Source organism: Rana temporaria, chromosome 10 (genome assembly GCF_905171775.1).
Source record: "Rana temporaria chromosome 10, aRanTem1.1, whole genome shotgun sequence".
NCBI lineage: Eukaryota > Metazoa > Chordata > Amphibia > Anura > Ranidae > Rana > Rana temporaria.
In genome coordinates this window covers 33118268-33238675 of record NC_053498.1, presented here as the reverse complement: position 1 = coordinate 33238675, position 120408 = coordinate 33118268, and the positions used below count along the sequence as shown (strand labels likewise).

At 44.4% G+C, this 120408-nt stretch overlaps 2 protein-coding genes across 4 annotated transcripts in view; one reads left to right on the top strand and one right to left on the bottom strand.

The window, feature by feature from the left end:
- Nucleotides 1–34165: 34165 nt before the first annotated feature.
- SCAF1 (SR-related CTD associated factor 1) lies at nucleotides 34166–95643 on the bottom strand. Of its 3 annotated transcripts, XM_040327505.1 has the most exons (12): nucleotides 95352–95642; nucleotides 90226–90422; nucleotides 89404–89458; nucleotides 72486–72595; nucleotides 64781–64911; nucleotides 57708–57832; nucleotides 53362–56943; nucleotides 49274–49356; nucleotides 46695–46967; nucleotides 44450–44578; nucleotides 40888–41055; nucleotides 34166–34422 (listed from the first exon to the last, which is right to left on the bottom strand). In XM_040327505.1, exons 2-12 carry the CDS (start codon nucleotides 90397–90399, stop codon nucleotides 34405–34407), a joined length of 4848 nt encoding a protein of 1615 aa, XP_040183439.1. In that variant the 5' UTR covers nucleotides 90400–90422; nucleotides 95352–95642; the 3' UTR covers nucleotides 34166–34404. The 3 variants fall into 3 exon arrangements, with proteins under 3 accessions (XP_040183439.1, XP_040183436.1, XP_040183438.1); XM_040327502.1 differs by lacking the exon at nucleotides 34166–34422 and having other exon boundaries at nucleotides 40419–41055; nucleotides 95352–95643; XM_040327504.1 differs by lacking the exon at nucleotides 34166–34422 and having other exon boundaries at nucleotides 40419–41055; nucleotides 95470–95643.
- Nucleotides 95644–112147: 16504 nt separating this feature from the next.
- The window catches only part of LOC120916502 (ATP-sensitive inward rectifier potassium channel 11-like), a 10226-nt gene continuing 1965 nt past the window's right edge, over nucleotides 112148–120408 (top strand). Inside the window, exon 1 of the mRNA XM_040327501.1 lies at nucleotides 112148–112305. The gene's annotated coding sequence lies outside the window, so the exon portion shown is untranslated. The remainder of the gene's footprint in view (nucleotides 112306–120408) is intronic.

Here is a 120408-nt window from a genome sequence, read left to right as displayed (position 1 = left end):
TTACAATGTTCTACAACGTGTTACTGTTATACATAAATAAAGATATTACCTCTCCAGTTGGTCTTACAGATTTTTTTCTCGTTATACACCAAGCTTTTTTATACGTAGTGCGTCCACTGAGCCAGATTGCTTCACTTCACCCTCAGACCCTCTCATGCCCTTTTAATGCGTTGCTCCCCAATAGAAGCTTAGTCATTAGGGTGGCACTGAGACATTTATGACTAAGCCCCTATTGGGGAGAAACGCTTCGAAGAAGTAGGAGAGGGCCTGACAGTGAAGTGATGTGCTGCAGTCTGGCTTTGTGAGTTTGCACTTCTTACAATAAAATTAGTTGGATATTAAACAAGCAACAGCGGCAGCGCAGCCTATTTATATCTGACATCATGTTGCGGTGCAAAAAAAAACAAGACCTACATTTCAATGCAACAATGTGCATTACAGCCAATACATTTTTAATGGATTGCCCTTTACATGCACTGAAACTCAATACACAAAAACGCATCACACTGTGTTCTGTTGTGACACAGAGCGACGCAGCAGGTTGTAATTTTTATTGCGCTGAATACTGACTGTGGCTTAACCACCTTAAGCGAAGCTCCACCCTAAAGTGGAACTTCCGCTCATCGGAACCCTCCCCCCCCCCTCACATTTGGCACCTTTCAGGGGGGAGGGGGGTGCAGATACCCGTCTAAGAGAAGTATTTGCACCCACCAGTCTGCGGGTAGACTGCGGGCAGAACGTCAGTTCCTCCCCCCTGTTGTGTTCTGGGAAACACACGGCTCCCAGAACACAGCGGGGACCAGTGAGCACGGCGCAGCATGACTCTCGCATGCGCCGTAGGGAACCAGGCAGTGAAGCCGCAATGTTTCACTTCCTGGTTCCCTCACCGAGGATGGCGGTGGGGGCAGCAGAGTGACGAGCGATTGCTCGTCATCTGCTGCTGACGTCGCTGGACTCCAGGACAGGTAAGTGTCCTAATATTAAAAGTCAGCAGCTGCAGTATTTGTAGCTGCTGGCTTTTAATATTTATTTTTACAGCGGAGCTCCGCTTTAAGGACCGATTGTCTTTCTGAGATTTGTTGTTTACAAGTTAAAAAAAAAATTCTAAAGAATAAAATGGTGGTCGTTGCAATACTTTGTCACACCGTATTTGTGCAGCGGTCTTACAAGTGCACTTTTTTTGGAAAAAATTAATTTTTGACTTAAAAAATAAGACAACGGTAAAGTCAGCCCAATTTTGTTTTATATTGTGAAAAATAATGTTACACAGATACCCAACATGGCACGCTTCAAAATTTTACCCGCTCATGGAATGGCGAGAAAGTTTTACCCTTAAAAATCTCCATAGGCGATGTTTAAAAAATTCTACAGGTTGCATGTTTTGAGTTACAGAGGAGGTATAGGGCTAGAATTATTGCTCTCGCTCTACCGATCGCGGCGATACCTCACATGTGTGGTTTGAACACCGTTTTCATATGCGGGCTCTGCTCACGTATGCGTTCGCTTCTGAACGCGAGCTCGGCCGGGGTGCGTTTAAAAAAAAAGTGTCACTTTTATTCCTATTACAAGGAATGTAAACATCCCTTGTAATAGAAAAAAGACCCCAAATCTAATATTTGGACTAAAATGCAATTAAATGCATTTGAAAAAATAAATAAAAATAAATTTGCTTTAAGAGCTATGGGCGGAAGTGACGTTTTGACGTTGCTTCTGCCCTGCTATGGTAAGGAGACCGGTGGGCGCCATCTTCCACTCACTCATATCCATACCCAGGTATTAAAAGGACCTGTTCGCCTCCGCCGATAACAACGGGTCTGGTAAGCGGGGGAGGGCACGGGAGAGCAGCGGAAGGGGGAGAGGGCCTTCTCCCGCCTCCGATAACGGTGATCTTGTGGCGAATCCGCTGCAGGGCCCACCATTATCGTAAACTGGACCGCCGGCTGAAGACAAGGATACCTGGGTTATCGCAGCTAGCTGCTGCCATAACAGAGATATCCCTCTTCAAAGTGCCGACGTATATAGTCGTGCGGAAGTCCGGAAGTGGTTAAAGGGACACAGAGTGCAAGGGTCAGGTGTAAGTGACGCAGAGTTTAGAGCTTGGGTGTAGGTGATGCTGAGGTTGGTAGTAGTAGATGATGCAGAGCTGAGTGATCAGTAGTAAGTGACACAAACACACAATTTATATACTATGGGGCAGATTCACATAGAAATACATCGGCGCAGCGTATCGGAGATACGCTACGCCGCTGTAACTTACTTTTGGCTGGTTCGAATCCTGGAAGAATTTGCGCCGTAAGTTACGGCGGCGTAGTGTATTCATTTAAATGAAGCGCGTCCCCGCGCCAAATAAACTGCGCATGCTCCGTTTCTAAATTTCCTGCGTGAAATGACGTCATTTTTTAAACTTAGACGTGACTTACGTCCATCCCGATTCACGGACGAGTTACGCAAAAAAAATTAAAAATTCAAATTTCGACGCGGGAACGACGGCCATACTTAACATGGCAAATCTAACTATACGCCGCAAAAAAGCAGCTTTAACTATACGCCGGAAAAGCCGACTAGAGACGACGTAAGAGAATGCGACGGCCGCGCGTATGTTCGTGGATCGGCGGAAATAGCTAATTTGCATACCCGACGCGGAAAACGATGTGAACGCCACCCAGCGGACGCCGAAGTATTGCATCTTAGATCCGAAAGGTGTACGAGGACGTATACCTGTCGGATCTAACCCAGATGCCGCTGTATCTAGGTTTGAGGATTCCAACTAAAGATACGACGCGGGTAATTTGAAAGTACGCCGGCGTATCAGTAGATACGCCGGCGTACTCTGTCTGTGGATCTGCCCCTATATATATATATATAAAAATACGGGAGATTGTCACATGTACCACACATTCAGTACTTTCCAGATATTCCTACAGCTCCTTTAGTGCTAGTTTACACCAGGCGCAGTTCCGTTCAGTTCTTCAGTGCGCTTTTTCTGCACAAAATGCATGCACAGTGTTTTCCATGTACAGGTGATACCCGAAAAATTTGAATATCGTGCAAATTTCTTTTATTTCACTAATACAACTTAAAAGGTGAAACTAATATATGAGAGAGACTCATTACATGCAAAGCAAGATAGTTCAAGCTGTGATGTCATAATTGTGATGATTATGGCTTACAGCTCATGAAAACCCCAAATCCACAATCTCCGAATATTTGAATATTACATGCAATCAATAAAACAAGGATTGTACATAGAATAATATCGGACCTCTGAAAAGTATAAGCATGCATATGTTCTCAGTACTTGGTTTGGGCCCCTTTTGCAGCAATTACTGCCTCAATGCGGCGTGGCATGGAAGCGATCAGCCTGTGGCACTGCTGAGGTGTTATGGAAGACCGGGATGCTTCAATAGTGGCTTTCAGTTCTTCTGCATTGTTCGGTCTCATGTCTCTCATCTTTCTCTTGGCAATGCCCCACAAATTCTCTATGGGGTTCAGGTCAGGCGAGATTGCTGGCCAATCAAGCACAGTAATCCCACGGACATTGAACCAGGTTTTGGTGCTTTTGGCAGTGTGGGCATGTGCCAAGTCCTGCTGGAAAATGAAGTCAGCATCCCCATAGAGCACGTCTGCGGAAGGAAGCATGAAGTGCTCCAAAATCTCCTGGTAGACGGCTGCGGTGACCCCGGACTTAATGAAGCACAATGGACCAACACCAGCAGATGACACGGCTCCCCAAATCAACACAGACTGTGAAAACTTCACACTGGACTTCAAGCATCTTGCAGTGTGTGCCTCTCCATTCTTCCTCCATACTCCGGCTCCTTGGTTTCCAAATGAGATGCAAAATTTGCTCTCATCAGAAAAGAGGACGTTGGACCACTGAGAACAGACCAGGTCTGTTTTTCTTTAGCCCAGGTAAGACGCTTCTGATGTTGTTTGTTGTTCAGGAGGCTTGACAAGAGGAATACGACATTTGAAGCCCATGTCCAGGATCCGTCTGTGTGTGGTGGCTCTTGATGCACTGACCCAAGCCTCAGTCCACTCTTTGTGAAAGTCCCCAACACTTTTGAATGGCCTTTTCCTGACAATCCTCTCCAGGCTGCGGTCATCCCTGCGGCTTGTGCACCTTTATCTTCCACGCTTTTCCCTTCCACATAACTTTCGATTAATCTTTTTGACACAGCACTTTGGGAACATCCAACTTCTTTTGCAATTTCCTTTTGAGGCTTTTCCTCCTTATGGAAGGTGTCAATGATGGTTTTCTGCACAACTGTCAGGTCAGCAGTCTTTCCCATGATTGTGATTCCTACGGAACCAGACTGAGAGACCATTTAAAGGCTCAGGAACCCTTTGCAGGTGTTATGGCTTAATTAGCTGATTAGAGTGGGACACTTTGGCCCAGATTCTCGTAGATCGGCGTAAAACTGGGCGGGCGTAACGTATCTGATTTACGTTACGCCGCCTCAAACTTTTCAGGCAAGTGCTTTATTCACAAAGCACTTGCGTGTAAAGTTGCGGCGGCGTAACGTAAATCACCCGGCGGAATTCAAATTCGGCGGGTAGGGGGCGTGTAGCATTTAAATGAAGCGTGTTCCCGCGCTGAACGAACTGCGCATGCGCGGTCCATAAAATATCCCAGGGTGCATTGCTCTAAATGACGTCGCAAGGACGTCATTGGTTTCGACGTGAACGTAAATGGCGTCCAGCCCCATTCATAGACGACTTACGCAAACGACGTAACTTTTCAAATTTCGACGCAGGAACGACGGCCATACTTAACATTGGTTGCGCCTCATAGACCCAGGGGCAACTTTACGCCGGGAAAAGCCTAACGTAAACGTTGTAACTTTACTGCGTCGGCCGCGCGTACGTTCGGGAATTCGCGTATCTAGCTAATTTGCATACCCGACGGGGAAATCGACTGAAGCGCCACCTAGCGGGCCAAAAAAAATTGCAGTTAAGATCCAAAGGCGTAAGAGACTTACGCCTGTCGGATCTAATGGATATCTATACGTAACTGATTCTAAGAATCAGTCGCATAGATACGACGGGCCAGATTAGGACTTACGACGGCGTACATGGCGCTGCGCCGTTGTAAGCCCTTTGAGAATCTGGGCCTTTGAGCCTAGAATATTGCACCTTTTCACAATATTCAAATTTTCTGAGATTGTGGATTTGAGGTTTTCATGAGCTGTAAGCCATAATCATTACAATTATGACAAATCACGGCTTGAACTATCTTGCTTTGCATGTAATGAGTCTATCTCATATATTAGTTTCACCTTTTAAGTTGCATTAGTGAAATAAATGAACTTTTGCACGATATTCAAATTTTTCGAGTATCTCCTGTATTCCGATGGTTCCAGTTCACACCATGCAGTCAGTTTCCGGCGTCTGGTGTGAACTAGCATTAATTAATGTTGCTGTAGGCCTCTTGGCAGCCTCCCTGACCAGTTTTTTGCTTGTCTTTTCATAAATTTTAGAGGGATGTCCAGTTCTTGGTAATGACACTGTTGCGCCATATATTCTCCACTTGATGACTGTCTTCACTGTGTTCCATGGAATATTTAATGCCTTGGAGATTCTTTTGTATCTTCTCCTGACTGATAACTTTTAACAATGAAACCCTTCCGATGCTTTGGAAGCTCTCTGTGGACCGTGGCTTTTGCTGTAGGATGCGACTAAGGCCCCTTTCACACTGCCATGACTTCAAAGTCGCGTGATTTTGCCACAATTTCAGGTAATGCCTGTGTAAACTTGAGGTATATGGCTTTCAACTCACATGAAAGTCAGACCAAAGTAGTACAGGGACTACTTTGAAGTCGCACATACATAAATGGTTAGCATTGGAAATCATGGGGAATAACTTGCCATGCAACTTTGCAGTCGCCGGACAAGTCACACAGGTGTGAAAGGGGCCTTAGAAAATGTCAGGAAAAACCTACTAGAACAGCTGAACTTTGATGTTAATTAGAAACACTTTAAATGATGACATGTGTGTGCTGACTCCTATTTAACGTCAGTTTGGATGTGATTGCTTAATTCTGAACACAGCTACATCCCCAGTTATAAGAGGGTGTGCATAGTTAATCAAATTATTTATTTTAATTTTACTTCTCCCCCTTAAAAGATTTGAGTTTGTTTTTTCAATTGAGTTGTACAGTTTATAGGTCACATTAAAAGGTGGAAAAAGTTCTGAAATGATTTATGTCAAATTTTTTTACATTACAGAAACCTGACATTTTAACATGGGTGTGTAGACTTTTTATATCCACTGTGTGTGCGTGTATATACCGTATTTATCGGGGTATTGCGCGCTCCGGCGTATAGCGCGCACCCCTAATGTGGACCCGCAATTCCTGTAAAAAAAACATTTTAGTACTTCGTCGGGTCCGGTGTCCTCCCGACTTCTCCCGCCATGTCTCCCCGTCGATTCGTCGCTTCCCGCATTTAGTTTGAACGCCTGCGCCGACGTATACCGAGTGCAGTACACTCGGCTACATTCGGCCAGGCTCGGCTTCGCTCGTGCTCACGCTCTGGGACGTTTATACGTGAGCACGAGCGAAGCCGAGCCTGGCCGAATGTAGCCGAGTGTACTGCACTCGGTATACATCCGCGCAAGCATTCAAACTGAGCGCAGGTATCGGCGTATTTCGCGCACCCACGATTTTCCCCTTATTTTAAGGGGAAAAAAGTGTGCGGTATACGCCGATAAATACGGTATAATAAATGTTTCAACAAAGTTCCCAGAAGCTCAACAGCAAACTGTTACCTGATTGTGGTTTTCTCAATCACAGTGAAATCCCTTCTTTTTGAGATTGGTAGTGACAACCAAGCAAGTCATCTTCCTCCAGATGGTGGGCGGGGCTAGCAGGACTGTGATTGGCTTTAGCAGTGGCCAATCACAGTCGTCCTCCTCCTCTTCCTGGAAACAGGGACCACCCCCTCCTAGCATAACTGCACCCAATCTCTTTCCCCCATCACAAGAGCTGACGATCATAGCTACAGCAAAGTTAGACCCCATACACACTATTCGATTTTCTGCAGATTTTTGTCCTCAGATTTACCAAAACCATATAATATGAGGTCAAACCTTAAGAATTTGTATGCAATCAGGCAGGTCCCCTTGCTTGCACTACATGGTTTTGGTAAATCTGAAGACAAAAATCTGCAGAAAATCTAATAGTGTGTATGGGGTCTTAGAGAACCAAAGAATGTTTCCCATTTATTACAATGTGTGTGCATGCCTACCCCTAAGTGCAGGTGTGGCGCGGGGAATTCTGAGATTGGAATGCATTAGTGTGGCAGAAGCTGCGTCTGACGCTTCTTTACGTTGTTCTCCTGATGGGGAGGGAGTCGCGTTGTCGGTAAAAGAGGCTGCATGTGGCACCCGTTCCGGGGGTTGCCTACCCCTTGTTTAATAAATAAATTGTTACTTTAACTTTCAGGCCCCTTTCACATGGGGCGGATCCACTCAGCAGACTCCACAAGCTCAGCGGGGGATTGCTCCGTTGATCTCCGCTGAGCTGACGGATGACAGGTTACCGAGCAGGGAGGGACCTGTCAGAGCCCCGCTGATTTCTATGAGGGGTTTGGACAGCAAGTTTGTTTTCATCAAATCCAATCCGATCCGCCAGACGGATGAGGAGTGTATCGCCATACACCTGTTTTGAGTGGATCTGATGGCAGACGGGTATCAGCAGACACATCTTCGATGACTTCCACCTGCCCATAGGAGTCAATGGGTGGCCCGCTCGGATCTGCCTGAAAAACAGACAGGTGGATCAGAGCGGGCTTATTGTGTGAAAGGGGCCTTACTCCTAAGATCCTGGCTGGTGATACATTGTAGAACATAATATATAATGTTTCTGAAATGTTGTCATCCACACTAATAGCTGGATTCAGGTAGAGGCGCGCATCTTTGAGGCGGCGTAGCGTATTTACACTACGCCGCCGTAAGTCAGAGAGGCAAGTACTGTATTCACAAAGTACTTGCCTCCTAAGTTACGGCGGCGTAGCGTGAATAGGCCGGCGTAAGCGCGCCTAATTCAAATGAGGATGTGGGGGGCGTGTTTTATGTATATAAACTGTGACCCGACGTGATTGACGTTTTTTACGAACGGCGCATGCGCCGTCCGTGTACATATCCCAGTGTGCATTGCTCCAAAGTACGCCGCAAGGACGTATTGGTTTCGACGTGGACATAAATTACGTCCAGCCCTATTCACGGACGACTTACGCAAACGACGTAAAATATTAAAATTTCGACACGGGAACGACGGCCATACTTAACATTGACTAGTCCATCTATTTGAGGGAATAACTTTACGCCTGAAAATGCCTTACGTAAACGGCGTATCTTTACTGCGACGGGCGCACGTACGTTTGTGAATAGGCGTATCTAGTTATTTACATATGTTACGCCAAACTCAATGGAAGCGCCACCTAGAGGCCAGCCTAAATATTGCACCTTAAGATACGACGGCGCACGCTGTCGTATCTTAGATAGGTTTAAAGCGTTTAAAACATTTTTGAACAGTAGATTGGGCCTAATTACGTGAAGCAGAATCTGGTGTTTTGATTAAAATCAATGCAGTACTTACCTTTTTTGAGATAGATGTTCTCCCGCCGCTTCCGGGTATGGTCTTTCGGGACTGGGCGTCCCTATTTGATTGACAGCCTTCCGACGGTCGCATACAGCGCGTCACGAGTTGCCGAACGTCGGTGCGGCGCTATACGGCGCCTGCGCACCGACGTTCGGCTACTTTCGGAAACTGGTGACGCGCTGTATGCGACCGTCGGAAGGCTGTCAATCAAATAGGAACGCCCAGTCCCGCAGCCCATACCCGGAAGCGGCGGGAGAACATCCATCTCAAAAAAGATAAGTACTGCATTGATTTTAATCAAAACACCCGATTCTGGCTGTGTGACTGGCCAGCGCCCTGGAATGCGCGCGAGCCACAGTTTATGGCCATTCCTTCAGAGTGTAGGCGTGTATGCGCTGGTGACGTCACCGGCTGCATGTACAGTAATTTTTTGAGCGACCCGCAATTCTGTCTGCACGATTTTACAACATTTCATAGGACAACAATCATGGCAAAATCGCGCTGTAATTGGGGTGCCATTGGAAGTGATGGAGATCACACGGGCACACCGCGATTTTTCGCTATTTTAAATTACAGGCAGAATTGTGCTGCTTAGCTGTCAACAGAGCCTAACAGGTTTTTTTTTTGTGTTCAACCCAGTGGGCTGAAAAAAAAAAAAACTGAAAAGTTCGGGAGAAGCCGCTGTACTAACTATCCAATGTTAGTATAGCGATCATCCCCCCCCCCCACTGAGCTATTGTGTTCTGACAGGGGGAACCCCCCCCGACCGCCAGAAATCACTGGTTAGCGCTCTCAGCCATAGGCCAGCCTTTCGAATGTCCCCCATCAATCGGCCCATGTGTATGACCCTTAACCCTAAGGCTGGCCATAGATAGTGCGATTTTCTTTCCTGCAACCATCCTCATGCCCCTCTGCCAGAACAACACAATAGCTCCACAGGAGCCGACTGTATTGATTATTGCAACCCATGATTATCGCTAGCTGCTATAGCCGCTGAAAAAAAAAAAAACACATGACGAAAATCTAACATGCTGGTTGTACCCAAATCAATAAATGGATCGACTTGGGTACTTTCAAACTGCTGAGCCGGCCGAGATTCAAACCATCTATGGGTGGCTTAAGCATTAGAAAACCATAATTAATAGCAATACCACCAATGACAATACAATCCCAAAGAAAACTTTATGCAATGAAAGTTTTGTAGGTTTTAAAGAGCACCAAAAGTTGAGTGCCAGCACACCCCCGTGCTAAGCTTTCTATGTCACAATCAAAAGTTCCAGTTGGCTGGTGGAAAATATCATGATACAATCACCATGGGAGAATATATTTGCTGATTGGCAGGTCTTAGTTTGGACATAACGTCTTTTCTCTCTCTATTCGCTACAGAAACTGATTTTGAAGTCAACATTTATTACCGAGGAATCAAAGTTAAAAGCACCACAGTAACCAACCGACTTGGATTCTGCCTGACTTCCAAACAACATTCGCCGCCGGAAAGCTATTTGGAGGATGTGATTCTACCCCTGGCTAAGGAAAAAGTTACTGATCGGATACTGATTCAAGCAGTGAACCACATGGGACAGCAAGCAGGAACATTTGACCATATACATAAATACCTTTAATTAAATTAACATAAATAATTTAAATAAATACCAAACAATCCTCTGGGGTTTTAAGGCCGCGGCTGCTTTATTATTGGTTTTAACATCAAATTATATTCAAACCATTAAATTTATTCAAAATTCAACTTCTTAAACAACCTAGTCACACGGCTCAGGCTGCATTTATCATAAAGTTAAAAAATTCCAAAAGACAGGAGGGAATTCATGCCCACCTGTCACCAGCACCCACAACCGCGGCCATTTCAACACAGGAACTCAAACCCGTGTTGAAAATGTCCAATCCAATATTGGACAGGTGGATTCCATCAGCCCTAAACAGACCAGGAATCAACCCCTCCAATTCCGTGTGCCTGTAACAAATAACACCCAGAGGAGACAGTAATTTAGACAAGGCCCTATTTATGCGCCGACGAATTTTCTCCAAAGGGCGCAAAGGGGGGAAGGAAAGCCATCTCCATCTTTGCACAATCTCTGAAAAAACAAAAACAGTATTCGGGAAAGACAATTGGAGACTATGGACGTCATCCCTGACTTTAAAGATGATGTCCAATGTTCTCAGCTTTCCAATATCATTCCCCCCCAGATGTAAAATAAGAACATCTGGAGGAGGATGATGGCGAAGAATCTGACTAATTTCCCAAAATAAACTTGACCAAATCATGCCTCTTCTACCGAACCATATAACTTTGAAGAGCGCCGGATCCAGGCCCAGATTGCTAGTGTAGCTGCGGTCAACTGCTCTCTGATGAGCCCAAAAAATAAAGGAATGCCCGACGATCCAAATCGTTCGGACGTTACCTGAAATGAATCAAAAGAACAAGTTAGGACGGACGTATGACAAATATCGATCAGATTTCCACCTGCCCACCCGTTTAATTATGCTTTCATCCAAACCCAACCTGGCAGCTTCCGTTGCTGCCCCTATTCTGAAAGAGTGCGAAGACAACACCCTTGTATTTAAATTGAGCACCTTCAAACATTTTCGGAACACGCTATTGAACTGAAATTTGGTGAGATGCCGTCCGGACTCGTGAATGAAGAATTTCTGAGAAAAACCGGGTCTTACCTTAATATAGTTCCTAAGTAATTTTACAGGACATGCCAACGATCTTTCGCAAGCCGCTAAATTGATCCAGATGCCTTTTCCCATCTGGTCCGTTTTTGACCGACGCAAAAATACCCGAACCGTTTTTGAAACATAAGACCAAGAATATTTCTGTACAAATAAAGATTGCATAAACAACAAAATTAAATGTTCCGAGAACATGCCAGCCGGCTGTCGTACAGAGTTCAAGAAGGCTAACCACATCAACCAGGCCGATCGGTATCCAACCCAGGTAGAGTGTGCCACAGAATTCACAATATACTCAGAAATAGGTCTCAGATTAACATCCATAGCTGAGGAGGACAGTGCAGACCTATCGAATCCGCCTCTGGAAAAAGCCGAAAAAACCGATCCATCTGTTGGCGAGACAAGGCATCCGCCAAATCATTATCTTTCCCCGCCACGTGTACCGCTTTTAACCATATATTCAAGCTTAAACACTTGAAAATAACGTGGCGGAGCAAGGCAATGACAGGCGGAGATTTTGATGATAGACAGTTGATTGCAAACAAAACTCCTTTATTATCAGTTCTGATAATGATCCTTTTGTTCTTAAAAAATGTTCCCCAGAGTTCCAGAGCCACAACTATGGGAAACAATTCCAAGAAAACTATATTTTTTAATACACCTTTCTGTTTCCAGCTGCCATGCCAACGTTCAGCGCACCAATGGGTTCTCCATAGTGCGCCAAAACCACAAGAACCGGCCGCATCAGTAAACAGAAAAAGCTCTTTGTTGGAAATAAATTCAGTTTGCCATACCATCTTTCCATTAAAGTGGTGCAGAAATTGCAACCATACCATGATGTCTTCCTTCATCTCAGATGTGACCCGTAAATGCGAAGAGGGGGATTTTAAACCTAAAATGGCCAGGTATAGTTTCCTAGAAAATACCCTACCCATCGGAATTATTCTTGTCGTGAAAGCTAATGAGCCTAACAGAGACTGCATGTCTTTCAGACACACCTTTGTTTTCCTGAGAACTGCTAACAGCAAACCTCTTAACTTTTCTAATTTTTCTTCCGGCAATCTAAATTCCATGAGTTCTGAATCTATAGTGATGCCCAAAAAATCCAGACAAGTGGATGGTAAAGCCGTCTTTTCCAATGCTAACGGGACCCCGAAACGGTTACAAATTTCAAAAAACGCATGTAAAGACCTATAACAATCATCCGAATCCGCTTTTCCTAAGAATAGAAAGTCATCTAAATAGTGAATTATAAATTTAGAACCCGACTCTGAACGTACTACCCATTCTAAAAAAGTGGAAAATGATTCGAAATAAAAACACGATAAAGAGCACCCCATGGGGAGACATTTATCAAAATAAAATTTATCCTGGAAACAAAAACCTAACGAATTAAAACAGGATGGGTGAATAGGTAGCAGGCGGAAAGCAGATTTAATATCTGCTTTAGCCAAAAGAGTCCTGTGACCTAACTGCCTAAGCAATATCAAAGCATCCTCAAAAGATGAATACCTGACAGACGCGAGGTCTTCGCCTATTTGGTCATTCAACGAATCATCCTTCGGGAATGAAAGATGGTGTATTAACCGAAAATAATTTTTTTCTTTTTTGGGTACGATTCCCAAAGGAGATATCCTAAAATCAGGGAAAGGAGGGAACTGAAATGGACCCTCCATCCTGCCTTCCAGGATCTCCCTTGAAATTTTTTCAAAAACAATGGAAGGACATAGTTCTGCGGATTTTAGATTCCTAACGACCTTACAACCTGAACCTGAAAAAGACGGCAGTAAAAAACCTTCCTGGAAACCGTCAATTAGTAGACGCGCCATCCCCTTGTCTGGGTAAATTCGTAGCCATGGGAACATACTTTGCCAACTCATCGGTGTGATTGCCTTTCTGAACACTAGGCCCTGTTGATTGATTGGCTGCGGCCATCTTTTTGAAACATTTGGATACTGCGTGTGTTCCTGAACAAAAGGCACACTCATGCCGGTATCTGCACGAGTTTGGCCATTTACATTGTCCATCGTTAAAATTAAAGCAAATACCCTTTTTGTATACTGCTGATGTGGAGGGCTGTGCCGTGACCGGTTTGCCATAATTAGACTTTTGGGGGAGAAAAAGATTCAACCATAATCCGACATCTTTAACTCCCCATTTTAAGGACGGATGCACAGATAGTTTTTGGCGAAATGCCTCGTCGTAAGAAAACCATGCTGTACCTCCAAAATTTTTATACGCTTCAAGAATTATGTCTAGGTGCTGAAACAGACCTATACTTTTCTCCGGAAATTTCTCGCAGAGAACTCCTGAAAATATGAAAAATGATTGCAACCAATTGTTAAAGGATTTGGTAACTGGTCTGCGTCTGTCGTCATCTTCCTTCTTATCCTTAAACATAAACTCTTTGGCTGAAGGAAGCAAAGAAAGCATGTCGACAAACTCACCATTCCAAATCCTTTCCTTGATTGCTAAAGCTAAATGATATCCCAAAGGAGAGACCTCACATTGTATTGGGACTTTCAGACAAGTCTCTGGTAAATTTTGTATGCGAGCAGAGTGAAAAGAAGACATAGGAATAGAATCAGAACTTTTTTCTGTGTCATTAACAATTTGACCACAAGATGGCGCCCATATCTCCCGAGCAGCATCTTGCGGTGGCAAAACTTGTTTGCTCTTTAAATTTTGAACGTCCTTAACTAAATTACACAACAGCTCAGACATGTTAGCCAACAATGACATGTTGACTGACTCACCTGATTCTTGTGCTGGTCTCAAAGGACAGGCCTGTGCTGACACAGCCTCCGCACTCCGCTGTACTTCTGTATTGAATGCAGCGCCGTCATCGATCACCCCCAGGCTGATGGAATCTTCCTCTTGCCTGGTCAGCTGACGCCAATCATCCGCCAAGGACAGCTGTAAAAAAATAGGATTCTCCACCACTCCAACTCCGCTCACCTGGGTACCTCCAGCTGGATAACCAGCCGAGTCATACGTTACCCTTGCGCCGCCTTTCACGCCTGTTCCGCCTCTTGTCGCCGTTCCCGAACCTCTTCCGCGACCTTTCGTTTTCTTCCCTGCAGCCTTGGATGCCGACATACGTGGTGGGGACGGGGAGAGCCGTAGCAGCGGCATGCGCCGCCTCTTCGCCGACGTGTTCCGGTCACCGGACCTGCTGCCGACGCTCCTCCCCCGCTCCGAGTCGTCTTCCGGCGGAGTGACGCCATCTTCTTCCGGGCGAAGTGCAGGCTCCAAGCTGTAGGTGCCGCTGACCGCCGAGATGCTCTCCGCCGACGACCGGGCTGCTTCAATTGCCGACGCTGCCGCTCCCACCGGAGCTTCTTCTCTTGATGTCCGGGGTAAGTTCAGGCATTCCCTGACCCAGTCTTCACCGCCGTCTTCACCCGCTCTTTCGATCAGCTGACGGAGAAGGGACATCTTCTGGCCTCAGAGGAATCTGTTTGTTCAGGGAGGAAAACCTCTAGAACACCACAGGTCCTATCCTCTGAGGCGAATTGGTTCCGTACCTACAAAGCTCGCCTTATATAGCCCCAAAAACAGCTGGCTGGAACCAGATAAGACCAGCTGAGCAGTCCACTTTCTAAAAAAGACCGGGAAACGACGCGTGCTATTACTTTCCCGCCCGCGTGATTCCTGCCTAGTTCCCCCAGAGATAGGGGAACTTGAAACTGCCCCTGATGCTATCATTACCTATTTTTCCTAAGTCCTGCTGCCGACCCATGAGAAAAGGGGGGAATTGAAACCGTTTTCCCCCCTTTTCTTACATTCTGACCAACCTGGATCAAGGAACCCGTGTGGAAGTCCGTGACGGGACAATCTGTACAATTAGATTGGGAAACTGTCATAGTTTCTGGACCATAACAGATACACCTACCACACGTCTGCCCAGTCCAATAGACAAAAATGACTACAGTGTCTTGTACACTCTTCAGCAGTTTGTTACTGGTATGTATGAAGCTGGCTAGGGAAAAGGGACTAGCCGCTCCAGGTGGGAACCCAGATGAATATCCTCCGTTGCAGACAACTCAGGTGCAAGCAATGCACTTAGCAAAGCAGGAACAAGGATGGTCTCCGGACAGCCGCACTCTGAACAAATTGGAGCCTTTTATTAAAAGAAGGACAGCACTACAAGTCACAGCAAAATAAAATAAAACCTGACTGTTGACGCGTTTCACACTGAAACTAGTGCTTAGTCATAGCTTATTAGCTATGACTAAGCACTAGTTTCAGTGCGAAACGCGTCAGCAGTCAGGTTTTATTTTATTTTGCTGTGACTTGTAGTGCTGTCCTTCTTTTAATAAAAGAAGGGGGAGTTTTGGGGACTTTAAATGAAATGCGTTTTTAAGCAAAAGTAAGTATAAATAAAGTTGTATACTTAATAACCAGGCTCACACTTCCCACCCAAACAGCAGTCCAAATTCAACTGGCTCCCAAACAAAATTGGCGTCCTTTTTTCCCCACAAATAGAGCTTTCTTTTGGTGGTATTTGATCACCTCTGGGTTTTTTTATTTTTTGCGCTATAAACAAAAATAGAGTGACAATTTTGAAAAAAATTCAATATTTTTTACTTTTTGCTGTAATAAATATCCCCCAAAAACATATATAACATTTTTTTCCCTCAGTTTAGGCCGATACGTATTCTTCTACCTATTTTTGGTAAAAAAAAAAAAAAATCGCAATAATCGTTTATCGGTTGGTTTGCGCAAAATTTATAGAGTTTACAAAATAGGGGATCGTTTTATTGCATTTTTATTATTTTTTTTTTTTACTACTAATGGCAGCGATCAGCGATTTTTTTTTTCGTGACTGCGACATTATGGCGGACACTTCGGACAATTTTGACACATTTTTGGGACCATTGTAATTTTCACAGCAAAAAATGCATTTAAATTGCATTGTTTATTGTGAAAATGACAGTTGCAGTTTGGGAGTTAATCACAGGGGGCGCTGTAGGATTTAATGTTCACCTAGTGTGCGTTTACAACTGTAGGGGGTGTGGCTGTAGGACTGACATCATCGATCGAGTCTCCCTATAAAAGGGATGACTCAAACGATACGGCGCCACAGTGAAGCACCGGGAAGCCGTGTTTACATATGGCTCTCTCCGTTCTTCAGCTCCGGGGAGCGATCGCGACGGAGCGGCTATAAACGAATAGCCGCACCATCGTCCCGGATCGGACCGGGAATCTGACCGCCGCATGTAGCGGGGGGGGGGGGGGGCCCGATCGGACCCCCGACCCGTGGAAAGGCAGGGACGTACAGGTACGCCAATGTGCCTGTACGTGCCATTCTGCCGACGTATATCTACATGCGGCGGTCGGGAAGCGGTTAAAAACAGAGGATTGGTTGCACGCATTTGCAAATACATGATTAAGCTGCAGGCTTAACTCCCCCTTCTGTTATCCAACAGGAATGGAGGCATATGTTTTTCATATGCCTCATTTAAAGTCCCAATCCTAGTTTTCTTTATATCATACAGGGATGGAGATGCGTTTTGTTGATACCCTTATACATTTATGCGTTTTTTCCAGTGCTCTTTACTACTATACCAAGGATAGGTAGGGGCAGTGACACACACCCAGTCACCTGCCCTCCATCTACTCATCAGTATTTATATGCCTCTATTGAGGAGACTGAAGAAGTTTAGTTAGGACTGCAGAATGCAGAGAGCCTTGGCGATGGCCTGCAGCTAAATCATGTATTTGCAAATGCGTGCAGCCAATCCTCTGTTTTTAATGCACACAGTTAGACAGTTGAATTAGGACTGCTGTTTGGGTGGTAAGTGTGAGCCTGGTTATTACGTATACAACTCTATTTATACTTACTTCTGCTTAAAACCGCATTTTATTTAAAGTCCCAAAAACTCCCCCTTCTGTTATTCAACAGGGATGGAGGCATACGTCTTTCATATGCCTCATTTAAAGTCCCAATCCTAGTTTTCTTTTAATAAAAGGCTACAATTTGTTCAGAGTGCGGCTGTCCAGAGACAATCTTTGTTCTTGCTTTTATAAAGCTGGCTACATGCATTACAATGCTAATAGGAATTCAGGCATTCTTCCTAATGACCACCAATCTAGGAGTGGGGCTTTCTTCCCACTGACTACCAATGTAAGGTGTATTATTCCTGCTGACCCCCAATATATTATTTAGGTAGGGATTCCGTAAGATCTGAAAATTATTTCAGGGGTTCTTCTAAAGTAGAATAGTTTAGAAATCCTGAGTTATTAATTACATGTACTGTATGTTAAAGTGGAGTTCCACCCATAAATATAACATTACATCAGTAGTTTTAAAAAAATGTCATTAGTCCTTTAAGAATTTTTTTTTTTTTTTTTAGATGCCTTCAAAGTGTTGTTGCTAGGCAGAATAGTTAATCTTCCCACTTCCTGCACCTAGGTGCTTAATGCTTCCTAACCTACACCGCACAGACTCCTGGGAATGTAGTGGGTGTAACATTTCCAGGAGTCTGTGCACTCCCCAGTCTCGAAGAATCATGTGACTTGGACAGCACAGGTGCTGAAACCTGATCTGACACTGCTTGTGCAGCACTGAGCATGTTCGAGATCTGCAAGGCTGAAACCCAGGAAGTCATACAGTCTGGCTTCATGATGCCCACACTTAAGATGGCCCCAGTCAATTTCTATTTTATAAAGTGTCTAAATGCTGTAACAACCTAACAAAACGGACCTTAGTTTACAGGCCAACTTTACTAGAATACATTAAGCTTGTGTATTACAGGGGTATTTATATTTAAAAAGTGAAATTGTGGCCGGAACTCCGCTTTAATATTTATGATCACACCTTCTGGAAACTACCAGACACTAGGCCTCATGCACGTCTTTTATACAAATTCCTTATCTAAAAGTACTGGAAGATGGGTTTAGCAGCAAACTATAATGGTTTGGAGTACTTTTTTTATTTAACGTTTTTACATTTACAATTTAAATGTTTTGTATATTTTTTTACTATTTATTTACAAACTTTATTAACAAAAAAAAAACTTTTCTGTTGCAATGGGTGTCTAAAGTCTGACTTGTATCTTCGTACAGACATCTGGAGAGATCAGTGAACTAATCACACAAGCAGGAATTTACATTTTTTGAGCCATTATGTACACTAATTGTACAGAACACCTCTAGGTTGCCATATTGCATTGAATTTTAAAGGGGAGGTTCACCCTAAAAACGACTTTCTCTTATTACACTGGCCCCCCACATTACAATACGATTATGCCTATTAGTTTTTTTTTGATGCTGTACATACCTTGGTACAGCTAATTCACCTGTGGCTTCCGGGTTGCGAGTCCCGCGGGAGTGGGCGTTCCTAACATGCTGGTGATTGACGTTTTGACAAAAAACGAGCTCCCCCGTCGTGTAAGCTGCGTCACGATTGGCGAAAGGAGCCGAACGGCAAGTCGGTGCTATACTGCGCCTGCGCATCGCCGTTCGGCTCCTTTCGGCAAAACGTTAATCACCAGCGTGAATTAGCTGTACCAAGGTATGTACAGCATCAAAAAAAAACTAATAGGCATAATCGTAATGTGGGGGGCCAGTGTAATAAGAGAAAGTCGTTTTTAGGGTGAACCTCCCCTTTAAAAACAATTACAGAAGCTGTGATTTGGAAAGGAAACGCCATTTTCAATATATCATTCAATTACAACATGGCTTGTGTAGCAAATACCTGTAATCTTTGTTACCAAAATACTTTTTATTACACATATATATATATATATATATATATATATGTGTGATGCACAAGTTCAACAATCAATGTCATTTAATAAAACAGGAAGCTTCATCTGCAGTGAACGCCAGATCCTCTTCTTTATAACTATACCCCATAGTGTCCAGGCTTAAAGATTTTGAAAGACTTGTTCTGTCTTCATCTGCTGGCCCACATAATGTCCAATATGCTCATTACTGGACCCTAGATGAGCACCTCTTGTAAGATTAGTTTGATACGTTGTTAACTGTTGGATCACATTGTGTAAAATACTTTTATTATTTCCTACTAGAATTAATTGAATTTGTTGAAAGGAGGAGTAAAGAATCTCCGCAGTATTCCATATGGATTTGTCTTGGAGAAACATGGCCAGAAAGCAAACCATGGCGAGAGAAATGCATCATGGTTGAAGTGAGTAACAAGTACTGTAGACGTGGTACTGTAACATACGTTGCAAGGACAATGCTTTGGAACGAAATGTTTTTTTATTTTATTTTTTTGTAAGCTAAAAGTACAGATTGTGTCTGTCCCTAACCATACAATGGATATAAAAAGTCTACACAACCCTACCAAAATGTCAGGTTTCTGTGAAATAAAAAAAAAAATTATACAACGATAAATCATTACAGAACTTTTTCCTCCTAATGTGACCGAAAAACTGTACCACAATTGAAAAACAAATTGAAATCTTTTAGGGGGGGGGGGGGAGGAAGTAAAAATAATGCGGTTGCATAAGTGTGCACACCCTCTTATACCTGGAGATGTAGCTGTGTTCAGAATTAAGCAATCACATTCAAACTCATGTTAAAAATAGGAGTCGGTACACACGTCAACATTTAAAGTGTCTCTAATGAACCCCAAATAAAAGTTCAGCTGTTCTAGTGGACCTTCCCTGACATTTTCTTATGACCCCGTACACACGATCCGAATATCGGACGAAAACGATCGTCCGAGGAAGAATCGTACGATTTTCGGATCGTGTGTACACTACTTTTGAGAGCCGATCACGACAGTTCATCCAATATCATTCGATCTGACAAGCACAAAAATTTTCCTCGTACGATGCCAGATGGTACGATTTTCGTTTAGTCGGTATAGTTGTCGTCCGAAAATACAATACATTACAACACATGACATCACTTCCGATCTTGTTTTCTGTCGTACGAGAATTTTCGTGACTTTAATAACCTATTCAATTTCTACTTGCGACTATTAAGCGAAAAAAGTTGTACAATCTGTCATACGATATTCGGATTGTGTGTATGGGCCATTAGGCCTGGTTCACACCTATGCATTTTTTTAACACGTTTTTAGTTTTGCAGAAACACACTACAGTTAATTTAAGATGGCTTTATGGAAAAAGCACGGGACTTTTTTTCTGGCTTTTGGTCCTGTAGACTTCAATGGAAAATGCACCTGGACTCCGTGGTACAGATTAACAGTCTATGACACAGGCCTCATTTTTATGGCCCGGGTTATAGTTTGTTTTGTTATTCATTACGCGTTCATGCGCTACTTCTTTATTTATCTGTTCAATGTCGCCCCTGCGTGGGCAAACCACGGCATGTTTCAATATTTTATTGGGTTTTCAACAATTGTAACAGAAAAATGCACCTGAAATATGCAAACTGCAACATGCATAGGTGTGAACCAGGCCTCAATCACATCCTACAGCAAAAGTCATGGTCCAGAGAGAGCTTCCAAAGCATCAGAGGAATGTTAAAAGGTATCAGTCAGGAGAAGATACAAAAGAATCTCAAGGCATTAGATATACCATGGAACACAGTGAAGACAGTCGTCATCATCAAGTGGAGAAAATATGGCACCATAGTGAAATTACCAAGAACTGGACGTCCCTCCAAAATTCATGAAACAAGAAGAAAACTGGTCAGGGAGGCTGCCAAGAGGCCTACAGCAACATTAAAGAAGCTGCAGGAATATCTGGCAAGTACTGGCTGTGTGGTACATGTGACAATCTCCGATATTCTTCATACGTCTGGGCTATGGGGTAGAGTGGAAGAGCAGAAGCCTTTTGTAATGAACAAAAAAACATCCAAGCCCAGCTAAATTTTGCAAAAACACATCTCTCCCAAAAGCATGTGGGAAAATGTGTTATGGTCTGATGAAACCAAGGTTGAACTTATTGGCCATAATTCCAAAAGATATGTTGGACACAAAAACTGCATATCACCAAAAGAACACCATACCCGCCTTGAAGCATGGTGGTGGCAGCATCATACTTTGGGGCTATTTTTATTCAGGTGGAACAGGGGCCTTAGTCAAGACAGCGGAAACTATGAACAGTTCCAAATATCAGTCAATATTGGCACAAAACTGTCAGGTTTCTGCCCAGAAAGCTGAACATGAAGAGGAACTTTATCTTTCAGCATAACGACTCAAATCAACAAAGGAGTGGTTTTACCAGAAAAAGATTGAAGGTTTGGAATGGCCTAGCCAGAGCCCAGACCTATATTCGATTGAAAATCTGGGGGGGGGATTGGAAGAGGTCTGTGCACAGGCGATGCCCTTGCAATGGGACATATTTTCCCACTCTTTTTTGTAAAAAAACACTCCAAATCTGTGAAAGTCAAGATGTGCCATGCTGAGACTTGTACCCATAAGACTGAGTGCTGTAATAAAATCAAAAGGTGCTTCAACAAAAGTATTAGTTTAAGCGTTTGTACACTTATGCAACCATATTAGTTTAAATCAAAAAGTGAAAGGAAGGGCACTACCTAAAAATTAAATGCATTATAGTGAAAATTAACAAAGTGTATTTCATTTAATAAAAAATTATCATATTCAGGTCCATATAGTAAATGAGTCCAGAAATGATACATCTCCAAAAATAAGTGTCCAATCACTGTATTCCTAAATAATGAATATACGGTACTTACTGTGAAAAGTGCTCCAATCTTCATAAAGGTGCTTCACCCAAAGTGCAAAACATCAATATACGCTTATCAGGACTATTCAGCCACCACGTGACCATCAAGCATGTATATATCTATTTATTTACCCTTCTTAAAGAGAATAGGCAATTCCTTTACTAGATATCCAAACTTTCCCGATTCAGGCACTGTAAAAATGCTCCAAAATGGATCACAAGAGGGACGTATATAGTGTAAAATTGTTTAATAAAAAGAAACACATTAAAATCGCAATTTTATCCACACACGTTTACAGGAAAATACAGACATAAGATGTGCAGATTTCCTGGCCGATAGCTCCTATACCGTTCACCGACAATAGGATCCGGCGTGCGTTCCACTCAGAGGGAAGTAAAATAGGTCCAGTCACTGCGTTTCAGGCCTGAACTTTTTTTTTTCACTTCCCTCCACCTAAAAGATTTCAGTTTGTTGTTCAACCGAGTTGTACAGTTTATAGGTCACATTAAAAGGTGGAAAAAGTTCAGAAATAATTTATCTTTTTCTGTCTCGTTTTTTTTTTCTTCTTTACATCACAGAAACCTGACATTTTAACAGGGGTGTGTACTTTTTATATCTACTGTAGGGAACCACCGGCTCTGCAGATCCATGCAAACCCTGGTGGACAGCCACGGCTGTAGTCAGCCTGTCATTGCTTTGTACAGGCCAACTGACTAACTGTACAGATACATCCGACATTCCAACCATGAGAATCCTCTACCTGGACCATATAAAAGACAGCAAATGAGGCCACATTTCTAAACGCAACAGTTATAATTCACACTGTGCATTTGGCCTTGTTCACACGGGCCACACTACAGCAAAACCTTTGTGAGACCGTGTTTACCTGCATGGGAATGCACAGGTTTTAAGTATGAGTTTGTGGACATGCACACACTGGGGGTCATATACTAAAACTGGGACAGTGCAAAATCTGGTGCAGCTCTGCATAGAAACCAATCAGCTTCCAAATTATATTGTCAAAACTTAATTGAACAAGCCAATGTTAAATGCGGATTGGCTACCATGCACAGCTGCAACAGTTCTTAGTGCTCCAGTTTTAGTAAATCTCCCCCACTGTGTTCTAATTGACCGCAATGGGACTGCCTGCATGGGGAGGTGCAGAACATTTATGCATCCCCATGCAGGTAAACACAGCCCTCGCATGGGCATAGGCTATAGTATACACCATGTGAAGGAGTCCATTAAGGTGTGCTTAGTTTGGCTGCATTTAGAGAAATTAACATTCTGTGTGTCCAGATTAGATGCACTGAATACATCTAAAAACACAAATATATTGAAAGGCAGGAGAACCTCTCCTTTAGTTGATGTAAAATAAACGAAGAAGGCTGATGTCAGACGCATTATTCTGCCACTGACCATTTGTAAAGTCACCACAGTGGCAGCATGGGTAAGAGGGTTGCTTCCTGTCTGTCCCTATGGAATCACTCCCTCTGTAGACAGAAGGTAGCAAAATGTTGCCGTTATGACTCTTTTCGCTAGTGATGGGAGCGACGTGTCTCATTGTCTCAGCCACAGAGGGAGCAATTCAATAGGGAAAGACACGCAATGGGCTAGATTCAGATAGGTTAGCGGATCTTTAGAGCCAAATGCTTTATTCAGAAAGCACTTGCCTCTAAAGTTGTGGCGGCGTATCGTAAATCCCCCGGCAGAATTCAAATTCCGCAGCTAGGGGGCGTGTACAATTTAAATCAGGCGCGTCCCCGCACCGATCGAACAGCGCATGCGCCGGCCGCAAATTTTCCCAGCGTGCATTGCTCCAAATGACGTCGCAAGGACGTCATTGGTTTTGACGTTAACGTAAATTACGTCCGGCCGTATTTGAACGACTTACGCAAACAACGTAAAAAATTCAAAAAACTTGGATGCCCCTCCCGGGAATCCGGGGGGGGGGGAAGATATAAAGAGATATATGCCTGACTTTGACCAAAAGGTAATAGGGGATGTACAATAATAGATAGGATTGTGATTGTCGGGTTGTATTTTTGTTTTTGTATTATGTATTGTATTATTCTGCCCTATAATAAAAAAAAAAAAAAAAAATTAGGATACGCCGCACTTACCCCTCCTATAGCAGCGGTAACTTTCCGCCGGAAAAAGCCGAAAGCAAACGACGTAAAACTAAAGCGCTGGGCGGTCGTTCGTTTCTGAATCGGCGGAAATGCTCATTTGCATATTCGACGCGTAAAAGATATGGAAGTACCACCTAGCGGCCGGCCTGGAATTGCAGCCTAAGATCCAACGGTGTAAGTCACTTACACTTGTCGGATCTTAGGCATATCTATGCGTAACCTGATTCTATGAATCAGGCGCATAGATACGACGGCCGGACTCAGAGATACGACGGCGTATCAGGCGATACGCCGTCGTATCTTCTTTCTGAATCCGGCCCAATCTCTTTAGTGAATTCTGACATTGGCAATATTCAATGCAGCAAATAGTCAGTGGCAGGGTCACTAACAGCACAGTCCCCACTAGCAGCACATAATGACACACTTATTAAAAAGGTACTTATACAACGCTTTACACACAGATATATATTGCACATTCACATTAGTCCCTGCTCTCAAGGAGCTTACAATGTAAGGTCCCTAGCTCACATTCATACACATCCTTCGACTTGGTTAGGATTTGAACCAACAACCCTAGTGATAACTAGGCAGTAGTGCTAGCCATTTATCCACTGTGCGCTTTGCCTCAAATCAGAAAATTAAAGATTCAGATTCACTATGCAGGAAATCGTGTGGATCCTGAGGATCAGAGTATATCAGCTTCCAATCTAGGCTTCTCATACCAGTAGTCTCATACATTGCAGCATTTCTAAATGTATAAAAAACGCTAAAGAAACGGATCCCCATCTAATGGCGGTCCCCTACACTTATATGACCAGCAATCTGCGTGTTTGCAGTAACTTTTTTATCCTGTGTAGATCATACCGGTGGTCATGCGTTCGCTTTATGAGTTAAGTCACGGGACTGGAGCCTCATCGCTAACCAGCAGTGATCTGAACCTGGAAATCTCCAACTCACAATCCAGTCAAAGTTCTGTCCTCTCATTTCTGAGGAGCATTGAAAAAGGATGGACTGGTGACAAAATTAGCTTTGTTATAATTGTAGAAATAGACAGGACCATTACTGTGTGTGGAAAAAAACGATGCTAATTTCATGCCACTCTTATGTAGAGACTTTCATGCCTCCCCCATGTGTGGACACTCCTTGGGTTAGCACAAATGAGCTGGATTAAACCAGGAAAAAACTCAGCCTTATTATTATTATTATATTGTACATTCACATCAGTCACTGACCTCAAGGAGCCTACCTCACATACTAGGGCCAATGTAGACAGGAGCCAATTGGTCTACCAGTATGGGAGGAAACTGGCGAACACAGAGGAGAACCTGCAAACTCATTGCAGACAGTGTCCTGGTTGGGATTCAAACCATAGGCCCCAGTGCCGCAAGGTAGAAGTGCTAACCACCAAGCCTCTATGTTACCCAATAAACCAATAGCAACATTGGGCCCATTCACACCAACATATTGCTGTCTTGTTCATTTTGAATGACGGCCCATTGCACCTCCAGAATGCAGCTGTGTTATAATGCTCCACAACTAGTACTGCTGTTATTAAACATCAGTAAAGATATTACCTCTCCAGATGGTCTTACAGATCATCCACCAGGTAATGGTGTATATCTACTGAGATCCATTCCTCCTGGCAGCATCCAAATACACGTTGCTGCACATTCTCGTTTCTTTTCCTGTTATCAAACAAGCTTTAATCTAAGTAGTGCATCTACTGTGCCACATTTCTTCACTTCACCCTCAGACCCTCTCCTGCCCTTTAATGCGTTGCTCCCCAATAGAAGCTTAGTCAGGACTAAGGCGACTGTTCACACTAGTATGATACGCTCCGACTTTGGGTGCACTTCGCATGACGTGTACAGATCTATGGTTCCCTATAAGAGCCGTCTTGAAGCGGAAGTAAACCCATCTATTTGATAGTTTAAAAAAACAGTTAACATTCCCGGCATGCCGGAAATGCTAGATGTCACATTTGCTTGTGCTCTCAACCAAACTGTCAAACCATCCAATGGCTGGTTTCATAACTGATCACATGTGCAGCGTCATGGCAGTTGCAGATTAAACAGAGGCCAAGATGGCAGCTTCCTTGGCTGAAAACAATAGGAGGGTTTACTTCCACTTTAACTGGGCAGACTTTGAAAAAGGTTCCTGCACTGCTTTGGTCTGTTTTCAGCTCATTTAATATCATTGAATTCGGATCCTCGTCCTAATCAACCGACATGGCGATTACAGCAACAGGAAAAGGTATTTAAGTCACACTGGCATTGTTTTGATTGGTCAAAGGACAAGTCAGACTATCTCAAAGTCAGAGCAAAATCATATCCGGTTCATTCAAGGCGGATGGAAGTAGGACCAATGTCACAAGGCAAAGTCAAATCGACAGTCGTGTAGTACCAGTGTGAACCCAGCCCAAGCCCCGATTAGGGAGAAACATGTGCTGCAGTCTGGCTTTGTGATGTTGCACTTCTACAAATAAAGTTTGTTAGATATTGAGAAACCAATAGTGGAAGTGCAGCCTACTTGTATCCGACAACATGGTGCACTTCAACTCAAAGCACAAAAATGCATCACACTGTGTTCTGGTGTGAATGGGCCCTAAGCAGTGTGGCTGATGGGCAGGGTAAACACAAACACATACTTTAAGAGGGGCTGAAGAGCTGACATCTCAAAGTTTATAGAAAGCATATCATCTTGTAGCCATTGCTTTGCTGCCAAGTATACCTGTTGAATAAACCATTAAAACAAGGGATAGGAGCACTACCAAATCCTCTACAGCAGGGGGTCTCCAAACTTTCTAAATAAAGGGCCAGTTACCTAATCTACATGTAGGGTGCCAGACACATGGATTCCAATGTTTTTTTTTTTAGACACACATGATTAGAGCCCCGAGGCTCTAATCGGCTTCAAAAAGGGTGGGCTCAGGGCGCAGAGCACTGCCTCATTGTTGGTAGCAGTAGGAGTGATGCCCCAAGAGTCGGAGAAAAGGCCGCATTTTTTTTTTCTAGTGAGAAACTAAAACTCACTTTCATTCATTTTGGAAAAAATTACTGTCACTTCCTGTTAGGTGTACAAGACAGGAAGTTAAAGGGCTTCTCTCCATTGGGACATAGATGAGAGAAGGGAGAACGTATAGTCTTTTTTTAACCATTCCCTACTTTATCCAAAATTAAAGTAATTTAGATTCACTTAAAAGGGGGGGGGGGGGTTAACTTTATTTGTTTGATGCAGTTTTCATTCACTTAGGAAGGGGTGCAGGTCCCCCCCCTCCCTTTTTTTTTTTTTGTTAACCTAGACCTTTTCTGTAGTGTTGGGGACTAAGGGCTCCCCTATCGGGGACATTTAGGTTTAATATATGCTGAAAGTATCTTACTTGTTATGATTTTGAGCTCCCCAGATCCTCTCGTTGTGAGTTTTCTCGAACCTGAATCCTACGAAGTGACTCAGCTATCTTAACTAGCTGTAAAATGTGTTGCCTGATGGAGAATTTGGGCTCCGAGGGACTTCAATATCTCAATATCGGTCATAGATTGGCCTTCAGTATTAGATATGTTATGTAGAGGGGCCGCAATTCAGGATCCATCCAACAATTTGGGTCCATAATGGTTCTATATTTAGTATAGCAATCATTTGTTGCACTGTGGTATTGTCTCTATGCTTGGATGCCTGCTCCTATGTTACCAGTATAATTTCCCCTCTTACTTTTGTCTGTTATGTTTGATTTATTTATTTTTTTAAATAATGTATCCCCCCCCCCCTTTTTTTTTACTCTGCTTGTTTTCCCCCTTTTTGTTTTATTTTCTTTTCCCCTTTTGTTTTTTACGACTTAATATGTGCAGAGCATGCGAGGATTGTTTGCTGCTCACTGTGTTGGTGCATATATTCTTTACTTGAAAAACTAATAAAAACCATTGAAGCAGGAAGGGGTGCAGGTCCCCTTTTGTTTTTTTAGTGGATAGAACTGTTCGTATGCAGATACATCTGCCGGTCCGTAAAGGTGAATGGCAGGTCCGATTGGGCCACCTGAAAAACGGACAGGTTGACTCAATCGGACTGATCATGTGAAAGGGCCCTTAGGCTATTTTCACACTAATGCACTGCAGCTTACCCACACCTAGGGTGCAGCGCAGTGCAACTGTGGCTTTCCTGCGTGTCAGCTACACTTTGCCATACAATTCTAATATATCTTGCAGGTATGGTACACTTTCTGAATGTGCACAATACTCCTGCCTGCATTCAGCACACCAAACCCGCAGGTAATAACAGAAGTCTATGGCTCAGTGCAGGTAACTTGCAAATGCACTGCACCTGAATATCAGTTTGTAACCAGTGCAGAGAACAGTTTGGGAGCAAAAAGGGTGGGACTTTGAGCGATGCAGAGAACAGATATACCTCAGTGCAGAGAACAGATATGCCCATTGGTATTTAATTTGAATAAATAACTGACCTCAACCTTGACTTCAGGAATCCTGCAGGTATCACACTGTCCCAGGTAGAGGGCTTTCGGCATCACTTTACCTGTGACAGCACTATACCGGAAGCATCGGCTCCACGATCTACCACAGCCGCATGCTTCCTCTACCACCAACTCTATTCTCAACATCGATGCTTTGAGATGGTGGGTCGAGAAACTGCGCTCTGCCAAAATGGCTGCCGATAGCAACTGCACTATACAGAGCAGGACCTCGACTATTAAACTGACAGCAAGGTCCTTAAAGTGGTCATTACCACAAAAATGTTATCGAGGGGTAGCCGCTCTATTATAAATGAGGCAGAACACACAGGGTAAACGTTTTTTTCTAAAACAAAGTTTGTAAATACCGTTCTACAGCTATCTTCGGGCCAGTCACGCGACTACCGGCCGCTCTCCTACTCTGATCCAGGGCTGGGAACCACATGACCAGCCTGAAGATAGCTGTAAAATGGTATCTACAAGCTTAATTTTAGAAAAACATTTACCCTGTGTGTTATGCCTCGTTTATAATTGGCGGTGACAATTGGTAATCTTTTATTTTTTAATAATGGCAGCGGGGGGGCAGAGAGACACAGGAGCTGACAGACAGGGAGGGATGGGGTGAGGGGGACAGCAGGGCTGCGGATGACTGAGGCACACAAGCTGACCACGGTAGTCAGGGCTTGGCAACCATGATTATCATGGTCAGCTCACAGAGGGGGATACATTAAGTGGCAGGATCAGCCAGGTTTTTTTTACAGTTCAGAGAGGGGCAGAATAGACAGCATTTATCTGCTATAAGGTTACAGGATTTTTATTTTTGGGGGTTACAAACACTTTAACTGGTCCAGGAGCTGGACCTGTAAGGGGATTCTAATCCCAAAGGCTGGCAAGTGGCCTGATCATGTGATCTGGATTCTATCCTACCAGCTCCAGATTGTAACCATTGACCTGGGAGCCGTTGATGTGGAGTGAGTGCGCTCCCAGCACAATACAGCGCTGGCTGTGGCTGTGTATATTACTGTGGTGGTAAAGTCCACCACTGTGCTGCCACGTATATACACATACACACACACACACACACACACACGACCAGCAGGAGAGGGGTTAAAGCAGAGTCTACACAAACAATTTTGAATATGATGTTCATTGAAATTCTTGTTAGCGAAGCAACTGTCAGACCTCACGAGTCATCTCAAGTCTGACTTTAAGGTTAAAAAATCTTACCGTATTTATCGGTGTATACCGCGCACTTTTTTGCCCCGAAATTCAGGGAAAAATCGTGGGTGCGCGATATACGCCGATACCGGCTTCCCACGCCGAGTTTGAACTACTGCGCCGGCATATACAGAGCGCAGTACACTCGTGTATAGTCGGGCAGGCTCGGCTCCTCTCGCAGTCACGTGCTGACGTACAGGACGTGACCGCGAGAGGAGCCGAGCCTGCCCGACTTTACACGCGTGCCAAGGCAAATATAGACTGATATAAATCTATAAAAGTTCTTGCATAAGACATTTCTGTTCTCTAAGCTATTTGCAAGCCGTTTTTAATAATACAATGGTAATAAAACATTTGACAATTATATACAATATGTGTTTTCCCTGTTCTTACATTTTAAACATAAATCACAAAAAAGGGAAATGGTCATTCAGATTTTGATTTGTTATATAAATCAATGTGTCTAAATTTCATTAATTCATAATTATAAAAAAGAAAAAAATATTTTCCTCCTTGAACTCGTCAAAAGTGTGTTCTACTCCAACAGTTTGGATTACAATTGCTTTGACTTATGCGATGTACACAACGGCTTACTTTCCATGTTCTCCTGACGTCAAAGATGCACCCATACATTTTTCCTGCAGCCCCACTTTGCATCCCAATCCATAAGTTAAACACCATGCATGCAAAGCGGCAGAGGCAGCAGAATGAGAAGTGGCTAAGAACTGACACTTCGGCTATCAATTATCCTCAAATCCAATGTCTCTAGTGCAGAAAAAGGTGGTAAATCAAAAATGTTTGAGTTTAGAGGGAAAACCCTACACTGGTTTGATCTGTTTAAAAGGGGATACCCTTTGCTTTGGGGGGGATCTCCTCTTACTTCCCGCTGTGTCTTTGGGACAGGAAGTGAAGGAAAAATAGACAGTCAATAAAAGATTTTTTCGCTGCACCAGAAATCCAGCATAATCATTGCAGTAAATTTTTACTGAATGAATGAATGACTAGTATAGCGCTACTCATGCGAATTGAATCGCCTCTGGGCGCTTTTTCCAGCCAGTGTCTGCTTGGCTGGTGCGGTCATTTTACCCCGTAGGATCGTGACACGCATGGGACACACAGATAAACATATATATACTGGGCCAATTTGGACAAGATCCAATTTACCTACCAGCATGTCTTTGGAGTGTGGGAGGAAACCGGAGTACCCGGAGGAAACCCACGCAGGCACAGGGAGAACATGCAAACTCCAGGCAGATGGTGTCTTGGTCGGGATTCGAACCAGCGACCCTTTTGCTGCTAGGCGAAAGTGCTACTCACTACACCACTGTGCTGCCTACTTGTGGCGATTTGTCCCATTTTAAAATTCTTATGATTACTCCCGTTATGTTTAAGCCCCGATTATTCAGGATTTCTTTGATCCCCCGAAATGTGCTGGCTGTTATAATTGATTTGCAAGTGAAAACCTATTATTAAAGGCTTTGGACAATCAGACTTATGGTTTGCCACTTACATATGCCTTTGTGCATATGAATCAGAGAAAAAAAAAAAAAAGAGAGAAAAATCCCGAGGGGGCTTAACCATATCCTACTCTATGCAAAAAAAAATAAAAGTTTTGTCTTTATATACAGTTTTATCTAGGATATAGGCAAGGCATCTTTCAGGCTAAGTGTGCCAGGAGTGAGTAAATCACAACAGGTAGTCAGCAAAGGCAACCTTCATATTTTACCCAGCATAAGCTTTCTATAAAAAGGAACTCTCCAAAGCTAAAAGTAAGGCATGGAAAGAGACTGAGAACACCATGGACCCGCCCAATACTTGTGTTTTCCTTCACGCATGGCTTTGGTGCACTATGACACCCCAGTCCCTTCTGTCTATGATCAAGGAAACACTATTGCTTACCTATTTCTAATGCAGAAGACACATTTCCAAACTCTCCCTTGCTGTCTTTTACATGCAGCAGGCCTAGAAATCTCTCACAGCCTTCAGACAGATACAGGCCTGCCTGGGAAGTCTGAATCTGATTGGTTACGCAGGGGGAAAAAAAGCAAGTCAGATAGCACAGACTTAAGAAAGCACATTGAAAGCAGATCAGAGAGCACAGATCAAAGTAAAGAAAGTGAACTTAAGCATAGGCGCAGCATTTGCTGGACAACAACCCACTGTACACCAATAAGCTTTACTTGCTGCCTGCAATTGCTCTTTACCATTTAAACATTTTGCTCCAGCATATGGGTTCTAATGATTAATGGGACACAAGGGCAGCCGTGTTTGTGCATTATACAGACATGGACAAATTTGTTGGTAATCTTGCAGCTTGTTGAAATGATACTTTATTGCTCCTGAAAAGTTTTGAAATTAAAAAAAAACTTTAGAATAAATAAATCATCCTGCAAAGTAATAATATAATTTGCTAGTTTGCATACTAGCAGATTATGAAAGACTTACCTTGAAAAGAAGCCCTCCAGCGGGCATGCAGTCATCTTGACCTTTTCCTTCCAGGTTTGCAAACTCCAGCCACTTGACTAGCAGAGCCGCGGCACACAGCTCTGAAAGAATGGCAAACTCTTTCAGAGAGCATGCGCCAATGATGCCACCGGCTGCCAAACATGCGACTATCACCTAAATTGTGCACATTTAGACGATATTGATTTTTACCTACAGGTAAGCGTAATTATAAGTTTACCCGTAGGTAAAAATCACAAAGCAGAGTTAACGACCACTTTAAAAACATTTGGCCTATGTATTAGAATTAGTGCCACATGTCTTTAATCTTGTAATCAGAGAGTCCATTTAAACTCTCCTGTGTGGTATCATGTGTGCACCATAATAAACATGGCCCAGAGAAATAAAAGATGAGAGGTGTCAGAGTAAAAATAAAATGATAGACAACTATGCAAAAGGCTAGAAGATCATCTCCAAGCAGCCTAATGTTCCTATTTACAATTGAAAATGTTAAGAAGTTTAAAAAGTCCATGGGGATGCAGCCAATCTCCCTGGACATGGATTTTATAAGTAAAATTGACCAGGAGGATATTGCATTTGGTAGACAAAGAGCAAAAGAACAACTTCCAAAGAGATGCAAGCTGAACGCCAAGGCCAAGGTAAAGAAGTGTCTGATCGCACAATATGTGGGGTGACAGAGGGCTCAAAGGAAAACCCAGGACTCGAGTGTTGAAAGAAAAATTTAAAAAAACATATACCAGAATTTGCGAAAATGCATATTAACAAGCCACAATGCTTCTGGGAGAATGTCCTTAGGATAGATGGGACAAAACTGGCAAGCTCTTTATCCATAGATGAAAATATAAACCGTTCAAAGAAATTAACACCATACCTACCGTACCAACAGCAAACAAAAGTACACCATACCTAGTGTACCAATAAAAAAAAAAAAAAAAAGTTTAGTGAGCCACACCAATGGTCTGCGAATAAAAACAAAAAGCGAAAACCAGCTGCAAACACGTTAGGCGATATCTACCTAAAAACTCTATAAATAATGTGCTGCGATTCAATATGATAAAGTGCTTATGGTGCATACATGAAAGAAACAGCGTCCTCACACACAGAGGAGACTGCCCTGCGTCAGAAAGCTTGGGTCCTCAAACAAGATAATGACCCAAAACACAGCTAAAAGCAATAAAAAAACGGCCAAGAACAAAAACACAGGACTATTCCAAAGTGACCTTTTATGAACCCTGATGTGAATTCTATTAAAGCGGAGGTTCACCCTAAAAGAATTATATACCATCACGTCCAGCATACTTGCGTCAGCTACAGTATGCTTTTCTTTTTGCGCTGTATTTACCCAAGTTTAATCCCTCAGTTTCTTTTCAGACTCCCGCGGGAAGTAGGCGTTCCTATGAAGAGGGGGACATGATTGACGTCCGGCTATGGCACGTCACGCATTCCGAAAATAGCCGAAATAGGACTCGGCTGTATACGGTGCCTGCGCAGTTAGCTCCTAGTCCGTGCGCAGGTGCCGTATAGCGCCGAGACCTAGTCCGGCTATTTTCAGAACGCGTGATGCGCCATAGCCGGATGTCAATCATGTTCCCCTCTTCATAGGAACGCCTACTCCCCGCGGGAGTCTGAAACTAAGCTGAAGGATTACAAGGTAAATACAGCGCAAAAAAAAAAAAAAAAAAGGCATACTGTAGCTGACGCAAGTATGCTGGATGAGATATATATAAAAATAGTAGATATTTTTTTTAGGGTGAACCTCCGCTTTAAACATCTATGGAAAGATGAAATATGCAGCCTGGAGAAGACACTCTTCAAATCCAGGGCAGCTGAAGCAGTTTGCTCAAGAAGAGAGACACAAAATAGCTGTTGGTGAATATCGGGTTCAGAGTCCCAGCATTATTGCCCTTACCATTTTTGTTTGACTTATAAAATATTGTGTTAAATAAAAAATAAAAAGCACAGTATGAATTTTTTGTTTTTTTAATAAAATTTCAAATCATTTCAGAGGATTTTTTTTTCTCTTTTCGTGGAAGGGTACCAACAAATTTCTCCATGATTGTATATGTGAACTCTGCTTTGTCTCAATAGTTCTGTGCAGAGACCGTACTTCATTGCTTCTCCTCCTCGGTTCAACTCTATCTGCCAGATCTGCTGTGACGAAAGGAAAATGTTCTCCAAAAGGTAGTTGCGTTTTTCTGAACAATCACTGATCAAGTATCCACTATAAAAAGAAATGAAAAAAAAAATAATAATAAATCTCAGCATGTTTGTTTTTGAAGCCACATGTCTGGTATGGCCTATAGATCCAGAAACAAGTTAACAATGAGCCATAGCCCAAATGCTCATGAAGCCTAACATGATCCCAACACTTCATATCATAACCATCTTGAGGGTAACCTCAGCCAAATAGTTTTTTTCAGTTTTGGGCAGAAAAGGGAAGAGCAAGTCCTCAACAGGACATGCAGGGAAATATCCACAGTAACACAGAAAGCAGCAAAAGGCGCAACTCTTTCACACTGTCCAAAATAAAAATTAAAACTTTTTGCTGAAATTGGGCTTTACCATATCCTGTCACGTGGACCCTAAAACAATCTTGCAATTAAAGTGACATTTAAAAAATGAAAGTCAAACATTAAAAGTAAAAAGACTAGAAAGAAAGAAAATTCTGTCCTGCTGCATAATCCTCTCTTGCAAAGGAACCTTTACATCCAAGCGTATCAGAATGCCAGGTCCACCGCTGTGAATGCCATCTGCTGGCCCTAGATCACATACACTTTCTATCAATGCTTAAAGCAGAAGTTCACTTTTTGTAAAAAAAATAATAAATGCAAATTTTTATGCAGGTAAAAAAATGTGCATAATATAGCCTGTAAAGCATTGCACCCATTAACAGCAGATTGCTGGTGCCCTTCAGATCTGCTTGTCCGTACATCAGTTATGGTTAAGCAGATAAAAATCTGACAGGAAGCATGAATGAACTACTACAGTGCTGTAATAGTACATTGAAAACTACAAGCCGACAGCCGCAAAGGCAGCCTTGACCTTGCAGTTTTCCCTGCACCGAGCCCTGTCAATCAGTGACATGGTCGGGCGGGCGGAGCCCTTGCTTGGGCAAGTTTTTTTTTTAAATTGTGACTAGGGATGTCCCGATATCGATACTGAGCATTTCACTGAGTACTTGTACTCTGCCCAAGTATCGGATGAAGCATCAGAGCATTTCCCAGTCAGGGTGATCAGTGAGGCAGGGGAGTTGCAAGCACTGATCTGCCCCTTTTCAGCTGCTTTAGTTAACGTTATACAGCGGTGATCGGTGTTTGTAACTCCCCTCAAAGCCGCACCAATCACCGCTGACTGTCCCCGTGCCGTCCCCCTCCGTGCTGCGTGTCCCCCCTCAATGTCCTCCTCCACCCCCTCCATCTGTCAGGATGGAGAGCGGAGGTAGGAGCCGCTAAATCCGGCTTCTACCTTTTCCGAATAAACAGAGTCAGTGATCACTGACTCTGTCCATTCACATAACTGAGCATCGTAACCTGTGTTTACGATGCTTAAGTTTATGAATGGAGAGGAGCTTCTCGCCATTCATTTTAGCTGAGGCTGCAGAGAAAGGGACTGGGGAATCTGTGTCCTTAGTCCCTTTCTCTGTCTCAAAGGGGAGATGATATCTCACCAAAGACCCCCCCAACAGGGCTGATAAAAAAGAAAGAAAAATTGCAATAAATAAAAAAATGAATTAAAAAAAAAAAAAAAAAACATTGTAAATAATATAAATTTTAAGAAAAATAATTGAAAAACTGCCACCTTCACATGACATTTAAAAAAATTATCGTAATCGGTATCGGCGAGTACTTGAAAAAAAGTATCGGTACTTGTCTCAAAAAAGTGGTATCGGGACAACCCTAATTGTGACAGCTAGCTTCCAAGCTAGGGAGAAGAAGCCCACTAGCTGTCACCGTGGGCATTAGGGAGGTGCGGGGGCCGGTCCGTTCATAGCACGTACCACCCTGAATATGGGTGTTACATGTTACGAAAGAGGTGGTAAAGTCTTCTATACCAGCCATAGCACTGGTATAGCTGGATAATTGGGCTTAGTGGCAAATGGGGCAGACACAGGGGGTTATTTACAAAAGGCAAATCCACTTTGCACTACAGGTGCAAAGTGCACTTGGAAGTGCAGTCGTTGTAGATGCGAGGGGGGACATCCAAGGAAAATAAAAAAACAGCATTTAAGCTTCCACATGATTGGATGATAAAATCAGCAGAGATTCCCCTCAGATTTACAGCAACTGCATTTCCAGTGCAATTTCAAGTGCACTTTGCACTTGTAGTGCAAAGTGGATTTGCCTTTCGTTGTGACCCTAGGACAGAAAGTGAGTTACTGGCTAGATCAGCAGCTGAAAAGGAAAAAAATCCTGATAAAAGAAACTATTAAATCTAAAAGGCTGGTGAGGTACAAATATTACATTTTTCTTTCTTGCTTGCTTTAGATACGCTTTATACGTCTTCTCTTTTGTAGGAAAGGCATCGCTTTATCACTTATCGCCCCCCACCCACATCATACAGGACAAAGCAACATGATCACTTAAGTGTTCGACGGCCATGTTTTATGAATGGCCTGGAGGCAGGGACACAACACCAGCACTGGAGTCTCCGAGACCCATAGCGCTTAAATGTGCAGTGCAGCAAGAGCTGTACTAATTCACAATAGCCAAGCTTTCAACACTTCAAAAGGCATAATAGTTGGGAATAAAGAGTGTGGGGAAGCATGTGGCTCTCTGCCCTAGATGCAGTACTGGGTGCCTGAGCAGCCAATTGCAAAAAAAAAAAAAAGTCTCTGTTAAAGCGGATCTCCACCCTAAAGTGAAGTCGCGCTGATCAGCACCCTCCCCCCTCCGATGTCACATTTGACACCTTTCAGGGGGGAGGGGGGTGCAGATACCTGTCTAAAGATGAGTATTTGCACCCACTTTCGGCCACACGTCACGGGCAAAAGACAGGTTTTTTCTGAAATCCCGTCCGTCCCCCGTTGTGTGCTGGGAACACTCGGCTCCCAGCACACAGCGGGAGCCAATCGGCGGGCGCAGCGTGACTCACGCATGCGCCGTAGGGAACCGGGCAGTGAAGCCTGAGGGCTTCACTACCTGGTTCCCTCACCGTGGATGGAGGGGGGAGCAGCAGGGTGACGAGCGATGGCTCGTCCTCTGCTGCGGATGCCGCTGGACTCCAGGACAGGCAAGTGTCCTAATATTAAAAGTCAGCAGCTGCAGTATTTGTAGCTGCTGGCTTTTAATATTCTTTTTTGAGCGGACATCCGCTTTAAGTGGGGGCTGGGTAAGAGAGCTTTTAGATTTGTATAAACTATGATTTCAACAAGTCAGAGCTTATACAATGCATTTTTTACACTGATACAGCAAATGACCCGGGCAATGAAGGAGAATAAGCAGTGGGGACAGAAGGACAACTTAGGGCACATTTACACAACATCCGTGGAGCTGCATCAATCTATACTCAAAACCAAGGCATATAGAAAACCATTTTCCAGGTGCCCTGTTTACACCACAACATTGCCTTAAGGGGAGCCCCTTAAAATGCAGATGTAATACTTTCAAAGCACGGCAGTCATTGATCAGCACACCGCAATTTGAGCGCAGTAATTAACTACATGTCATTTTGTGACATTTTAACCACTTGACCTCCGTAAGATTGACCCCCTTTCACGACAGCCCATTTTTTTTGTAATTCAGCACAGTAATTCAGCAACTCTCCTATAAAACATATCAAAACAAATCGAAAATAAATCAAATTTCTTCATAAAATTTAGGCCAAAATGTATTCTGCTACATATTTTTGGTTTAAAAAAAAAATCCCAATAGGCGTATATTGATTGGTTTGATCAAAACCAAGAATCTACAAACTATGGTATATATACCAGAAATTGTATTTTTATACTAAAAATAATGGCGGCGATCAGCAAATTATAGCGGGACTGCAATATTGCAGCTAACAGTTGAACGCCAACTGAGACTTCCTGGGAACCAGTGACACCAATAGTGATCAGTGCTAAAAATATGCAGTGTCACTATACTAATGACCCAGGCTGGGAAGGGGTTAAACATCTAGGGCGATCAAAGGGTTAAATGTGCAGCTAACCATAGTTTAACTGTACGCTTTTACTCAGGGGAGTAATGGATTTTATTCCATGCTTTGCAGGGACACAAATTCCATCCCCCATCAGAACAGAGATCTGCCTTGTTTACATGGGCAGAGCTCCGTTCTGCGTTTCTGCCCGACGATCGGCCAGTGCTGGCGGACATTCAGTGCCCAGCACCTGCAGATCGGCTTTTGCTGAGAGTAATCACAGCAGAAGTGGCGCGCCCCTTGGGTGAAAGTGCAGAATCTCACACACACTTTATTCTTCACAGGAGGGCTGCCCTGTAGCTATAAAGCAGTCCTTAATGGGTTAAAGCGGGGGTTCACCCTAAAAAAAAAAACATTTTATTTTTCTAGCATGCCATCAAGCATACTAGCGCGATCTACAGTACGCCTTTATTTTATTTTTTGGCACCATACTCACAGTTTACTGCCGTAGTGAAGTTTCAGACTCCCCGCGGGGAATGGGCGTTCCTATGCAGAGGGAAGATGATTGACGGCCGGCTATGGCGCGTCACGCTTCCCGAAGATAGCCGAAATAGGACTTGCCTCTTCACGGCGCCTGCGCAGTCAGCTCCGATGTCTGTGCGCAGGCGCCGTATAACGCCGTGAAGAGGCAAGTCCTATTTCGGCTATCTTCGGGAAGCGTGACACGCCATAGCCGGCCGTCAATCATCTTCCCTCTGCATAGGAACGCCCATTCCCCGTGGGGAGTCTGAAACTTCACTACAGGATTAAACTGAGTTCAGCGCAAAAAAAAAAAAAGGAAAGGCATACTGTAGCTCGCGCTAGTATGCTTGATGGCATGCTAGAAACTTGTTTTTTAGGGTGAAACACCGCTTTAATAAAAAAAAAAAAAAGTTAACACAGATCTTTACCAGCACTACACAACAGATGCCAGTCTGCACACTAAAACAACCCGGAGTTTACAGGCTGGTGGGAACAAGATGTTAGGTGAGCCTGTTGCTTTGTCTTGCATGGTCACTTTTACCTTATTTACTCATTATTAAGTGTATATACATTACAGTAGTATGGAATATAGAAAAAGGTTTAAAAAAAAAAAAAAGGGACATTCAGGTCAAAAATTACTTTGATAAGGTTACAATAGCAGCTCAAAAATGTGTTCCTTAAATATATAAAAACACAACCGAGATAAAAAAAAACGGCAAACATATAGGAGCACCTAGATAATAAACCTCCAAAACAGTCTTTATAAACTTACTAAAAAAAAAAGTGCCAACATCTCAGCTCCTCTTCAACAAACAATATATTAAAATACATCTAAAGCCAAAACTATATGTAGGGGAAGTTTATAATTATTTAAAATATTTACATTTATATATTTCTATAGCGGTTTTCTCCCTAGGCACTCAAAGCACTTTATCTGCGGTTGGGGCAGATGATGAGGCAGCCATGTTGGGCATGCTCAGCAAAGTTTTATCCTAGGGCAAGTTTAGTCAGGAGCCAATTAATCCAAAATGTTTTTTGGAGTGTGGGAGGCAACCCCCCCCCCCCCCCTAAGCACAGGGAGAACATGAAATCTCCATGCAGATAGTGTCCTGGCAGGAATCCGAACCAAGGCATGGCAGAAGTGCCAACCACAGAGCCACTGCGTTTATAACTGCCATCTACATCTAATTACGGAGCTTTAATTGAACTTCCTGTCCTGCAACTTAATTGGAAGTGAGAGATTATCTTCCTAATATGATGGAAATCCCCACAGACAGTTGTTTTGACAGTAACTAATGTCTCCGATTTTTCCCTCCCTTCCTGTTTGAGGAAACTCAAAATTCTGGATTTACCCTCACTTTCATTCCAGGTGACATTGGTGATGAGGATAAATAGAGACAGTAAATTTCCCCACCAGAAACAGACAGCAATAAAATATTGACAGAGGTTCTAACCCCTCACTAATTCACCCAAGTCTTTAAAAACAAATAAAGTTTTGCCTCTAGTTATACTTTGATTGTTTTTTTTAAAACGGAAACCAAAAAAAAACCTTTACAATTAGACTCACCAGGAGGACAACGCACTAGACAACGTCCTCAACAAAAAGGCCAAACAGGGAGAAAGGCTTACAGGATGGCAATTTAATACAGCTAACAGTAGGAGGTTACAACAACAACCTGCTAGGTGCTGATACGGTGGAGGGGTGTCCTTTCATGCAAAATAAAATATAATAATGGAAGGAAAACCGCGTAAGAGTTAAAACCTGGTACAGAAAGCTGCAAATCTGTGAAGCAAACGTAGTATTTACAAGAGACGACTAATTAAAACGAGTCAGCAGGGAACCCGAGCGCACCGTGTGGCCCAGGCGGTATGAGCGGGGGGAGGGGGGCTAGGGGGGTGATGTGGACTGTATTAAGAAGTCACATATATTTCTAAAAGATCGGCATCTCTAAAGATTGACAGATAGTTGATAAAAGCATCCCTTGTCCCTCTTAGCCACTAGCAATAAAAAGTTTTTACAGAAACTGATGAGTTATGTCAAGGTGCGCAGTCCCCTTTGGGCTCATATTAATGGTAAAGGAGGCATTGCCTTTTCAAGGGCCCCTGGTTCTTTTGCACTACGGTAACTGATGCCGCCGCTGTCATCATCTTCCATTTTCTTCCCGTGTTTCCGGAAATACTTGTAGCGCTGGACGTAGGCTTTCACCAGATTGTTCACTTTTACTGGATTGATTTCTCCACTCTTGCTGTGGCAAATCTAAGGTGGAAGAATGCAGATCAAATTAGAAGCCTTCAAAATAAGGTGCCCGATTATAAAACCATACTAGACCACAAACAAAAGTGTCTGAAACAACTGGATAGCCCAAAGGAACAAAGCTTATTTCAAATCTCCAGCACCGGTTAGAAAATGAATATAAATCTGATGGGTGCTGTGAGTATTAAGGGCTGATGTACACTTAACTGTGGACAGATTTGTAATTGAAATGGATCTGAAAGTATCAGTTTTAAAAAACTATGGGCCAATGCAGTGCAGACCTTATTTTTATGCTGTACACACTTGTGCCAATGTTTACATGCGTACAGCATACATGGACCCTACTGGTCATCACTGCTGTTCAGAACCAACGTGTAAATGAATGAATGAATGAAAAACTTATAAAGCGCGGCGCATGCGAACTGAATCGCTTCTGGGCGCTAGTTGTTCGTGTCTCATGACATCAAAAGAGCAGAGTTTTGATCTGTCTTCTGAAAGTCAGGTGGTTTTCCTCCAACCGAACGCTGGTTGGTAAAGCGTTCCATAGTCTCGGACCTTGAAAAGCAAACCTTCTTTCTCCTTTGGACTTGCATTTGGTTTTTGGTACCCTGACCAGATTTTGGTCGGTGGATCGCAGAACGCGATTCGAATTGTGAGGTTCTAAATATCAGTGAAGTAAGCATGTGCCTATGTCTATTGGCACCCAATGCCATAGATTCCACGAGTGAATACCCCTGAATGGGTGTACCACTTGTTCCCCCCCCCCCCTTTCTTTTGTTATTGTCCTGCATTTCTAAAATTCTTAATAAAAAATATATTATTAAAAGTGTAGCCAGCAGTACGTCAATGTTGATTACACATTAATGATGTCCCCCTGAATACGTCATCAATGCAGCGCTGCCGTATGCACAGACTGATCCTGCCCTTTAGTCATACAAAATCAGCTGAGGTCAGTCTGTGCATGCGCCATCACTACGTTAAAGACTTATTCAGGTGAGGATGTAATCATCGATAGAACGTAATCAGTTGTGGGCAACATTAGACACGCATTGCAGATTTGTTTTTATTACATGTGCTTCTATAGCACCGTCAATTTACACAGCACTTAATTTTTTTCATATATTATTCATATACAGTGGAATCTTGGTTTACGACCAACGTGATTAACGAGCATTTTGAAAGATGAGCAACTTATTATTTTTTTTAAATTCTGACTCGTCTCGCAAAACAAGCAGAATTCAAGCTAATGGGGTGTGCAGTACCGCATTTGGCCTGAGGTGCGGTGGACCCAAGCAAAGTCGCTTGGAAGTACTCTGTTCCTGGGTGTTTCCGAGGTCAGCCGCGCTGTCCTCGATCGTTACCGAGGCTCTCCGGAGCCTCCCACCTCTTGCCACATGCAGTATTGCATGCCATTGAAGTCAATGCGGAAAAAATTATTTTCGTGTCCATTGACTTCTATAGGGAAACTCGCTTTGGTATGCGAGTGCTTTGGATTACGAGAATTCTCCTGGAACGGATTATACTCGTAATCCAAAGTTCCTATGTATGGTATGTATGCATGCATGGCAAATAGGGTCGCTGTACACATGTAAACATTAGTACAAACCTCACATCCATATGCACAATGTTTTAGTCACGATCTTGCTGGCAATAATACATCCATGTACATGAGCCCTAACAAGTTTTGTGACTTGTGATCAGAAAATCTGTCCCACAGATGACACAAAAACAGGAAAATCTCAACAAGGACAGATGCCCTAAAATGTACCCATTATACCCAAAAGAAAACATTGTCTGGAGATCTACTATATCCACAAATGTACAGGAGCACAGTGCAGCAGCCTCTCTCTCTATGTTCTTTGACTGCATAGCGCAGGGGAGTACTACTTAAAGTGGAGTTTCAGCCGTTTTTCTGTTTATTAAAAGTTAGCAGGTACAAAAAGTGTAGTTGCCAACTTTTAATAAAAACACACTCACCTGTCCCATGATCCAGCGATGAGGCCACCTGAAGCCTCGCTTATCTCCCCAATGCCAGCATTACTAGTGTGGGCACCCATCTGTGACAGCTTGCGGCTTCACACTGCGCATCCTGAATGGCCGGGCAATCTTGCGGGAAGGGCGTGGCAGAGGAGAACTTATGCTAGAGCCACCTAGGCATCGTAAACGGGAGCTGGATACCTGTCAAAACTGGGTACCTGCTCCCCCCCCAAATAAATGACATTCCAAATGTGGCATGTCAGGGGGTCAGGAGTCCTTAAAGGGGTTGTAAACCCCAATTTTTTTTAAAAAAAACCTGCAAGACAAATGCATAATGAACTAGTGTGACTAGCATACTAGCTCATTATGTATTACTTACATTAGATCGAAGCCCCCAAAGCCATCCTTGTCTTTCCCTCCAGCCACAGTCATCGCTCCTGGAGGTTACTTCCGGGTATCGCCGCCCTGGCGCTGCGATTGGCCGGAGTGGTGATGATGTCACTCCCGCGCATGTGCCCGGAACTGGCACGATATGCCCGGAGTGGTGATGACGTCACTCCCGCGTTCGACACTTTCCGCCATATTTCTAGTCAAGACCCGGCGCGCTCAGAGCGCATGCGCCGTAGACAACAGTGCCCAATTTTCTGCAAATATCTCCTTAACCATGTAGGTTAAGGAGATATTGCAAGCACCTACAGGTAAGTCTTAATGTAGGCTTACCTGTAGGTGAAAGTATCAGAGGGTTTACAACCACTTTAAAGTAAAACTTCCACTTTTGGGTGGAACTCTACTTTAGGATTTTGTCAGTTGATCACAATTAAACTGTAAAAAGGTTTTAAAGCCAAACTCCAGGCACAAAGAACTAACTTGTGTTAGAGCAATTAAAGACTCTTCTTAGCCAAAAGCTCCCTCCCATGATGAACGTTATTCTTTTAAATCTTGCAAATCTTACCTTGTTTACATGCGGGTGGAAGTACAGCTACAGCTGTACTTCTGTGCCCATTTAGAGCTGCAGATCTCTCAGACCCCAATGCCAAGGTTGAATCTCGATCTCCTGGCCATTCACAGAACAATAGTCCCTGGCTCTGTTTTGTGAGTGGCTAGGAGGAGAGGGCAATGGAAGATAGGACCATAGTGCTGAGGTCTATGAGACCTGCAGTGCCAACATCTCAGTGGGCACAGAAATACAGCTGTACTTTCATCTGTATATAAGCAAGAAGGTTTATTGGATTTAAAGGATAGTGTCATAGGTGTTAGATATCATAGGAGGTAAATTTCGTCTTCTTTAACACTAGTAAATTCATTATGCTTAATATTTGGAATTAATGTCACATTTATCCATGAATGACAATAAATCCCTTTTACACAAGCGAATTGATGAAAACGAGAATGCATGTACACTGCACAGTCAGTCTCTCACCTTATGTACAGCTTTCCTAAGGATATCTTTATAATCTTCCTTTGTGATCTCTTTTCTTTGATAATAGGGTTTAATGGCCAGTTTTACCTCCTCTACTGCTCTCTCCTGTGTATGCAGCTTCTTCAGATACTGGTAGAGAATAAAACGATACAAGTTAGACAAATCTTTACGATATTCTTTCTAAAAAGGGTGGCTTCACACTATCCTGCTTTGCGAAAGAGAAGCTAATGCGTGATTTACGTGCGCTTTCCTGTAGACTTCAATGAGGTTCTGGTGCGGTTTTAGAAAATGCACCAAAACTCCTGCATGCTGCATCTTCGGTGCGCTTTCTGAAACCACAAGACCTTAAAAAAGTCTATGGGAAAGGGCAGTTAATCTGCAGGTTAGCTGCGCTTTGTGCATAGTGCAGCGAGACTGCACCGGGTCAATTTGAAGCCGCCCTAACTGAAAAGAAAGACGTGGGCTTAACTTGTTAGGACCTGGAAAAATAGGATTTTTGTACTCACCGTAAAATCCATTTCTCCGAGTTCATGGACAGACACAGCAGCCTTTGACAGTAGGGTTATATGCGCTTTCTAAAGAAAGCGGATATAACCCTACTGTCAAAGGCTGCTGTGTCCATCCATAAACGGAAGAGAAAACAAACTATCACATTTAGGATGTAAGGAATAGACAACGACCACCATAAACACACAAAAAATGAAAAAAATGTCCAAGAGATCTGCACCCTGGACTCTCACCATCTGAACTAGATTGCATTTTACTGCCCTGAATGAGGCTTACTTAAAACGTATAATTTAAAGCCTATTATGTCACGTTAAACAAAGTAGACCTGTCATTCATCCAACTCTATAAACCAGGGATATGCAATTAGCGGACATACAGCTGTTGTAGAACTACAAGTCCCACGAGGCATAGCAAGACTGACAGCCGAGGCAGAGGCATGAGGGGACTTGTAGTTTTTCAACAGCTGGAGGTCCGCTAATTGCATATCCCTGCTATAAACCAACACCTGAATTAAAAAAAAAAAAAGGAGCCACTGTCAGGTTCTGCACATTTATATATCAAACTGCCCCCCAAAACCTGGAGCATTGAATGCAAAAACCAACCAGCTACAAAGCGCACACTTTGACCCATTGCCTCCTCCTGCATCTTATTACTAGTTAATCAAATGACCCAACAAAAAGGTGGGCCAAAATGAAGACTGTGGGAGAAACCAAATCTGATCATTTTCAGAAATTCTGATAAAAGCCAAGGGTGCACACTAGGTGTTCACATTCCAATTGATTAAGGACAGAATGAATAGAGGTATGCTTTCATTACATACCAGAGCTGCTAGTGTCCCCTGAATGCTTTCCAAGTCTTGTTTTCCCTGTGAACTGTATTGTAGGGGAGCAATATTTGAAAATCATACCTGTAAGTAAAGAACTGTTTTTTTGTGCCCTACTTGACTATGAATATAAGGGGGTAGAGTATTACCACGCTACCAAAGAGGAGGGGGAAGTGGAAGAGGAGTACTGCTGCAGCACTGAAGGTGTGTCAAACCCAAAGTAAATGTGATAAATAGGTAGTGCTATGCTGTGTGATGGGGTAAATGAATGAAAGGGCAGTTGCTATAACTGATATGTGAACATCAAAGGCAAAAATACTTGCTGATAATACAAATAACATCAAATCAAAAAAAACAATGAATACAAAGTGCTCAGTGATACTAAATTGAAGCATGCGCTGCTATGCGAAGTGTGTGGTGTTTACTTTGCATAGCAGCGCATGCTTCAATTTAGTATCACTGAGCACTTGGTATTCATTGTTTTTTTGGATTTGATGTTATTTGTATTATCATTATCAGCAAGTATTTTTCCCTTTTATGTTCACATATCAGTTATAGCAACTGCCCTTTCTTTAATTCATTTACCCTATCGCGCAGCGCAGCACTACCTATTCATCACAAATTGACTATGAAGGTTCTCAAGAACATACTCCCAACATTTTCCAGGGCTGAAGAGGAGACTGCCAACATCACAGTGTGTGTTGAAAGCATTTTTCTACCTCTAAAGTGACACTAAACTAAACTGTACAAAAGCATACCAAAAATCATGACAAGCATACACAAATTGTAAGTTTTTTTAAATGTACGAAGCATAATTTTCAACAGAACAGGGGAAGCTGGAATCTTATCAATGTCCAGAACATAGGCAGTCAATCAGCATGGTCACTACTAGACGGATCCAATACATATCAATACCTTATCGGTGTCTCCTCTGCCCTCAGAGCTGGTGCTGCCGTCCCGTTTTCCCAGATCTGCAAGTGTAGTAGTGTTGAAAAAGGAGCTAGAGGTGTGACTGGGAATTGATTGCGAGCTTAGACTTGAGATTCCGGGTGGGGTCGGGGGGCTGGAGTTGGCACTAAGGGGTAGACTAGAATAAGAATGATAGGAAGGAGCCGAGTGACCAAGAGATGGTATGACAGGTGGAGGCTGGGTAACCAGTGAGGTAGAAGGCTTGTTGTGACTGAGGATCTGTGAGAGAAGAAAAATGTAGTGTTATTGACCGGCCATACATAAAATGTTAAGAGGAACTATTAGAAAACCATCGATCTTTGCCATCCTGCTAAATTAAAAGGACAGTAGTAAATATATTTTTTTTCTTTAAGGTTTACACTATTACAGACCGATGTATTATACCTTCTTACAGTATCTCACAAAAGAGAGTACACCCCTCACATTTTTGTACATATTTCATTATCTTTTCATGCGACAACACTGAAGAAATGACACTTTGATACAATGTAAAGTAGTGAGTGTACAGCTTGTATGACAGTGTACATTTTCTGTCCTCTCAAAATAACTCAACACACAGCCATTAGTGTCTAAACCGCTGGCAACAAAAGTGAGTGCACACCTAAGTGAAAATGTCCACATTGGGCCCAAAGTGTCAAAATTGTGTGTGGTCACCATTATTTTCCAGCACTGCCTTAATTCTCTTGGGCATGGAGTTCACCAGAGCGTCACAGGTTGGAGTCCTCTTCCACTCCTCCATGACGACATCACGGAGCTGGTGGACATTAGGGACCTTGCGCTACTCCATCTTCTAATTGGGCCCAATTTGGACATTTTTACTTAGGGTTGAACTCACTTTTTTTGTCTGAGGTTTAGACATTAATGGCTGTGTGTTAATTTTGAGGGGACAGCAAATTTACACCGTTATACAAGCTGTACACTCACTACTTTACATTACATTTCTTCAGTGCCATCACATAAAAAGATATAATAAAATATTTACAATCATGTGAGGGGTGTACTCACTTTTGTGAGATACTGTATTTGTATACAATCTTGATTTTTACAGACATTTAATACTGGGTACTTTCATAAAACTTGTACTTCTTATAGCATATGGGGACTTTCCCATTTTACACAATGTCCCAGTATAAGGCTTGGAGCGCTGCTCTAAGCAAGAGGAAAGGTGCGATCTTCCTGGTCCTCAGAACTAGGGGGGTCATGTCAAGCTCACTCATTCAGTGGTGACAAGAGTAGTGTCAACCGAGACCGCTGCACTCTCAACATGACCGGAGTTTAGATGGAGATGTCAAATTACCTCAGCCACTGAGGACGTTTGACATCTCCATCTGCACTCCAGTCGGGTTGGAGGGCACATTCTCTGTTTACACCATGATGCAAGTCCTGGGAGTACCTTCGCTATTACAGGAAGGCGCCATTTCCTAGTAAGGGCTCATTTTATCTGTATCAGATCAGGTAAGATATTGAACTGTATATTTATTGGTAGATCTACTTGTGTGGTCAACTTTAGAGTCTGTGAGAAATAAAAAGATCAGTCTTGCTCCTGGAACATTGAAGTACCAGGTTTAAGTGGACATACAGTGGAACCTCGGATTGCGAGTAACGTGGTTAATGAGCGTTTCGCAATACGAGCACTGTATTTAAAAAATCCTAACTCTGTTTGCGAGTGTTGTCACGCAAAACGAGCAGGATTCAGGCCAAATCAGTGTGCAGTACTGCGTTTGGCCTGAAATGGGGGGGGGGGCGTTGGAGCTGAGCGGAGCTGATCAGATATGCACGGAAAGGCCCAAAGACAGCTTGGCTGACATCGACAAACCTTGGGAACGGAGTCTTTCCGAGGCCAGCCGAGTTGTCCTCTGGCTTTTCCAAGGCTCTCCAGCGCCCCACCCCCACCTCTGGCCACATGCAGTATTGCATGCCTTTGAAGTCAATGCGGAACAAATTATTTTTGTTTCCATTGACTTCAATGGGGGAAAACTCACTTTGATATGAAAGATAAAAGGACTTGCCTTCAAATTAACGCTGTCACGCTTTCCATCTTCACCTGGTCTTCCTTACAAATTAACGGGCTCCTGCTGTTTGAAGGCCTGAGATACGATGATGTCATTCCCACGCATGGTCATGGGAGTCACAGTCGTAAGTGCTCTCTGAAGGGACAGCTGTGTACCGTCCCTTCAGAGACATCACCAGCTGTAGAAACAGTTAAGATCTCCTGAACCGTGCACGCCAAGATGATATTCTTTGTACCTACAGGTAAGCTTTATTAGAAGCTTACCTGTAGGTACAAGTGCCCAAGCTTTGTTTACTACCACTTTATCAGCAAAGTTATAAACATCAGTGGTGCCAAGTCTGCTTTGTGAATGGCACAGCAGAAGGGTCTGGCAAAAATACAAGACATCTGGGATCCAGAAGTATGGTTCCTACTGTATTTTGCAGCAGAGGCTTAGTGGGGTACAAATCCCCCTTCACAAAGATTATGGTATTTGTAAAACAATGAGAAATTTAACTATTTATCGAGTAAACACCTGATTGGTGGCTTGGATTAGCTCCTGTGCCTTGGCTCGGCTTGCCATGTTCGCCTCCTCCATCTTGAACAGAAGTGCAGTCACTGTAATCACACAAACAAAATGATATTAATAGAGTAATAGGGGAAAAAAATAAATGGGTAACACCTGTTTCACAGCTGGGTCAACAGAGCTCCTCTGAGCCCCATTAACATCTCAACTATTACCGCCATAAAACACCAGTTATATTCTATGAGAAAACAAAATACTGCGGCCCAAAAAACCCGATTTATACTAAGCACTCTTTTGTGCACACAATAATGTGTGGTTGGGTTAAGGCAGTTCAAAAATAACTCTATACATCTACTCTACAACGCATTGGGGTGCCATTCACAATGAAAGGTACCACAACAGATCACACATGGAGCAGGTGCATGACAAAGTGTGAATGGGCCCACATGTTGGTCCACTTCACCACCGCATGACTTCCAGGGAAACGGGATATAAAAAACAAATTATTCTGCGCACACACTATTAGCACTTAGCATATTTGCAGCATTAAAAGGTCAATTCCACTTTTTGGAGAATTTTACACTCATATTTAGGGTGTAACATGAAACAAGGTTCAAGCCCCCAAACCGTTCCCCCCAATTTCACAGCTGTGTCATCCATTCAGAGATCTTTGAACGAATAAAAGCCATGGCAGATAAACGTGGTTATCAATGGAACACAAGGCTAAGGTCGAAGGCTAGCCTGTGTTTGTGGGAGAAGTTTTAGGGTACTTAAGGGGGTTGTAAAGGTAAATGTTTTTTCACCTTAATGCATCCTATGCATTAAGGTGAAAAAACATCCGATTGTACCGCCCCCCCCCCCCCCCCGTTTTACTTGCCTCACCCCTCGAAAGTCCCGCGCGCGTCCTCGTGATCCTCTTCAGTTCCCAGCCTGGCCGTTGATTGGCTAGGCTGGACGGATTGATAACAGCGCAGCCATTGGCTGGCGCTGCGGTCAATCACATCCGATGATGCAGCGCGCCGGGGCCGAGTGATACAGTCGGTGGCTATGCCCGCCGCTGTATCACGGGAGCGCGCCCGCAAAAGCTTTCCACCATGCAAGCTCGCTCGCATGAAGGTGGAAAGCTTTTGCGAGGAGGAGCCGAGACAGCTGCCGAGGGACCCCAGAAGACCGGATTCGGGGCCACTCTGTGCAAAACGAGCTGCACAGTGGAGGCAAGTATAACATGTTTGTTATTTTTTTTTTTAAAACATTTTTGCCTTTAGTGTTCCTTTAAGACTACTTCCCTGTCAGGTCCTGTGTCGGCATTTTCTTTCGGGGTCATCAGTTTTCCTTCACTTACAGGTCTAATCCCACAATATGACTAGACAGTGAAAGGATTAGGCTCATGCACGCTGGGTATTTTTATTGCTGCACTTAAGGGCGTCTGGCTTTTTTCTGCCTCTAAATGCCCGTGCGTGTTAGCATGTGTGTCCATGCACACATAGGCTTTTAGAGGAGTTTAGAGACAGAAAGAATAAAAATAAAAAAATAACTGCCAGCACATCTAGGAGCAGCAGTGTTTTGGCAGAAAAAAAATAAAACACGACGCATGTAAATGCGTTTGAGCATTAAATCATTTTAAAAGCCAGAATAAATTATTATTCTGGCCAAAGAAATCAATTGGCATCCAAGCGCCTAAACATGTTAAACGCATTTACAAACGCCAAGTGTTTTTTTTCTGCCAAACTGCCAGGAGGAAAGGCATCTAGGAGAAATGGTCAAAGTATCTAGTGTGCAGGAGGCCTAAGCAGCACACCCAAGAGCCAACATATCAATCATCTCCCCCAGAGCTGCACGATTCTGGCTAAAATGAGAATCACAATTTTTTTTTGCTTAGAATAAAGTTCACGATTCTCGCGGTGCAACATCTTCTTTCACATTGGGCTAACTGAGGTTTAGTTTTTTTTTTTTTTTTATTCATTAAAGTGTATTTTTCCCCAAAAAATGCATTTGAAAATCTGCTGTGAAAATACAGTGTGACATAAAATATTGCAACAACCACTACTTTATTCTCTATTGGTCTCTGCTAAAATAAAAAAAAAGGGGATCATGTTTAGGTGTTGCAAGTAATTTTCTAGCAGAAAATAATGATTTGTTACTTGTAATCAACAAATGTCAGAAAAGGTTTGGTCTTTAAATGGTTACACTTCCTTCATCTACATGCTGGATTTCTTTCTTTTGATAAAAGAACGAAAAGATACGTTGTTTCCACTTATTTGTGTGTTGTATTAAAACTTGGCAGGCTGCCTGGATTTTGTTTCTCCAGCTGTGAGAACTCTCTGCACTTGTTAGAAAGATCGTGACAAGCTGTTTTGAAGATCGGGAAGGGAAAAAGATCGCAATTTCGAATCTTTGCGATTAATCGTGCAGCTCTAATCTCCCCCTATCAGCATGCTCCTTGCACTTCTGGCTCTTCAAACATTTGGGTAGATTCACGTACCTTTTACGGCGGCGTATCTCCAGTCAATCACGTCAGGTCATAATATATTTACATAAAACACGCCCCCCCTTCCACATTTGAATTACGCGGGCTTACGCCGGCCCCATTTACGCTACGCCGCAACTTACGGAGCAAGTGCTTTGTGAATACAGCACTTGCTCCTGTAAGTTACAGTGGCATAGCGTAAATACGATACGCTGCGCCGCTGTATCATTGCGCGCCTCTACCTGAATCTACCCCAAGATCTTTATGATATCCATTCCTCCCTTAGTCTGAGCTTAACTGCACAGGCTGTACAACCAAGACTGCAAAGTGAAAACATGTCAAATTCAGGTAGTTACACTGCTTGAATTAAAAAGAAGGGTATTCGACATACCAGCCATGCTTCAGAAGCAGAATTGCCAATAACCATGGAGTGATTGGAATAATATTTCAGGGTCCTGGTAGATTACACATGACTAAATCTGTTTCATATATTACATTTAGTAGATATCTGTGCTTGAGGAGTTCTTAAAGCGGAGCTCCACCTAAAAGTGGAACTTCAGCTTAATCCACTCCTTGCCCCCTTACATGCCACATGAGTGGGGGCTTCATGAGTGGGACATCCTGTCCCACTTCCTCCTTCCACCCAGGGACCGTCAAGGCGATACGTCATATCGCCTTTTGGTGGCCCCTTCCTTTAGGCGATCGCCTGGGACACGCGACAGGTCCCAGGCGATCGCCTGACCAATCACAGGGCGCTGCGCCGCTCGCGCAGTGAGTGCCCGGCCGTGAAGCCGAAAGCTGTCACGGCTGGGTGCCCACACTAACAATGAGGACGGCGGCCGGAGAGAGGGGGGGGGAGCGGAACTCCAGCTAGCGCGTCGCTGGACCGTGGAGCAGGTGAGTGCATGTTTATTAAAAGCCAGCAGCTACACTTTTTGTAGCTTCTGACTTTTAATAAACATTAAAAACGCCTGGAACTCCCCTTTAGGGCTGAGCACCTCCTGTGGCCATATTCTGAATTTTGTGTATTCAATAAAGAATAGAACAGGGGCTGCAATGAGCACAAAAAAAAAAAAAAAGGACATTTTCCCATGCAGTGAGGCTGTACCTGCACTACATGGGTTAACTGCTCATTTTTGTTTAGGGGAGAGGAGAACGGCGCTAAACCGTCCATCTCCCCAGCACAAAACAGGTCTGGCACTCCTGCGCTCCAGAGGTCTTTAGTGGACTGTTCCTGACGTCATCAAGCCCAGAGCGGTCTCCATTGACCAGGAACAGTCTAGTGCTGGACTGTGGGGGAGCGCCATTTTCCAGTGGAACGAAGGATCGGGCAAGTATAAGCTTTTTCCACACCCCTAAACAAAACAAGCAGCTGACCAATGTAGTACAGGCCCACTGCATGGGAAAATTTCTTTTTTTTTTGTGCTCATTGCAGCCCCTTTTGTATTCTCTATAAAATCCACAAAATTCTAAATATGGCCACAGGTGTTCAGCCTTAAAAACTTGTTTGCCTGTAGTTGGGCTTTAAACCTGTAAAAACATTTTTTTCCTTGATAAGCACAGTAACAGCCTCATAGGACTATATTCCTAGAGATATAAAATAAAAAAAAAGGGGGGAAAAGCAACTTACATGCCAAGACCCCACTTGTGGTGCAGTCCACGCCTGACTGGAGGTTCCATGGTATCGGTGCTGGGGGTGGTGGAGGAGGAGGCGGTGGACGGGGTGCCTCTTCCTTGACCTCAGAAATACTGTCAATCACCAAGTCATTAATTCTTTCCGAGTCTATAGGGAGCTCCTCGGGCAAGAATGAAACATCTGGAGTCTTGCAGCTACTGTCTACAGTCTGGGAATCAGGGGTGAGCTCCTGTTCATTGGCTGGCTTGGGAGGACTTGGAGGTTTAACTTTAATCTCTGGTTTCTCATTGTCAGACCATATAGATTCTTCTTTGGGTTCAATTGGGCTTAATATCTCCTGACTGCAGCTATCTGCTTTGGACTTTTTTAATGAGGCTTTTGTCTTCAGCTTCTTCTTTTTCTTTTCTAGAGTCCCCTTAGGTTTAACAAGAATCCCCGCAGCGCCAACAGGCTTCATTTTCTTAACACCCGTTTTCATTTTTAAACCCTTAATTTTTTTAGGCCGTAGAAGAGGTTCTTTGACATCAACCGTTTCAAGTTTAGGTCGACCACTCTTAATATCAGTTATTTTTTCATCAGATTTTAGGAATGGGGAGCGGCTTTCTCTGTCTCTGCTAAATTTGACCCCAATAGATCCAGCTTCTTTGACAGTTGTGGTGCTGCTTACACCTTCACGGATCAACACAGCCACTTTAGACTGAAGTTTGACTTTCCTAGTTGAGCTTCCTTTGCTGTCTTTATGACTTGTTTTAAGTTTCTTTGGAGTTTTATCCTTATCAGAACGAATTTTATCTCGGTCTAACTTCAAGGGCTCAGGTTCTGGATCAGAACATTCTTTAAAACGTTTTTTATACCGGTCGCGGTCATCTGGGTAAGCTCTTTTTCTATCTCGATCTTTGGAAGCTCTCTGTCTGTTGTCTCTTTCTTCTTCTACCCGCTTTGTTGTGAAGTCCATGGGCATCCTTCTCTTGCTGGAATCAGACTTCATAGAATGCCTTTCAAAAACCCTGTTAGATTTTCCGTCCCGGTCATCAACAGTTTCTCGGTCAGAATAGGTGTCAAAGCTCAGTCCTTCTGAATCATACAGAACTTCTCTCTTCCCAGAAAATTCAGGAGTACGAAGCAATTCCTCACGATCTAGTTTTTCTTCCGGGTTCACAGTAATAGTTCTCTTTATAGTAAAAAGATCTGCATTATTGAGCTCTTGTATTGAAGGAGGTACCACTGAGCGGCTGTCTCGTCGTCTCCTCTCCAAGAGTGGGGGATTGTCAACCTTGGGTTCATCTAAAGTGTGCCTGGGCCTTGCCTTCTCCTTTTCTTTCCTATCATTTGAGTGCCGGGAAGATCTTCGATCTCTATCTCTTTCTCTGGACTTTGAACGTGATCTTTTCTTCTTTTTCTTTCCATCTACCCGATGCTTGTCCTTATGTTTATCTTTTCTAGACCGCTCCATACTGACAGATTGTGACCGACGCCTCTTCTCTTTTGATTTTGATCTGCAACTTTTTCTCCTTTCAGCTGAAGGACGAGAAGACCCTACGGCAGACAAGCTAGTGCTAATGGAAGGTGACCAAGAACGCGATCTCCTACGTTCTCTAGAACGTGAACGAGAAACCTTACTGCCCTTATAAGAGCGTGACCTAGAGCGCTTGCGGTCTTTGTTATCTTTAGTTTTTTTAGAACTAGACCAGGTGGTGGTAGTAGAAGTAGTAGTAGCAGTTCGTGGTTCCTTGGACCTTTTCCTTTCCCTGGATCTTTTTCTTTCACGTTTGGACTTCTTGCGACTATGAGAGCTAGAAGGAGAACGAGATTTGGAGAGGTTTTTTGATTTTGGTGGAGTCTCTGATTTTCTACGATACCTCTCTCTGCGTTGGTTTGTAATCTTTCGTCTCAAATCCAGTCCCTTCCATCTGCTGTCCATCTGATTTTCTCCAAAGTCAATTTGCAAAGCGCCTTCTTCATCTGAATCTGCATGCAGAGAAAGGAAATCGTCACCTTCAACCATTCTAAGTGGTCTGTCCAAGACTCGACATCGGCTCCGGAACACAGGCACAGGGCTAAAACAATCTTCATCTGGCTGGACTATCTCCCCTTCTTCAATTTCAGAATCATATTTCCGATCTGAATCATCATCACGATCTCTCCTTTCAGATGAATGCTTCCGTTTATGCCGTGATCTAGACTCACTTCCAAGCTTGGCAATTTTTTCTAACCGTAAATATGATTTCATATCAGGCTTGGCAAGGGATTCCAGAGAAACCTTTATTTCAACCTTGGACTTAGATTCGGCTTCAGATGTAAAGTCAGTATTCCTGTTATAGTCCATACCTGCATCTACTGTAAATACACGCCTTATAGGCTCTGCTGATGCTTCTGCCATACTTGTTTCTTCAAGTGTTGAATCAGCAACTGGTGGTTCTGGAATATTTTTCTCCTCCGATATCTCTGGTGACATGTCATCATCTACCTCCCCTTCATCTGGTGTGTCCATGTCTATACTGGAGCTAGGACTGTAGGGTTCAAAATCTAGCTTTGAAACATCCTTTGAAACAGAGTCAGAACGTTCCTTGGAACTCCTCTGCTCAGCTTTGTTACTTTCCACTTCAGTATTTCCCTCATGTTCATCATTTAGTAGGCCTTTATCAGATTCTACAGATTTAAAACCTTCCTTTGTTTTCTCAGAGCCTGGAATGTCTTGGCTCAAACTGTTTTCATCATAAATACCAGCCAACACTTCAGAGATTCGACCTTCAGGGTGAGTCTCACTCCCAATTTCATCATCATCATCATCATCTTCATATGGCGAAGGGCTGCGTTCAGAGGAACTTGCATTGGAGCCAGTGGGCTCAAATGGGTCATACTTCTGATCTTCCTGTTCATCCGTTTCCTTCTCTGGGGAGTCTGCATAAATATAGTCTCCATTCACATTTTCCTCATCTGTGGGGTGGAAAGGGTCATAAATATCTAGATCCTGGGATTGGTTTGACTGTACCTCACTACCACCTGCAGAAAGCATAGGGTTCTGGGAACAGGAGGAGGAAGAGGATGAAGAACCACTATCTTTTTCTAAAGAGCCATGAGGTTGAGTAGGCTGGCTGTTTACTGTGGAGCTCTCTCCTCCAAGAGGTCTTTGCTGCCCACCTGTTACCCCAGTCCCATTTCCCAAAGCTAGTCCCCATGACTCTAATGCGTTGGGTGTATTTTTAACTAATGTATTGCCATTTATTAGACTAGTCCTCTCCGTGCAGGTGTAATTTTGTATCCTATTTGCAGAGAAGGCATCCAGCGGACCTTTAGGTGTCCAGTGAATTCCAGGGAGCTTGGGTGCTACTGAAGCATTTACATGGAGGGAAGTTCTGTCTGCAGGTTTTTGGAAAGTACTATGTATGTTCTGTTCTGAACGAGAGTCTGCACTCATTCGAGTTCTATTAAATTTTCTGGGAGTACATGGGTTTATGTTGATATGAGACATAGGGGTTCCAAAGAATTCCTTAAATCTTGATGGCCTAGCTGCTGTCTCTCGGTGTACTGTTGATTGTCCTTGTGTGAACTCCTGTCCTGAGGTACTCAGGCATGCTAGAAGAGAGAAAAAAAATTACATTTTAAATTTCATGTTTTAAAACAACTTTTTTTCCTACTAAACTATTGCTATCAAATGGGGGGCTGTCAAGGGGAGGTGACAGGTTATTGACAAGGAGACATTCAGGGGGTTTTAGATACCAGACGTCTCCCCTATAGTCTATTCAAGCAGATCAAGGGGGAAAAAAAATTTGCCCGATTTGTCTTGTCTACCTGGCCAGAGCTGCCAGGGTTTGACAGCATTGAACCTGGATGCACTTGGAACCAAGTGATAAAGGGTTCTCGCCACAGAGGGGATGGGGGAAAATCAGTGCTTAAAAGTTTATCTGATCTTTCTCCACTAGCCCCATCTTGAGCACTTGTCCAGGGCTCCCAGGATCATGTGGGGACACATTCCAGCACTGTAAAAATACACTGGCATTACAGCCTAGAACTAGCCATATCATTTAAAAACAAGCTAAATGCCATGCAAGCTTGTTTTAACCCTTTTAATGTCATGACATGTGGGACATCATCAGCAAAAGGGTTAAACTGCACAAGGTATTGACCAGTTTTCTTGTGCAGGCTAGTGCTTCATTGTGTTCTGGGTAATATGAAGAACTTAAACCTTCAAAGTTTCTATGCAAATACAGAATATTGAAAAGTACACATTTGACTAGGAAACACTTCATCACTGGGCTGTGTCAAAATCTACATAAGTGGGTATAGTTTACTAATCGCTACTTATATAGTTCCATAAAAATAAAAAAAAGGAAGGATACCCGATTTTTGAAATCTCCAGGGTCTTGCTCTTCTGAAGATTCTTGGTGGGACATTGGCGTAAGCGCTGGCATCCCCGACATGAATCTCTGCAACCAGCTCAAGTTCATCTATGCCCTCCTCAGCACTGAAAAAAAAAAGGAAAAAAATAAAAACGTGTATTATATGGTTTTGAAAAAAGGTAAGACTGGTAAATCTAAAAAAGCTAAAGCCACGTACACACGGTAAAATGGAAAAAGTCAGATGGAAGCATTTCATTGGATATTCCGACCGTGTGTATGCCCCATCTGACTTTCGTCTGAATTTCTGATGGACTTAGATAGAGAGCAGGTTCTCTATTTTTCCGTCGGAAATTCCAACGGAATTGAGTTTTGCCTGGTCAAAAGGCCGACCCCGTGTGTACGTGGCATAATTCTCCTGGTTCTAAGCACTATAAGGCCTCATTCACACAAGGCAAACTATACTGTAGGCCTATACAAGGCTGTTTTTTTTTTTTTACGAACAGAAAGTTCCTTTATTAAACCAAAGACATGGTACAAAGTCAATACAGAAAAAATGGAATTAGTCAGAAACAACATAATGTACATCAACAGTGACATAAATGGTATAGTGTCTTCTGCATATCAGGATATAAACATCACAGTGAAAGTATAATACAAGAACAGCGTTTAACCCATATCACGCCCTTATCAGAGAGAAAAAAATAAAAAAATTAAAGGAACCGAGTAAAGGAATATCAAAGCCTTCCACAAATGACCAAAATGATGTAAGAGGGATAAGTCCCCCCACTAGGCTGTCCAAGGCTGCCATACGCTTTCACATTTTTTAGGACAACTCCTAGTCATATGTCAACTAATACAAAGGATGGCATTGATGGATTTTTCCCAGTAACTTCTCATGGGGTCTGAAGGGGAATTACACTCAAGGATAATTTCACGTTTGGCATAATAGAATAGATACGAAATTAACAATTTTGTGTATCTAGGCCTCTGCTCGTCATCTTGAATCCCCATCAATATCAACTCCAGTGACAATAGCAGGCGGGTATTCACATTTTCCATTACCCGTATCCCAAAATCGGGCCACTCCACAAACATATGAAGGTATGTGCCTATGTCATCCCCACAGCGTGTACAGTTCTGTGTTTTCTGTGGATAAATTCTATGCAGCCTATGGGGGGGTATAGTAGATTCTGGAGAAACTTTGGATAAGTTTATCCCGGGAAGAGATCAACAGTCTGGTACTGTCCTCAAAGCAGTCCTCCCAAGCCCCCCTATCTAGGGCAGGCAAGTCAGCCTTCTACAGTGCCGTGTTTAACTGTACAGGGATGCACCGGTGTTCCTAGCATCCCTGTGCAGGTAGTCCTGTCCCATTGATGTTTATTGGGACACAGCAGCTGCACAGACAGCCACTGAGTCCCAATACGATATCCATATAGGTGCCGTGTCTAAGTGTGAGTCTGAGGTCATGTACTGTGTTGTCCTAATAGAGAGCAATAGGGCTGTTTGCACAGGGATGTACTGTACAAACACCTGTGCAGGTAAACACGGCCTTGCAAGAGCATATGGTACAATATGTCACTCGTGAAAGAGACCTAAGACAAAACAATAATTCCCTAACAAATGCACAAGTGGATATACAGTGAGGGGGAAAAAAAAGTATTTGACCCCTGCTGATTTTGTACATTTGCCCACTGACAAAGAAATGTCTATAATTGTAATGGTAGGTTTATTTTAACAGTGACCGACAGAATAACAAACAAATCCTGAAAAAAAGGAATTTCAAAAAAGCTATAAATTCACAGCTTGTTCCCATATGGGGTGTCTGGGGGGTTGGACAATAACCTTGCCTGATAAGTAGCAATAATATCTTCCTACCGTTCACTTATTACATGTCACTTTTTCTTAAGTGATTTTTTATCCATTGTCAATATATGACAGATACTGTTTTCATTTTGCTCTTTGCAATATAATTCAATAAAAACCATTGAACATTAAAAAAAGAATAAGCAATAAATTAATTTGCATTATAATGAGTGATATAAGTATTTGATCCTTTATCAGCAAGATTTCTGGCTCCCAGGTGCCTTCTATACAGGCAACAAGCTGAGATTCGGAGCACTTTTTTTTGCAATTCTATTATTTATTGAACCAGAAGTTGCATTATACATACACATACATATATTTTCAGAGAAAGCCCAAGGGAGAAAATCTCCAGGATTCCCAACATATAGCTGGATAGCCCCAACTTAGTGATGCAGCCTTGTGGGAAATATGAGAACGTACAGAAAGTCTCGGGGGGTTAGGATTAGGAGAGGACCCTGGAGGCTAGTAAAGAGCAAGGTGCAGCAAACATGCTGCAGGGTCATCCGTCAGATCGACATTAGTCAGGTGCTTAATGGTATTAGCCAAGTCTTGCCAGAACGGTCTCATGTTTCGGAGACTCCCAGAAAATATGTAACATTGTGCCATGACCCCCATTGAACCACTAATACTGTGCAAGGTCGTGGGAACCCTATACCACCTTGTCAGGATCTTATAACTGGTGGCCATGGAGGATTTTCTCTTTTTGTGAATCGCTTAACTGTATAGCAAGGTTGGATTTCCACCGTGAAATGTAGGAGGGGGTGACATTCATCTCTGGTCACATCAGGGCAGCGTAAATAGTAGAAAGACTACAAATACTCTCCAACTCTGTAAGCCGTTGAGAGATGCCTGGGGAACAAGAGCATTGGCGGATAGGAGCACTCTCTTAAAGGGAGTGCTCCTAATCTCAGCTTGTTACCTGTATAAAAATACACCTGTCCACAGAAGCAATCAATCAGATTCAAATCTCTCCACCATGGCCAAGACTTAGGAGCTGTCCAAGAATGTCAGGGACAAGATTGTAGACCTACAAGACCATCGCCAAGCAGCTTGGGGGAGAGGGAGACAACAGTTGGTGCGATTATTTGCAAATGTAAGAAACACAAAATAACTGTCAATCTTCCCCAGTCTGGGGCTCCATACAAGATCTCAGTGAGAAATCAGCTCAGAACTACACAGGAGAATCTTGTCAATGATCTTAAGGCAGCTGGGACCATATTCACCAAGAAAACAATTGGTAACACATTACGCAGTGAAGGACTGAAATCTTGCAGTGCCCGCAAGGCCCCCCTGCTCAAGAAGTCACATGCATAGGCTTGTCTAAAGTTGCCAATACACATCTGAATGATTCAGAGGAGAATTGGGTGAAAGTGTTGTGGTCAGATGAGACCAATATCAAGCTCTTTGGCATCAACTCAACTCACCGTGTTCGGAGGAGGAGGAATGCTGCCTATGACCCCAAGAACACCTTCCCCACCATCAAACATGGAGGTGGAAACATTAAGCTTTGGGGGTGTTTTTCTGCTAAAGGAACAGGACAACTTCACTACGTCAAAAGGGACGATAGACGGGGCCACCATGCACCGTCAAATCTTGAGTGAGAACTTCCTTCCCTCAGCCAGGGCATGGAAAATGGGTTGTGGATGAGAAGTCCAGCATGACAAAGGCCCAAAACACATGCCAAGGCAACAAAGGAGTGGCTCAAGAAGAAACACATTAAGGTCCTGCAATGGCCTAGCCTGTCTTCAGACCTTAATCCCATAGAAAATATGTGGAGGGAGATGAAGGTTCGAATTATCAAACCTTAACGACTGAGAGGATCTGCAGAGGAGCGGGTTAAAACCCCTCTTGGGATGTGTGCAAACCTGGTGGCCAACTACAAGAAACTTCTGACCTCTTATTGCCAACAAGAGTTTTACCACCAAGTCATGTTTTGCGAAGGGGGTCAAATACTTATTTCACTCATTAAAATGCAAAGCAATATATAACTTTTTGAAATGCGTTTTTCTGTCTCTTACTGTTAAAATAAAGCGACCATTAAAATTATAGACGGATAATTTCTTTGTCAGTGGGGAAACGTAGAAAATCAGCAGGGGATCAAATACTTTTTTTCCCCTTCACTGTATATAGGGACTCTAACCTTCTTAAAATTGGTAGTAAACTCTGTTACACCACTTATACCTACAGGCAGGCCAATAATAAGGCCTACCTGTAGGTACTTTGCACAGTTCAGGAGATATTCAGAGTGCATGTAGCTGATAACATCATCGGTGCATGCGCTCTGAAGGTCCAGCTTACCGTGCCGGACATTCAGAGCCCATGCCGGAAAGCCTGTGACGTCATCACATCCCCGGCCACGCATGTAGCCAGAGGCCACGAACCCGGAAGGAAGACGGCTGAAGAGGTCAGCTGTCTCTGCGCTGACATTGCGGCGCTGGATGGCTTCATTCTAAGGTAAGTTTCTCATAATGTGCTAGTACGCGACGCAGCACATTATGACATTGCCTTGCAGGATTATTTTTTTTACCACCAGCGGATTACAACCGCTTTATGAAGGGGTTTTAAACTGATGGCCCTCGAGCTGTTGCGAAACTACAAGTCCCATCATACCTCTGCGAGTCATGCTTGTAACTGTCAGCCGTGCAATGAATTATGGGACTTGTAGTTTCGCAACAGCTGGAGGGCCACCCGTTTGAGACCCTTGGCTTTAAGTTTAGCCTAGAAGGAAAAAAAATCCAGCAATTTCAGTGCAGAAAACAATGATGTTCACAACGGTGTGACTGCCTAGCTAATAAAAAAAAAAAAAGAAAGTTAGAAACTTTAAGACAGTATTCAATCTACTTCATTGCACTGTGATGTGTTACCGCGTATGTGTTTATGTGCTTTATGGCAAATGTAGCCCAATCATTTTGCATAGATGCACCACAATTCAGGCTATAATGTTCCTGCAGCACTATTTTCACCACAGCAGCACAATGCGGATCACATCTGTGCATTGTGGTGCACTGCGCTTACTGGTGTATCAATGAAATGTATGGCAATAGCCTGTGTACCATCTGTTATCATGCACTGCAATAATGCACTGTGTTTTATTGTTAAAGTGGCATTGATAGAAGAGATTCCATAAAAAAAAAAAATATATATATATATATATATATATATATATATATATATATATATATATATATATATATATATATATATATATATATATATATATAATCATTAGATGAGAATGGGAAGTCGACCAACAACGGACAGCAGTTAACAGTTCATGGTTTATAACCGGCATCACAAAATGGCAGACCGCGGTCTGGATCCAGACCCAGTAACAGTCCTATCTGGACCGCAGCCTTGCCAAATAGTTGCCATAGTGTCCTCTCGCCTGCTGGCCTTAATTAAGGACAGAGCATTGGAGGCACAGCAGGTAGGTCCCTTCCATAACATGGCAGCACTCCCACCTTCCCCACAGTGCCCTGCCTTATTTACACAAAACAGGACAAGTCGGGACAAAGGGAGGGACTTTTCAATTTAAGAAGCGGGTGATTGATTGCTAGGCAGCGGGGCGGTCCCAGCAATCAAATACCTGCCCTTCACATAAAAAGTCCCGCCTTTTGTCGGGACCTGTGCTTCCCGTCTTGTGCGACGAAGGTAGGGCAGCGTGGGAAGAGCTACCAGGTTATGAAAGAGAAAGTCTGTAATATCGAGGAAGGTCTGTGATTGCGGGGGGGGGGTCTGTGATGGAGAAGATCTGTGATTGGAGGTGTGGTGGCCGTCTGTGATGGGTCGCTCTGATGTAAAAGAGAAACCGAGAACACCTTCTTACATGAGGACACTGATGTAAGGGCTTGCTCACACACACACAAGTGATTGTTGTTTTTCTGCACTAGAAAAACACTGGTCTCTGCAAGGGCAATAGAAAACAATTGTTTCTATGTGTCCTGTTCACACTGCAACAGCGCCCCTGGATGCATTTTTCTGCAACAGATTGGAGCTCAGTTAAAGGCTCTGTGTACAGTCTGTTCCCACACACCACAAAAAAGCTGCGGTGCATAAAAATTTAAGAAATATCTCAATAAAGTTGAAAGAAAAAAAAAGTGTGACGCTCATAAATGTGCATTGCCACACCAGTTCCTTGACCTCACACTTCCAGGTGCCCATACAGTAGAACCCTGTACCCTGCATTTTGCTGACCTGCACTAGGAGCTGCGATAACGATTTGAGTCATATAACCAATATGACACCCGGACCTCCGCTGGAAGAAAATTTTACTGACTGGTACCCCGTGAATTTTTTAATTCTAATTCGGTACCCTGGTTAATAAGATCATCACACAAGACCTAAATCTGCGTGTGATATGCGAGTATCCAAAAGTCTGCTTTCAATGTAGATATACTGGTAATTGTCTGCACTGCGACCTGCACAAGACACTGGTGCAGAAACTGGACAGCATATCATTATTCCCCCAGACATACTTACCAAATAGTTTTTTGTTTTGTTTTATGGGTACAGTATGTAAAAGACACTGTGACCTTGCCCATGCGGGGAAATGCGATAGTGTCTCTGCACCCTCAGAGCCTGTACACAATGCACATAGGATAGAGATGGTAGGTAAAAGGCAGCTTAAAAAAAAAAAAACACGAAACAAAAAATATACAATTGTTCCCCCCACTGATCTCAATCACAGCAAGCTAGTGTGCCTGATGACCCCCCCATCAATGCCCCCCCCCCCCCCCAGTCTCCAATACCACCGATTTTACAGCTGGCTGCAAGGAATCTAGGAGCAGTGAGGTAGCATAGTAGGCAATGCAAATATAAGCAGGACCCCTTTGCAAAGACACTTTGCATGGGCAATAGGTTGATGCTTTAGAGCAGTTGAAAACAAGACTGGTTAGGGTTTCCAACTGATAAAACTGCATTCAGCTTGTTGATTCTAAATGTATCGATTGGTCAGAGCATTTCAGCAAAATGCAGTGCAAGTCATATAGGAAAGCCAGTTAAAATGATATTCCATTTCTGCTAGAGCTCCAGTATATTTCCCATACAAGAAAAATACATTATTGCACAAACATCAATTAAATGAGAGTTTCTAAACCAATGGAATAGACATGTGGGGGGGGGGGGGGGACAACTATATAAAAGATAGAAAAGACAACCATGAAAAGAAGTTTTCGCAGATATTAAACATCACAAATAAAAATGATACTTACTACAAGTCTTCAAAATCTAGACTTTCTTCCACAAAGTGGGGAAGGTGAGACCCTGTTGTAGTTGTATTATAGATCTTTTCTATATACTCCAAAGCACTTGCAAAGTTGAACAAATCAGAAGCTTCTGGAATCTACAAAACAAAAATAAAAAATTCCAATCACTAAGGGTACATTACATTTGCCCTTGCATGGAGAGGTGAATTTTTGCGTGAGAGTGTTGTCACACATCAGCCTGCATTTTCATGCACTTTGCAAAGCATTCCTGAATCTAAGGGGGGATTCACATTCACAGTGCGGTGACAGACATTGTAAAACACTTGTCACTGCAAGGTCACAAAGAAAACAATTGTTTTCTGTGTGTCACATTCACACTGCAAAGTAGCCCGGAGCTGCACTACAATGCAGACATGCTGCATTTTATTGCAGCACACTGTACAGAACCGCATGGCACTGTACAGCAGTGCAGCGCATCGTGCTGCTGTAAGGCCCCTTTCAGACGGACGGCAGTTTTGCCGCAATTAAAAGCATGTACATTTTCAGTGAGATTCAAGGCTCTGGGCACTGCAATTAGCTGCATTTGTACATTGCGATTACGTGCGGTTACATGCGGCCGCGTTTAGCTGCGGTAGTCATTTCCATAGCAACCCTTATTTTTTTTGATTATGATGTGCTTCCTGTTATTTATTTTTCTCACGCTGCTATCCGCAGTTGACACAAAAGACTGCGATGACCAGCGGTTAAGTGCATATAGCTGCGCTAAATCGCACCTGGACGCATTCAATTCTATTTTTTCTATTCGCACCAAACCGCATGCAACGAAATCGCAGCTAAACGTTGTGTGAATGGGGCCATAGGAAAGCATTGTGTGCTTTTAGCTGCAGTAGAAAACTAGAAAATCTGCAGCTAAAAGCACCATTCTATCCGTCCGTGTGAAAGGGACCTAAATCTCCATGAATGAAGTGCACTTCAATTAAAGTTTGAACACAAAACAAGGGGGCAGCCATGTCATACGCTGAATTGCACACCACACTGCCCCCTACCGCAGTTGGGAACAGTCAGCTGGCAGGGAGGTAAAGCACTCCAGCAGCGGTCCGTTCTAGTGTGAATTTGCCCTAAAATTTGGAGTGGGCAGGATTAACGTTGACTAAGGTTTAATACCTCTTACCAATGCACAGCTAGAGCCTACAGAAATATGGCTGGGTAACAGTGGGAAAAAAAAACATAATATTCTACACATAATCAGTAATTCTGCACTAACCATTACTACCCATTTCTTTATTTAGGGGGAAAGGCTGGCTGGCAGTAGAAATGCCCAGTGTGAGATTTTAAAATGTTACCGAGATAGATCACCATAATAAGTTGAAGACATATTGTAATGTAAGTTTCTATCCAAACCCTTAAAAGCTTGGATTTTGTCACTCTTCTTGCCCGCTGTGTGTTACTGCGCAACAAGCCACAATTACCTGCCTACAGAGGTCTATAGGGATATCCTGCAAAAAAAAAAAAAAAAATATAAGACCAGCTGCTGCACAGAGAGCAGATTTCCGGGTTGAGAAAACAAACAGTTATTCTACCGCGTTAAGGGAGAAGTACAGCCAAAGCTTGTTTGGCTGTACTCTTGTGGATCACAGGAGTGCAGTTTGTTTTGCACTCCTGTGACCTGTTTTCAGACAGCAGGCTGAAGTCCGCTGTCTGCTGACGTCACATCGCCGGTCCAGGCTCAGGCAAGATCATGACACTGAAGTTGGGATCCGCTCACATGCCTTGGCCCACACCCGGCTCAGCCTCTCTGCGATTTGCTGAGAAGCTCAGCTGGCAGCTCCTTCCACAGCCCAGCGCTCCAGTGAGCGAGGAGGAGGCAGAACAGAGAGCGGTGCACCTGACAGTCAGCAGCTTTCGGACCATGGGAGCTTTGAGAACCGAGTGATCTGCAGTGATAATTTGCTCAGTCCCTAGTGTTAGAGCCAGCGGGGGGACCAATGCTGCATCCACCTAGGGAAGTAGGAATAAAAAAAAAATAAAACAAACACACACTCTTCTATTTTAATCTGTACTTCCCCTATACTACAGGTTCTCTTTACAGAATAGACCATAAGCAGCCTCAATGCATCGTCCATGCACGTCTCTCCTGCCCCATCAGCTGCCAAGCCTGTCACACTTGCATAGATTGGCTGCCTATGGTCCATCCTGTTTAAGAGAACCCGTTGATTTGGTTTGCATGGGTAAAGTAAAGGTTTGCTTTTTGTTGCCTTTTTAAAGTGGTTCTAAAAGGAAGGAGGTTTTTACACCTTATGTAAAAACCTTCTGGGTGCAGCTTCCCCCCAGCACCCCCTCATGCTTGCCTGGGCCCCTTCTTGATCCAGCGATCTGCATTAGAGCAGCAGCTCTCCCGTGTATCTCTCTTATTGGCTCACAAAGCAGCGGGAGCCATTGAAAATGAGGAGAGAGCGAATAAAGAATGTCAATTCACAGCAGCATAGCTCAAGTGCGAGTCTGCTTGAGTGCCCCCAAAGCAAGAGGCTTGCTATCGGGGACACTCGGCAAGGGGGAGGAGCCAGGAACCAAGAAAGAGGAGGATTGGAGCTGCTTCGTGCAAAACCATTACACAGAGCAGGCAAGTATAACAATTTTTATTTTTTAAATAAACACAAAACACACACCTTTAAAATCATTAAGGACAAGTACACTTTCAAATGTAACCACCTTTTGCTAGAGGCGCAGAGAGCATAACCGACTGCACAGTAAATTAAATGAATGTCAAATTCTTAAATTTCTGCAGAGACATGGGAAATGTTACATGCATGCTGTGCAGTGTTATTAGCGGCTTTTGCAAAAAAAAAAAAATAATATTTTTTTGCAGTACAAAGTGTAGCCAGTAATCACAAGCAATACAAAAAAAATAAAAGGTAGGAGATTAGATGTTCACTGTGGGGGCTAAAAATCAGGCTTTTAGCGCAGAAACTTCACCCTGTAATTGAGTTTCAGCCCTCAAGCTGTTCCCCAGCCAATAAAAAAAAACACAGATATCCGATTGGTTTCTTTGAAGAGGATCAGTCATAAGTAAAATGTGGAGGCTGCTAAATCTAAGCTCATGAAAGTACAAGATACTAATCCAGGACAAGTATGCAGATGAGGACTTTCCTGACCTGCATTGTTGTTCTGAGTCATTGTCAGTGAAAGTATTGAAGTTTGTGAGCTAGTATAATAGGAGGTTACTAGTAACATACAGAAGTGGGACAGCAAAAACAGACCCATATTTGCAAACATGTATTATTTCCTGGATGACCACTTAAGGACCGGACCAATATGCAGCTACATGACCCAAGGGGATTTTACAATTCGGCACTGCGTCGCTTTAACAGACAATTGCGCGGTCGTGCGACGTGGCTCCCAAACAAAATTGGCGTCCTTTTTTTCCCCACAAATAGAGCTTTCTTTTGGTGGTATTTGATCACCTCTGCGGTTTTTATTTTTTGCGCTATAAACAAAAATAGAGCGACAATTTTTTTAAAAAAAGCAATATTTTTTACTTTTTGCTATAATAAATATCCCCCAAAAACATATATACATTTTTTTTTTCCCTCAGTTTAGGCCGATACGTATTCTACCTATTTTTGGTAAAAAAAAAAAAAGAAAAATCGCCATAAGCGTTTATCGATTGGTTTGCGCAAAATTTATAGCGTTTACAAAATAGGGGATAGTTTTATTGCCTTTTTTTTTTATTTTACTACCAATGGCGGCGATCAGCGATTTTTTTCATGACTGCGACATTATGGCGGACACTTCGGACAATTTTGACACATTTTTGGGACAATTGTCATTTTCACAGCAAAATATGCATTTTGAAAATGACAGTTGCCGTTTGGGAGTTAAACACAGGGGGCGCTGTAGGATTTTGTGTTCACCTAGTGTGTGTTTACAACTGTAGGGGGGTGTGGCTGTAGGACCGACATCATCGATCGAGTCTCCCTATAAAAGGGATTACTCGATCGATACGCCGCCACAGTGAAGCACGGGGAAGCCGTGTTTACATACAGCTCTCCCCGTTCTTCAGCTCCGGGGAGCGATCGCGACGGAGCGGCTATAAACGAATAGCCACGCCGCCGTCCCGGATCGTTCCTCGAGGGAATCCGACCGCCGCATTTACGGGGGGGGGGTGTCCCGATTGGACCCCCGACCCGCGGAAAGGCAGGGACGTACAGGTACGCCAATGTGCCTGTACGTGCCATTCTGCCGACGTATATGTACATGCGGCGGTCGGGAAGCGGTTAATAGCAGCTTGAAAAGTTTTTATTTGTTTCATGTATTTGCTTTATAATGTGATCAATTATTCGCTACAGCAGGGATATGCAATTAGCGGACCTCCAGCTGTTGCAGAACTACAAGTCCCATGAGGGATAGCAAGACTGACAGCCACAAGCATGACACCCAGAGACAGATGCATGATGGGAATTGTAGTTTTGCAACAGCTGGAGGTCCTCTAATTGCATATCCCTGCCCTACAGTATCTATCATTTAAAGAGCAACCACCCTTTGGTGAACTTGTCTTCTAATAAAGCCTACCACTTCCCTGATCGCAGGCAGCCTGGGCTTATAGTTACCCTTCAGCTACAATCCAGTGATCTTACTGCCAACATGAACCCAGGTGGCTTCAGTACATTCTGCATGCAGTGGCCCATTTAATATCTATGAACAGCCATACTCATGTTCATTAGTTGCTCAGAATACAACTATCCCCATAGGAATTAATAGGAGCACCACTTGCATGCACAGAATGAAGAGGAATGGCTGGGCCAATGTCAGCAGTAAGATCACTGGATTGGAGCCAAAGGCAAGTATAGGGCCCAGGCTGCTTGCAATCAAGAGAAGCAATAGGTTCAATTAACCCTTTCCAGCCTGCAGGAGCTGGACTTTGACAATCCGTAGCACTGGGGGCATTAAATGAGTCTCATGGTCATGTGATTGGGAGTCTGTCCCTCTGGCTGTCTGTGACAGGATGGTGACATTGCTAAGGGTACATGGTAAGCACCCTCCCAACACAGAACAGCAATGCTGGATGTACACATACAGTTGTGCTCATAAGTTTACATACCCTGGCAGAATTTATACCCTGGCAGAATTTATGATTTTTTTTGGCCATTTTTCAGGGAATATGAATAAAACAAAAACATTATTTCACTCCTGACAGACCCTTGCATCTTTCATCCAGTGCTGCACTGACGTTTCTGGATTTTGAGTCATGGGGAAAGCAAAAGAATTGTCAAAGGATCTGCGGGAAAGGGTAGTTGAATTGTACATAAACAGGAAAGGGATATAAAAAGATATCTAAGGAATTGAGAATGCCAATTGAGAAAGCAGTGTTCAAACTCGAGTCAAGAAATGGAAAATTAGGGGAAAATTCCAGGAAAATTGTTTGGATGCAAAGAAAAACCCACAATTAACTTCAGATAAAATACAGGATTCTCTGAAAATGCGGTGTGGATGTTTCAAGATGCACAATAAGGAGGCACACGAATAAAGATGGGCTTCATGATCAAGTCGCCAGAAGAAAGCCATTACTATGCAAATGCCACAAAGTATCCCGCTTACAATATGCCAAACAGCACAGAGACAAGCCTCAAATCTTCTGGCACAAAGCCATTCGGAGTGATGAGAGCAAAATTTTACTTTTTGGCCACAACCATAAACACTTAATTTGGAGAGGAGTCAACAAGGCCTATGATGAAAGGTACACCATTCCTACTGTGAAACACGGAGGTAGATCGCTGGTGTTTTTGAAATGTGCGAGCTACAAAAAAAACACAGGAAATTTGGCAAAATTGATGGCAAGATGAATGCAGTATTTTATCAAACAATACCAGAGGAATATTTGCATTCATCAGCCAGGAAGACGTACTTGGACATTCCAACATTAAAATGATCCAAAACACAAGGCCAAGTAAACCCGTCATTGGCTATAGCAGAATAAAGTGAAGGTTCTGGAGTGGCCATCTCAGTCTCCTGACCTCAATATCATTGAGCCACTCTGGGGAGATCCCAAACGTGCAGTTCATGCAAGACAGCTCAAAAATTTACAGGAACTGGAGGCCTTTTGCCAAGAGGAATGGGCAGCTTTACAATCTGAGTAGATCAAGAGTCTCATCCACAAATACCACAAAAGACTCCAAGCTGTCATTGATGTTAAAGGGGGCAATACACGGTATTAAGAACTGGGGTATGTAAACTTTTGACCAGGGTTATTTGGGTAGTTTCTGTTGCCATTATGATAAAAAAAAAAAAAAAAAAAAAAGGAGTAAACACAGTTGATCGATAATTAATCGCTTTAGCCAAACACTAACCATGAGTGAAAGAAAAAGTTTGTGTGTTATCATTCATATTCTCCGAAAAATTGCCAAGAAATCATAAATTCTGCCAGGGTATGTAAACTTATGAGCACAAGTGTATTTGTGGCAGCTTGGCATTAAATACTTGCAGTCCAGCATATGTATATATACACGTCCTGGACAGCAAGTGGTTATACCAGGATCATGGCTACCGCCATGATCCCGCTGCGTTTTTTTCTTTTTATATATATTAAAGATGGCAAATTGCCTCTGTTATCATTCCTGGGCTCTTGCTGGAAGCAGGCAGAGTAAGGCCCCTTTCACACCTGCGGACCGTATGTCCACTTTTTCCTTCCGTCTGCAGATCGGATGAACACGGACATACGGTCCGTGTTCATCCGATCCCCCCATAAGGGAGAGCGGAGAAAAGACAGAGCGGTCCCTGCACAGTGTGCGGGGACCGGCCTGTCATCCACTGGCTAAGCAGGGATCAACAGAGCGATCCCCGCTGAGCATACGGAGGCGGATCATTACTGATCTTCCCCGTGTGAAAGGAGCCTAAATCTGTTCCCCAATCTCCGCTAATAAATGAAGGCAGAAGCAAAAAGTAATTAGTCACCTATGGTATCAGAGCTAACTTCCCCTAGCTGTTAGCAGCTGATCTAACAGATCTGTGTTTGAACAGCTGTCTTGGAGATCAGGGGTCTGCTAGACCCCAGGTGTCTCAATTTTTTTTTTTTTAAGAATAATTTATACTTCAACGCTGTAAGCAGTCGGGTTAGCAGATCCAGAAAATCTGTTCCCCAATCTCCTCTAATGATTAAATTTAGAAGTGACAAGGATTTTGTCATCTCCAGTTTCAGAGTTGCCTTTCCCTAGCTGTTCACTATGACTCGTGAGGCACCTGACAATGATATAAGGTTGGCAGGACCAGACCCAGCTTGGGTAAGTGACCCAGAAGACCAACACTGGCTTCGCTGGCCAGGTTAGTATGTGAATTGTGCACAACGTCATCAGAAAAAGTATGGATAGGACAAAAAAAAAAAAAAAAGGGAGGATGAAATGCAATTTATCTAGCTACTTCAGCTTCCAATGTCTCATTTACACATCTAGCCTCCTCACCCATATATATCGATTCAGCATCCCCACAATTGTCAGATAGCATGAAACTTCTTCCCAACAAAAGGTTATGCCAACTCGGGGAATAAAGTGATCTTTCTGACTAGCAGAGGTGTGTATTTCGCAAGAATGGCTGTCAGAACTTATAAAATGTGTCTGGAATGAATGCAGTATCTATGAAGGTGTTGATCATACAATAAAATTGCAGACAATATTAGAAATTGCATATGACAATATTGTCACCAAAATGAAGAAATGCATACATTGCTCTCATTCTCCACACTTAGATGTTTAGCTTCTTCTGCATCCGCAAGCCTCTTCACTTGTTTCTTTTTACATGTCTTTTTCAGCTTAGGACATTTTGGTTTGGGATCTAAAAGAATAGAAGAAGAAAAATATAATGTATACAGAAGATACAAGGGTATTCACGTTCCCTTTGCCCACCATTTACCATTGCTGATATAAATAAAATGAAAAGGAGGTGACCCAAACAACTGAGCTCAGCCCAACACACTTTAATAGATCCAAGTAATGAGCAAAGTCTATTCAGTTTCTATTGAACGGGCCGGCGCGGCCTGACAGTCAGCCGGTGTGTATTAGGCTTAAGAGGAATGTGCTAAAATCATAGTGAAGGAACATCGCAGTATGTTTCCATTTCAGTATTGTGCACCATGGCACAAAGTCTTCACCGAGAGCAAATATGTATTAAATAAATATATAATATACATCTTCTATGTGTAGAAGAGACGACCAAAAACATACCGTCAGATGACTTGGGGCAACTGTGGACCTGCATAGAGTGAATGTAAGTGATGCACAGTCACTGCATATACCCAATAGGCAAGAAGTAGCGCCTATATACATGCATGTAATGCCCAAAATTGATAAACACTTTAAATTGTTTTGCCCTGTGTATTATTTTTTTTAAAGTAACCCTTGCTAATGAGACATAATGGGTTGATTTACTAAAACTGGATAGTGCAAAATTTGGTACAGCTCTGCATAGAAACCATTTTTTTAGTCAAAGCTTATTTGAACAAGCTAAAGTTAGAAGCCAATAGGCTACCATGCACAGTTGCACCAGATTCTGCACCCTACAATTTTAGTATAAAATCAACTCCAATATGTTACATTTTTTAACAGTCTATAGATCAGCCTCTCTCAACCTCTTTACCCAAGAGGAACCCTTTCAAATATGTTGCGTCTTGGGGACCCATTGCTAAAACCAATACATTAGGGGAGCCTGTGGCAAGGACGCCCCAAACACTGGGGGGGGGGGGGCAGTGGCAAGGCCGTCCCCAACACTGGGGGGGGGGGGCAGTGGCAAGGCCGTCCCCAACACTGGGGGGGGGGGGGCAGTGGCAAGGCCGTCCCCAACACTGGGGGGGGGGGGCAGTGGCAAGGCCGTCCCCAACACTGGGGGGGGGGGGGGCAGTGGCAAGGCCGTCCCCAACACTGGGGGGGGGGGCAGTGGCAAGGCCGTCCCCAACACTGGGGGGGGGGGCAGTGGCAAGGCCGTCCCCAACACTGGGGGGGGGGGGCAGTGGCAAGGCCGCCCCCAAACACTGGGGGGCGGGCCAGTGGCAAGGCCGCCCCCAAACACTGGGGGGCCAGTGGCAAGGCCGCCCCCAAACACTGGGGGGCCAGTGGCAAGGCCGCCCCCAAACACTGGGGGGCCAGTGGCAAGGCCGCCACCAAACACTGGGGGGGCCAGTGGCAAGGACGCCCCCAAACACTGGGGGGGCCAGTGGCAAGGACGCCCCGAACACTGGGGGAGCCCGTGGCAAGGACGCCCCGAACACTGGGGGAGCCCGTGGCAAGGACGCCCCGAACACTGGGGGAGCCCGTGGCAAGGACGCCCCGAACACTGGGGGAGCCCGTGGCAAGGACGCCCCGAACACTGGGGGAGCCCGTGGCAAGGACGCCCCGAACACTGGGGGAGCCCGTGGCAAGGACGCCCCGAACACTGGGGGAGCCCGTGGCAAGGACGCCCCGAACACTGGGGGAGCCCGTGGCAAGGACGCCCCGAACACTGGGGGAGCCCGTGGCAAGGACGCCCCGAACACTGGGGGAGCCAGTGGCAAGGACGCCCCGAACACTGGGGGAGCCAGTGGCAAGGACGCCCCGAACACTGGGGGAGCCAGTGGCAAGGACGCCCCGAACACTGGGGGAGCCCGTGGCAAGGACGCCCCGAACACTGGGGGAGCCAGTGGCAAGGACGCCCCGAACACTGGGGGAGCCCGTGGCAAGGACGCCCCGAACACTGGGGGAGCCCGTGGCAAGGACGCCCCGAACACTGGGGGAGCCAGTGGCAAGGACGCCCCGAACACTGGGGGAGCCAGTGGCAAGGACGCCCCGAACACTGGGGGAGCCAGTGGCAAGGACGCCCCGAACACTGGGGGAGCCAGTGGCAAGGACGCCCCGAACACTGGGGGAGCCAGTGGCAAGGACGCCCCGAACACTGTGCACTAACCCCTCAGCAACTAGTGTCCAGGGTATGTGCCCGGATTGCCTGAACACATTTTTCCTCTTCTATAATGAAAAACAGGTACACTTTTGCTGCAATGCACCTCAGATAGCCAAACCAATGTTGCTGTTTTTCACATGCACATTACAAAACGTGAAAAAGGCACTTTTGATTAATTTATAACACAAGGGTCTGTTCATTGGATGCTTAAAACAAGAAAATGTTGCAATTTTGTTAGTCTTCAACCACAAAGCGTATGGCCAGCTTTACAGATCTGTGCTCAGTGACCCAAGCTGGGATACAGAGCGTAAAGTGAAACTTCAAGCAAAAAAGGCTAAAACAGTAAACCTTCAGTATGTATTTCTACAATTTGCCCTAGGATTTGTAAATTTGTAGCATTGCAAGTTAAAAACCTCTGCCCCACTGCACATTTAGGCTGGCTACACATTATACAATTTACTTTAGATTTACCAAAACCATATAATACGAGGTCAAACCTAAGCACTTCCAATTTGTATGCAATCAGGTAGGCCCTTGCATTACATAGCTGAATTTAAAAGAAATTGAACATTAAAAATTGTATAGTGTGCATCCACCTTTAAGCAGGCGACTACCATAGTTCTTGATGAAAGCAATTTGGTTTCCGATGTCACCTCTCTGCCTCCGCACTCTAGACTCTCAATCAGTATAATCTCTTCTTACCAGTGAGCATGAGCAAGGAAGAAGGAAACTGTAATGCTAAACCAGATAGTAGGAGTAGCCTTTCTAAGATATGCGTGTCTGACCTACAAGAATAGCTGGTCAAAGTGAGAAATTCCTTAGCAGGTAAAAACACATGTATATCAACTCTTAGAGTAGAGCCTCATTCAGGCTGAGCATAAAAATAAAAAAAACCTTCACTTTCAGGAGCATCTGCCATTTTCTCTGCCCCCTCAATATTAACCTGTGTCCTTGCACACATAGGCTGTTGTAGGCGTGAAAAAAAAGAAAAAAGAAAAAACACTTCCAGCAAGTTGAGGAGCAGCGTTTTGGCAGAAAAAAAATCACGACACGTCATAGTATCATAGTAGGTAAGGCTGAATAAAGACGATGGTCCATCCACTTCAACCTTATTTAGGTGTTCGTGTCTTCATTTCCTATATCCCAGTAGGTTATGCTTCTTAAGCGCACATTTAAGAGTCTCTTAAAACTTTCAATACTCTCCACAGTCACCAATTGTGGAAGAGTTCCACATCCTTATTGGCCTGTCCTCCAAAGCCTCGTACACACTATACGATTGTTGGCAGGGGATTGTCTGTTGACAGATTGTCCTAAAATCTTACCGTTAGTACGATCTTTCTGACAATTGTTGTCCAACTTTCAGCCAACAAAATGTTGGATGCCAGGCTAGTAAATTTTCGACGGACAACGGTTTGATGTCAGATTTTCATATGTTCAGTACACAAAAATCCATCACATAAAAGTCGAAAGTACAAACATGCATGCTCGGAATCAATGCTCAAACACGAAATTAGCAGGGGTCCAAAGGGTAGTGCTCAAGAGCTGAAATTCCTTGTAGTACGTCACTACGTTCACGTTTGTGGCGCGACAATTGTGTACCATTGGCATGCAAGATCCTGGCACAAGCCCTTTTGGCTCGGTTGGCCAACAACCATACTGTGTGTCCTAAACACTTGTGCACAACATCATCAAAAGAAGTATGGAAAGGACAAAAAAACATGGGGCAAGGATGAAATGCAATTTATCTAGCTACACTCCTTGAAACCGATACGTTTTTTTCCTATGCTTTGTAAATCGCCATATCTCCTCTCAAGCGCCTTTTTTCAAACGAGTTCAGAGTTTGCAGTCTTTCCTCATAATTGAGGTCCTCCAGTCCCCTTATTAGTTTTATTGCCCTTCTTTGGACTCTCCAGTTCCAGCACATCCCTGGGTTTGGGGTCTTCTGCAGGTGTGAACGTAATCCTAAATCCTACCGCAGTACCATGCGATCTGGTTAGAGTGTGGTTTCAAAGGTACTGCATGCACTACTTTTGGTGCGATTTAAGCCCATTTTAAAAATCACATCGCACAGGAAATTGCACAGTGCATGTTCCTGTGTGATTCCAGTGTGTTTTAAAACAATTTTTATTAGATTTTCAACAAACCTACAATAACAGAGTATGTCAGGACTGGATGCAACCAGTAAAATAGAAGACGGGTGTATTAGCAGGAACAAACAGACTTACACCGTTGCAAACGGGATGCAATGTTCTAAAGTAATACCAATATCCAATCAGAATGTATCCCTGGGTATAGACCCTGAACGGGAAAAGGCGGTGTCATGACATTCGAAGGAGGCTACGAGTTGCAGGCAACAGTGCCAAAACGGCTGCACTTGTTGTGATCCTGCCACGGATCTTTCCGTAATCAGCCCATCCCGGTTGGGGGCCCACTGTGGGTGGGGGAGAGGACGAGAAGAGCAGAAACAAAAAAAAAAAAAAAAAGAGGGGGGGGGGGGGGGGGGGGGGGGTGAAGAGAAGAGGGGCCTGCGGCAGAGTATAGGTGTGATCGTAAGATGTGATCGTAAGATAGACAACCTTGTCAGGGACCAACTAGGCAATCAGTGGTGTACGTCAGTTGGAGCAACAGGATCTGTAGGGACCAGTGAATCTCTGTAGTGAATCCAACAGGTCCAAGTGTCCGTAAACTTAGCATGTGTATCATTTGCACGATGTATGAGTCGTTCCATTTCTTCTAGTTTCCTCACCCTAAGGTGCCAATCCGACACAGTGGGGGGTGTAGTAGATTTCCACCTCAAAGGGATACATTGGGTGGCTGCGTTGACGAGGTGAAGTGTGATTCCAGTGTGAACCGTCACTTAGCAAAGCAAATAGTTTTTTGGACCAACTTGGTTTTAAACTTCACAAAAAATAAAAAATAAAAAAAAACGGCTCCTATTTCAGAGCGAGATTTGTCCAGGCCTGGGTTAACTAATGGATTGATATTTTAACTATACCGACAGTTTTAGTTACCGTATTTATCGGGGTATTGCGCGCTCCCGCGTATAGCGCGCACCCCTAATGTGGACCCGCATTCCTGTAAAAAAAAAAAAAAAAGAACATTTTAGTACCTACAGTTTTGGTGTCTTGCGCGGCGGCCTCGTCGGGTCCGGCGTCCGTCTGCGGCTTCGGTGGTGTTCTCCTCGTCGGGTCCGGCGTCCTTCTGCGGCCATCGTGGTGTCCTCCGCCGCTCGATCCCTGCGCCGAGTTTGAACCACTGCGCCGGCATATACCGAGCGCCGTACACTCGGGCAGGCTCGGCTCCTCTCGTGGTCACGTCCTGTGCGTCCAGGACGTGACCGCGAGAGGAGCCGAGCCTGCCCGACTATACCCGAGTGTACTGCGCTCGGTATATGCCGGCGCAGTGGTTCAAACTCGGCGCAGGAAGCGGGTATCGGCGTATATCGCACACCCACGATTTTGCCCCGATTCTCAGGGCAAAAAAGTGCGCGGTATACGCCGATAAATACGGTATATGAAGTAGCAGATGTTACTAATTGGGACACAACTAATAGCTGACTTAACAAGGTTAGCGTCAAGCAGGCCACAGAAGAATCAGAATTCGGCCAGTTTAGCAGAAACCATTCGAATTTCAATACATCTACGGTTCTTTCCTTGAACCCATGGCTGAAGGAAAGAAAGTTGCATAATGTATGGCCTGTTTTCTAATCACAGATGATTGAGAACAAGGTCCATCCTCCGTTACATAAATGGTAAAGCTGGAGTTCTGAAGTCTTTGGGCACAACCACATTAGAGAGAAAAATAAATTTCACACTTATAGCGGAGTTCCACTCAAAAGTGGAACGTCTCCTCATTTGGCTCCTCCCCCCTCCGATGCCACATTTGGCACCTTTCGGAGGAGGAGGAGGGGGGGGGGGGGGAGATACCTGACAGGTATCCTGTCCACACTTTCAGGAGGTACGGACGTTGACATTACTGCTTAGCTCCCTCCTCCTTCCCACGGCACCGGGCCAGTAGGAGAGGAGAGGAGCGGAGCCTCGCTACACTGCCAGGTTCCCTAACCCGCAATGGCGGCGACGCACCCGACAGCTGATGGAAACATCAGCTGCAGTGCCGACATTCGCTGGACTCCAGGACAGGCAAGTGTCCTATTATTAAAAGCCAGCAGCTGTAGGTTTTTAATTTTTGCAGTGGTGGGAAGAAAACCGCTTTAAATTGCTAATAGGGCTGTATTTAAGGTAACAGCATCAACTTCATCCGAGTTTGTATTTAAAGACTTTCAAATAAAATAAAAAAACTATTTTTAAAACCTAAATCAGGGCTTGAGAAATTTGCTTGGAATCTGGCAGCCAGCTAAAAAAGTTAGGAGCCAGTTTTTTGTTTTGTTTTTTAAACGACAAAATTGATGGCACAGTGGTGACAATTGATGGCACAGTGGCTGCGTTTGATGGGATGGCACAGTGGTGACAATTGATGGCACAGTAGTGACAATTGATGGGCACAGTGGCTGCAAAGTGAACAATATCAATATGCCTGTGCTGTGCCCTAACTCAGTGTTGCTAGTGTGAACCATAAGTGCAAAAATCCTATATAGTTATGGTTTCAAAAGTATTGTCTTTTTTGCTTATTACCCTTGCTGTTCGCGCTCTGTGAGATCATGTGCAGCCTCCGGCCAGCTCCTTTCCTGTGTCTCCCCGTGGCACCGCCCCCTCAGAGAAATTGCCCAATCCCCGGGGTGAGAGGCGGCCAGAGGCGGAGCGCCCGCAGCCTCTGCTTGTATCATCCCCGATACAGCACAACCGATGGCGGCTACATGACAGTTATCCATACCGCCGGCCGACAGGCAACTCGCCTCACTCCAGCCGCCTCGATGCATTGGCTGCAAAGCCGCCGCCTCAATTAGCGGCACGATCGCGGGTGTGGGGGGGATGCGCGGCGACGCTCTAAGGATACCCTAGCTCTGCTGCCATGGGCGCCAGGGTCGATAATTCTAGGCGCAACGGTGACCTGGCGCCCGGAATTTGTCAAATACTGACCTAAATGATAAGTTATTATTTTGGAACATGTTCCACCCGTATTCATGGTGTAACATGTCCCAGGTCCTTCCGCCAATGCCCCGGCCGCTGTTGCAAAGTGGGGGGATCTTCTCCCCCTACCCACTTTCACTTTTTGAAAAAGAATGCGGCTGTTTAGGGCTCCACACAGCACCACCATTCATTCAGTTTCCTGTGAATTAACAATCTACAACTACCGTCAGCCAGTTGGGTTGATGGGTTGCAGTTTTTAATGAACTGCGAGGACGTTGGCGAGTGCCTTTGTAGTTAATTGATTCTTATAGCTCTCAAGTAATGGCCTGTCCATACGAGGTACAGGCAGATAGCCATCTTGAAAGTCTTCAGGAGCCCTGCATTGCAACCATGATTATGAGTGAAATGTGCTGCAGGCTCCCAAGAGAAAGAAAAAAAAAACTGCAAAAAAATGTGCAGAATTTTTTTATGAAAAGGTGAACTTTAAAAGTAAAGCAGAAGTTCTATACAGAAAAGATCATCAGCAAATAAGCTTTAATTACCACATTGTCCCAACTAATTTGAATTGTACCAAAAAAGGTGATCGTCACACTTCAGCGCAGTTTTTGGGCAGGATTAGCGTACAATGCAAGTGCCAAAATTCATGGGCAATACTTCCTTTCAATTTAAATACAAATATCCTCTTTTGGCATGTAAAGAGTGCAGGGCACAGCTGGGGTCACACAACACATTTGTCTCACAAAGGATGTCATTTAGGGACAAAAAGTGACTCATCTTTTCACATTCTGAGTGAGAACCGACACCTGCTCTGTTCAACTGGTAACACTGGTTATATCCGTTTACTATAAGAGCTCCTTTATGGCCCCAGTATAATTTGAGAATGGTTTGGTGAATATTTTTCCTGGTGCTCGCTGCACGACAGGCTGACCATGCAGACAGGCTGGTTTAAAGATACGATTCCCCTAGCCGTCATGTGGATTCCAACGACTAGTATTTTCCACATTACTGACCCAGAACAAGGATGCAGATAAGAAGTTCTGGATTCACTCTGAATTCCCTGATCTTCATATTTGTTCCAAGCAAGTGTCTCCAGAGAGAGTCAGATAACTAGCATTTTCAGAAGGTCCGAAATGACACTCGGTATAGGTTTCCTTAAAACCAGTCTGTCATACCCTTTTAATTAGGCCATTTTTCAGCTCTGTGATAGTTGGCTCATAGGGATAGGGATCATATCAGCTGCAGATGATTTTGGGATCAGTTACCCATATATATGGGATCATCCCCACTCGCAGGCTGGATCTCATATGACTTTATACATGGAACTCACTTTGATGCATGGACTGCCTGAGCGATCTCCATTTTTGCTCTTACAAGGATGACCACAATTTAATTCAGTAGTATTCTTACTTACAATCTCTAAAGTCAAGAAGGATATTTTTTACTTGATACTGGCTTTTTGGAATTTTTCAATAAATCATTGTGGATGTTACTCAATAGGTTGTGTATATTGTGTTCTTTTTTGATAGACGTAATGTTAGATGATCACCCCCCTCTTATATTGAGGCGAGTATTCCTCCCCATTCATATGGGTTACTGAGAAAGGTTCCCAGGCCTATTCTCTTTTGTTTGCAGTACATTTTACAGGTAGGCAGGTTCAGTTACATATATGCTGTCTGGCTTTTTTTGGGTTAGGGGCACGCAACACGCCACGCTGTGTCCACCGGATCCCGGTACCTGGCCATCTTAGGCAGCCGAAGGGATCATGTGATCACTATGCAATCACAATGTTAACAAAGCTATTGTGATTGAATTTCATTCTTAACAGCTGTGCTTCCTGCAAAATGATGCTGCGATTGGCCCATGGCCATCTCATGGCACCTGGCCAATCACAGCACCCTGTACCAGGAGTACAGCTGTCATGAATGTAACCCGTTCACGACAGTTGAAAACATTGCTGTTACAATGATCATCATCATTGTAACAAAGCGTGCAAAATAAAATAAATCCCTAAACTGTCTCCGCGCGCCCCCACCGCGATCACGGCGGGCCCGCGCAGGCCGGTAATTGAGGCCGCTGCTTTGCTTTTCCCTTTTTTTTTTCTCTGATATATCTGCTAGTAAGTTGGTGATGCGTGAGGAGACAGATGGAGAGAGCCGGGGAGGGGTGGAGAGATAGATTTGGGTGACATCAGCGTAAAAATGATATTGAAAGCTGTGGGAGGCAATCAACTGATCCAGGGAGTTGGTGTAGATTGAGGAAAAGAGAAGACCAAAAACAGAACCTTGGGGGACCCTGCCGAAGAGAGGAAGTAGATTTGTAACTGACACTGAAGGAGCTGTGGGATAGGTAGGATTAGAACCAGCGAAGAGTACAGTCAGAGACCAGGTCCAATGTGTCAAAGGCAGCAGAGAGATCCAGGAGAAGTAGTACAGAAAATTGTCTGTTGGTTTTAGCCGTTTTTAGTAGGTAATTTGTGAGTTTAATGAGAGCAGAGTGTTGAGGGCAAAATCTGGACTGAAGGATATCAAGTTTGGTCATGGTCAGATGGTCGCTCAGTCGGTTTTAGACCAGTCTTTCAAGAAGTTTGAAGGAGAAGGGGTGTAGGTTAAGTGTGGGGAGGTCCAGGGCTTTTTAAGTATGGGGGTGACTAGCGCATGTCTTGGAGAGTTTGGGAAGATGCCACTAGAGAGGTTGAATATGTGAGTTAGAGAGTATAGAATCGAGTCAGAGGGTGAGCGTAGCATTTGCGCGAGGGCAAGTAGTTAGATAAAGGTTAGCAACCTTGTTAATACTAGCAGGGTTGAATGAGGGAAGTAATGATTGTATCTGTGGACATGGGGAGGTTTCTGCACATTGGAGATCTCCTCATGAATTGTATCAATCTTATTTTTGAAGTGATTGGCGATCTCCTGGGCAGTGAGTGAATTAGACGATGGAGGACAGAGTAGCACGGTAAAAGGTAGAGAAGAGTTGACGTGGTCTGGATGAGAAGGTGTTAAAGCAGAGGAACTTCCGGTTAATCCACTCCTCGCCCCCTTACATGCCACATTTGGCATGTAATTTTTTTGAGGGGGGAGTGGGGGCTTCAGGAGGAGTGGGACATTTTGTCCCACTTCCTCCTTCCGCCCAGGCGATATGTCTATATATCCATTGCCCTCCACTGAAGATTCTGTGCCCTGAGAGTGTTCATGCCTTATTGATCTATTGTCGCTGACAGACAGATCCACGTTTTCCGGTAAGCGCATTCATATCTTCATTGAGTTTAAGAAAATTATTGTTTGCCTTTGAGGATCTACGTGGTCATTCTACCATCCATTCACTCACAAGTTTTTTGATGGACTCTATATTGTTATTTTTGGTTGTGTCTGTTCTAGCACTATTTGATTCACTTATTTCATTGTGTTTTTGCTTTTGTCACTTCATCACTGTTTCCGTACAGTGATCATTAACTTGTCATTCACTTAGCAGATATATCAGCCTGGATGTCAGACCACTTCCTCAAACTCAACCTATACAAAACCAAGCTCATTATATTTCCTCCCCCAGGTGCCACTTCCCCAATTTCTCTGTCAATATCAACAGCTCAACAATCAACTTGTTCCCCCCCCCCCCCCCCCCCCCCCCCCCCATGCCAAGGTCCTAGGTGTAATCCTGGACTCCAAACTAACCTTTCCGGCCCACATCCTATCGCTATCCAAAATGTGTCGCCTCAACCTCGCAACATCTCCAAGATACACCCCTTCCTAACCAATGTCACCACAAAGCTTCTAATCCAGGGATAGGCAACCCCTGGACTGCCATTGGCCACTGATAATCACAGTCCTGCTAGTCCTGTCCACCACCTGGATGAAGAGGACTTGCTTGGTTGCCACTACCAATCTCAGAAAGAAGGGATTTCACTGTGATTGAGAAAACCACAATCAGGTGACAGTTTGTGGAATTACTGTTGAGCTTCTGGGAATTTTTTGAAATTATTGCTGAACCTTTGTGTCACTTACTACTGAACCCCTGCACTCTCCTTTAAGCCACAGCCAGTATTCAGCACAATGAAAAAAATCACACCCAACTTCTGCTGCGGCGCTTTGCGCCACACTTTTCCTCAGCTGCAGGGGCCCAACTTATGATCCTGCACACAGGCCCACCGCTTTCAGAAAATGCCCCTGACCTGAGCTCATCATTGCACATCCATTTTAGATGCTTGTATGTGACATCAAATACATCCCGTACATCGCATACAAGCACGTGGGATGGATGCGAGAGGTGGATTCGCAGGATGAGTGTGCCAGGACAGTTAGATGTGTCTCAAATATTAAAAAAATCCTTATCGTGATTGAGAGTGTGAAGTTGACATTATTTTGTAATAAAAAATCGTCACACTCAATTTATTTGAAAACATTGTTCGGCACACTGTGCTCAAAAGGTTGCCTACTCCTGTTCTAATCCACTTGTATCTCTTGACCCTCCCTCTTAGATTGTAAGCTCTAAAGGAGCAGGGCCCTCTGATTCCTACTGTATTAAAGTGTATTGTATTTGCACTGTCTAGCCTCAAGTTGTAAACCGCTGCGTAAACTGCGAACACATCGTCTCCATGCAGGAATGTAGTCCCAAAAGAGGGGGGTCAACACGCTGACTAACCCCCAGCCAAAACGACTCGGATGGGGGCAAGCTTACTGAGGAGGAACAGGAAGTGAGAAATTCAGACAAAGAAAAAAAAAACATTTAGAAGGGAAATCGAAGGAAAAGGTAAGTGAACCAACATTGCACTAGCTTAAAGGAACCTATTTCAAAAATAAAAAAAATAACCTTTACAACCCTTTTTTCATTTTAAATATAATTTCCAGTTAGATTTTTTTTTTTAAATTACAAGCTAGGAGGCATTACCTGAAGGATATTTACCTTTAACCTAAAACTGTGGATTAAAGTAAACATTTACCCTACCTTCACATCTCTGTGTATGGCTGCCTGCAGCACAGCGATTCTCACAACCACCAGCAATAAAAACGCACTACTCTGCAGAAACCGCACCCCCATATATGTAAAATTCCAGTGCATGTGCGGGAACGGCAGGGAATTTACATGGTCAAAAAGACTATGCCATTTCCCTGCAGCTGTGTTTTTGAAAAGGTGCATGCATTTGAATGGGCTGCTGTGCCCGCGCAAACGTGGTGAGCACAAATCGCGGATATGTGAACATAAGGTTACTAAAGGAAATATGTACTAAAGGCAGCCCTCAAAATTTCCACTTGCCTACTAGCATTTGGCGAGTGGATTTAAGCTGGGGGCGAGTGGTGACAGGGCTGCATGACCAATCTCCCTCCAATCTGTGCCTACACTTAGAGTCCCGATGAGATTGGTGGCCGAAGAGGAAAGGTGCATGCTCGGGGAAAAGTAGTCTGGTGAGCCGCGCACAGGCAGAGCAGTACACAGGTGATCTCCTTACAATTCTCATTAAGCCATGGGACCCAACAGTATGACCTCTCTGAGCCTGCTCCCCTCCCCCGGGCCCCGACCAAAGTAGCTGGAGAGCAGAAAGTAACGAGTGAGGTAGAGGATTGCAAAAATTACCACTCCGGTGCAGCGTTCACTGAAAGTTGCCCTGACATGAGAGCGGCAGCCATCTGGTTTGTGCAGTTTTCTTCTCCTTGTGCTCTATGTAAGTGTCCAACAGTTTAGCCTGAGCACTGTGAACAGACTGGTCTCAATGTGTGCTGTGCGCTGTCAGTGTGCGCGGTGCTATGGTGTCAATGGCTGTGCAGTTGTGTGGATCTCAGCGCTGGATTATACTCCCTCCCGCTGTGCTGCAGCTCCTCTCCTCTCTGCCAGCCTGAATAAAAGGGGGAAGTGGGGACATGCAAGCATGGAGCCGCACACACAGGCTCCTGATGATGAGATGAGATGAGATAAGATAAGATAAGATAAGATAGAGAGGATGGATGTTGCAGAGGAGACAGCAAGAGAATGGGGAAGAGACCCAGTTCTAGTGCCCTGTCCCTCTGGTCTGCCCCCAGTGCCCTGTCCCTCTGGTCTGCCCCCAGTGCCCTGTCCCTCTGGTCTGCCCCCAGTGCCCTGTCCCATTTTGTTAAAGTTGTTGTTGGTAATATTTAATTTTGTAACTTGATTCTGCATAAAACATGGTCATTCCATGAGATAATCTACGAGGGCGTGTTTACGGGTGCAATTAGGCGCAGGGCAGTGTATGAATTAGGTGGGGCAACTGGTGGCGAGTAACTCTTGAGGCCTGGCTAGTAGCTCAGGACTTGACATTTTGAGCCCTGCTAAAGGTATGCCGGTACACAGTCCAGAAATCACACAATCGCTCCAGGTCAAAGACAGCCAAAAAGATACTAGTTTCTGAAGGTGGTTAGCAATGGCAACCCAATTACCCCCAGGCCACCCTTGCACTGCATGGGTTAAATGCTCGTTTCAGTAGGGAGGATAGGAATAAGGTGAAATAAACGTTGTTAATGATCTTATTCTTCGCTCCCACTGGCTTCCTCCTCTTCATGTGATCAGTCCAAAGAAGCTGCTTTGCTGCTCGGTCAGTCTAAGAACTCTGACATCACATTTAGGACGACAAAGGCCTTCCAACATGTGCCGGACAGCAGAGGAAAGTGTTGACCAGAGGCGGCTCCTTAATTAGGCGGTCGCCTAAGGCCTCGCACTCACAGGGGCCCTCGCGGCCGCCTAACTTGCCCAATGCATTACCCCAATTTTGAGGGACAGGGGACCTTAACGCTGGGCAGTGTTAAGAGCCCTGACTCGGGAGCGGAGCCGCCAGCATCCCCAGCAACCAGTGAATATCAGTGACCCCACCCCTTGTGATGTCAATGACTCAGCATGCCCTCAGTCAATGATGTCACAAGGGGGCGGGTTCACCAGGTCACATCACCGGGTGCCCCCCACCCCTAAGTTATTAAAGAGCAGGATCTGGAGGCCACCTTGTTAAAGGGGGCTCTTTTAGATTCCTATAAGCCCCCTGCCTGCAGACCCCCACATCCACCAGCCAGGGTTGTGGGGAAGGGCTCTTGTCCTTTGAATTATTTTTGCCATCATGTGCGTGAGTGGGGCCCCGTGTCAAGTTTTGCCTAAGGCCTCACAAAGCCTAGAGCCTCCTCTGGTGTTGACTGCCAGAAGAATGAGGAATAGGGGAAATGTTTGTTCTCATTTCTTTTCCCCCTAGCCAAACATTTACCCTGCATGGGTTAATTTACATCAGGACATTAAAGCTGAACTCTAGGCTGATATAAACCACAAAAACGAATGAAGCTCTGTAGTCATTAATATATCATGAAACATATTCTTGTTTTTCAAGCAGTTCAATTATCTAAATGTAAAGCAGAGTTCAAACTGGGAGAAGGAGAAACAGAACAAGGAGCCAGTCAGCTGTGCTGCAGTGCTCATAAGGCAAGAAGAGTGACAAAGTGATGAGTTCATCAGCATGCTGCTTCTCTTTTCAATGCTCAGTCACAGGCTGGAGATGGGACAATGTTACTTAACTGCTGTAAAGAAAAATCAGGTCTCTTGGCAAAGCTGCATAAACCTAAAAATTGGATGGACAGATATAAAAATCTTTTGGGAAACAAAACAACTCCTGCATTTCATCTGTGCATTTAGCCATTTGCCTGAAGTTCAGCTTTAACCACTTCCTTACTGGGCACTTAAACCCCCTTCCTGCCCAGAGGACTTTTTGCGATTCGGCACTGCGTCGCTTTAACTGACAATTGCGTCCTTTTTTCCCCACAAATAGAGCTTTCTTTTGGTGGTATTTGATCACCTCTGCGGTTTTTATTTTTTGCGCTATAAACAAAAATAGAGCGACAATTTTTAAAAAAATAAAATAAATTTTTACTTGTTGCTGTAATAAATAGCTAATTTTTTTTTAAAAAAACATTTTTTATCCTCAGTCTAGGCCGATACGTATTCTACATATTTTTAGTAAAAAAAAAATAATAAAAAAAAAAAAAAATCGCAATAAGCGACTGGTTTGCGCAAAAGTTATAGCGCCTACAAAATAAGGGACAGATCTATTATTTTTTATTATTTATTTTTTTACTAGAAATGGCGGCGATCTGCGATTTTTATTGCGACTGCGACATTATGGCGGACACTTTTTACACATTTTTGGCATTATTCACATTTATACTGCAATCAGTGCTATAAATATGCACTAATTACTGTATAAATGTGACTGGCAGGGAAGGGGTTAACACTAGGGGGTGAGGAAGGGGTTAAATGTATTCCCTAATTAGTGTTCTAACTGTGGGGGAAGGGGGGTGATGGGGGGGGTGACCGATCTGTGTCTCTATGTACAAGAGACACAGATCCGTCTCCTCTCTCCCCTGACAGCACCGCTGTCTGTGAGAGCCAGGAATGAGAGATGATCTCATATGTAAACATATGAGATCATCTCTCATTGGCCGCACAGATCGCCTAGGAAACGGCCGCTCCGATTGGCCGTTCACGGCGATCTGTGATTGGCTGTGTCCAAGGGACACGGCCAGCACAGCAGTTCCCCGCTGCGCGCTCGGGAGCGCGCGCGGGGAACGCGGAAAGGGGCGGCCCAGAGATGTAGAACCACCCCGCGGCCGTCAATAGTCGTACGGCCGTCGGGAAGTGGTTAACTGTGGGTGGGAAATATAAAAAAAACTGAAGAGGGAAGAAAATATAAATGCCAAGAAGGAAATGGCATTGGCAAAAAACATCCTAAGGCAATGTAAGAATATTAACTATTGAACCAACATGCCAGACATGCAGACTGGGGACAGGGGAGCTCCAGTCGTTTGTGCTTATTAAAAGTCAGCCGCTAAAAAAGGTGAAGCTGGTGACTTAATAAACACACACTCACCTGTCCCGCAGTCCAGCGATGTGGCCTTCAGAACCCTTGGTTCTCACCCCGATGCCAGGAATTACAAGTACGGGCACTCGGTACTGGGCCTCCTCAATTGTTGGGCAATCTTCAGGGACCTGTGACGTGTCCTAGAAGATTGCAGGAAGGGAGGGGGAATAGGAGAATTTCCATTGGGATCGCCCAAGCGGCCCAAACGGAGGTGGGAGCGGGTACCTGTGAAAATTAGGTACCTGCTGCCCACCAAAAAAAAATTACATGTCAAAATTCGCTTTGCACTCCTGTGACCCGTTTACAGCAGAGAGCAGTCTAAAGTCCCGACTTCCGAATTCTGAATCCATCAACTGCCTTGACTGATTGCAGTCTAAGCGAGCCACTGAGATGGCTGCTCCCCGCCGCTCCACAGCTCAGCGCTCCAGTGAGCGTGGAGGAACAGAGCAGGAGAGATGCTGACTTACAGGCAGCATCTCTTCTCTCAGGGGGGAGAGAGAACTGAGCCATGGGCGGTATTCGGTGGCTCGGTTCTCAGTTCAGAGACGCTGGGGGACAGCTGTAGTATCGGTCTGACGTTGCATCCACCTAGGGAAGTATGAATATATATATATATATATATATATATATATATATATATATATATATATATATATATATATATATATATATATATATATATATATATATATACATACATATATATACATACATACATACATACCATATACATACATATACACACACACACACACCCCCATACTTCTCTTAAAAGTAAAGCTCCAAAAAAGTACATACTAAAAAACGTATTTAAAATACAATAAAAAAAGAAATAAAAAAATTGCATTTACCTGAAACTCTGCACAGCTTCTTCTTGCTCTTACTCACAACTTGTTGTAAAAATTTCTACAATAAGAAAGAAGCAGCGAGGTCAGGAAATTATTATGATTGATGTAGTGTTGTAAGCCTACCTGACTGAAAAGAACTTGAATTGATCTTTTGGGTAGGACGTTGTGCTACATAAATTGGTAAATCTTTTAACTGATCAAATACATAACAAAGGGGTCTGTTTGTGGTAGAAAGCAGATATAGCCGTCTGCTAGATGCTGCAGAGTTTACACCACACTGAGCCTATATTTTATTAACCAATCAGGCTGCAATATGTTTCATGGCGTGGTCCACTGAGCTCATTATACATAATGGTGCAGCGAGAAATCTGTGATTGCAGGAGAGGCCAGTCAAGTGACATTGACAGGTCAAGTGATTGGGCTTTTCTTCAGTCCTTTATTGGAATGAATGACCCCCCCCCCCCCCAATAAAGGGGGAGTTGAGCGCCCTAAACATGTTGGCTTTATCCACCAATCTTCCATGAAGATTTATAAATCTATACTGGACTTATCCTTTTTTTGGACTACTCAGGAGACCCATAGGGATACTCTGTATGTTTTAGAACTGGCTCCTTAGACTGAAACAATGACCAGTTAATGCTTGCCTTTGGGCCCAGTGCTCCACCAGCTTGCATTTAGTAATTTTTTTTTTTTTTAAAGTGGTTTTAGTCATACAGCTGCTTTATAACATGGGGCCCAAATTATCATGGTCTACTATTGGTTACCCCACGTACTGTACACTTGCCCCCTATATACCTTGAGCTCAAAAGCCTAAAGAAGAATTACCAAAAAGATGTCTGGGTTCAGCACTTCTGATGCATCATATTCGGAGGAATCGCCGCAGTGGAGCGCTTGTTCATCTTCTGTTTCAGCAACATCCAGTGCCCTATTAGACTCTGGTGTTGCCTCCTTATCAGCATCCTCCTTGGTTTCTTTCGGTTCCTGGCGGTCTCCTGCCATCACTACAGCCTGGAGTAACAGACCTAACAGAAAAAGAATGGTCAAAATCTATTACAAATGTCGCGGGTAACTTAATAAAACATTCCAGAATAACTACACATTTCAATCCAACTTTTGTCCCACTCGATAGAAAGATAGGGATGTCAGTACTGGTATTATTTATATCAGCTTATACCAGGGGTGTCCAAACTGTTTTCAAGGAGGGGCAGATTTGATGAAGTGAACATGCGTAAGGGCCGACCATTTTGCCTGACATTCTTTGAACCATTAAAATTTGGTCTAAGTTTGTTCGTTCGAGCAACTAATACACTGCCCAACACAAATTCTCTTGCCTTTGTGGCTGTGTGTGGTGAAGAGATGAGTGTGGGCGTGTTATTAGGATATACTGTATTTATTGGTGTATAACACACACCTTTACTTTAGGAGGGAAGTTTCAGGGGAAAAAAATGTAAATAAAAAACTGTGACACAAAATAAGGGTCATTGCCCATCAATGCAGCCTAATCAGTGCCCATTTGCAGCCTCGCCATTGTCATGAATGCATCCTCTCCATTGGCATTAATGCAGCCTGATGGATGTCCATCTGCAGCCTCGGAGGGAAGGGGCGGGATAAGCATCAACAGATTACATACAGGATAATCTCCTGTTTACACAGCAGCCTCTTTAATACAATTTCTCCCGCCTCCTATGATAGACAGAGGAGTTGTCCAATGGCAGCCCAGGAGACGGGACTTCCTATTACAGATGTCACTGAGTAAACAGGAGATTCTCCTGTATGTAATTTGACAGCACTCCCCCTGTCCCCTCTGAGGCAGCGACGATAAATACAGTATATATCCAAATACCAGGGGGGCCACATTAAACTGGAAAGGGGGCCGCAATTGGCCCCCGGGCCAGACTTTGGACATGCCTGGCTTATACCAATTGAAAAGAAACAAAATTTAACTCATAGTTGGGCCAAAGAATAAGGTGATGCAGAAGGTCTCGGTCCAAGGTAGAAGAGAGAACAGGAAACTCTTCCGTGTGATCACAGAAAGGAGTACAAATCCACATTCAATTTTAAACCCTTTTACAAAAAAAAATAATAATAATTCATGCATTGCAGTCCGAGGCGGAGCTACAGTGTGTCATGGCAGGGTTTAACAAAAGTTGGATGAGATCTGATATCTTGGGTGTGCAATTCCCTGCTTTTCTACTAGGTTTGGAAACAGAAAACAGAAAATTCAGCGCTATCAATAGTAAGCAGCTCACACCATCAATGGACAATGTTGGAATACAAAAACCCCAGACGATGCACTATTTGATGCGAAATGCGTCGGGAGACTCCACCGCTGCCACTTTGAAAGCGCTGATCACCTTTTATAATGCAAGCGTTTTTACCTACATTAAACATTGGTATTACGCTATGTGCCTCTCTCTTCAACATCTCTACATATTGGTTTACATTTTGGCCCACATTGGGTACCCATAGAAGTGACCTTTTTCCTGATTCGATCCCTGAGTTCCTCTCCGATTGATGTGCGAGACGTCTTTTGTGAGAATTGCAGCTGAGCGTGGTTTATACCCTGTTTTACTGACCCTCTGGGCATATGTCCATTAGGGTACAGTATCTCTGTTAAAGCGGTAGTTCACCCTCCTTTCCATCATTAGACCATTAAATTCGGCATCGTAGCGCGAGCTACGGTATGCCGGTCTTAAATTTTTAATCCCCGTACTCACTGTGGTATCGTTGATTGAAGAATCCGACTCCCGCGGGGAATGGGCGTGCCTATGGAGAGGGAGGATGATTGACGGCCGGCTCTGGCACGTCACGCTCCCCGAAGACAGCCGGAGTAGGTCTCGGCTATTCACGACGCCTGCGCACAGGCTATGCGCAGGCGCCGTGAATAGCCAAGCCTATTTCGGCTATTTCCGGAGAAGCGTGACGTGCCAGGGCCGGCCGTCAATCACCTTCTCTCACCATAGGAACGCCCATTCCCCGGATTCTTCAATCATCGATAGCACGGTGAGTACGGGGATAAAAAATGTAAGACCGGCATACCGTAGCTCGCGCTACGATGCCGAATTTAATGGTCTAATAAAAAAAAACTTTTTTTTTTTTTTTTAACAGGGTGAACCCCCGCTTTAAGCCTTACTTTCAATGATCGGTGGTGGATTTCTTTACTGCACTTCATTCCGAGGCATTGGGACTATTATCACCAATTTTCATCACATTGGACTTTCTTTTCACATATATTTATTTAGATTGTATATAAACACCATCCAGTGTCTATACATATACATCACTTTTTTGGTTGATATATTGTCATCATAATTTTTTCACCATTTGTTTGATGCACCGTTTATTCATCCTTTCATTGGGTGATCTATTAATTTTATGTGCTACACTTTTTATGTACGTTTTGTTTCCTACTAAGCTCATTGGGCATGGTCAGGCTCTCTTGATTCGGGACCTAGATTTCCAGACCCAAAGGAGGGAAACTTCATGTGAGCTTGGAGTGGTTAGAACAAAAAGGTACGCTGTGACTTACTGAAAGGTTCACTAGGAAAGTTATGAGTGCTTCTAGGTCTTCTATAGATTAAATCCGCTCTAAGATCTGCACTTGAGTGCAGTAGACCAGCTACAACAGGGATAGGCAAAAGGTAATGGGTGCCAGAGCAAGTACTTTTAGTAGCACCCGGAAGATTGTAAAGCGATATGTGCGCAGGCTCAGACTGGTCTGGTGGATGAACCTCTGATGGGCCTCTGCTTCCTAAAAATACAGAGCCATTGCCATAGGCTGTATATGACAGCTCATAAGGCTGTCAGTTACAAAGCCTGACCTGCTCGTTAAAACTTGTCTTAAATTTTTTTTTTAACATTAGATTGATGCTCATTTTGTCAAGGGGAATCGGGTAGTTTTTTTTTAAAAATAGAAGCAGTACTTACTGTTTTAGAGAGCGATCTTCTCCGCCGCTTCCGGGTATGGTCTTCGGGACTGGGCGTTCCGATTTGATTGACAGGCTTCCGACGGTCGCATACATAGCGTCACGAGTAGCCCAAAGAAGCCGAACATCGGTGCGGCTCTATACGGCACCTGCGCACCGACGTTCGGCTACTTTCGGAAAATTGTGACGCGATGTATGCGACCATCGGAAGCCTGTCAATCAAATAGGAATGCCCAGTCCCGCAGCCAATACCCGGAAGTGGCGGAGAAGATCGCTCTCTAAAACGGTAAGTACTGCTTCGATTTTAAAAAAACTACCCGATTCCCCTAGACAAAATGAGCCTCAATCTAATGTTAAAAAATTAACTTTTCGGGTGAACCTCCACTTTAAATAAGTCTGATGGTGCAAGAACTGTGTCTTATCTGAGGTGTGACCCGAGGTTCCATTGTGCAAGAACTGGGTCTGACCCGAGGGTTCCATGGTGCAAGAACTGGGTCTGATCTGAAATGTGACGTGCAGGAATTAAGTCTGATCTGGGGTTTGAGGAAGGAATTGGGAGTAACCGGATTTCTGATGCAGGAACTTGGGCTAAACTGAGGTTTGATGGTGCAGGAATTGGGGCCGAGCTGAGATTTGATGGTGCAGGAATTGGGGCCGAGCTGAGGTTTGATGGTGCAGGAATTGGGGCCTAGCTGAGATTTGATGGTGCAGGAATTGGGGCCGGGCTGAGATTTCATGGTGCAGGAATTGGGGCCGGGCTGAGATTTCATGGTGCAGGAATTGGGGCCGGGCTGAGATTTCATGGTGCAGGAATTGGGGCCGAGCTGAGGTTTGATGGTGCAGGAATTGGGGCCTAGCTGAGATTTGATGGTGCAGGAATTGGGGCCGAGCTGAGATTTGATGGTGCAGGAATTGGGGCCGAGCTGAGATTTGATGGTGCAGGAATTGGGGCCGAGCTGAGGTTTGATGGTGCAGGAATTGGGGCCGGGCTGAGATTTCATGGTGCAGGAATTGGGGCCGGGCTGAGATTTGATGGTGCAGGAATTGGGGCCGGGCTGAGATTTGATGGTGCAGGAATTGGGGCCGGGCTGAGATTTGATGGTGCAGGAATTGGGGCCGGGCTGAGATTTGATGGTGCAGGAATTGGGGCCGGGCTGAGATTTGATGGTGCAGGAATTGGGGCCGGGCTGAGATTTGATGGTGCAGGAATTGGGGCCGGGCTGAGATTTGATGGTGCAGGAATTGGGGCCGGGCTGAGATTTGATGGTGCAGGAATTGGGGCCGAGCTGAGATTTGATGGTGCAGGAATTGGAGCTGTTCATATAGAATTTGGGGTGATCTGAGGTTTATGTTGCACTACGATTCATGATCTAATTATTATAAATGGTCACTTTGGCCCCTTTCACATGTCCAGTCAGCTGGCGATGGATTTGTTTACAAATTGGAGCAGAATAAGAATTCCATTCCCCTCTCTGGACCCATCTCAGATCTATGGTCACCCCCAAGTCCGCTCACATCACACCACCTCCGATCCGTCACATTTAGGCCCAAAAACACAGCGAAGGCCCCAGAACTTCCAATTTTTGTTCTTCTGGACCTTTCCATAGACTTAGATGGAGCCCGAGAAGTGGAGATGATGGTGTGAAAGGGGCCGATGACCCTGGAGATACAATGTTTACCCACCATGGCTGCTCAGAGCAGAGGACATCTGATCCTGGAGGAGAGGTGATGACAGACAGACAAGACACCCCTATAAAATAACGATCCATAGTAGATGTCACCTCCTCCATGACACTGGTGTCACCCAGATCTGTAGATTACAATGCAATCATCAGATCTGCACACAGACCTATATATTATGTATATTTTAGCCCCCCAGGTCCCCGGATGTTCCTGTCATACAAAGCCCCCCGATCAGCCGGCCATGTCATCTCTATGCAGTGACCCCGGCCCCCCCGCTATACACGATATAACGGAGATGCGCCATACACACACAGCCGGCTCCCCGGCCTTTCTCTCTCTCACCTCTCCCTCCTCCGTCGCTCCCCCCTTAGGGCTGTGTCAGTCAGGCCTTGTATTGGTCTTCCCCAGCCGCTCTACAACAATAGCCGTTTTCCCGTCCCTCCAGCGGCCGCCATCTTACCCCGCTGCTCCAGCGGCTCCTAGCAGTCACAAAGCATGCTGGGCCTTGTAGTTCCGTGCCTCACACCTCCGCTGCGTAGTCCGGGAAGCCTCGGCCGCTGGGCGTACTACAGCTCCCACAGGGCACAGCGGCCCTGCGTACGCTACCGACACACGCACAGGCGAGGGGGGTGACGGGAGGTGTAGTTTGGGGTAGGGGAAGGCGAGGATTGGGTTGCGGCAGGGCGGGGGGCCGGACGTACTGCTGCTCCCACAATGCAGCGCTGTGGGGCGGATGTGAGTCATGGCGCATCGGTGTCTGGCTCAGTCAGGGTTGTAGTGGACAGGGGAAGGCGCAAGGGCCTGTGCTGTGAGGGAATTGAGTTCAAGGCTGGGCATACACTGTGCTATAGTACAATATTCTTTATATTTACCAAAACCATATAATAGGGAAGCAAGCTAAACAATCCAGCCAGACAGGCCTGAGCACTATAGGGTTGATAGCTCTAAAGGAGAGTGTGTAGTGTATGGCTGAGGTAAGTGTACAGCCATGGCCAAAAGTTTTGAGAATGACACAAATACTAATTTTCACAAAGTCTGCTGCCTCAGTTTTTGAGATGGGAAATTGCATATACTCCAGAATGTTATGAAGAGTGATCAGCCGAATTGCAATTAATTGCAAAGTTCCTCTTTGCCATGAAAATTAACTTGGAGGTTCACCCGGAAATGTAAATTTTTAACCTTAGATTCCTGCTCATTTTGTCTAGGGAAATCGACTAGGTTTATTAAAATCGAAGCTTTACTTACCGTTTTAGAGAGCGATCTTCTCCGCCGCTTCCGGGTATGGGCTGCGGGACTGGGCGTTCCTATTTAATTGACAGGCTTCCGACGGTCGCATCCATCGCGTCACGATTTTCCGAAAGTAGCCGAACGTCGGTGCGCAGGCGCCGTATAGAGCCGCACCGACGTTCGGCTACTTGTGACGCGATGTATGCGACCGTCAGAAGCCTGTCAATCAAATAGGAACGCCTAGTCCCGAAGACCCGGAAGCGACGGAGAAGATCGCTCTCTAAAATGGTAAGTACAGCTTCGATTTAAAAAAAACTAGCCGATTCCCCTAGACAAAATGAGCATGAATCTAAGGATACATTTTTTTTTTCGGGTGAACTCCTGCTTTAATCCCTTAAAAAATATTTCCACTGCATTTGTGAAGAAGGGTGCCCAAGAAAGCCCAGCAAGCGCCAGGACCGTCTCCTAAAGAGGATTCAGCTGCGGGATCGGAGTGTCACCAGTGCAGAGCTTTCTCAGGAATGGCAGCAGGCAGGTGTGAGCGCATCTGCACGCACAGTGAGGCGAAGACTTTTGGAAGATGGCCTGGTGTCAAGAAGGGCAGAAAAGAAGCCATTTCTCTCCAAAAAAACATCAGGGACAGATTGATCTTCTGCAGAAAAAATGGTGAATGGAGGACTGGGGCAAAGTCATATTCTCAGATGAAGCCTCATTCCGATTGTTTGAGGCATCAGGAAAAAGGCTTGTCCGGAGAAGAAAAGGTGAGCGCTACCATCAGTTCTGTGTTATGCCAACAGTAAAGCATCCTGAGACCATTCATGTGTGGGGTTGCTTCTCATCCAAGGAAGTGGGCTCACTCACAATTTTGCCCAAAAACACAGCCATGAATAAAGAATGGTACCAAAACACCCTCCAACAGCAACTTCTTCCAACAATCCAACAACAGTTTGGTGAAGAACAATGCATTTTCCAGCACGATGGAGCACCGTGCCATAAGGCAAAAGTGATAACTAAGTGGCTCAAGGACCGAAACGTTGACATTTTGGGTCCATGGCCTGGAAACTCCCCAGATCTTAATCCCATTGAGAACTTGTGGTCAATCCTCAAGAGGCGGGTGGACAAACAAAAACCCACTAATTCTGACAAACTCCAAGAAGTGATTATGAAAGAATGGGTTGCAATCAGTCAGGAATTGGCCCAGAAGTTGATTGAGAGCATGCCCAGTCGAATTGCAGAGGTCCTGAAAAAGAAGGGCCAACACCGCAAATACTGACTCTTTGCATAAATATCATGTAATTGTCGATAAAAGCCTTTGAAACGTATGAAGTGCGTGTAATTATATTTCACTACATCACAGAAACTAAGATCTAAAAGCAGTTTAGCAGCAAACTTTGTGAAAACTAATATTTGTGTCATTCTCAAAGCTTTTGGCCACAACTGTACAATAAATGTAAAATGCTGCATAAATTGCCAGTGCTTAATAATTTCCTGTAATAAATTGAATAATAAACAGTGGGGTAGATTCAAGAAGCAATTGCGCCTGTGTAACCATAAGTTACACAGCGCAATTGCTTACTTGCCCCGGCGTAACGAATGCTCCTGATTCAGGAACCTCGTTACGCCAACTGCAGCCTAAGATCTGCGCGGCATAAGGCTCTTATGCCCGCATATCTTAGGCTGCATTCTTGCGGTGGCCGCTAGGTGGGGTTTAACGTTGTACTCAGTGTATAGTATGCAAATTGCATACTAACACTGATTCACAACGTTGCGCGAGCCCTGCGTACGCAATTTACGTTGTTTACGTACGACGGTTTTCGCGCAAGGCTGCCTCTGCTATTAGCAGGGGCAGCCCATGTTACGTATACCCGTCGTTCCCGCGTCGCAAAATTAGAATTTTACGTATTTGGCGTAAGTGAATCATGAATGGCGCTGGACGCCATTCACGTTCACTTTGAAGCAAATGACGTCCTTGCAACGTCATTTGCCGCAATGCACGTCGGGAAAGTTTCCCGACGGAGCATGCGCGCTATGATCGGCGCGGGAACGCGCCTAATTTAAATGATTCCCGCCTCCTACGGGATCATTTAAATTGCGTGCTCCTGCGCCGGGCATTTTGCCGGCACGCCCGCGCAATTCGCGGAGCTTGTGCTCCGTGAATCAAGGGCAGCGGAGCAAATTTGTGGGGGCGCAGGGCAAAAAGGTTGCCCTGCGCCTGCGTAAATAATGGGCAATTCTACCTGAATCCGGCCCAGTGGTGAATGAGCTCACCATACATCCATGTGAGGCCCTTGTTTGCCCACATAGAGATACACAGTTGTTCCATGCATCCAGTCACATTCATGTCGGTTGGTTGCATGGACACAGCCACTGCATCCAATTTAACAGCCATGACTGTGCAAAATCACCAAATGCACACTGTCTGTGTTCAGGGCCGTGTAACCACATAGATGCCAAATTGGGAGCAGCAATTGTGTCCATGCAGCCACTGCATCCCAACTTACATGAATGGGACTGGATGCGCGGAACACCTGTGCATCCCCCTGTGGGTAAACACAACCCTTATATGGGCCTGCACTGTAGTACGTCTGGTGACCGAGCCCTTACCAAGCTGTCAAATCCATCCCCTGGCTTCAGTACTTTTTGAGTCAATGATTGCATACAGTGAGGGAAAAAAGGATTTCATCCCCTGCTGATTTTGTACATTGACCACTGACAAAGAAATGATCAGTCTAGAATTTTAATGGTAGGTTTATTTTAACAGGGAGAGACAGAATAACAACAAAAATATCCAAACACATTTCAAAAAAGTTATAAATTGATTTGCATTTTTAATGAGTGAAATAAGTATTTGAACCCTTTCATAAAACATGACTTAGCACTTGATGGCAAAAGGTCAGAAGTTTCTTGTAGTTGGCCACCAAGTTTGCACACATCTCAGGAGGGATTTTTGTCCCATTCCTCTTTACAGATCCTCTCCAAGTCATTAAGGCCTCATGTACACTGGACGTTAAAATAACGTTATAAAAACGCCAGTAGCTTTGCAGTGAGTTTTTCAACTCTTTATAGTATTTTCTAGCGTTAGCGTTTTTTGGTTGAAGAAAAAAAATGTATTTTTCTTCTTTTTTGGATCAAAAACGTTAAAAAACGCTGGTGAGTGACATTTTGAGCGTTTATCAGCGTTTATTGACGTTTATCAGCATTAGAGCGTTTTTACAGCTGGAAAACGTCTCTCAGAACCCACTAGTTTTGGGGTTTTTTTTACTGCTCAAAAACGCCACTGCTCAAAACTGCTGATAACAGCCTATGTGTGCATGGACACATAGGATAACATGATGGAGAGTTTATTGACTGTAGAAAAAAACGTCTACTGCCAAAAACAGCTGCTGTAAAAACGTCCAGTGTGCATGAGGCCTAAAAGAGAAGAATGGAGTTTTGTTTTCTTTGCAGATTAATGCTGCTGCACCTGTTCCCCGCCACCTCTTTACAAAGAACCGAGCCCTTGAACACCACTGGCTCGTTTCTCTCACCTCCCTGAGTGGAGAGCTGCTGACTGTCAGTCAGCATCTTTCCTGCTCTGCTACTTCATGATCATTGGAATGCTGAGCTGTGGAGGGGCAGGGAGCAGTCGTCTTAGCGGTCATCAGTATAGGCAGCTGGCAGGATTCAGACTTCCTAAGTCGGGATGATGCCCTGCCTGGACTGAATTTGGTGACGTCAGCCGGAGAGTGTACTTCAGACCACTCCACTGAAAACGGGTCACAGGAGTGCAAAACAAATTTCACTTCTGTGACCCATAGGAGAAGCCCAGCCTAAAATGCTCAGGCTGGACTTATCTTTTAAGGTTTTGAGGCTGATGTTTGGTAACGTGCACCTTCAGCTCCCTCCACATATTTCTCTTCCGTTCATGGACGGACACAGCAGCATCTGACTTTAGGGTATTATCCTCCTTTCTAGGAGATTGACTAGGCAGAAAAACAGCATGTTAAGTGTTAAACACTCCACACAGTACAGTACCTCCCAGGGGGCGGTTCCCCTGGGTACATCCCCCACTCTCTGCTCTGCAGCCCCAGCCCCAGTTTTTTTTCTGCCTAGCAAAAGGAGATGACATGGCTCCTCTGGGCCCATGTGCTCTGAGGATGTTTTTGCAATTTTCTTGCTTTTCTTTTTGTTTTCCTGCATTTTTGGATCCTGAGATCTACAATCAACTGCCGACTGGGTGACAGGCTGGATCCTCGATCCTTGTAGTCCCCCCAAGTTCGGCCATCGAGCGTGTGTCGGCCTTTAGCTACGTGCTGGGCCGTCCATGACATGCCCAGTTGCTCCAGGGGTGGCCGGTGAGCTATACGCTCCAGGGCACACATATGACCGGGCTCTATGTCCGTGTCACAGTGGGCCGGGCTGACAGCCATGCCGTAACTGCGCGGACGTTGGTTCTGTCCAGGATGCCTCCAGCCGGTGGTCGCAGGACAGGTAAGTAGCAGTCCCCTTGCTTTGGTAGGGTGGTACGGCTGGTGCATTCCCGGGGAGGTCGATTGGGGGTGTGCCCTGCTTTCCTCTCTCCCTTCCTCTCTCTCCTTTCCCCATGTTTAGGGTGGCAGGGTCGGCCGTGAGGTGGGGGGTCCACCTGGGGGGTTCCATCTAGTGGCTGTGTCTGCTTGGAGGTGCTGTTTTGCTGCCACTGTGTGTTTTTTTACTGTTACAATCACGGCTGCCATTTTGGCGGCACCGGGCACCTTTATTAGAGTTTGGTGGCCATTTTCTTGTAGCCCACATGCTTTTTTTGCATGTCGATGGCCATTTTGGAAGGCTTTTTTGCCTCTAGTGGCTAAAATAACGTCGCGAACAGCTCCAGCACACTTCCTGAGGGACGGCACAGCACGGAGCAGCGCCCTGGGGCAGACAGCAGCAGTACAGGCCTGGTGGGGTGGTGAGTCCTCTGGGGGGTCCCCTGTTCTCTGCTGCGGCCGGGAGGGTGGCCTGTGGGTTTTGCCTTGCACTCCAAGGGTGGCAAAAGGGTGGGTCAGCATGGCGTCTGAATCGGATGCTTCTTCCCCAGACATGCCAGAGTTAACCCTTAGTGCCCCCGTACCTGCGGCCTCTGTGGATGCTATGACGGCAGTCCTAGAGGCGTTTGTTGGCTGCCAGGATTGAAGCGGCGCGTGGCCAGAGGGGGGGTAAAAAGCGCCCCTCCCCCGCCTTTTTCTGGGGATGCCTCTGACACAGAGTCGGGCCCAGCTACTGCTCCCGGCCCTGGTTCCGATGTGTCAGAGGATGCAGGCCTAGTCCACATGGACAGTGAGGATGACTCTGCATCAGGGTCAGCGCATGATAGGGCGCTAGTGGGAGCTCTTATCACTGTGGTGCGGGATACTCAGAAAATTGAGGATTCGGCGGAGACATCAGAGATGTCAGTCCCTTTTGGGTTCCGCAAGCCGGCCCGCACTGCGAAAGTGTTTCCTTGTGTTCCTTATCTGGAAAAAAATTTGTACAAGGAATGGGATCGGCCGCAAAAGTTTTTTTCTATTCCAAAATGCTTTGCGGTCCGTTATCCTTTTGAGGAGGACTTCCTGAAGAAGTGGACCTCTCCTCCGTCAGTGGACCCCCCTGTGTCCAGACTGAACAAAGCTACCACCTACTACCTCTCTGTGGAGGGGGCTCCCGCTTTCAAGGACCCCGCAGATAGGAGAGCTGAGGCTATGGCCCGCTCCATGTTCACGGTGGTGGGGTCGGCGGTAAAACCGGTCTTGGCCGGGGCTCTAATGTCACAGACACTTACGGAACGGGCAAAGTTGTTGCTTCAGGAGTAAGAGGAGCATCAAGCCCCACTGGACTGTGTGACGCTGGCCGACCAGTTGGTGCAGGGCCTAAAATTTGTCTGTGAGTCAGCCCTGGATACGCTTCCCTTGCTCTCCAGGGCCTCGGCCTACGCGGTGGTGTTGCACCGCCTTGTCTGGCTGAAGTGTTGGTCTGCGGACCAGTCTTCTAAGAAGGCCTTGGTGGATTTGCCCTTTAAGGGTGAAAGGCTTTTTGGGGCTTCTCTAGATGACATCATAAAAGATGCCACGGGAGGTAAGAGCACTCTGCTCCCACAATCTGGAAAAGGTAAGGTGCCTCGCCAGAGGCAGGGGCCCTCCATTACCGCCCCCAATTGTTGTTTTTCGTCCGCCCGGTGCGGCAGGTAAACGTTCCCAGGGCGCTAAGGCGCCCGCTGAAGGGCAGAAGCGCCCCTGATTCCGCAAGCCCAACAAGCCTGCGGACAAACCTGCTTCCGCATGAAGGTCTGCCCCTGCCCGTCTCTCAGGTGGGGGGCCGGCTTCGGGAATTTGCGGCTCAGTGGATATCTCTTCTTTCCGACCGGTGGGTTTGCGAAGTAGTTTCCTCAAGGTACAAGATAGAGTTTCTCTCTTGTCCGCCAAACAGATTTTTTCCTTCCAGCTTCCTCTGGATCGTCGGAAGGCCCTGTTTGGGGCTGTTCAGGATCTGCTGGTCAGGGGGGTGATCGTGCTGGTTCCTTTACTGGAACGGTTTCAGGAGTTTTACTCCAATCTGTTTGTAGTCCCCAAGAAGGAAGGGGTCTGTCCAATCCTGGATCTCAAGGCCCTCAACTGTTTTGTCAGAGTGCAAAAGTTCAGGATGGAGTCGGATCACTCTTTGATAGCCGCACTCCATCAAGGGGACTTCCTGGCGTCCTTGGATATCAAGGACACGTACTTGCATATGGTCTGGACGCAGAGAAGGCATTCGATAGAGTGCATTGGAACTATATCTCCAGGACTCTTGAGAAGTTTGGATTTTCAGGATTTATCCATGAAGCAATTATGCTACTTTATACACAACCATCAGTAAAAGTTTTCACTTCGGGAATGTCGTCTAAGACTTTTAACCTCACGAACGGCACCAGACAGGGTTGCCCACTCTCACCCATTATATTTTCTTTGGTAATTGAACCTTTAGCGGAAACCATTAGGTCCAATGAAAATATTTCAGGAATAAGGATAGGCTGTTGGTATCACTTATTCCTTGCAGAGAATTATGCTGATTTAATTTCCTGATTGATTTGGTTTGACTTGCTAGAATACATTGATTTACTTGACGACATCCTGTTCTCTCTTTTTTCTTATTCATGTTAGAATAGACCTGTTCACAGTTTGCTCCCCTAGGGGTGAATAGGTTTATTCTTGGAGGATTACTATCTAGAAACTGAATTTAAAGAAATAAATTTGAAGGATTATTCATGACTCTTATACCTTTCTTAATGTCTTTACTTGTTATTTTATATTCAGATAACTACAAATTGAATGTTAAAAAAAAAAGGGGGGGAGGGGAGAAAGGCCTGCAGAGATCTGGCAGATTGACTTCATCGGTAACCCTTATCTGCTTATCCGCTACTGGATCCGGCTTGCTCACACCCTGGTTGGGCAAACCTGAGGACTGCGACTTGGTACTAGCACGCAGCTAAATCCATCTCCATCATCAGGAGCTCTGGTGAACACCAGCTAGTACTTAGACTCTGTACCTCAGGTGAGCCTGTGTCATCTGCCAGAAGTGACTGCCTGTATAACTGTCCCGCAACTGCTGTAGCTACTGGTCTTCTGTGAGGCTTTTGTGGATTCTGAAGCCGGAGGCAAATTCTTGGACTACACTTTTGTTAAAGAAAATAACATCCCATTTGTTCCAAAGTCTGGACCCCTGAACATCACCACCCTTAATTGACAACCCTTGGGAGATGGCATTGTAAAATTTGAGCCTACGACAATCACCCTTCAGGTAAGCGTACTCCACAAAGAGGAAGTTGTCTTGTCTCTTATTGATTCTCCACTTCTGGCCATTATCTTTGGTTACCCATGGTTACAACAACATAACCCTTCTTTTGATTGGGAAAATGGAGAACTAACCTCTTGGGGGTCGTTCTGTTATCTAAACTGTTTGTCTCAACCCAAAAGACTTTCTGGTTGTCTGTTGGCTTCCATGGCCATCCCACCTACCTTGCCTCGTGAATACCATGAGTTTGCAGACGTATTTTGCAAGCAAAAGGCAGAAGTTTTACCTCCACATCGTTCTTTTGACTGCGCAATTAATTTGATTCCTGGAGCACCTCTTCCCAAAGTAAGGAATATGTAAAAGACAACTTGGAAAGTGGTTTTATCCGACCCTCTTCTTCTCCAGTAGTGGCAGGTTTTTTCTTGGTTGTAAATAAAACTGGGGGTCTTTGACCATGCATAGACTATTGAGGGTTAAATCAAATCAATGTAAAAGACTCCTACCCTTTGCCTCTCATTCTTGAATTGTTTGATGTGCTTAAGGTAGCTGGACCTACCAGGGGCTTATAATCTGATTCGAATTAAAGACGGGGACGAGTGGAAGACAGCATTCAACACTTGTACTGGACATTTTGAATATCTGGTTATGCCATTTGGGTTGTGTATTGCCCCTGCTGTCTGCCAACGTTTCATGAATGACATTTTTCACGATTTCAGCAACAGTTTTTTGATCATCTACTTGTTAATCTTTTCCAAGACTCATCTAGAGCCCATCTCACATGTAAAGCAGGTATTACAATAACTGAGAGAAAACCATCTTTACGCGAAGATTGAGAAATGCAGTTTCCATCAAAGCTGTATTCCTTTGCTTGGATACATAATAAGTGCTGTCAGTTTCCAAATGGACCCTCAAAAACATTTTGCTGTCTTGTAATGGCCTCAACCGACCACTTTAAGAGGGCTCCAAAGCTTTCTAGGGTTCGCAAATTACTACAGAGGCTTCATCAAAGGTTTTGCCATTGCGGCCCCCCTGTCATGGACTTGGTAGGCCACTAGGTGGCGCTAATCGCGCACCGGCGCGCAATAGCGGCAATAGCGCATCAGCGCGCACGGGAGCGCGCACTCGCGGCACATCGGCACGCGCAATAGCGGCGTGCGGGCACGTGATGACGCCATTTTGGCGCCAGTTTAGGCTATTTAATGGGGCTCATCCCATAGCCTCTTGCTGCTCAGTCAACAGCGTTCCTGTTTACCCTACCTGATATCTGTTACCTGATTTTCTCCTGCTCCTGTGAACCCGGCTTACCTTTGACCCTTCTGATCTCCGCCTGCCCTGACCTCCGGCTTGTCTGACTTCGCTCCTGCCTCCTCCTTCCAACGATCTGCTGCCCGCCTGTTACTGATCCGGCTTGAACTACGACTCTGCTTCTGCCTCCCCTCTGTACCTGATCCGCCCGCCTGTGTTTGACCCGGCCTGCCTGACTCTGCCAGCATCTGTACTACAGTACACCTCCCACCTGCTGCCTGTTTCCAGCCATCTGCACCAAGCTCCAGTTGTCTGCTGTCTGATCTTCCCAGCATCTCTGCAGTTCCTGCACAGCATCTGTACTACAGTACACCTCCCACCTGCTGCCTGTTTCCAGCCATCTGCACCAAGCTCCTGTTGTCTGCTGCCTGATCTTCCCAGCATCTCTGCAGTTCCTGCACAGCATCTTCGGAGTCTTCAGGAGACCACCACAGACCTGCACAGCACCATACCAGGTGCTTGTGCGACTCTGAACTCTAGCGCTCCCTGTCTGCTCTACCAGGGGCTCCGGAGTCAGAGGAGCAAGAGGCGCCGCTCCCTGCACATCAGGCTCTGCTCTGTACCAGGTACGTGACACCCCCTTACTGCTATGACAAAATGCAAGGTGTGGCCCTAAGAAGCGGAATCGGCTTTCCAGCAATTAAAAGACATGTTCAGCAAGGCTCCAATTTTTCAGCATCCAAATCCCGATCTCCACTTCTGGCCATTATCTTTGGTTACCCATGGTTACAACAACATAACCCTTCTTTTGATTGGGAAAATGGAGAACGACCCCCAAGAGGTTAGTTCTCCATTTTCCCAATCAAAAGTTGAGGTTGATGCCTCCAAGGTAGAAGTAGGTGCCATGCTGTCCCAGATACAGCCTAAGTCCGGTAGAATCCATCCAGTAGTGTTTTTTTCTAGAAAGTTTTCTCCAGCGGAGATGAATTACGATGTCGGGAATCGAGAACTACTGGCCATTAAATTGGCATTGTGTGAATGGCAACATCTTCTGGAAGGGGCTCCTAAGCCTTTTTCTATCCTCACTGACCATAAAAACCTGCTGTATCTTTAGACTGCAAGACGTCTGAACTCACATGTAGATAAATGTAAAGTTATGCACTTGGGGGATAAGAATATGCATGCATCATACATACTAGGGGGAGTACAACTGGGGGGATCTGTAGTGGAGAAGGATCTGGGGGTTTTAGTTGATCATAAGCTAAATAATGGCATGCAATGCCAAGCTGCGGTTTCCAAAGCAAGCAAAGTCCTTTCTTGTATTAAGAGAGGTATGGACTCCAGAGACAGAGATATCATTTTGCCCCTGTACAAATCATTAGTAAGACCTCATCTGGAATATGCAGTTCAGTTTTGGGCACCAGTTCTCAAAAAGGACATCGGAGAACTGGAGAAAGTGCAGAGAAGGGCAACCAAACTGATAAGAGGCATGGAGGAGCTCAGCTATGAGGAAAGATTAGAGGAACTGAATTTATTCACTCTTGAGAAGAGGAGAATAAGGGGGGATATGATCAACATGTACAAATATATAAGAGGTCCAAACAGTGAACTTGGTGTTGAGTTATTCACTTTACGGTCAACACTGAGGACAAGGGGGCACTCTTTACGTCTAGAGGAAAAGAGATTTCACCTCCAAATACGGAAAGGTTTTTTCACAGTAAGAGCTGTGAAAATGTGGAACAGACTCCCTCCAGAGGTGGTTCTGGCCAGCTCAGTAGATTGCTTTAAGAAAGGCCTGGATTCTTTCCTAAATGTACAGAATATAACTGAGTACTAAGATTTGTAGGTAAAGTTGATCCAGGGTAAATCCGATTGCCTCTCGGGGGATCAGGAAGGAATTTTTTCCCCTGCTGTAGCAAATTGGATCATGCTCTGCTGGGGTTTTTTGCCTTCCTCTGGATCAACTGTGGGTATGGAGTTGGGTGTATAGGATTTTACTGTGTTTTTTATTTTGTTTTTTTATTTTTTGTGGTTGAACTGGATGGACTTGTGTCTTTTTTCAACCTGACTAACTATGTGTAACATCAGGCTCGATGGGCTCTGTTTTTTCTCCCATTTTAAATTTTGTTTTTCTTATGTTCCTGGTCATGAAAACAAGAAAGCCGATGCTCTTTCTAGACAGTTCGCTACCTCTGAAGAAGTTCAACCTACCGAGCAGTATATAATCCCACCTCACAAAATTTTTTTTTTGTGCCGCTCCCGGGATTACCTACAGCTCTTCCATTTCTATATTGTGAGATATCATGGCATACCTACCAATGTCGTCTCAGACAGCGGATCCCAGTTTGTTTCCTGATTCTGAGAGCGTTCTGCAAAAAAAAGGTAATACTGCCCCCAGAGGCCAAGTATGGCAAGACAGTCAGTAGTATAATCTATTGAGGAGAATTGTCCTGTGAGCAATATGATTGGTCTAGAAGCAAAGGGGGTTGGAAATGGGGGGAGTTTGAATGAGTCTGTGATTGAGTTTTGTAAAAAGGGCTGTTTCAGAGAGCTCTGTCTCTTTTTCGCTGCAAGCCTGGGCATGAGCCTGATGGCTTGAGCCTAAACTATGAGGCCCAGACTCTCTTGAGCCTAAACCATGTGGCCCAGACCCTTTTCAACATCTGAGCTCAGCCATCAAGGATTCTACCTAGAGGATGTGTTAAGTATATGTACTGTTGTATTATTGTTCTAGGCTCTATAGATATCAGCTGTTTGTATGTGATATTCCTTTTTTCTTCGGAAATAAATAAGATATTGTTTACTAGCATATGTGTCTGTTTTCATAGCTAACATTATATCATTAGGCCTAACATACTCTGATAGACTAGCAGTTATAGGGATATACAATTGATACATATACACAATAGCTATATATGTTACAATAGAGTGTAGAGCATTGCAATTTTTACTTAACAGATGGTCAAACCGAACGCATGAACCAGACCCTGGAAACCTATCTTTGACATTATGTCAATGCCTTATACTCCAACTGGTCTGAGTATTTGTCTTTGGTTGAGTTCGCCATTAATTCCCATTGGCACAGTACTCTTCATACCACACAATTCTACGCAGCCCTAGGCTATCACCCTCAGACTTTTCCCCTACTTCAGCCTTCTTCTGGTGTACCAGCAGCAGATCAGCAGGTGAAAAATATTCTGCTACCTTGGAAAAAGATTTGCTTATTACTACGGAAGTCAGCAGCCAAGTATGCGCTTTTCTACAACAAACAAAGACGCCATATACCTCCATGTGTGGTGGGGGACAGAATTTGGCTATCAACCAAATACGTGAGACTGAAACAACCTTCTAGCAAATTGGGCCCTCGATTTATCAGTCCTTACAGAATTATTAAAATGTAAAGAAAAACTGCGCTAGAACCCAATGTGAAAAAAGCTGCCAGCACTCTAACAAACAAAGTCAAACAAAAATAAAAGTAAATAATGCAGCGTTAAGCAATCATGAATGGTACACTTATTAGAAATACCACAAGGTGATATATTATAACCAAAAAATTGGCTAAAATACAATAAATGATGTTTATGAACTAAAAGCTAAATAAAGTGATGTGAAAGTCCATATAAGATAAACATAAAGTGAATTGATTCTTCCCAAAGGATGACACTGAATGCAGGAATAACAGGTTAACTGTTGAAATCACGAATACTTCATACAGGAAAAGGGTGAGGTACTCTTACCACAATGGATGGACTCATCTGTTATGCAACAGTGGGTCAGACAGGCTTATGGTCCCAAAGACCTGGATCGATGTGGCAGGGTCTCGCTGGTTGCCCAGTCTGTAGAGGTTCTACGAAGGTAGGTCCAGAAGTCTGGAATATGAGAACGATACTCCTTCCACTAGCAGATGGATGTTGGAATGAATCCGTGTGGACTCCAAATATGGCAGGAACAAAAGAAAAAGATGCTCCAAATGGTGCAGGTCATAAAAAAACAATGACGGTTTATTGAAATAAAATCGTCATACAGGAAATGACACAAAAAATGATAAAAGTGATCACATGAACAAATAAATATAAAACCAGTATGGTGTGCAGTAATGCAGGTGCGACGTGTTTCGACTAAGAGAGTCATCAACAGGGGCATGCAGAGAGAGGGGGGTATACTGTAAACAGTATAATATAGTTTTAATATAGGCTTATGAATGTGTGGTATCCCTTAGACTAGGAACCCTTAGTCTGCAACTATATGTTATGTACCGTATGGCTCATTGACTGGACCATATAGGGGTTCACTAAAAGAAACAAGGATCAGAAGCATTTGCTATTTAGACCTGGAGAGGTATGCCCTGAACATGTAATTCATGCTCTCAGGGCATCCGTTCAGGATTGTTTTCTGCCCCCCCTAAAAAAAATAGCACCAACTGCCACTGAGTGTTGAGCAAGTAAAACTGCTTTTCTAGACATAAACAAGCATTGCAGTGCATGCACACCCCACTGAAAGGAATAATGTTATATTTCTTGGCGTTCAGATTTAATATACAGCAAACATGTTTGAATGTACAGCTCTGATGTGTGTTTTATGTGACAGATCTATTGTGGGGTGTCATTTGTTAAGTTATTTAATTTAAAAGGTAACTCCACTTTTGTTGAGAAAAGGAAACAATACATTGCAGAGATTGTTTTTAAATGTATTTTCTGATTCCTACCTGTTTTTGCTCTGAAGAAAAAGCTGTTGGTTTTCTGCAGAGTGAATCTGAATGGAAGTGATGTTTTCATTGTTAATCAGCTGATGCACTAGCAGTATTCTAATGAGGAAAGTTGCAGTGTCATCATCAATTTAGAAGCAATTAAAGTGGTTATAAAGCTTAAACATTTCTTACCTTAATGCAGTCCTTGCAATAAGGTAACAACATTTTAGGCATCAGTATCCCCCCCTCTTTTAAACCCTCATTCGATCCAGCCCTGAGCATGTTTGCAGCTCTTATTTCCTCTCACTTCCTGGTCTCACTGGCTTTGAGACAAATTTTCTATTGGAAAAAGGGGAAGGGTAAGGGCAAAAAGAATAGTTGTTGAGGCTAGACTTGAGGATATGCCCACCCAAAAGAAGCGGTATACCCGCAAAACTGATCTGTATGATTGTTCTGTATTTTTTATTCTGTAATAAATCCTTTTTAATTCAACAACTCTTATTGCTTTCCATCAGTACCGAAATAGTCCACAAACTTTTGGGTGGGCATATCCTTAAGTCTAGCCTCAGCAACTATTCGTTTTGCCCTTACCCTTCCCCCTTTTCCATATTAACTTGGATGATGGTACATTTTTATCAATATTACTTTTTTATTATCTGAGGCTATACTCCCCCTTTTTGTACATATTTTCTATTGCCATATTGCAATTTGTGACAGAAAAATACAGCGTTACAGATTGAAAAGAAAAGGAATACAGCTTTTGTAGCAATTGTATATGCTATATTATATTTATTTATTTTTCCCATGAAATTGGAGTTACCCTTTAAGGACTGTGGTTTGCTGTAATTAAAATCTTTTTAGTGCACCAGTACTTTTCTTTTGTATGTGTTAGACGACATTCACACGGATGCACAGGGGTGGCTAGTGACAGTCTCCGGCAAGATCTGGCAGTTCTATATGCTGCTGTAACTGCTCATTTGAACCTCTGACCGACCCTAGATGCAGACAATGGGCCAGATTCTCTAAGAATCTGCGTTGGCGTAGTGTAAGCCATTTACACTACGCCACTGCAACTTACAGGAGCAAGTGCCGTATTCCCCAAACACTTGCTCCGTAATTTGTGGCGGCGTAGTGTAAATGGCCCAGCGTATGGCCGCGTAATTCGAAGGGGGCGGCTTGCATTCAAATTAAGCGCGCCCCTGTGCCGATTGAACTGCGCATGCGCCAGGCTGAAAAATAGCCCAGTGCGCATGCTCCAGCTCACGACGGAAAACGTCAATGACGCTGACGTGTGCGTCATTGACATAAAGTCGTATTCAAAAACGACTTAGGAAAACGACGTAACCGACGGAAAAAGACAACGCGGACCCGACGCCATACTTAACATGGCATACGGCGGACTGGCGTAAGGTTACCCCTCATATAGCAGGGGTAACCTTACGCTTACGGAAATAACGTAAGCGACGAGTACGCAACGCAAATTTGTTCGGGAATCTGCGTATCAGGCTCATTTGCATAGTCAAATGAGACCTGAACGAAAACGCCACCTAGCGGCCGGCGTTGCATTACATCTAAGATCCGACGGTGTAAGGGACTTACACCTGTCGGATCTTGGCCGTATCTATGCGAAAATGATTCTAGGAATCACTCGCATAGATACCCGGGCTCAGAAACAGAGATACGACAGTGTTTCCTGAGATACACCGTCGTAACTCTTCTGAGAATCTGGCCCATAGTGCGTCCAGGGTCAGTATTTCTGTGGAGTTCTGGCTGCAGCTAATTGGCTAGTTTGTATGCAGTCATAGCATGGAGTGTTGCCGCATCCAAAAGTGGCATTTAGACTCTTCTGAATGCAGCAAGCTATGCACCCCTTAATCTGATGGTCTAATTTCATATGCATGAGGTTTTTTACCTGTTTACCTTCACTAGAATCATTTGAACGATATTAGATAGTCATTAACTCTCCATATTCTAGATATAGACTATCATCTGTCTCAGGCAGTCGAGTCTCCATGCAATTATATCTTGCTAAATTGGAAACAATTGTTCCTGGAGCGCAACATCGTTGTTAAAGGCTTGCACCGTCCGTAGCAGCTGAATGACAGATGAGATGGAAGGGGAGGGCTCAGCAGTGCACATTGTACCTAGCCTGCAGGAACACAATTTACTGTCATATGATAACAACCCCCTCATCCAGCCAATGGGAGAGTGTAACCACAGAAACCACACTGAATCAGCAGCAGCAGCCTGTGCATCCTCCATATATACACACACTGGGGACACTAGACTGTACCATCCTCCCAGCATAGAGGGGGAGAAGATCTGATCCCAAAGTGAACAGACCCCCAGTGCCTGCAGATTTCCCTGGATAACAAGGTAAGGAAAACACAATCACACAAAAGATTGCTCAAGCAGGTGACCATTGTCTGCATTGTTCCCGGCTTCCATCCTGCATCCCAGTTAATAATTGATTGCAGCCAGTGGAGAGGCCCAGTGCTGCTACACCCCAGCTCTTCTATGGGGATGTGTAATAGATAAGGGACCACAGCTCTTCTATGGGGATGCTTAATAGAAAAAGGACTCCAGCTCCTCTATGGGGGATCTACAATAGATTAGATACCCAGCTCCTCTCTGTGGATGCTCTATAGATAAGACACCAATACTCTTCTTTTGGGATGCTCAACAGATAAGACACCCCAGCTCCTCTATTGGGACACAGCATAGATAAGACACACAACTTCTGTATGGATATGTACAATAAATAAGGCACCCCAGTTCCTCTATGAAAAAATCACAATAAATAAGACACCTCAGCTTCTCTATGGAGATACTCAATAGAACAGGCACCCTAGCTCCTCTATGGGGATGTATATTAGATAAGGCACTTAAAGTCCTCTATGGGGATGCACAATAATTTAGGCACCCCATCTCAACTATAATGCCGCGTACGGACGGTCGTTTTTTGTGATGAAACAAAACAACGTTTTATGTGATGAAAAAAAACGACGTTTTTGAAACTTCATTTTCAAAAACGACGTTGCCTACACACCATCGTTTTTCAAAATGCTCTAGCAAAGCGCAGTTACGTTCAGCACGTACGACGGCACTCTGTTCCATTGAAGCTCGCTTCATAACTTGCTTCTGAGCATGCGCGGGTTTAAAAACGTAGTTTTCAACGTCGTTTTGCCCACACACGATCATTTTAATTGACACAAAAAACGACGTTTTGAAAAACGACACAAAAAATTAGAGCATGTTCGAATTTTTTTTTTTGTCGTTTTTCAGAAGACATAAAACAACGTTTTCCCCACACACGGTCATTTTAAATGACGTTTTCAAAAACGTCGTTTTTTTTCATCACAAAAAACGACCGTCTGTACGCGGCATTAGAATGCAAAATAGTACTCAATATATAAAGGCACCCTAATGCCTCTATAGGGGATATACAATAGATAAGACACCCTAGCTTTTCTATGGGGATGCTCAACACATAAAACAGCCCAGCTCCTCATTGAGGATGCACAATAAATAAGACACCACAGCTCCTCAATGGGGATACTCAATAGATAAGACACCCTAGCTGTTCTATGGGGATGCACAATAGATAAGGGACCACAACTACTCGATGGGCATGCACATTAGATAAGGCACCCCAGCTTCTCTAGGGGATGTATAATAGATGAAGCACCCCAACTCCTCTATGGGTACGCACAATAGATAAGACACCCAGCTCTTGTATGGGTGTGTACAGGGATGGACTGGCCATTGGGACTACAGGGAGTTTCCCAGTGGGCCGATGGCTCAGTGGGCCGGCTTCAGCGACAGCGGACCACCGCCCCCCTCCGCTCCTCTGTCTCTTCCTTCCCGCATCGCTCACCTGGGGGGAACAGAGAAGCAGGGGGAGGACCAGAGGATGGGAGAGGGGACAGACAGCCGACTCAATAGCTGGCCTGGGAGTTTCTCACTTCTGCCTAATCTTGTCCCATAAGGGGGGGCAATGAACTGATTCTTTGCCCCGGGTGAAATAATGTCTAGCTTCCCCACTGGTACTGCCTAAAGATTACCAGTACCAGCCGTTCTACTCTAATAAAGTAGAATGGCTAGTGAAGGGGGAGAGGGGGCTTGGGTGGCCGGGGGGGGGGGGGGTGCGGGAGTTGTTCCGGCCGCCATGGGAGAGACTTGTCAAAGTGGGCCAGTCTGGAAAAAGTCCAGGGCCAAATTTTTGTCCCAGTCCAGCCCTGGGTGTGTACAATAAATAAGGCACCACATTTTTACTATGAGAATACACAATAGATAAGACACCCCAGCTCCACTATGGGGATTCTCAATATATAATCTCCATATCTACTTTGAGGGGATGTACAATAGATAAGGCACCCCAGCTCCATTATGAGAATGCACAATAGATCAGGGACCCCACTTTCTCAATAGGGTCGCACAATAAATTACGCACACTACCTCCACTATGAGAAAACACAATAGATAACGCACCCTAGCTCCACTATGGGAATACACAATAGATAAGACACCCCAGCTCCTCTATGGAAATGCACATCCCATAATAGGACCCCAGTTCTTCTGCTGGATGCACAATAAATATGGAACCCCAGTCCCACTACAAAGATGTACAATAGATAGGAGACTCTAGCTCCTCTATGGAAATATATAATAGATAAGGCACCCCAGATCCACTATGGGGATGTACAATAGATAATACACTTTAGTTTCTTCATGGGGATTTACAATAGATAATGGACCCTCACTCCTCTATAGAATGCACAATAGATAAAAGGACCTTAGTTCCACTTTGAAGATGTACAATAAATAAGGCACACCAACTTTTCTATTGGAAACCCTTTATGGGATTGGACAATGACATGAGACTTCCCAGCTCCTCTATGGGGATACACAATAGAAAAGGAACCCTGACTCCTCTATGGGGATGCACATTAGATAAGAGCTCCCATATCTTCTATGGGTATGTAGAATAGATAGAGAACCCCAGCTTCCCTATGGGAATGCAGAATAGATAAGGGATGCAAGCTGCTCCTTTGGGATGCACAATAGATAAGGCACCCCACCTCCTATATAGGGATGTACATCAGATAAGGGACAGGCTGCAACCCCAGCATCGCTACTACAGATGTCAAACAGCATCTTTTAAACCCCAACCAATGCCTAGCTCTATCCCTGGTGCTGAAAGCAGGCCAGCATGCTGTAATGAAAACCTGACCTGAGCTTTCTATATTTCACTACAGATGAAAGACACTTGTTCATGAGTCCTGTAACATGATCGTAGACACTGATTCTGCACTGGTACCTATTTTCATTGTACAGTTGTTTGTTCTTGTCCCCTGCATAGTTTATTAAACAGTTATTCTGCCCAAATAAATGCCTAGTTATTGTATATACTCAAATGTATTTCAATTAAAGGTGGCATTTGATGTGTTGAGTCACAAGCCGACTTCCTATATCTTTGGGGAATTTCAGTAGCATGTCTTTATCATGTTATTTTATGGATTTTTTTAGGCCACGCCACCCACCCACTCAAACCAAACACTCCCAGATAAACAAATAAATGAAATGTAAAAAAAAACGTGTGGCATTATAATGGCGGTGGCACTTATATTGATATAACAAAATATAAACATTCCATATTTAATTTTCATCAAATTAAACATACCATATTGATAATAAAATCTTTAATAATGAAAAAAATCCCTGCTCAGTCTTAGGACTTGAGCAGATAAACCACTTGAAAAAACGCTAAAGTCCCCCCCGATTCGGGGGTGACAAATCACATAAATGTGCCAGTGAAAGGGAGGTGGGGTGGGGGAGCAAAGTCCAGTGCCCAGCCAACAGTGGCTGCTGCTGCCTTATATAGGGTCCAAATGGTTCCAAAACCTTCCAGCCAGTCACCTGCTTTACCTGGACCAGTCAGAGCACACCTTTCCCCAGGTACCTGAATAGACACTTAAAGGGGCAACAACACAGAAATACACCAGGTGTTTAAATTACGTTTTTTTTATTCTAGTGGGAAAGATAAGCAAAAAAGGGTGGAGGGGTGGCTGCAGAACCCATGTGCATGGGCACAAATGAATTGTGCCCTATTATGTCATTCTCACCAGTGGGTGCCCAGTATGTTTTGTACAATGCACGCCTGCTGGTGATACATTGTGTAGGGCAGTGTGATGCATTATTACAATGCATTAAAATGTAAAATAAAAAAAATAATTTTTTTTCATTCAACTCTATACACAGAAGCGCATTGTGTTGTGATGCATACAGTTGAATGAAATCACATTTTGTAATGTGTTGCAACAAGCTGCACTACATAAAATGCAACCCGCCCTAATTTTTTCAGCATGTTGGTGTGAACTGAAACAATAAGGCATAAGGTAAATTGCCTTGTGTATGTGTTGGGACTGCATTGGACAACACTGCTCAACACTGCCCAATGGGGTGAGTGTGAATAAGCCCTTACTATCCACCCTGGTGTTTTGTGTGTAACCATCTTCTTATTTCACTTCTGTATTATAAAATAAGTGAACTAACCAGCATGGAGAAGCACTCACGTCACCTCTGAAGTGCTGAAAAGATATAAACAATTCATAGGAGGTTTAACCATGTCTGTTGAACCGCATGCAGGCTGAATGCAAGGGCCCATAGAAAACATTTATTTACTATATGCCATGTTTACAACATTCAGGTGCAGTGTTGTGCTCTGCATAAAAAATTTAAAATTAAATATAAAATATTTACCGCAATTTTTCTTTTGCTGACGAGCCTACTACTGGGTATGCTCCGCCCATACCCCCACCTGCAGAACTTAACTCATAAATTTGACTACTGCCTTTAGGCCGGCATTCCATAACTCAATTCCTGCGACTATCCCTGCCTGCTTGTGACCCTGACCTCTGGTGTGTTCTATGTTTGTCTGCTAGTCGCCCTGACCTTTGGCTTATACCCTTACTATCTCTTGTTATCCTCGTCTGCTGCTTCCTCTCTATCCCCCATGAGTCTACTGTGAGCATGAGCTGGGAGACTCTGGGGGCCGTGACCTGGAGCCAGTTGCAGCCCAGTCCATCCTCATCACTAGAGGCTATGGTGAATACCTGCTGGCCCTTAGACTCCACGCCCTGGGGAATCTTATGCTCTAGCTCCCTGTGGTGCTCCAGTGGACCTGCCTCCCTTAACCACCCAGAGTTCCATCCGCAGAAGTCAGCTGTAGGGTCCACTACCTTAGCGGTGCACTCCTGACCCCAATGGTGTGCATCTGCACCTGACAAGGTCTGTAATGACAATTGCCATAGCGACAACTCAATCATGGATTTTGGAGCAGACAGGTAGTCGAGTACTATTGTGAGGTCCCTTGTAGAAACGTGGGGGCCCTGGGAGGCCTTAGCTTTACTACAGCCTTAAGAATTGAAGATGTCCACTGAGTCCTGCTAAGGGCCGATGTGGAAGAGATGTGTCCTTTGAGTGTGCTTGCACTCAGGCCCATGTCGATATTTCTTTGAAGAAAACTGACGAAAACTGAGGACCTGGGAAAAAAATTCTGACGTAGCATATTCTTGGATAGACACCAGGCATGAAGATGCTGACAGGTGAAGAGAGGAACACCAGGACAAATCAGTACCTTACCACTGGTTTGTTCTCTAGCAGCAGAGAAAGGCATACTTTGAACCATGATTAGTTGGGCTGCTAATTACAGAAGGGATGTGTAGGGGTCAGATGACCCTGTTCTGCATCTCGAGGCAGAAAGACAGACTGTCCACAATCACAGAACCTTGCCGTCAATTTAAGCTTCATTTTCTATGAACAAATGCAATGAATGAGTTCTTCCTTGAAGGCCACATCATCTTCTAATGGTAAAGTAATGTGTCTGGTCAAACCCATAAGGGGCACACCGACCACAGGGGGTGACTCCAAATACTGGACACCTCTCTCTTCACAAAGGCATATTTTGACAACTGCTGTGAAAACATGTTTTTTTTTTTTGCTCCATTCCTATACAATGAGCCTTAAAGCTGAGTTCCCGGCTTTTTATGTTTATTAAAAGTCAGCAGCTACAAAAAGTGTAGCTGCTGACTTTTAACAAAACAGACACTTACCTGTGCCACAGTCCAGCGATGTGACCGCCCATGGCGTCGATCCTCTCCCCCTCCCCTCTGCCTGTGCCTCCATTGCCACTCTGCTCCCGGAGTGGACAGGCAATCTTCTGGGACGTTATACAAGCTAGGTAGGAGACATGTGCCAATTTCCTGAATCCTGTCGCTTCACAGGGTGAGTGGAAATGACTCATTTAGAGGGTATTGACCACGTGCTTAATGAATGTGACAACCTGTTAGGTGTCATCATCATCTTTATCCTTGGTTGCTTGAACAAGGTAACATTCTTGCAGTTATGTTCATCCGTATCTTCTCTATCGAAAAGTCTGAAGAGGACTTCTTGGTAACCCTTTTCACAGGGAAACACTCATTTAGAGTGTATGGCCAACATACAGGCCCAAATGCATAATGCCTGCCATTCCAGAGGGACTCAATGGCAAGAGCACATAGTTCACTCTCCATACACCTGAAAGAAAAACTCTTACCTGAACAGTGCCCCATTACCTTCTTTGCAATGACTGGCTACTAGGATGAGGTGACACTCATGGCTTTGCAGCAAACTAGCAGCAAGAAGTACTGTACAAGGAGGTAACAGTACACAGTTTTACCACTTGCTGCACAAGGACTCATTTCAGTAAAAATTAAGCAGGAATACTGAGCAAGTCTAAAGAACTCCACATTAGGAATAAAATACAACATGTACAATTCTACCCAAGTCATCTGGTAATTTAAAGCAGAGTTCCACCCAAAAGTGGAACTTACGCTTAATCTACTCCTCCCCCCTTACATGTCACAATTTAATGTAATTTTTTTTTTGGGGGGGGGGGCTTTAGGAGGAGTGAGACTTCCTGTCCCACTTCCTCCTTCTGCCCAGGGACTGGCTAAGGCGATACATCATTTAATAAAAAGATTGGGTTAAAATACACTTACAGTGTGAAGATAAAAATTTGCGTGTGAAATTATATAGCCGGCCGGCTAACACAGCTCGTTCCTTCTGGGACTCTCGTTGTGTAGTGGTGACGTCAGCACGCCACTGAGGGAGAAGCGGCGTGCTGATGTCACCACTACACAACGAGAGTCCCGGAAGGAATGAGCTGTCTTAGTCGGCCGGCTATATAATTTCACACGCAAATTTTTATCTTCACACTGTAGGTGTATTTTAAACCAATCTTTTTATTAAATGTTTACTGGATTACGCTATGTTGGCCTTTTTCTTTCCTCACCTGGCTGTGACCATATGTGACTGTTTGTGAGTGGCTGAGTATCGATACATTACTGGACAACGGATATCCTGTCAAATAGATACCCTGGCTGGGTTATAGGCCATACACCAACAGAAGATCTCTAGATGGGATCTTCATCTTCGGTAAGAGGCAGTCATTTAGAAGGTGGAGGATCTCTTTCCCATTACGTAACTTTTCTTGGGTTTGCTCTGGTTTGATGTCACCAACTCACCTATAGGAGGACTGTACACCTTCAAGTTTTTTTGGGCTAATAATATCTGATGTTTTTCTGGAAAATATCATTCATTTGATCATTTTTTGGGACTCATTGGATCACTGTCCAGATAGGACATCCTATCTGTGTTGTGTCATTAGAATCATTATTATTGTATTTTGTCACGCACTTATGCTTAATGATTGTACTGGCTCATTTGGATACCTTCACATCTATTGCGCAGCTTGTTATTTTTGAAAGGTAATGGAGGGAATGAACAAGACAGTTTAACCACTTCCCTACCCACCTATAGTCATAGGACGTCTGCAGGTGGGATCTCCGATCCTGGGCGGGCATCATATGACGTCCTGGGCTTCCCGGTCGCCTAGGGGTCACGTGAGTCCCCTCCCTCTACAGTTAGAATTACTCCCTAGGTAACACATTTAACCCCTTGATCGCCCCCTAGTGTTAACCCCTTCCCTACCAGTGACATTTATACAGTAATCAGTGCATTTTTATAGCACTGATCGCTGTATAAATGTGAATTGCGATTTTTTTTTTTTTTACCAAAAATATGTAGAAGAATACATATCGGCCTAAACTGAGAATACTTATTATAGCAAAAAGGTAAAAATATTGTGTTTTTTCAACTTATCGCTCTTCTTTTGTTTATAGTACAACAAATAAGAACTGCAGAGGTGATCAAATACCACCAAAAGAAAGCTCTATTTGTGGGGAAAAATTTTTATTTGAGTACAGTTTTGCATGACCGCGCAATTGTCATTCAAAGTGCGACCACGCTGAAAACTAAAAATTGGCTGGGCAGGGGGGGGGGGGGGAAAATGCCCTATTGAAGTGGTTAAATAGCAAAAAGGGGTTTGCTGTAGGCTGGACTGATGAGGCAGGTAATGGTAACCAGGTGAGTCACTGC

Excerpts from the sequence above, each read along its gene's own strand:
- SCAF1 (XM_040327502.1), bottom strand. The coding sequence starts at position 90,399 with ATGGCAGGAGACCGCCAGGAACCGAAAGAAACCAAGGAGGATGCTGAT. Across the intron at positions 57,833-64,780 it reads CTAGATTTTGAAGACTTGTA|TGCTGAGGAGGGCATAGATG; the intron begins GTAAGTATCATT and ends TTTTTTTTTCAG. Across the intron at positions 44,579-46,694 it reads GCAGAGGAGACACCGATAAG|TATCTGAAGAAGCTGCATAC; the intron begins GTATTGATATGT and ends ATTCTCTACCAG.